Source organism: Saccopteryx leptura, chromosome 2, assembly GCF_036850995.1.
Source record: "Saccopteryx leptura isolate mSacLep1 chromosome 2, mSacLep1_pri_phased_curated, whole genome shotgun sequence".
Taxonomy (NCBI): Eukaryota; Metazoa; Chordata; class Mammalia; order Chiroptera; family Emballonuridae; genus Saccopteryx; species Saccopteryx leptura.
Window position 1 is genome coordinate 195,829,008 of NC_089504.1, and position 144,179 is coordinate 195,973,186.

The following is a 144,179-nucleotide window of genomic DNA, read 5'->3' on the forward strand; positions in this document are numbered from 1 at the left end:
CAGGTCTAGCACCTCTTAGCGTGCCGTGGGCTGGGAGCTGATTGTAAATCAAGCACCTTTCTAAGGGCCCCCAGGCATGTCTAGTATGCCTCAGTGCTCCACAGTCTAATCTCCACAGGCTTCTCCCTCATGCACTGTTTGGTAGCCCGCAGCAAGCCATGTGTGTTCCCAGGCTCCATGACTGCAGCAGTGTAAACGGAGGTCTGTACCTGCTCACTTAGGTGCACAGTGCCTGTGATCTCAGTCAGAGCCAGGAATGCGCTTTGAAGCCTGTATTGGTCTTGTGGAGGTACCCTGCCTGGGAAGTCCGAGGCCCAGGGATCTCAGCTATTGAGCACATCCTGTGCTGATGGTCGTGGAGTTGGGAATGCTCAAAGATGCTGGCAACATCCCATGCAGATGTCTATCACTGATAAACTCAGGCTAAGCCTTCCAGCCTATGTGCTCACGTCCATGCCAGTGGTGCTAGGTGGAGTTACTCACACTCTGCCTGTGATCACAGAACCAGGAGCACACAAAGCTTCTGGTGCCAGCTCTCACAGGCACACCATACCGGTAACTTTTGTCAGAGCCTGCTGCCCATGCATGCCCTTTGTCCGCAATCTCAGGCAGAGCTGCTATATTCTCTCTTCTGCTTGAGGGTCCACCCTAACTCAGCTCCTTCCCTTTGCCTCAGACCCTCGCTTCACTAGGCTTCAGATTAAAGCACCCCTCCTCAGATCAGTGAGGAAAGCAAAATATCCTGTTCTCTGTCTTATTTCTTTCAGAGTAGATTATATAGCTACTTTTTCACTCAATCATATCTTTGTCTGATGTGTGTATATTTCAGGTGCTCCTGAGATTTTTTTCTCTGTCTTTAGTTGTTGAATTTGTTGAAATTTCAAGGGGAGATATCAGAAGCACCCCTCCCAGCACCATTTCTCTGACATCACTCCCTTATTTATTCTTACTAAGAATAAAATAGTGATGGTCCTGTATGCGGAAGTCCTGGATTTGATACCCAGTCATGGCACACAGGAGAAGTGACCATCTGCTTCTTAACCCCTCCCTCTTTTCTCTCACTTTCTCTTTCTCTCTTTCCCTCCTGCAGCTATGGCTCAAATGGTTTGAGCAATTTGGCCCTGGGCACTGAGGTGGCTCTATGGCCTTACCTCAAGTGCTAAAATGGCTCTGTTTAGAGCAATGGAGCATTGGCCACAGATGGGCAGAACATCACCCTCTAGTGGGCTTGCAAGTGGCTTCTATTTAGAGGGCATGTGGGAGTCTGTCTCTCTGCCTCCCCGCCTTCCTTCATCTCACTTAAAAAAAAAGAATTAAAATACTGAACCTTACAGCAGGGGTTCCCAAACTTTTTACACAGGGGGCCAGTTCACTGTCCCTCAGACCACTGGAGGGCCAGACTATAAAAAAACTATGAACAAATCCCTATGCACACTGCACATATCTTATTTTAAAGTAAAAAAACAAAACGGGAACAAATACAATATTTAAAATAAAGAACAAGTAAATTTAAATCAACAAACTGACCAGTATTTCAATGGGAACTATGCTCCTCTCACTGACCACCAATGAAAGAGGTGCCCCTTCCGGAAGTGCAGTGGAGGCCGGATAAATATCCTCAGGGGGCCGCATGCGGCCCGCGGGCCGTAGTTTGGGGACCCCTGCCTTACAGTAAGCACAAGTAGGCATTCAAAATAGATACATTTTAAATAATTATATTTCCATTACATTAAATTGTAAATTTAATGACAAACTATATAGATATAAATTCTAAAATATATACCTACCAATCTCAACAGAATGTAGAATTATACTTTTTATATGCACATTTCCATATTTTAAATTCTTTATATAAATTCTACCTGTATATTTTTCAAACACAATATACCCAGTAAGCTTGATTATAAATTTTATTTATTATTTAATTATTAATTAAAATCTATTAATCAAGCTAAACAAATCAATAATTTTATTGAAAAATACTGGAGATTTGTAGTTCAGATATTATTTGAATTGTAACAAAATAGATTTGCTTAAGAGGTTGTCAATATGAGAAGTGGACCCTACTTTTAGGAAGGAAATACTGTAAGGCTCCCTTCACATTATAGCATTAGCACAGAAACCTGTTCCTAATTTAAAAGTTGTGGGAGAACCCAGCTGTATTTAGAATTTGGCAAACATTAAATTGTGCTCAAGTACTTTGGTTTCAGCAGAGCCTGTAAAATATTTTCTCATGTCTTCTCCTTAACTTTAAAACACATGCACAGAGCATAAATCTGTAGTCTCTCTCCCCTTCCAGTTTTATTGATTAGAAAGTTTTCGTATTCAATGCTTTTAATATTTTTATCTGTCCATAACACAAAGTGTGAAAAAGAATATTTAAGAGGTCACCTGTGTAAACAAAAAGATTTATATACTGGTTGTCAGAGTGTTTAAAAAATGGTTCATTTTCACATAGAACCAAGAAGCTAAGTTTTGCCAAAGGCTGATGGCACTCAGGCTTGGAGTGGTTTGAATATATTTTGAAATATAAAAGCCAAGCATGCAAGGAGGTTGGTTCAGGATAATTTGAAAGTTTCTGCAACTATTTCTTGCATACAGTACACCAACATTTTGAAGACTAGGTTAATAAAACAAATTAGTTTTGGAAAGAATATTTTTTTAGGGATATTAAGTTAAACTTAGAGGATATAAAAAATAGAAGGGTTTTGAAATAGGAATGCATAGAATGAATATAGATAGAAACTACTGATATTAACTTAGAAGCTTTTTAAAAAATTATGAGAGCCATCTTCAGAAGTTATATGGTCAATCTCATTCTTAAAAGTAAAATAGATCAGCATGTTTCTTTCTTTTCTTTTTCTTTTTTAAGTAAAAGGAGGGGAGACAGAGAAAGAGACTTCTGCATGCGTCTCAACTGAGATCCACCCACCAAGCCCCCTACTTCAGATGCTCTGTCCATCTGGACAGCTGCTTGGCAACCAACCTAGTTTTAACACCTGAGGTGGAGGCTACGTGAGCCATCCTCAGCACCCCAAGGCCAACTCACTCAAGCCAATCAAGCCATGGCCTCAGGAGGAAATAAAGAGAGGGAGATAGAGAGAGACAGGGTGGGGGGAGAGGTGGAGAAGCAGATGGTCACTTCTCCAGTGTGCCCTGACTAGGAATTGAACCCAGGACAGTGGCACCCTGGACCGACATTCTACCACTGAGCCAACTGGCCAGCGTCAGCTTGTTTCTCTTTCACTAGCTCACTTAACAGTTCTTCCCTGTCATTCCTTGGTCATAGAAATGTCTAGAAAGACAACATGAAAACAAAAGTACAAATAGACATCAGATTTTCAATGTCACACATCCTAGATTTAAGACCATTCATAAAAAGAAGTGATGTTTTGTTCTGTCTTGAGATAGGAAAGTAAAATAATAAAATCTGCTATAACTTACTATATGTCAGGTACTTTTCAAAACCTGTTACATACATTAATGAATTCAATCATTTCATCAACTATGAGAAATTACACAAAGAAAATGAGAGGCAGAATAATTAAGTGACAGTAATTAAGCTAGTGAGTTGCATATCTATGATTCAAACTGAAGCAGAGCACCTTGATAAAGAGAGTCTTTAACTACTGTACTATATAATATCAAGGAGTATGACAAAATCAGAATCTTTTAAATGCCAACATTACTACTTGTTAAGTGCTGAGACCTCAGGATATAATCTATTTATTGTAACTTCTGTTGTCTCATATATATATATAATACCAACATTAGCATAAAATTATTCAGATTTTAAAAGGATATAAGGTCCTGACACATATTAAATACACAATACCTGTCAGTTCCCAATCATATGACACTTTAGCCTTCTTAGCCTTCACAACTTAGTTGTGAAATATTGCAGGGTTCCTATTTAAACCTGGACTAACAAACATGCATGTTTATTACCCCCTTCCATTTAAAAATTCCATTATGGTCTCTATAAAGAAGGTTAAAAAATGGGGGAAGATTGCCCAGAAGAATAAAACACTGGAAGGAAGAAAGTAGCAGATAGGAAATTGTAAAAGGAAAAGGAGAAATCTGGAAAAAAAAGTGGGCAAGTGATGAAAGGCAACATATAGGAGAAACCTGAAATCTAAACATCTAAAAGTATTTGAAAGCCAAAGTAAATCACTATGCACCATATTCTAAAAAAACGTTCAAAATATGATACACTACAAACCTTGAATATGGTTAACATGTGAGATAAAAATCTGGAACTGGTTGAAAGTCTAGGAGAAGCAATTAGATTCCTAGATGTCCCTTCCACTTCCATGCAATAATTCCTCCTGAAAAAATGGAGGATTGCTCTGCAGTGTAGCTGAACTAGACTCAGAGACACCACAGCAGTAGAAGATCTGGATGCTATCTGAAAACAGAGATTAAATAAAATTCTGCATGCTAAATGGTGAGACACTTCCCCTACCCCAGTATGACCAAACTCACCCTTTATTGGGCTTTGAGAACAGTGGCTACCTCACTTATACCTCCAGGGAAAAAAATCTAAGATTTATTTTCCTGAAAAATTGACATTCAAGAAATGATACCTAGTTGCTGATAGTTAACTCACAGCAAAACTGATACATCCCTGGCCAATTATTCTAAAGTAAAGCCTTTATTTAGCAAATACTGCCAAAATAAAAGCTGGGTACTCTTTGTATGCCATGATAATCACGTGGTAAAAGTTAGAACGTAAGCTGTTATTATGGAGTCTATAGCTTCATTATTATTATTATTTTTTGGAATAGTTTGAGAGAGATATGTCATGTTAGTTCTTTTTTGAATGTTTGGTAAAATTGTCCTGTGACACCATCTGGTTCAGGACTTTTGTTTGTTGGCAGCTTTTTTTTAATTACTATTATTTCTTTGATTTCACTAGTTGTAATATGTCTATTCATATTTTCTGACTCTTCCTGATTCATTTTTGGAAGATTGTATGTTTTAGGAATTTATCCATTTTGTCCAGATTATCCAATTTGTTGGCACATAGTTGTTAGTAATATTTTCTTATAATATTTTCTTAATTTCTTTTGTGTCAGTTCCTTCTGCTCACTTTAGGCTTTGTTTATTGTTCTTTTTCAAGTTCTGTTAAATGTGAAGTTAGATATTTTGAGATCGTCATTGTTTCTTAAACTAGGACTGTATTGCTATGAATTTCCCTCTGTGGTAGTTTTTGCTGTGTCGCATAGATTTTGAGTTGTTGTGTTCTCATTTTCATTTGTTTCAAGATGTCTTTAGATTTCTTCTTTGATGTCATTGTAAACCCATTTATTGTTAGTAAAATGTTACTTAGCCTCCATTTCATTGTTTTTTTGTTTTCTTCTTGTGATTGATTTCTAGTTTCATATCATTATTGAAAAGAAGAAGCTTGATATGTTTTCAGTCTTCTTAAATTTATTGAGACTGGTTTATTGTCCTAACATGTGGTCTATCCTAGATAGTTCTATGTGCACTTGAAAAGAATGCATATTCTGAAACTTTGGGCTGAAATGCATTGAAGATATCAATTAAATTTATCTGATTTAATGTGTCATATAAGGCTGCTTTTCCTTGCTAATTTTCTGTCTATTCATGACTTGTCTTAAATCTCCCAGGACAGAAGTAACTGCCAATGTTTTCCCTCTTCTTCTCCCTTTTCAATTTCACAGATTATAAGAACTAGTGATTCTATTGTGATAGCTTTCCTCATTATATTACAAGTTCTTTTTGAATGGACAAGCAGGCATCCTTTTAACTGCTGACTTCATTTGTACATTCTCTTAATATTCTTCAACTTGGTAAAAGTTTTGGTCCCAATGATTGCTGCTGGAAGGCTAAGTCCAAATGGCTGATAAATTTTTCTTCTCAAAGAGTAATGCGTAGTGATGCAAAAGGATACCTTAGTTTCTTTAGAAAATAATGCATAGTGATATGAAGAATATCCTCATTTCTTTTAAAAAGAATACCTAGTTTCTTTTCTTTTACTCATTCCTGGTACTAGTTCAGAAGTGGACTGGAATTAAAGTAAACTCTCTGGCTTCTTTTTTGCTTTCATCAGAATTTCTTAACTTTAATTTTGACAACTGAGCTCTAATGGGCAATTGATAATTCATGTTCAAGTTAATGGAGAAAGAAAAATCTGTTAGGAAAAATGTTTTTCCACTTAATTAGCCAAGGTAACTGGGGTCAGGGACTTAGTTAATTTGAATAATATTTTCCCCAACTATAAAATAAGCTATACATGACAAAACAAATAAAAACATATATAAACATAACAGAGTACAGCTTTAGAATTAGAAATTGTCAATTATTATAAAAAGTATTTTATATTGTAGCCACATAATCCTCTTGTTATAAAAAATGTCACAATGATAATTGAAGATGAGAACAAAAGCAAAGTTAAGACTTCATTTGGTCCCTTGTTAAAATAAAATATGTAGATTGCATTAAAGAACAAAAAGTGTGAACTGAATGAATAGATGACAATGTCTTTCTCTTGAATTTTATCCCAACATACTATCTAATAAAAATTAAGATTAATTAAAAATGCAAGTACAAATAATAAAATTAAATACTTTAATAGCAAAACTAAAATGGATAAGGATATTTTTTAAATCCATTTTCTAAGTGATGTAACTACTATTGATTTTTTTAAAACTTTAGAACAACAATAAGCTTTAATCCATAATGCAAAGAAAGTCGGCATATTTACTTTGAAAAGTTTTGTTACTTAAAACAAACATAGCCAATAACCAATTTGCTTTTAGGTAACTTTAGTCATGGATACAGTAAACATACCAGCACATCTTATAACCCATTCTTTACTCACTTATCCCTGAATTTAATTATAGTTTGGGCAGGTAAGTTTAATTTCCTCTTAATAAGAAACCATGGAAAACACTATTAATAAAGAAATAAGAAATCACCCTTCCTTTTAACTACTTAAAATCTTCAAAATTAAGTTTTCCTATTCAAAATTTTAAAACATTGGACCTTGTATTTCCCTTTTTGTATTATCCTAAATAGCACTATAATAATATTTTCTTCTCAATATCATGCTTTTACTGATTGCCCTGGAAAAGTTTCAGTAATGTAACTAGGATGCTCTTTTTTTTCCCCTCACATCATAAGGTTTTGTGTTTTTTCTTTCTTAAAAAATGATACAATGTGTGACTAATAAAAAACAAAATAGGGAAATATTTTGTCTTTCTCATAAGCCATATTTGATTCTCTAGCAATTCATCTCAGCTCTGCCTTCAAAATGCACTCCAATTTCAACCATGTCTCACAAAGTCCAAGCTGAGATGAATTACTAGAGAATACAAACATTTTAAAATTTTTTCACTTAATTACTTCTTATCTCTGCAGTCACATTTTGAGGTAGTGTCGACTAGAGTATCAACATAGGAATTTTGAGGGTACACAATTCGGTCCATAACATACATAGAAACACTAGTTTCTCATTATTTGTGGTATTTACTTAATAAAAAGTCATGCTAACCACTCAATCAGTGAACAAAAAACCTTTGCTTCTAGCAGAAATAGAAGATTATGTTCCTGCAAGCCTCTGGTCTAGTTTTTGTCAACCAACCATTACATATCCTTGTTTTATGTGTATTCCTGCATAAAAACACTTTCTTTAACACATATTTCTTACAAGTAATTAACTGCATGATCACTGAATGATTTAAAGCCAAGAAGTTCGAGGGACATTTGTGTTATATAGTAAGTTCCCAAGTTACAAACATCCAACTTACATAGAACTCGTACTATGAATGGAACGACTTAGGACTGATAGTCTACTACGATTGGACATAAGTGAAAATGATATCATAGAGTTACTTGACTCCTATGGCAAAGAAACCAAAGAACACTTAAAATTTTAATATTTCATTGTATATATGCACAAATTAGAACTGATTTTTAAATGTCTATATAGATTATCCTATTTAATCCTTTATAGGTTATATGTTACTACAATCATTACATAATTAGGAAACCAAGGCTTGGCCTTGGTTATAGGACCACTAAATGGTAGAAACAGAACAATTTCATTTAACATGCTGTTTACATCTATATCAGAATCTAAATTGTATGCGTAAATTAAATGCCACCTACATGCTATTGAACAAAAAGCAAACAAAGAATGCTCATAAAACAATTAAAATAACCCTATTTCCAATGCTCCCAATAAGCAATACTGTTCTACCTTAATCATTTTGTATTATTTACATAAAAAACAAAAACATATATATGAATTAAATGAAATTGGTATAATATATAAACAACTATACAACCTGCCAAATTTCTCTAATTTCGTGAAAACATAATCTGTACCAAATAAGTGCTATACTTAATAAATTAACTTTTTCTTCTTTCAATTACATGCTTGATAAAGACAAAAAACTTGGTTTTGCTTTCTCCTTTTAAATAAGAGATACGATTTAATTATATGCTGAGGTCTGAAACAGAAAAGGAATAATTTTCCTATTCTGCAAATCTGGCTAAGTATATTAAAATATTATACAAGAATGATTTTAGCACAAAGAAAATGTGATTTATTTATAACATGCTGCTACTCCCTAGTCTCAATAAACAGGCCAATAAAAGGCATTTTTTAGTCCTTCTAGCATTTGCTACAAAAGTTCCATTCATTAGGATTACGTTTCTTGAAGTTAACCTGTCAACCGAAGATATTCATTCTTCTGGGAAGAGCAGCCCACTGAGTTCCCTGGACACCTGGGTTATACTGTTATCTGAAGTGTCAGAGCAGAACTTCAAAGGGAGACAGCTGCAGAACTCATCTTTGCAGGTACTTGATCTCTGGACTGGAGTGTGTGCATATACTTCTAAATTGTCTAAAGGGAAATTTAGAATTTACTTTTGGAATGTTTAAAGGTAATTTATTCTGATAAAGGTGAAATGGGAAGACAACTGTTAGTCTGAGAAATAGTATCCATCTAAGGTGGCCTACACATTAAACTTCTACTTAAACCTATTTTGACAAGTGTTTGTTAAACATATACTATTATATGAAAACCAAATAATACCACATCTATTAAAGAGTACTTGTCATTTGGAGATAAATACTGAAATGTGTAAGGATACAATGATATATGTCTGGATTTACTTCAAAACAATATAGAAAGAAAAACTAGTTTGGGGTATACGTAGAACTGGCCATTGGTGGATGGTTGTTTGGACTAGGGGTAATAGGTACATGGTGTTTCAATATATATACTATTAATTTTTTTGGTATCTCTAAATATTTCTATAATAAAAATAAAACATTAATACTTCTCATTAAGAAAGCTGCATTTAAAACCTACTGTTTATATCCAAATGAAAAAATAGCTATGTTCTAAAATTCCGTGGCAAGTTAGTTAGTAAAAATGAGACCACATTTTTAAATTTGATATAATGTTTTATATACATGATGTTACACTGGGGAACAAATTTTTTCTCATTTTCTGTTGCATGAGGTTTTAGAACTGTTTCTATATATATCTGCATCGCTGATTCCAAATCTGAAATCCATTTTTTGGTGCATGCTCTAGTTTTTATGCAACTTTAATTTTTATTTGTTACAGTTAATGGCATGCATTGGTTTTTAAATTGGAATTAAAGGGCAACGACTCTTGGATTGAACATAACCACAAAGCAATTGATGTTTTACAAATATCACTTTTACATAATTGTAGTTGTTTTTAAATGTAAAAAATTATTATCTGATTAAAACACCCTCTTATTTTGTATTAAGATTGAATCATGGCTTCTTCAAGTAGGCATAAATGTAAGAATAGTCCTGACACCTTCTATTATATATGTGGCTGTTACACACTTCAACGTCAAAGGCGCAATATTTCATCATTTGTGACATGTGCATATATTGCCTATTTTCAAGTTCCCCTTGGCTGTCAAGACAAGAACTGGGCTCCTCATATTGTGTGTCATAATAGTGAGGAAATGCTTCATGGCTGGACAAAAGGAAAATGCAAAGGAATGCCTTTTGGTATTCCCATGGTTTGGCGTGAACCTAAGGACCACAGCAGTGACTATTATTTCTGTCTGATCCATACAAAGGGCATCAGCAAGAAAAAATGGCATATGATAACATATCCTAATATTCCTTCAGCAATACGACCTATCCCACACTCTGAGACACTCTTGGTTCCAGTTTTCAATGGTTTTATTTCTTCAAAGGATAAAGAAAGTGAACACGGTGATCAAGTGTATTTTGATAAGATGCATGAGGAAATGGTTGCAGAATCTGAAGGGTCTTCTTCTGATGCTAAGCAGTCATTAAACTTCAGCAGTTTAGCCAACCCAAATTGAATGACTTATTAAGAGATTTGGGCCTATCAAAGAAAGCAGCTGACTTATTAGCCTCCAGGCTTCAAGAAAAGAATGTACTTCACCGGTCAGCTAAAGTATCCCATTTCAGGAAGTGTGAACAAATTTTTGTGGACTTTTTTTCTGAAGACAAACACTTTGTTTACTGTCATGATATCAGTAGTCTTCTCAGCCAGCTAGGCATTACCACTGACAGTCCAACAGAATGGCGCTATTTCTTGACAGCTCTAAACGGAGTCTGAAATGTGTTCTCCTACACAATGGTAATGTTATGCAGCGGTTCCAATTGTTTATTCAACTCATCTGCAAGAAGATTATAATGACATAAAAATTATCCTTGACTTTCTGAAGTCTGAGGAGCATAACTGGATCATTTCTGTGATCTTAAAATGGTAAATGTCCTGCTAGGACAACAGAGAGGTTTCTTGAAGTATCCTTGTTTCTGTGTTTGTGGGACAACTGAACTTGGGAGAAACACTGGACACAGAAGATATTACGACTCTGTAGTTAATCGATACAGGATCATTTTTCCCCCACTTCACATCAAACTTTGCTTAATAAAGCAGTTTGTTCAGGCTTTGAATAGAGAAAATGAATGCTTTCAACATATTATTTCTGCTTTTCCTGCCTTGTCTTTCGAGAAGATAAAAGCAGGTGTATTCGATGGACCTCAAATTTGAACCCTCAAACATGACGAAGAATTTGCCAGGAAGATAAATAAGAAGGAGAAAGCAGCATGGCACTCTTTTGTGACAGTTACAAAGAACTTCCTTGGCAACATAAAAGCAGAAAACTATGAACTTCTGGCTCACAGGATGCTGTTGGCTTTCCTCGACATTAGATGTAACATGAGTGTTATGATTCACTTCCTGAACAGTCACCTTGATAAGTTTACTGAAAATCTTGGAGCTGTTAGTGATGAGCAGACTACTGCTGGAGCATCAAATGAGATTGTCCTCAACAAGTACACAAACACAAGAGCTACAAACGCAAATTTTTGCCTGAATAGAATTTAAATAAGTTTTGCACAAATTTTATGATTAAAATAAGTGTTTTCATATGTTCTATTTTGAAATTGTAGACAAATTCTGATGCAATCATATCTTTTAGTGTATTAGTGTATTTACTGTATTATATAAATTATTAAATTATTATATTTTCACAAAGATGATGCCCAGGAAGACATTCTACATCATTTTATTAAACTAAATGTTGAAAATTTTACAATAAGATGAAAACCTAAAATCTGGAATTGCAAAAAAAACCTGTAGTTTACAGTGAAAAACTAATATCAGATTTGTGATCAGCACACCCGAATTAGGTAAGAACAAATGTTTTTGTGGATGCAACAAAAATTTTGTTCCCCAATGTATGGGTCTGAATCAATATACAAAATCTTTAAATTTTTATTTTATATTTACTAATCATTAGCTTTTTCTCAGTTATGGACTTAAAATTCTTTTGTGGGCTGGCATATACATTTTCACCTAATATCATTTATATGCAGTGATATGTTCCATAGAACTGAGAAAGAAATACAGTTGTATCAGATACATGTTTTCCAAACTATCCTGATCAATCTCTCCCTCCCATTATGCGATATAATGTGTCATCCAATTCAGCACAATTTTTAAATACATATTTCCTTGTTTCTGAATTTATTGAGGGACACTGCTTAACAAAATTATGAAAGGGATTCTATTGTGAATTACTAGAAAACAGGCATAAACTGAGACTGCCCCAAGTGAACAGGATATATAAATAGTTATATAGTTACCATATCTGTAAAGTGATCACTTATTCATGCTTAAAGATTTTATGTGCCATAGAATCTTAAGTATCTGTCTAGTTCTACAATGCTATTACTTTGCAAGGAAAAACTGAGAATTATAAAATTAGAAATTGACATTTTAAACAACAAACTAAAATATCACAGAGTTTTCCTTCTTTTCTTATAAATTCTTCTTACAGATTATATTTGGTGGCTAAAATAATCTTAGAGATTCTGAATAATTTTTTCCACATTTTGGTCAAACTAAATACTATTTGTTTGATAGCCTAATTATATATCTTTTGTACTTTGATGTAATCACCTGTCTCATTCCACACTTGCTTGAAAGAATCTCAGTCATAGCAAGGATTAATACATCAGAAAAATAAAATTAAATTAAAAAATAAAACTTTATATATTCCTTAGGTTAGTCAAAAAGAGCCAAGTTATAGTCTGATAGCAAATGAAGCCTGAAATTTCAGTGGTGTAAGACATAAAAGTATTTCTTCTTTACTTAGTACTCAGAATATTTCCCTTCACTCTATATCACTTTTAGCACCTCTTCAGTCAGCATCGGGAGTCCAGTCTGTTTCCACGTTGGGGCTCCACCAACTCAACACATGGTCTACATCCCCACTATGACAGGAAGCACCACAATGAGCACCCTGGCTCCTCAAGTCTCTTCAAGGAAGTGACTCTCTCTGATGCCTTCTGATCACATCCATTGACCAAGACTAGTCTTATAATGCCACATAGCTTTTAAGGGCTGAGAAATTTACTCTTTCTTTGTACTCAAGAGGAGGAAAGTGAAATGGGGTTGGGTAAAAAGAAGTATATCATTCAGAAAGCCATAGGAAGTTTTCAGCCAAAGAAGTGGCTATTTCCATTCTTTATTTACACAAAGTAATACAGTAACTGCAGTGAGGTCAAAAGGTGAGCTGCCCTTCAATTCAGCATGATCAGGTCCAAAATGCTGTAAGTAAAATATGTGATTTGTAGAGAAAAGCTTAGCACAAATGTCTTTAGGAGCCTTCACTGATAGAAGGGAAGCAAGAATTCATAAAATTATTCTAAACAAAATGCCTCAAGTTATAATTTAATCTGTCTTTTGGATATTCCACAAGGAGATAGGCAAAAACCTCAGCGCAAACCTCCATGAAAAAAAAACAAACAAACAACTTTTATATTTTGAAAAACAGTACCTCTCAGTCTATTCTGGTGAAACATTTCAGTCACTTAATATTTATTCATTATACTCTCAGCCATGGGATTTCTAATTTAGTGTATATGGAATATAACTTTCAAATATAGATTTTCTACTTTAAATAATGGATTAATGTTGCTTTCAGCTAAGTTAAGCACTGTTGTTTATGCTAGTAAAAAAATAGAAAAGGAAAAAATACAGCATTATTTTAAGGTAGTGAACTTGAATCAATTTAGATTTTTCATTACTGTTTTACATTCTGAAATTGATAAATTTGTAAAATTTCATTTTCATATACAAATAGATTTGCAAAACCTTTTTTATTTCTTTTTTTGTGTGGTAGAGACAGAGAGGGACAGACAAGGACAGACAGACAGGAAGGGAGAGAGATGAGAAATATTAATTCTTCACTGTGGTTCCTTAGTGGTTCATTGATTGATTTCTCATATGTGCCCTGATTGGGGGGGGGGCACTTCAGCAGACCGAGTGACCCCTTGCTCGAGTCAGTGACCTTGGGCTCAAGCTGGTGAGCCCTGCTCAAACCAGATAAGCCCGCGCTAAAGCTGGTGACATCGGGGTCTTGAACCTGGGTCCTCCGCATCCCAGTTTAACATGCTATCCACTGCACCACCACCTGGTCAGGCAACACTCTTTTTATTTCTGAATAAAATTGTTACCTGCCATTCTCTCTCTCTTTTTAATTTTTTTTTAGTTAATCACTTTAGGTGGAGGGGGGGAGAAAGAGAGAGAGAGAGAGAGAGAGAGAGAGAGAGAAGGTGGTAAGAGCAGGAAGCATCAACACCCATATGTGCCTTGACCAGGTAAGCCCAGGGTTTTGAACCGGCAATCTCAGTGTTCCAGGTCAATGTTTTATCCACTGCACCACCACAGGTCAGGCCCTGGCATTATTAAAGAAAAAAAAGTTTTGTTTATTATAAATCTGTTGTTCTGAAGTCAAAAAAAAAAAAAAAAATTAAAGATTTTGCAAGCTATAGTTCTCTATGTTAATTGTATTAAGTTAAAATGATAGAGGACTAATATGAGGAAAGAATACTTTAAACTCTAAAGATATAATTATTTAAGAGAATTTTGGGTAATGACATAGATGGAATTATAACTAATTCCCATACATTTAGTGGTGATGTGAATTATTATTAAGAATGATAATTTAAAATTCGGTCCACAACTTAAGAGGTTGTGAACTAACCATCTTCGGAGCTCTAATTTTAGTATTTTCTCTGGTATTTATAACGCAATACAAGCAACCCACTTAAATACTTTTACAATATTCTTATTAGTGAAAATCCTATTTTTCATTATATAAAAGCATTAGAAAAAGAGTGCACCTAGTAGATAAAATTTAACTAATGAGGTAGAAACCTGAATTTAAAGTTACTCTTCTCTTTTAAATTCTCTTTTCTTTTATGCTGTGAACTACATAATTGGCAGTCCTAAGAAAGTAGCCTAAGGCAGTTCTTTTTCAATTAGCTAATTCATGACCCTGGCCTGAAGAGCAAGAATTAATGCTTAAGGCAAGGATAACTATATTCAGGTAATCATGTCATTTATCATCCTAAGGGGAAAATTCTGAGGGCAAAATGGGGAGCTATTATTAATTTCATCTGGAAACAGGAAAAACTTTGATCTTTTACATTGACCTTTCTATGTATAAACTGCCTTCAATAAGATCCAAGCAGCTTAAAGTAGCAGTCAGAGTTGCCCATGAAGGGAGATCTATGTTAAGATTACAAGTTGACTCCACTGGCTCTTCTCTCTTGGAGAGTATTAATAAGCAATGCCAACAAGTTGGACAAGGGGGCAACTTCTGGGGCCTCGGTGTTGGCAAGAGGTTAACTGAAATTGTTGGTTCTGGAAAATCTGCTGAATCCATGAGGCTCTTGTTCACTTAACCTTGGAAATGTGGGCACAGCTTCCTGAACTACCTCACTGCCGAGCTATACTTATTATGCGCTCCCATCACCAGTATAATATGAAAGCATCTCCTTGTAAGGTTAACATACAACACAATGCAGACTAGCATTATCTTTAGAATTTCAGTGGTTTGGAAGAAGGGTGTGGTTTAATTGATAAGGGAAAGGAAAGATGAGTAACCAGGTCACCATTACCTTTTCAAGATTAGGCTTCTAGTAAAGGTGGAAAATAAAAAAAAATGTATTTTTAATACATTAAGATGCTTGTATAAATTTATTTATTTAAATATTATTCAATTTTAAAAATTTTCCATGTCTAGAGCAAGTGATATTTTACTAAGCATCATAAAGATTTTTGGATTAAACAATAATTCCATAATATCTTTAAAACAGAACACCAAGTGAGAATAAATTGAGAAGCTAAAAAATAACTTTCAATTGTAAAGTATGAGAAAATAAAAATTTTCATAAAGTTTTCTGAGAAATCCAAGTATGCGCTTAACTGTTGGACTGAAGAATGTCTATTGAAACTATTTGAACAAAGATTTGATCTACTGCCATCTAGTGGGGCTTTAAATTATATTGAAATTTTAGATGCTGACAAAAACAAAAGCAGAAATGAAATGTCTAGTTTAAAATTATAGATATTCTAAGTGATGATCTATTCCAGTGACTTCAGTCTTTTTGTGCTCTGAGGATGTCACCAAGGTACCAGGGGCATCATCTGAAGGGCAGGAGAGATGAGAGGGTGAACTCTGAGGTCTCACCTCTAATCCAACCAGATCAGTTACAGTTTTATCTGCCCTATATATTGGGCTTCTGACCTGATTTTATTTGAGAACAGCATTCCACTTCTAAAACTAAAATTTTAAAAATGTTTAAAGACCTTATTTTGTTTTATGTCTATTGTATAAATGAACATATCAATAGACATTAATTTTCTAATATCACAAAAATGGCTAGGGTCACAACTAGCAATAGAACGAACACTTAAATTAGCCATGAAATAATTATTTTTATTAAATGAAATTGAAGTGTTCACATTTACTTTCACATTTATTCTAAATTTATTTCATTAGAATAGTAAATTTTTAATTTAAAAATCCAGGGTTTTTCTATATTTTATAAACTACTACTTCTTTCTTCTAAACCAAATGTGTAGATCCCTCATAAATTATCACATATTATTTCTTTTAGTGTCAAAAGCAAAATATAAAATTTTTATAGAGTTTAAATTCAATATTATTTAAAAGATACATATATATGTGAAAAGTTTTATAATTATGTTAACATACAGATTAAGTTAATTAGACATTTTAATTTTTTTCTGTATCTTCTTTATATTTTTTAAAGTTAAAGTATTACATTTAAAATCAGAATGCTTTTGGCGCTGGCTGGTTGGCTCAGTGGTAGAGCGTCAGCCTGGCGTACGGGAGTCCCGGGTTCGATTCCCGGCCAGGGCACACAGGAGAAGCGTCCATCTGCTTCTCCACCCCTCCCCCTCTCCTTCCTCTCTCTCTCTCTTCCCTTCCTGAAGCCAAGGCTCAATTGGAGCAAAGTTTGCCCGGGTGCTGAGGATGGCTCTGTGGCCTCTGCCTCAGGCACTAGAATGGCTCTGATTGTGGCAGAGCGACACCCCAGATGGGCAGAGCATCTTCCCCTGATGGGCATGCCAGGTGGATCCCAGTCGGGAGCATGCGGGAGTCTGTCTGCCTCCCCATTTCCAACTTCAGAAAAATACAAAATAAATAAATAAATAAATAAATAAATAAATAAATAAATAAATAAATAAAATCATAATGCTTTTTAGTGCCTGACCTGTGGTGGTGCAGTGGATAGGGTCTACCTGGAAAGCTGAGGTCGCCAGTTCGAAACCCTGGGCTTGTCTGGTCAAGGCACTAATTGGAGTTGATGCTTCCTGCTCCTCCCCTTCCTCTTTCTCTCTCTCTTTCTCACCCTCTAAAGTGAATAAATAAAAAAAATTAAAAAGACAGTAGTAATATCCATTTAAAAATAAATAAAATAAAATCAGAATGCTTTTTAAAAAGTAAAAATTTTAAAAATCTTGCTTTTATTTCTGAGGCTGCCACAAACTATTTTGTGAACTGGGCAAGTCAAATACCATTTCTTTCCCATACTTACTGTGCACATTTGAAAAATAAGGAAATTAAAGTAGTAGTAGTAGTAATCTTAAGTCTATTTCAAATGGTAAATGGTTCTGATTTTATGAAACTATTGTTCTCATTTTGAATAACTATGCTTTGGTATATACATTCATGATTATTTCTTTTATATCTATAACATAAGTCAATAAAATTTTCAAATATTCATTGGTTTTATTAAGAACCAAATAACAGAGAAGTTTCTTTGTTAAAGAGAAATTATTTCAAACGGTACAGAATGCATTTTAAAAGTTACAATAACAGGCCTGACCAGCTGGTGGCACAGTGGATAGAGTGTCAGACTAGGATGCGGAAGACCCAGGTTCAAAACCCTGAGGTCACCAGCTTGAGCACGGGATCATCTGGTTTAAGCAAGGTTTACCAGCTTGAGCCCAAGGTCCCAAGGTTGCTAGCTTGAGCAAGGAGTCACTCGGTCTGCTGGAGTCACCCACCCCTGGCAAGGCACATATGAGAAAGCAATCAATGAACAACTAAGGTGCCTCAATGAACAACTAAGGTGCCGCAATGAAGAATTGATGCCTCTCATCTCTCTCCCTTTCTGTCTGTCTGTTTCTTTCTGTCCCTCTCTCTGTCTCTGTCACAAAAAAAACAAAAACAAAATAAAACAAAAAAAGTACAATAACCTGTCCCTTACAATAAGAAAAAATAAGTTTTCAAAGACTAAGAAAGAAGTTTTTTTATGTACATTAAGCTGTCGCTAGAACACAGAAGATATCAAGACTACTAAGAATTTAATTTTTTGTGATTCTTTTATATTAAATGTAACATAAAAATCAGGGGCAATGGCCACTGTCAACTCCAGGAGGGCTTAAGATGTTGGGCAACCTGTTAATGAGAGAAAAAATAATATACCCAGTACAAATTAATGGTATAAAGTTAGCATGCATCATTGAGCAGTCTTACTAAGAACAGGTAATGTTTTAAATGAAGTCGTCCTTTTGTGAAAGCAATTTGTATAAGACAGCAAAATCTCATCAATATAACTTAATAAATATATATTATTATCTTATAAAGGTCATCTGGAACAAAAGCATGGGACTATTTTCTTTACTGCTGTGTCTTTCAGTGCTTAAAGCAGATTGGTATATACATAGTGCTTAACCAATATTTGTCAAAAGAATTAACATCTTGGACTCCTTCCTGCTTTTATAGAAGACCAGAGTAGTAATAAATTCTGATGTTCAGTTGAGAGAGGTTAATTCAGCAATTATTCACTGAGTGCCCAACACATGTCAAAAAATTAACTAGCTTTTTTACAACAATACTTTTGAAACCAAAACTGTATAAGCTGCAAAGTTCAAAAAACTTTTTGAAGACAACAGATCAGAATATCTATATTTTGAAAAAATAATTTTAGCAACAAAAGTCAGAAATTGACTTTATATTATAGAGTGGCCACAAAATTTCTAATTATTGAGGATGCCTACTTTAATTTTTCATAGTGACCCATTTAGAAAATGAAAGTGAGTATCCTTTATAATTACCCCAGTATATCGGGCATTAACTAAAAGCATCCCTGAGGAAACAGAGCAAATGGTTGCTTTAAGAGTCCATGCTATAGTCTATATCTAATAAAAGGATATGTTTCTACATTGGTAAAATCCCAACTAGTCAAGTTTAAAAAATTAATGATAAAGTAACAAGGGTAAAAAATAATTAAGTTTAATACAATTCTAAAAATTCTGAGATTAGAGCTACAAAGTAATGGCAAAGTTTAAATACATTACAAAAGGAATAGCTTTTAAGACCTGAAAAACTATAGTATATATCATATATATTCTAATGCACAATGACATTGACATTCAAGACTATTTTTGGTGATGTTTATAGGATGTTAAACTCAAAGCTATTTAAAAAGAAAAGGAGGAGCACAAATTTATGAAAAGACAAAATTACTATAAAATATCCCAAACAGGCTATGTAACTTCTTTGGTTTTCTTATATACAGAGTTTAACCAATAACTATACCTCACGATATCATGACAAAGTTCAATTAATCACCACTCTCATTTATGGGCTCCAGGAAATAAAAACATAGAGCTTGAAGGAAATAATAAGACTTAATAGTTGAGATAAAATTATAAAGCATTATAAAGTTGGCACATAGCAGTTAAAATGTGATGCTGTGTATTACATATTATTATTTTACCCTAAATAAATGCCTTATAATAGCTGTACTTAAAAAATATGCATGTCTTTAACTTCGAACTTTCCACTGCCTAAATCATTGAAAACTCTTTCTGATTCTCTTCTCTACTCAAATATGGTGGGTTCAAAGAGGGAGGAGAAGGTTGTTGCCCCTCTTTTTAAAATACAATTATCTTTAGTCTTAGTCGTTCCCAGGAAATAATAACAATATGATCATTTTAACTGGAATTCAAAATTCTCTCAAACTAGTCAAATTAATGGGGGAGCTTGATTCAAAATGTAAATAAAAGCAATCTTATTTTTTATTCTATAGAATACATATACCGAAGGCCCTGGCCGGTTGGCTCAGCGGTAGAGCGTTGGCCTAGTGTGTGGAGGACCCGGGTTCGATTCCCAGCCAGGACACACACACACAGGAGAAGGGCCCATTTGCTTCTCCACCCCTCCGCCGCACTTTCCTCTCTGTCTCTCTCTTCCCCTCCCGCAGCCAAGGCTCCATTGGAGCAAGGATGGCCCGGGCGCTGGGGATGGCTCTGTGGCCACCGCCTCAGGCACTAGAGTGGCTCTGGTCGCAACATGGCGACACCCAGTATGGGCAGAGCATCGCCCCCTGGTGGGCAGAGCATCACCCCCTGGTGGGCGTGCCGGGTGGATCCCGGTCAGGCGCATGCGGGAGTCTATCTGACTGTCTCTCCCTGTTTCCAGCTTCAGAAAAAATGAAAAAACAAACAAACAAACAAAACAAAACAAAATAAAACAAAACAAAACAAAAAAGAATACATATACTGAAGGTTGACTCAGAGGTTGCATTTTATTGAAATCATAATACTTTTATTGATTTTATAACTACCCCTATTTAATAATAAGAAAAGTGAGGCTTAGAGAAGGTACACAGAGTTCTTACCCAGGTCTTCTGACTAGAATCTATCAATTTTTTTTCTGAATATAAAAGTGCTATAGGAAAGACCTATATGTGTCAATTATCTGAATCATGAGCATTAGAATAACACTTGGAGTGTGTTAAGTTTCTCTACTAAATGCCACTGATTAGGTCATTCTAAGGAATCATGCTCTGAAATATAGCTCTACTACACAGCTCAGAAAAAAGCAAAATTTATGGTTTCATGCATCTTTGCATGTCTCAGGACATTGTTTCTGCTGACACAACCAATCAGTAGAAAGGAAAAATTGAAATCAATTAATAAATATTATTATTGCTTATAATTATAAAATTATAGTCATATTATAAAAGATTGTACAGTATATAATTTTAAAAATAAAATCAATATTTTATGAGATAAAACTGATAATTATAACAATACTTTGATAACTAGTACATATAAAAAAGTTATAGAAGAGGTAGAGTAAAACCAATAAAGAAAAGTATTTACACAAGCATGAACACATCTGTTATAGCACTGAAATATCTGTACATATTAATCTTTACTTAAACACACACACACTCCAACTACACTCTCCAACTACTTACTCATTCACATTTCTCAATTACATTCTGCATTTTTAACAACAGAGATGATGAATTTATCTATCATTGCAAGAACCCTCACAATGTTATAAGGCAGTACTATTATACAGATGAGAAAACAGGTACAGCGAAATCACAGAACGTATCCAAGATTATATGTCCAGTAGGTAATGGAGACTAGATTCAGAAGCAGTATTTAGCCAGAGATTCTGTGTTCTTAACCACTTCTATATTGCCCTGGACAGTTAACTGATTATTAAGTAATAATTGACATAGTTTTCCTTGCTATTAGGTCTGATTTTCATTGTGTAAAAATAAACATTCTGAAAATAAACACCTTAAATACTTTACCAGTGATGTGATTTTTTTCAGCTGTTTCAGAAAGCAATGGGAGAAATTGTAGTGTTGACCTTCATTCTTACTTGTAAATAAAAAAATTGTCAGTAACATGAAAGTAAAGGAATCTTGAGAGAAAAATAAAAATAATGATTAAGTTCTGAGTGTAGAAGAGTATAATGTAGGGGACAGACAAAATCACAATTTGCCCCTAAAAACTGCTAATGAGGCTTTTAGACCACATCAATGGGACTAGTGTCTTCAGAGCACAGATATAGTCTTGCTGCCTCCTGCACTCATTAGCCCTTCCAAGGAGTATTCTCATGAATTCTAGGTGTCTGGACTATAGAAGAATCACAAAGAAAATGGAGTAAACCCAGATGGGAATCAGAGGGCTTAAAACTATTGCTTTTCTAGGTTTTTTAAGGAGATGAGATCATAAAGTCTGCAATAAGACTAAACACTTTACATGCTACTATAGAATGATCTGTAGTATATCCATAACAAACATCAATGACAATGTTGAACTAGGGTTAAAGAGGCTAGGTTTATTGTCTGCACAGTTTCTGGCATATTATTAAGTGCATGACATGCTTGAGAAAAAAATGAGAAAACAGAGGAAGAAACTGGACAATGATGTATACAGAAATAAACTGATTCTGTTAAATTAAAAAATTTGACTATGGCTGTAAAGCCAGTTGCCATGGCCACCATCACAGCCGCCTGACCCGTGCAGGTTCGCATTGGATTCGAACAGTTGGTAATGAAACAACAGAACCAAGAACTGGTGGGTTATCATCTTTAATCCTAGCTTGCATCTGGCGGGCAAGAAACACACACAGAGGGAAAACACTTGCCTTTCCATTCAGGGCTCCCAAAGCCACTGACTTGTCCGAGTTTCCTAGAATCAAAGCTTTCTACCTCACCAGACTTATTCACCCCTGTTCCCCATCTCCTTCTCTCTGCACAAATTCTGCACAAACTGGCTTCTCCTTCAGTACTCCGCTATCTTGGCTGCTTCTCCTCTCCTCCATGTGGCCTTACTCTGCTCTCCTCCTGCATGGGCTTCTCCTAGCATGTAATCACTCTTCCCCAGAACAACGTGATCTCTTTTCCTTTTAAAACCTTTTAGCGTGAAAACCCTCCTCCAACACATATTAACATAATCACGTACATCCTAAGCAATCACCCGGGTGGGTGATGGGTTTCCACGTGGGCAGCGTCATCTTTAACAGAGCATAGTATATTTTATCTGCTCAACAATGGCCCTTAGTTTTGATAAAAGCTGAGAAATCTATCAATAGGCATCAGATGTGTTAGTACATTCAGTAGCTAGAAGATCCTTGTCTTTTAGCATCTCATAGATTGCAGTGGGTTGTAGACAGGACATGTGTCACCAGGACTCAGAAAGCTGAGGTACCTTAAATGTCTTTACATTCAAGATCTAGTGAGACTCTTAAATGACAATTGCCAAATCAGTAAGCATTAATTTCTCATAAAATAGGTAACATATTTAATCATTCATATATGTAGAGGAAAGAGGAAATGAAAACATCTAGTCTAATAATCATTTTTAGTAATTTAAAAATATAAAGGCATTTTAATAATATCATGACCTTACATTCAGCTACCATTTTCCTGTTTTGAAATGGATTTTGTATGCATTACTTTAAGTGATCTGAATTGTTTTATGAATACAAAAATATAAGCCAAATATTAATCTCAATGTTGTAGCTAGGTTAATAGCATTCAAACTGATTTGAAGCACACGAAGGTAAAAATATATGTGCTTATCTAAAAAGATGTTCCAAATAAACTAATGTGTGAGAAAACATTGTGTTCTTAACAGCAAAACAGAAAATTTGCATGCACTGCTTTTTCAGTCTGGGCACAGTTATTAAGAAAGAATATGGCCTCTCAAGTCAGAATCTTGGTTTGAAGCCCAGTTTTGCTGCTTTTCAGTCATGTGATTTTGAAAATCCTTTCTGAAACTCAATTTCCTCATTTGTAAAAAGAGGATAATAATACCAAATGATTGATTTAAATGATATGAAATGAGTTAAATTCATTTAAGTGAAAGAATACCTGAAGAGTACATGGCATATTGTATAACGTATCTCAATGAATACAAGCATCAAGCTACATCCTGCTGTTCCTCTACATCTGTCAGCAATCAATTATAGGGCAAGGACTGTGTATACTAATGATAAGACATGTCATCAATGCCATAAAAATATGCATTAAGCTCCTACATGTTTTGATATTGCTCTTGATACTGAGCACGGTTTAAGTGTTAAATAGAAAAAAGGCTAGAATATGCGAACTTTATCTATTCTTTTGTCACTTTATAAATAAACTCACAAATATAGTAACAGGAACATCGTTTGCAAAGAAATTAATCTATACTTAGTAGTAGTACAGTAGTCAAAAAGTATAAATAGATGAGTAGCATACCTCAACCATATTTTGGCATTATGTTTTCAGATGATACCAAACACACTTAGATATATATTCTTAAAAGATCACTGTACTAGTTTACAGATTGAAAATACATATTTCAATTATAACACTAAGAATAAGACTCGGGGCTCCATATTCCTTGATTTATTATGCTTTTCAGAACATTTCAGGATTCAACATTAATTGCTTAACTCTCTCAAGTAATTAATTCTTCCATATCATTAACAACAGAGCTTGATACTATAATTTACTCATTCTGGTGTTTTTACAATTAATCTACATCAATTTCATTTATTTTTAAGTTTTAAAACACCAAGCTAAATTGGCTTAATTTCATATTTGATAAGTAAAACTGTTTATTTCAGAAAATTGATGCAGCAACCACTTATTCTGAGAGCTTTATAACGAAGGACCAGTGAAATGAAGGGCATAAGAATAATGAGGTAAAACTGACATTAACTGGTACCCCGTGGAGTGATAATAGTTAACAACAGCATTAGTAATTCCTGAAATTTGTAAAACTCTCCTACAATGTATTTATAATTCATCAATTAGAATACTGATTTATATATTAGCAGCATAATCTATTATTCGTAGAACTGGAGGTAGAGGGTAAATTCAACCTGGTCTTTGTCCCCAAGGGGCTTTCAGTCTAGTGCAAAGATATCCACACATGTGGGTGGCTCTACATTAATAGTGACTGCCACACAGGGAATCATGGATAAACAGAGAGAATGACCAAGTGAGAGATTCTAGCTACAATGATTTGGAAAGATTTCATAGAAGAGGAAACACTGAGCCGGATTCTTGAGGAAAAAGAAAAAAACATTTCAGATGTTTAAGCAAGGAGGAGCTACACAGGGAGCCTATCTCTTGGGCTGACAGTGTATTTAATTTTCACAGATAAGAAAAAACAGAAATTATGGGATTTGATCAAAGTCTAAACAAGAGAAAGAATAAAAGTCATTCCTTGCACTTGAGATTCCTGGGTCAGATAGTTCCCGCTCTATCACATTACTTCCTCTCTGAGGTAAGATAAGTTCTGCTTTCACAACTGTAGCCAGCCATCATTCTGTTATCCCTCCATGTTGCCACACCCTTTGCAGAAACTTGTGTGGATGTCTGGAGAAAAACACACAGGCAGCCATTGACTTCCTAAAACCTTTTACATTTCAGCTTGTGTCTAAAAACCAGACAAACACCTCTAGGTCTATTTGAGGCTCCCTTTTCTCACCATTCTTCATCCTTTCTAAGGAATGGGAGCTTGCACCTCTGTCACGGGGCATGCTCAATAAAACTGGGATCCATTGCTCTAAGCCTTCCATTTTTCTACTTTAGTTTTGTCAAGTGTTCTCAATTCCAAGAAATCATAACTCAGAATGTGGAGGAGGTTGCAGATTTTTGGCTCAGGGGGTCATGCAGATGTTATTTCTTAAGGAAGACGATCGAAATTGCCAGCCTGAATAATGGCTGTGAGTTGGCTAGGAGCCAAAACTTCTCTTATAGCAGAATGTATAAACCATTTTCCTACTGAAAAAAGGCACCCAGTAGGATAATATATTATTACACATGATTCAAATTACAGGATCTCCAGCAGGGGAGCTCATGACTGATTCAGGACAGTCGCCCCCTGCATACTGATGTTGGGATGATGGAATGCCTCATGAATTAAAAGGGCCCTGGTTTAGCGGCTAAATCCTGCATATGCTTTTAAAAATGTCTCTGCCTATCATTACACTCTTTAAGCTTCTTAAACAAATCGTGCACTGTTATGAAACCCTTGTCGATGTTTTTAAGTTTTCACATCCTTGAATAATTATATTCAACATATTCTCTCTCTAAAAAATAAGACAATAAAATTTCACCTTCTCTCCTAGAAAACTGTATCCCTTTAATGCCAATAAAGGTATGGCTTAAGAGATATCTCATTTAAGTGTGACCCGGTTCCACTATTTGGGATTCTCTAAAGCAGCCTGAAAATCTCCACATGCCACATGTTCCAGACTCTTTTCATTATCTGCAGAACCACTGTGTTTCTCTCTGACACACTAAATGCAAATGGACAGGACAAAATCATGTTTCCAAGGCTTTGCTGCTGATAAATGAACTCATTTGTTAATAGGATTATTTCATTAGGTCTATTCTGGTTATATAACAAACCACTACATTTGCTAAAAGGTATTTCACTGGGAATGGAGATCAGTCATTTCTACAGAAATATGAAGGCAGATGTTAAATATTACACATTCTGAAAAATAAACTGCTGTGATATATTCTGAAATTATATATAAACTGGTCCCTTAACTTCTTTTCAAGCTGGTTTTTGTATTCAATTTTTTTCTAGTAAATGGATGCAAATCAGATGCATTTTGCTGAGATGGGAAGAGAGAGATTTGTTCAGAAATGACCTCAGTTCTAGTCATTAATAAAATGACACATTGGCTGAGAGCAGTGAGGAAAAAATATAATAAGTGAACTTTCCTCCATGTAACAGATGTACGAGAGGTTCTTGGATAACACACTGTATGTAAAATGGCCACTGCAGCATAAAATCTGCAAACATTAAAGAAAGCTCTAAAATACAGATTGCTTAGAAAAACTGCAAGCTTCATAGCAATGCTCTCCCTCATTCTCTATTACCTGGTAAAATTATTTTTGAATCCCAACTTGCAGAAAGCACGCTATTCTTAAAGGGGGAGTGGGGTCAGATAAAATAATCTAAGGTTTAATTTTTTCTAAGAAAGAGAAAATAATTTTGCAAGTTCAAAACAAATACCCAGAATCACTTTCAGTGACAACAGACACCAATGGGGGTGGAGAAAGGGTAGGGGTAAAAGCTATCAGAGAGCATGTAGCCACATTTTTGCATAGTTGTTTAAATTATGCCAGCAGAATAATTAATGGAAAAACCTAATATGGGGAGGGGAGTCACAGGAAAGAGAGGGGAACTATCTTAAACAAAGTTCATTACTGCATGATGTAAATGAGTTTCTCACCAGTGATGTCACTGATTGGCTGAGCTGCAGAGCTGGCTTCGAGCATGGCCGGATTGGCTGCTAGCTCTTCTGGTGCCTGCCTGCATGGGCAGCGGTTGAACCAGATACTTTCTGTCTCTCTTGTCGTTTGAAGCAAATCTTGTTCAGCTCAGCTATGTCTCCATAGTAGTGGCACCCTAAGAGAGAGTCTCCCTCCTGCTTCCCACAGCTCCTCTGTGAGGCGGTCGCTGCTGTGAAATATCAGCGCTTGGCACCAAGCCCAGACAGCATTCTCAGATCCATCTATAACACACACATACAAAAAGAAAAAAAAAAAAAAAGCAGTTCTTTCATCTGAATTGCATCCTAAGGAGGATTAAGAAGGCTTCTATTGCTACTGATTTGTGTCCTTTCAATTTGATAGCCGAAATAGTTTTTGAAATACAGTATCCTCTCATCTGCGGCAAAACACCATTGGTTAAAATTGGTTAAAAAAGATAGGGGGGACCCCCCTCGCCCATGTTTACCTTGATTACAGAAAATAATTCTTCATTTTCCTCCTAAGCACCATAACTGATGTTGTTGGTCCCCTACCAGAATTTTAAACTCTCACTAGATTTCTAATTATATCCAAGTCATTATTTTCTGGTTAAGACAAGGGATCTTAATTAGCATTCTTTTTTTAGCTATGCGAAATGAGACAGGGCATGAAACAGAAACGATCTATGGAAAGGCAGAGAGAGAAAGAAAAAAAATCTGTGTAGCTTTTACAGTTGAGTTTATACCCGCTCCTTCCCGCTTTCCCTCCACCACCCTTGGAAAAAAAAAAAAAAAAAAAGAATGCCGTCATATGAACTTTACCAGACAATGGAGTACCTACAGGCTCTCCCTTAGACAAGTCCTTTATAACCAGGCAGCACTATGCGCAGCAGCCAGTGGCCAATCCGTGGGCTCCTTTCTGCAGCAGGGACACAATAGGTGCATTGGCCACACTGTCCTCCTAGCCCCTGACAGCAGTTCAAGTTCACTTATTGTACACTGGAAGGCAGGTATGTCTTTCATATGCACTGTGAAATTATCAGTGAGGCTGCCTTTATTTCACTGTAATTACATCAACATAATTACTGCGCACAAACTGCAACAGCACTGCTTGCAGTGGTGCACAGGCATGCATGTCGTAAAAATATGCATGAACATGCTTGCTTATTTCAATAATAAAATCTCCCAATTATTTCCTTCCCAGACCTAAATGACTCCTCCGGAATACTTCAACGAATATAATCATCATTTCTCTCCTTCAGAAGAAAAAAGCGTGTGTGTATATATGTGTGTGTGTTGGATGTATATGAATGTGTATATATGTGTTTCCATCTAATTTAAACGTTGCTTTAGTCTTTATTGGGTGGAGATATGGGAGTGCAACCTAGTAAGCAAATAAAAGGTTACTGAGGACCTGAGGCATTTCCCGTTGTCATAGGCATTAGAGGGAAGTAGTAAGTAAGTCAGCACACATCCCCACAGCCATACACAGATGCTGATTTATTGAGTCCAACGTGCATCTGCATATGTCTCATTTATGTATTCCATGCTACCTCATTATGAATCCTTACAACACTATTCAAAATGCTTGAAAAAATAAATCTTTGCTTTCCATGTATCAGTTAAACTGAGTTGGGTATGGTCTGCATTGGAACCACCTGCTAATTTTTATTTTATGCATTTTGCATTTACATATTCATGAACAGAATAGCTGTTATGACCGCTGCTGATTCTGCAGCAGGAGATGAAAAGGCAGGATCCAGTATACAAAGTGTATTAATTTCTAGGGGCAGAATGGCAGCGTATGATGACCAGGAAGAGAAGGTGCTTGTGACTTCATTTGGGGGTTACCTCATTGCATAATAAAAGATATGGATAGACAACCTACCAAAAAATGTGTAAGTATAATGAACCTAGTTAATAAAACCAATTTGTGATATTTATAGCCATTCAGCACCTTGTAAAGAATTAAGCTTTTTGAAATGGTGATTTTTGGCTTGAGCTTTTGAATAAATAAAACTTCATTTTGTTTTATAGCTTCCTAGAATATCAACAAAATGGGATGTGCTTAGGAACTCTGTATTTTCTCTTTGTTTTATAATTTATACATTTTTTGTTCCATCAGAATGCTAAGCTTTAAGCATTATTTCCTAAGGTGGAATTTCACCAATGTTTACCTGTATTTATTGATGTATTTTGATATTTAGCTCATGATTCTTTAATCGGGAATGGAATACATCATTACAATAAGCAGATTAGGAGAAATAGTAACTTATCTTTATTTGTACAGATATACACATATAACAAACGTTTCAGCCACATGAGAAAGAATCCCAATATGTTATTTTTATCAATTTATATTTTCTAGTCCTCTTTTTAATATTTTCAAGATTATATGATAAAATATATTTAAATTGATTTTGAATTTTATAAAAATTTTAAAAAATAAATAGCACAGCTCTAATATCTATACTTTCCAAAAATGAAGTTTTGGTAAGAGGAATAGATGAGGCAAATACCTAACTAGACCAGTAAGAGATCATAAGTCTTAATTATCAAAAACACAAATATTATATTTATACTTCTGAACTATTAGACACATTGAAATCCAAACACCTAAAATCTAAGATGTAAATTAGTTACTTGATATATTATGTAGGATGTTTCTTCTGAAGGTGATTGCCCAAAAACCCAATAATCTACTTGTCTCGCCTTATTGATGGTTTTCCTAGCAAAAGCTAATTTTACTAAATCTTCAAGAAAATTATGAAAACGTTAGTGGTAATTAAATTAAGATAGATAGAATGAATTTTTCTCTCTCTCTCTTTCTCTCACACACATACACATACATATATACACAATCATGTTGTCCTTTTATTTTGTAAAAATGTGTGACTTTTCAACCTAGACATTTACACATAAAAAGGTTAAGATATTCAAGGAGATAATACTTAATTGCTAGTTGTCCATTTTGCCAAGTAAAAATCATAACAGAGGACGAGCTCTCATAATATCACATACATTTAGATCTCACTAACACAAAGACTATATGTGGAAATATCCCTTTTTACAAAAGATTTTGATGAATATTCTTAAAAAATAAGAATTTGTAAACAACAAACACTTAAAATAAAAGTGGCCATTCTTAAATACTACAACTTATTAAATCAAGCAAGTTAGGTTTCCTACTTTTTTATTATAACATTTGGCATAATTTAAGTTATTAGCTCTATTTGAAAGAAACACTGTATTTTTGTAATATGTTAGTATTAGGCTGTACGATTCTCACATCTCAAATACAAAATACAATTGTGAGATTTTAATATACTACTCAAAATATATTGGCAAAATAATTTGGCAATAAAATCTTATTTAGAATCATTTTATTAGAGAGCTTAGGTCAAAGTTAAATCATAGAAATTGAAATCATTAATTTTAGACATGACATCCAAAGAAAATTAGTAAATAGTATATTTCCACCCAGGATGCTGCCATCCTTTATTACAAATATACTTCTGATTTGCTGTCAAGGTATGCTTAATTGGTTGAGGTTTACTAGAGGTAAGGAATTTACAGTCTCCTCCTATAAGTTATCAAACACACACATCTATATAAGATAACTATGGAGAATGCGAGTGCCACCTGTGTTCCCTGAATGGAAGTCAGCAAACTTCTTTATAAAGATCAAAAGCATAACTTTAGACTTATAATTGTGATGATCTCACAAAAAGAGTCAAGTCAACACAAATTGGTTGTAAAGACGCAAATGAACAGCCAATCATATTAACTTTGTAAATAATACAATGCATTCTATATGTGGAGCCAACTTGGAAAGAAATGAAAAATAATAAGTTAGAAAGCAACTTGTCAGTCTCCTAATGTGACTCAGTCTTTAAAAAACATCTTAAGCCATTTTAAGTATGGAAAATATTCATAGTGTAACCAAAGTTTAGAAACCACTGTCTATGTTTCTGTTTACACAATGACAAGCATACAGGTGACAAACAAGTTAATCATCAGAATAGTTCTAAATATCTGGCTGCTTTTGAACTCACAAACCCACTGCTTATAATGTCAGTGAGTATGTTTCAGATTCCAAATAAGCAACTCTTAAACTTTTTAAAAATGGTCATCATTACAGAATATAAAATATATAAAATTTTGGGCCTTGGCTAATTGGCTCAGTGGCAGAGCATTACCCAGGTTGTGGAAGTCTGGAGGTCGATTCCCGGTCAAGGCACACGGGAGAAATGATCATCTGCTTCTCCTCCCCTCCTCTTCTCCCTTCTCTCTCTCTCTTCCTCTTCTGCAGCCATGGCTAGATTGATTTGAGTACGTCAGCCCCAACGCTGAGGTTGGCTTCCTGGAGCCTCTACCTCAGGCACTAAAAATAACTCAGTTGTGAGCACCAGTCCCAGATTGTCAGATCATCAGCCCCAGCCTGGGGTTGCCAGCTGGATCCAGGTTGAAGCACATGTGAGAGTCTGTATCACTATTCTCCACCCTCACTTAAGAGGATAAAAAAAGATGACACTTCTGGATCATCCAATGCATTGATCTATTTCCAAAGAACAGTATATTTTGGGATGATAGTATGATTGATCTCAATTGTATTAACCTCAAATAGGTTCACAGTGCATCCTCTCAGTTTCAAAAACTCATTTCTGTTGCAAAGTTCCTAGTTATTTTAATTTTAATTATTTATTAAAGGTGTACTTCATGTAAAGAAAAAAAGAGCCTGACCAGGTGGTGGTGCAGTGGATAGAGCATCAGACTGGGACATGGAGGACCCAGGTTCAAAAACCTGAGGTAGCCAGCTTGAGTGCGGGCTCATCTGTTTTGAGCATGGGCTTATCAGCTTGAGCTCCTGGCCACTGGCTTGAGCAAGGGGTCACTTGGTCTGCTGTAGCCCACCAGTCAAGACACACATGAGAAAGCAATCAATGAACAACTAAGGTGCCATAATGAAGAATTGATGCTTCTCATCTCTCTCCCTTCCTGTCTGTCTGTCCCTATCTGTCCCTCTCTCTGTCACAAAAAAAAAAAAGAAAAGAAAAAGAAAAAACCATGAAAACCATGACACCTAAATACACAAAGAAAAAAAAATTTAAGCAGATCACCTAAAGAAGAATATTCCATTATTTAAAAAAAAAGCCATAGGTTTCTGCAATGGTTAACACAATGCTCTGTAATTTGTTTTTCTATATACAAGAAACAGCAGAAAACTGGGAAAGAAAAATGAAAACCTTTCATTTGAGAAGTTGCCCCCAAACATCTAAAATTATCTCATTGTCTTTGGGTAATAATTAAAAAAATTTTTGTTGGTCTTGACTGGTTGGCTCAGCGGTAGAGCATCGGTCCAGTGTGTGGAAGTTCCGGGTTCAATTTCCGGCCAGAGCACACAGGAGAAGTGCCCATCTGCTTCTCCACCCCTCCCCTTATCCTTCTTCTCTGTCTCTTTCCCTCCCGCAGCCAAGGCTCCATTGGAGCAAAGCTGGCCCAGGTGCTGAGGATGGCTCCGTGGCCTCCACCTCAGGAGCTAGAGTGGCTCCGGTTGGAATGGAGCAATGCTCCAGATGGGCAGAGCATCAACCCCCAGTGGGCATGTCAGGTGGATCCCCGTTGGGTGCATGTGGGTGTCTGTCCGTCTGCTTCCCCGATTCTAACATCAAAAAACACCAAAAAAAAGTAAAAATTGTTAACATCCAGGATGAATCAGAAAAATATACCTAATTGAGCCATGAGATAAATCCAGAATTATATTAAGCAGTGGTTATTAAATCTATGATTAATTAAAATGTTATTATACTGTATTACATAATCTGCATGCATTGAAATAAAAATAAAATTACTTGCACAGAAGAGATGTGCAAAGAAAACATGGCTTCTCCATTTAAAAATGATTTAATGGTTGTCTGGCCTGTGGTGGTGCAATGGACAGATTGTGGACCTGGAATGCTGAGGTTGGCAATTTGAAACCCTGGGCCTGCTGAGTCAAGGCTCATACAAGCAATGAATAACTAAAGAGAAGCAACTAGGAGTTGATCCTTCTCGCTCCCTTTCTCCCACTCCCCACCCCATTTTCTCTCTGTAAAATAAATAAATAAAATCTTTCAAAGTGATTTAATTTTTTTCATATGCCCACATCATATTGGGTAGTAGGGGTTAGTGAAGAAAATTAAATTTATCAATTAATTTAATTCACCCTTTTATAGTTTCAATAGCCTCATTTGAAGTATTCCACCTCTGGTATAGGGAACAGCCCTCAAGAAAATTGTCCATATCCTAATTTTCCAAACCTGTGAGGAATTACATTTGCTGATAGAGTTAAGGGTGCTAATCAGCTGACCTTAAAATAAGGTAATTATACTAGATTATCTGTACAGATTCAAAGTAGTCACAAGGGTACTAAAAATGGGGAGAGGGAAGCAGAAGGAAATTAGAGAGAGATGTGACTACTGAAGAATGGTCAGAAAGACACAATGTTGCTAATTGTTAAGGTGGAGGGAGAGGGAGTAAGGGAGAGAGGCAGCCTCACAGGCATCCCCAAACTATGGCCCGAGGACCACATGCGGCCCCCTGAGGCCATTTATCCGGCCCCCTGCAGCACTTCCCGAAGGGGCACCTCTTTCATTGGTGGTCAGTGAGAGGAGCACTCTATGTGGTGGCCCTCCAATGGTCTGAGGGACAGTGAACTGTGTAAAAAGTTTGGGGACCCCTGTGTAAAAAGTTTGGGGATCCCTGCAAGCTAAAGAAGGAAAAGGGTTTTCCCCTAGAATCTCCAGAAAAGACATAGCTCTGCCCATAGCTTGATTTCAGCATGGTGATACCCATTTTAGACCCATTTTAGACTTTCAACCTTAAGAACTGTAAGATAATGTATTCTGTTGTTTTGTACCACTAAATTTGTAGCAATAGGATACCAATAATTGTCATCTTTTGATTAAATGAAGGTTTTAAGTTTAGTCGCCTTCTCCTCCATAACGATAGCAATGAGATGGACTTAGAGTCCTATGATTTTGAGGAATGGGCAACTCTGTCCTTGATTGTCTCTAGTATATTTGGTCTCTGGAACCCTGCATAGCATTCACTGAGGTAGGAAAGCTAATCCTACTGAGCTTGCTAGAGCATTGCATTGACTTTCAAAGTCTTACTACTTTTTCTCTGTTCACAATATCCTTATAACTGTGTAACTTCACTCCAGATTCAGGCTTCTGTTGGAAAACCAACCTTCTCCACCTCACTACATATACGCACCAGGTCATGTGAAAATGTCTACATCCTCTGTAAATTATGTGGTCATATTAAGTGGTAATTACTTCCAGACCTTCATTTTTTGGGACCTCACTCAGGGATTGCTAACCTCTATATTATTCTGACATGAATCTGAACATAAATCTGAGCATTTGAAAGAGATTATATTGTCTCAATTCATGTGTAGTTAATTTCTGTGGCTGTGGGAAGAGTCTCCTTTCCCATCCCCTAAATGGTATCACAAAATTTATCTAGAGATATATTTAATGAACATCTCCCCTTGGACTTCAGTCCAGAATAGGGGGGCAAGGGAAAATATATACATCCTATCACTTGCTTCTACTTCCATTGTCTTCTTCCCACACTCATCTAGGTCAAAAGAATGAGTAGTTTTTATTCCTATATAACAGAGATTTTCTTTTACCTCACATCCTCTTTCTTCATGAGGTGGCACCCACACATCTTTATTTCACTCTGGTCAAACAGCTGAATAGTTATAGTGAAAACATGGCAGATAAAATTTACAGGGATAAAAGTACATTTGTTATTTTCAAAATATTATACACATGGACTTTAGTTAAAATGGCAAATTTGATCTCAAAATCTTAGTACACTACAGATCAAGTATTCTTTTGTTTTCTTGATAGGGTAGCAGAGAAAACAAAGGAAGAAAACAAAATTTTGAAAGGTGAAAACAAAAAAAAAATCCACCTTTTGAAAAGTAGAATAAAATTTTGAAAGGTGAATAATTGGTGACTGACCTACTAGACCTAAGAAAACTGGATCCTAAGTCCCTAGTAGATAAAGTCAAAAGCTGTTCCAAGAAAGTTTAAAGACTCAGAAGCTTCTGATATTTTGGGATATAAGGATACAGAGGTGTAGAATGAAAAGCATGGTTAGATTATGTTGACAAATAAGTTAAATATCTACATCTCCTCTGCTATTTCATATTTGTGGTCAAATTTCTCTCCTCACTACAGCAAGAGATTGAAGAAGTTAAATGCAGAGTTGACACACTTGTGGATCAGGTCTCCCTACTCTGAGGGGAGCTTTAAATCCATGTATACATTCTAGATACTGGGTCTCTTCCCAGACTATTTTCTTTCCTGATCAGGTTTGTTCTCAAAATGCTAGCTTCCTCATCTTTTTTATGCAATCTGATTTAGCAAAATAAAATAAAAATGCAATGTAGAACTGATAAATAGCTATACAATAAAAAAGTATTGTATTCTTCCATAGTGTAGATTTATCACTGATTAGTGGCAGCCAAGCCAGAGTCTGTATTTCCCATGACTGCTTGAGTATGCAAAGTGATGGTGATGGAACATGAATGGAACTGATTGGCATTTACTCTGGGCCTGGCAGGTCCATACAACCTTTCATATAGTTTTAGTCCATATTCCTTTGTCTTTTGAGCTGTTGGAAATATAGATGACCTCCAGGGTGACCTTAAACATTATGTATTACAGGTGACAAAGGCTCAGTTGATCTAGGTTACTAAATGATTGTGTGTAGAAGAGATGCTCTCCAATATAATTGACTATTCAACACTGCTTTTGTCTTTCTTTGAATGAATCAATATTTTTTTTATTACACTCAACAGCAATGTAAAGAAAGAACTACTGCCATGCTCAACAACATAGATAAAATGTTGGTCAGAGTAGTGAGTCACAAAAATATATGTAATGTATGTGTGGGGGAAACAGCTGTGTTAGGCTTGTTCACTGATTTACTGGCTCCAAACCCTTTGTGCAGTAATGCATGAGCACTTGACAGCACTGCTGTAAGGAGAGAAGTACTTCCTCTCAGGGCAATGAAATCAGATCACCCTCTCCCCCATGGCAAGGTACAATTTGTTCCTGATCCCTTGCCTTCCATTGCAAAAGCAGGTTTTCCATTGTTTTTTTTCTTTCTTCTTTTGGCTCGCCTATCCTTGTGAACATAAAATGAATTGGAACTCCTCAACACTCTCTGGCTCCACAGTTCCTTTACTACATGCTTGAATTCAATGCGAATCTGCATGGCCACAACCACCAGCCCTACAATATGGTTCCAGTCATTTGAAGTTTAAGTAAAAGCACAACTGCTTGACCTGTGGTGGCACACTAGATTAAGCCTCGACTTGGAATGCTGAGGTCACCGGTTTGAAACCCTGGTCTTGCCTGGTCATGACACATAAGAGAGTTGATGCTTCCTGCTTCTCCCCCCCTTCTCTTTCTCTCCCTCTTTCTCTCACTCTGCCTCTCCTCTCTGAAATAGATAAATAATAAAAATAAAAATAACTTTTAAAAAAGCACATCAATGGTAAATAGGTCAGAATGGTATTTGCCCTTTGGGAAAAGGATATCTACAAAGGGACACAAGAGAACCTTCTGGGATTAGAAAATATTTTATATCTGAATCTGGGTGATAGAGTCCATGTATAAAATCTTATCACAATATACACTTAAGATTTCAGCAGTCCACTGCATGAACAGGGTGGGGCAGAGGTAGGTTTACAGTTGTTTGTATAAAAAATAATGCAATAATTAATAAGAATAATACAAGAATAAACTGTTTCACATATTCACAACTGTAAACCTACTTTTGCCTCACCTTGTATGCTACATTCTTATAGAAATAAAAGGAGATGACGTCAGAGTAATGGCGGGGTAGGAAGCGATTCCGATAAATCTCCCCCCAAACTCAACAAGATCTTCAACCAGAAACAGAAAAACCTATACTTGGAGCCTCTAGATGCTTCGCAATACACCCAAAGGTATGGTCGAGTGAAAAATTGGCTAAATATATAACCAAACCCCGAAGGAAATAGGGAGTAAGAAATGCTCCACCTTCCTCACTAACCTAAACAGGGCAGCTTTCTCTGGTAACTGTGAATATAGAAACTGAGGCGGGCAAAGGGAGTGAATAGATCCAGGCCGTGGCACAAACGGCCAAACCACTGTGGCACGGAGATCCAAGCCGAGGAAAAACTGATCCTGTGGCAACCTGGGCAATACAAGCTAACACTCGTGCCAAACCCAAACAAAGAAAGACAAGCGGGGCGGCCATTTTACCCGGTCTCCTGGTTGGTGCGCAGTTAGTGGGCGAAAGATTTCTTCCTAGGCCCCGAGAGTGGGTGCCCGTGTTGCCCCACGGAGAGGCAGAGTCAGAGGCCTTTCTGTGGGCCGAGGGCAGAGTCTCTGGGCAGCCCTAGTGCCCTGGGAAAGCCACGCACGAAGGGAGCGAGAACTAAGTCCAACGGTGGAGATTTTCTGTGCTGGAGGGGGTTTCACTCAGAGGAAAACGCGGCCGGCCTCATATCCTGGTTTGCGCGCGCAGATAGTGAATGATAGATTCCTCCGAGTGCCTCGGCAGTGCACGTCCGTGTTATCGCACAGAGGGGCAGAGTCAGGGGCCTTTGTGTGGGCCAAAGTGGAATCTCGGGCCGCCCCAGCACCTTGCAAAAGCCGCGCACGGGGACGGAGCGAGACTCAATTCCAATGCTGCAACTTTTACTTGAGGTTGGGGGTTTCACTCAGAGCGTGAGACTGCTGGCCAGATATCCTGGTCTGCGCGTGCAGCCAGTGAGGGAGAGTTTCCTCCAAGCGCCCCGGAAGTGGGCGCCCGCCTGTGTTACCGGACAGAGTGGCAGACAGAGCCAGAGGTCTTTGAGTGGGCGGAAAGCCCACCTGCTTATGCTAGCAGCTCTGACTGACTGAGCCTTACCCAGAGCCCTGTGCTGAGTGGAAATAGAGTGGGGAGTTGCCAGCTCTTCAAAGAGATAGCCTCTTACTATCCAGGCAGAGGCAGCAGCAACCCCATAGCTGGATTATCAGGCTACTAATTGAGGAAGGAAAGACTAGGAGAAAGGCTTCAGGAACACAGACTCCCTCACTGTCGGAGCCTATAAATGCTAATGAGCCTCGACTGCCAATGAGACTAAAGCACAATACATGACATTGCCATAAAGACTTATCAACTGCAAACCTCTACCTGAGCATGCCAAAGGGGCAGAACCCGGGGTACAGAGTCACCGAACAGGAAGAGGGAGAGAAAAGAAAAAGCAAGAAGATAACCTCTCAAAATCAAGAATAATCTGCAGACTTTATAACCTATCCCATTTTATTATATTTATCATTTGTTTCTCTTACCTTCATTCTTGATATTTCTTTTTCCTCCTCCAATTTGGCCGATTAACTCTCTGCCGGTCTTACGCTCTCCTCTCCTTGAACTACACTACCCATAAGTGTTACATCTCCCATTATCTTTTCTCTTCTCTTCCTTTCTCTCTATGAGGGTTGCACTCCAAAACCCTTAACTCTCTCTCTCTCTCTCCTTTCTTTTTTCTTCTTTTAGTGGTTCCCTCTTTTTTTCTCTCTCTCTCTTTCTTTTCTCCCTCTATATTAGTTTCTTCCTTTCTCCTTTACATCTCCTCTCATTCAAACCTCAATAACAAACAAATTATCTTATATGGGACTCAAACTTATGTTTGTGGCATTTTGGGGGTTTTTTACTTCACCTTTTTAACTCACTAGCAGTGCTCCCATCCCTGGCTCTCCATTTTATCTAGTTCTTGTTCCACTAAATACAATAGTAATTTTTTAATTTGTCCCCCCATTTTTCTGTTTTCCTCTTATTCCTCTCACCATAACTCTTAGACAACCAACACCTAAAAACAAATCATTTTATTCTTGACCCAAATTTTTTCCTTATTTGCTTTTTGTGGGTCCATACGCACTTTTTTTTTTTTTTTTTTTTTTTGCCCCTTTATTACTTTTCCCCAATTCAGGCCCTCCATCACAGGCATTCTTTGTTATAATTCACAGTTCATCAAAAGATTTTCTCAAGAAAGAGGGGAGAGGAAAGGAGAGGAAAAAAGGAGGGGGGGAATAATTTCCTTTTTTAAAAATTTTTATTTTATTTTATTTTTCTTTATTTCATTATTAATTTTTTTAAAAAAAACAACTCTTTTCAATTTTTTATGTTTTTTATTATTTTTTTTAACTTTTGATTCTTTATTAAATCTCATTAATACTATCAACAAAACCACGCTCCGATGCCATTAAGGAAGAGAAAATCGAATATCATGGATACAAAAGAAAGAGAGGTAACACAGCTAGATGAGGAAAAATCTATGGAGAAAAAATTTAATATATTGGAAACCTTGGAGCTAAATGACAGAGAATTCAAGATAGAAATCCTAAAAATCCTCCGAGATATACAAGAAAAAACAGAAAGGCAATTTAGGGAGCTCAGAAAACAACTCAATGAACACAAAGAATATATGTCCAAGGAAATTGAAACTATAAAAACAAATCAAACAGAAATGAAAAACTCAATTCACGAGCTGAAAAACGAAGTAACAAGCTTAGCTAATAGAACAGGTCTGATAGAAGAAAGGATTAGTGAAATAGAAGACAAGCAACTTGAGACACAACAGAGAGAAGAAGAAAGAGACTCAAAAATTAAAAAAAATGAGATAGCCCTACAAGAATTATCTGACTCCATCAAAAAGAATAACATAAGAATAATAGGTATATCAGAGGGAGAAGAGAGACAAAATGGAATGGAGAACATACGCAAACAAATAATAGATGAGAACTTCCCAAGCCTGTGGAAAGAACTAAAGCCTCAAGTTCAAGAAGCAAACAGAACTCCGAGTTTTCTTAACCCCAACAAACCTACTCCAAGGCATATCATAATGAAATTGACACAAACCAACAGCAAAGAAAAATTCTCAAGGCAGCCAGGGAAAAGAAGAATGCAACATAAAAAGAAGGCCCATTAGATTATCATCAGATTTCTCAGCAGAAACTCTACAAGCTAGAAGGGAGTGGACCCCAATATTTAAAGGCCTGAAAGAGAGGAACTTTCAGCCATGAATACTATACCCATCAAAGCTATCCTTCAAATATGAAGGATAAATAAAAACATTCACAGATACAGAAAAGATGAGGGAATTTATCATCAGAAAACCTCCACTCCAGGAATTACTAAAGGGGGTTCTCCAATCAGATACAAAGAACAAAAAAAAAACAGAGCCACAAGTAAAAGCTCCAAGAAGAACACAATAAAACCAAATTTAAACTGTGACAACAACAAAAACAAAGAGGGGGAGAAGATGGAGAGTAACAGTAGCAAAGGACGATGGAGTGCAAAAGTACTCACAAAATAGTTCGCTACATTGAACAGGGTAGGGACCCTTTTCATTACTCAAAAGTAACCACCATTGAAAAACCACCACAGAAGCACATGAGATAAAAAAGATAGCAACAGAGGAAAGATGTATGGAATACAACCAAATAAAAACAAAAGATAGAAAAACAAAAGAGAAGGATCAAACAAGACACAAAACTAACAGAAAGCAAGATATAAAATGTCAATAGGGAACTCACAAGTATCAATAATTACACTAAATGTAAATGGATTAAACTCACCAATAAAAAGGCACAGAGTAGCAGAATGGATTAAAAAAGAAAATCCAACTGTATGCTGCCTACAGGAAACTCATCTAAGTAACAAGGATAAAAACATATTCAAAGAAAAAGGCTGGAAAACAATACTCCAAGCAAATAACATCCAAAAAAAAGCAGGTGTAGCAATACTCATATCGGATAATGCTTACTACAAGACAGGAAAAGTACTCAGAGACAAAAATGGCCATTTCATAATGGCTAAGGGGACACTGAATCAAGAAGACATAACAATTCACCAAACCAAGGAGCACCAAAATATATAAGAAAGCTACTTATTGATCTTAAAACAAAAACTGACAAAAACACAATCATACTTGGAGACCTCAATACATTGCTGACGGCTCTAGATCGGTCATCCAAACAGAGAATCAACAAAGACATAGTGGCCTTAAACAAAACACTAGAGCACCTGGATATGATAGACATCTACAGGACATTTCATCCCAAAGTGACTGAGTATACATTTTTCTCCAGTGTACATGGATCATTCTCAAGAATTGACCATATGTTGGGCCACAAAACAACATCAGCAAGTTCAGAAAAATTGAAGTTGTACCAAGCATATTTTCTGATCATAAAGCCTTGAAACTAGAATTCAACTGCAAAAAAGAGGAAAAAAATCCCACAAAAATGTGGAAACTAAACAACATACTTTTAAAAAATGAATGAGTCAAAGAAGAAATAAGTGCAGAGATCAAAAGATATATACAGACTAATGAAAATGACAATACGACATATCAGAATCTATGGGATGCAGCAAAAGCAGTAATAAGAGGGAAGTTCATATCACTTCAGGCATATATGAACAAACAAGAGAGAGCCCAAGTGAATCACTTAACTTCCCACCTTAAGGAACTAGAAAAGAAGAACAAAGAAAACCCAAAACCAGCCGAAGAAAGGAGATAATAAAAATCAGAGCAGAAATAAATGAATTAGAGAAAAGAAAAACTAGAGAAAAAATTAATAGAACAAGGAGCTGGTTCTTTGAAAAGATCAACAAAATTGACAAACCCTTGGCAAGACTTACCAAGGAAAAAAGAGAAAGAACTCATATAAACAAAATCCAAAATGAAAGAGGAGAAATCACCACGGACACCGTAGATATACAAAGAATTATTGTAGAATACTATGAAAAACTTTATGCCACTAAATTCAACAACCTAGAAGAAATGGATAAATTCCTAGAACAATACAGCCTTCCTGGACTGAGTCAAGAAGAAGCAGAAAGCCTAAACAGACCTATCAGTAGAGAAGAAATAGAAAAAACCATTAAAAACCTCCCCAAAAATAAAAGTCCAGGCCCTGACGGCTATACAAGCGAATTTTATCAAACATTCAAAGACTTGGTTCCTATTCTACTCAAAGTCTTCCAAAAAATTGAAGAAGAAGCAATACTTCCAAACACATTTTATGAGGCCAACATAACCCTCATACCAAAACCAGGCAAGGATGGCACAAAAAAAGAAAACTACAGACCAATATCTCTAATGAATACAGATGCTAAAATACTAAACAAAATACTAGCAAATTGAATACAACAACATATTAAAAAAATAATACATCATGATCAAGTGGGATTCATCCCAGAATCTCAAGGATGGTTCAACATACGTAAAACGGTTAACGTAATACACCATATCAGCAAAACAAAGAACGAAAACCACATGATCTTATCAATAGACGCAGAAAAGGCTTTTGATAAAATACAACACAATTTTATGTTTAAGACTCTCAACAAAATGGGTATAGAAGGAAAATATCTCAACATGATAAAGGCCATATATGATAAACCATCAGCTAACATCATATTAAATGGCACTAAACTGAAGGCTTTCCCCCTTAAATCAGGAACAAGACAGGGTTGTCCACTCTCTCCACTCTTATTTAATGTGGTACTAGAGGTTCTAGCCAGAGCAATCAGACAAGACAAAGAAATAAAAGGCATCCATATCGGAAAAGAAGAAGTAAAGGTATCACTTTTTGCAGATGATATCCTATAGATCGAAAACCCCAAAGAATCCACAAAAAGACTACTAGAAACAATAAGCCAATACAGTAAGGTCGCAGGATACAAAATTAACATACAGAAGTCAATAGCCTTTCTATATGCCAACAATGAAACAACTGAGAAGGAACTCAAAAGAATAATCCCCTTCACGATTGCAACAAAAAAAATAAAATACTTAGGAATAAACATAACAAAGAATGTAAAGGACTTATATAATGAAAACTATAAACCATTGTTAAGGGAAATCGAAAAAGATATAATGAGATGGAAGAATATACCTTGTTCTTGGCTAGGAAGAATAAATATAATCAAGATGGCTATATTACCCAAAGCAATATACAAATTTAATGCAATTCCCATCAAACTTCCAATGACGTTTTTTAAAGAAATAGAGCAAAAAATCATCAGATTTATATGGAACTATAAAAAACCCCGAATAGCCAAAGCAATCCTAAAGAAAAAGAATGAAGCTGGGGGCATTACAATACCTGACTTCAAACTGTATTATAGGGCCACGACAATCAAAACAGCATGGTATTGGCAGAAAAATAGACAATCAGACCAATGGAACAGAATAGAAAGTCCAGAAATAAAACCACATATATATAGTCAAATAATTTTTGATAAAGGGGCCAACAACACACAATGGAGAAAAGAAAGCCTCTTCAATAAATGGTGCTGGGAAAACTGGAAAGCCACATGCAAAAGAATGAAACTGGACTACAGTCTCTCTCCCCCTGTACAAAAATTAACTCAAAATGGATCAAAGATCTAAACATAAGACCTGAAACAATTAAGTACATAGAAGAAGACATAGGTACTCAACTCATGGACCTGGGTTTTAAAGAGCATTTTATGAATTTGACTCCACAGGCAAGAGAAGTGAAGGCAAAAATTAATGAATGGGACTACATCAGACTAAGAAGTTTTTGCTCAGCAAGAGAAACTGATAACAAAATAAACAGAAAGCCAACTAAATGGGAAATGACATTTTCAAACAACAGCTCAGATAAGGGCCTAATATCCAAAATATACGAAGAACTCATAAAACTCAACAACAAACAAACAAACAATCCAATAAAAAAATGGGAAGAGGATATGAATAGACACTTCTCCCAGGAAGAAATACAAATGGCCAACAGATATATGAAAAGATGCTCATCTTCTTTAGCTATTAGAGAAATGCAAATCAAAACGGCAATGAGATACCACCTCACACCTGTTCGATTAGCTGTTATTAGCAAGACAGGTAATAGCAAATGTTGGAGAGGCTGTGGAGAAAAAGGCACCCTCATACTCTGTTGGTGGGAATGTAAAGTAGTACAACCATTATGGAAGAAAGTATGGTGGTTCCTCAAAAAACTGAAAATAGAACTACCTTATGACCCAGCAATCCCTCTACTGGGTATATATCCCAAACACTCAGAAACATTGATACGTAAAGACACATGCAGCCCCATGTTTATTGCAGCATTGTTCACAGTGGCCAGGACATGGAAACAACCAAAAAGCCCATCAATAGATGACTGGATAAAGAAGATGTGGCACATATACACTATGGAATACTACTCAGCCATAAGAAATGATGACATCGGAACATTTACAGCAAAATGGTGGGATCTTGATAACATGATACGAAGCGAAATAAGTAAATCAGAAAAAACCAGGAAGTGTATTATTCCATATGTAGGTGGGACATAATAGTGAAACTAAGAGACATTGATAAGAGTGTGGTGGTTACGGGGGGGAGGGGGGAATGGGAGAGGGAAAGGGGGTGGGGAGGGGCACAAAGAAAACAAGATAGAAGGTGACAGAGGACAATCTGACTTTGGGTGGTGGGTATGCAACATAATTGAATGACAAGATAACCTGGACTTGTTATCTTTGAATATATGTATCCTGATTTATTGATGTCACCCCATTAAAAAAATAAAATTATTAAAAAATAAAAAAATAAAAAAATAAAAGAAATAAAAAACAATAATGGAAGATAAGCTTCATTAAATGAAAGAGATAGAAAGAGGAAACTATCAGATGTCAGTCAGAGAACTCAATACAAAGAGAAGTTAAAGAAACTTCCAAAAGTAGGTGAAGGGTGGACCCAGCATTGTATATGAACTCTAAATAGAGAGAGGCAACAAGCTCATCCGAGCAGTATGAGTCAGAAGATAAAGAAATAGAAAACTGTCAATCCAGAAACAGCTCCTGCCATTAACTTATTTTTTTATACTTAAGAAATAAAGTTGGGTTGAACCCAGCCTTAGCATAGATTGAGGCAGATTCTGCATGCCCTCTATGTCCTATTGCCTTATAAATTAGATATCCTCATTTTAACCCACAAAAGTATCCTGCTTTGATCTTTTCCTGAGAACTGGGCTAGGTCCTTTTGAGCTTAGAAAAAGGTTATTCCTTTCACCTACTTCCAAGCTTATAGTCCTCACTGGTGTTCCATAGCTGGGCCATATGTAACTTTTTGTAAGATGAGAAAAAAATACCTTAACATTTTAAAATCAAAATTTATTATGTGTAACAAAACACAATTCTAACTTATGTAATCTTAATACTAGCCAATAAAAACTTGCCAAAAATAAACATTTAATGTAATGCCATCCTTAAACACTGCAATTCACAAGTGAATATGCACATGAAACACAAAATAAATTATATACACTTTTTTACTTACTCTTCTTAATGTCTCAGTGAAACAAATCAAGATCGTGAGTACATTAAGGGTTATTTCACAATGTTTACAAGAGCACACCATCTTGAGCTCTGTTTAAATGACACATGGCAACCAAAGAGCACCATTCAAATATTTAAAGGAAATGAGGTAGTTATCTGTATAGAAAAATATCAAAAGCAGACCATAGAACAATCATGTAAGTCCACTAATGTGGTGCATGCTAAATTTAGAACACAATTTTGAAAAATCTTGGAAGACACCCACTAATGTGTTAAGAGTGGCTGCTTTTTAGCCCAGGCCAGTTGCCTCAGTAGGAGACCATCAGCCCAGCATGTGGAAGTCCCAGGTTCGATTCACAGTCAGGGCACACTGAAGAAGCACCCTTCAAAGCACTGCTTTGTAACCCATACCCCTCTCACTTCAATCTCTCTCTCTTTCTCTGTCTCTCTCACTCTCTTCCTCCCCTCCCGTAGCCATGGCTCCACTGGAGCAAGTTGACCCCAGGTGCTGAATATGGCTCCATGGCCTTCCCCTGAGGTGCTAAAGTGGCTCCAGTTGCAAAGGAGCAAGGGCACCAGATGGGCAGAGCATCACCCCTAGTGGACTTTCCAGGTGGATCCCTGTCAGGGCGCATGTAGGAGTTTGTCTCTCTGCCTCCCTTCTTCTCACTTAAGAAAAAAAGAAGTGGCTACTTTTTGATAAAGGAGTTAAGGAAAAGAAGGGGATTCTTTTTATCCTTTGTTGCATTTTTATTAATAAATATAACCAAGTAAAATGTTTTTTAAAAAGGTAAATGACACTCAGTGGCAGCTTGAAATATGAACAGATCAACATATAAATTTTTTAAGTTACAAGCTGCGACTCAGTCTGTATTTTTGTTCAAGATCCAAGGGACATTCTGAGATACGAGTAATGATTTGGGAAACTGCAGCTAGCTGGCACATTGGTTCAAGGGTCCAGTATCAGCAGTTTGATATACAAGTTGACTGACTTACGAGCTCAGTTACAGACAAATTAAATTTGTATCGCAAGGTACCACTATACTTAATTTAACTAGATGATGCCAAATGTACAGAAATTTGGAAACATTTAGCTTATTCACTTGTTTTCTTTTTTTTATTATTTTCACATTCTTCCAGATGGTTAAGATCACATAGACACTTCTGTTAATATTTAAGAAGTGTTGAAGTTTTTAGCATCTCCCTCCACTATGGAGTTACAGAGATTGAAGTACTTCCCTGCTGTAGTTCTCCTTAACCTAATTAATAAAGAGTAATTCTAAGGGGGAAATAAAATAAATAGTAAAGTAATATAATGGGAAGGAAGCAGAAGTTGGAATCTTGGCTTCTCCACTCCATGAATTTATTTATCTATAAAACAGAAAATCAACACTATTTTAAGAATGTTGTTGAGATAATTAAATAAAATAACATGTTAAAATCTCTTCCTTGGGGTCTAGACCAAAATAAATACTTGATATATGTCTTTCCTTAATAATTATTAGTATCCTAATTTAAATAGCTTGTAGAATACAATTTCTATTTATATGATTCAAAATTTTGAAGATATATGCCCTTAAGGGCTCCAACGCCCCAAAGGGGTCTCACAGGATTCCATCTGGGTCCTGCTTCAATAGTGAATAGGAAGGTCACTGAGCTATAGCCTTCCAAGCTTACGTGCCTTTGCTGTGAGGAAAAAGGGACACTGGAAGGTAGGCTTCCCCCTCGCTCCTCTAAGGGAGGGTTCAGTCTCTTCCAGCCCTGCTCCAGCCAGCTATGACCTAACCTTGCCCAGAATGCTGGGGTTTGCCACTGAAGGCTGAAGGTGCCCAGGGCCGTTGGCCCCATCTACGACATTGTGGATAAGCCAAGGGTATTTCTTCCAAGAAGCAGGTAAACTGATCTCACTTGCACAAGGGCCACTTAACTATGTCTTGTCTGAATAGTAAGGTTTTTTATTCTTCCCTCGAAGATCTCTGTTGTGGGTGTTGATAGTCCTATTTTCTGCTGCTTTGTTTAATATATAGTGTTTCCTTTATTCCTCCTACCTCAATGCCCCACTCATATTTCAGGCTGGGACCTACTCCTAATTTAGAGCTCTCTTTCCCCCTTTTACCAGCTTCTATTATGAATTTACCTCTGCCATCCAGCTTAGTGTATCCCAAGGTTCTCTTTACCATGCCACAGTCGCAGACTGCAGACTCCAGGGAAAAGCAACCTGGTCTCATCTCTCCAGGCAGAGGAGAACAGAAGCTCCATCTCCACACATGCTGCAGATGGCTTTTCCAGTTTACCTGAATCATTACCAGCTAGAAACAGCAGTCAGTGGGACTTGGACATGAGCTGCAAAGTATAGAATTGTGTCAACAATTCCAGTGCCATGCGGACTTTTCCTGGATGTGGACTTTTCCTGGACTCCTGCTCCTTGTGACAGCTCCTAATGGACTGAACTGGGGTTGGGTTGCATTTTCAGGGATTTGGAATGATGTTGGTGCCAACTTGGAATTGGTGAACATGTTAAGGACACTACTACTCTTTAATGGATTCTTGCTGTATTGGCCAATAGTTTGCTTAAAAAAAAAATAGAAGACTGGATAAAGAAGATGTGGCACATATACACTATGGAATACTACTCAGCCATAAGAAATGATGACATCGGATCATTTACAACAAAATGGTGGGATCTTGATAACATTATACTGAGTGAAATAAGTAAATAAAAAAAAACCAAGAACTGCATGATTCCATACATTGGTGGGACATAAAAATGAGACTAAGAGACATGGACAAGAGTGTGGTGGTTATGTGGTTATGAAGGGGGGGGGGAGGAGGGAGAGGGGGAGGGGGAGGGGCACAAAGAAAACTAGATAGAAGGTGACGGAGGACAATCTCACTTTGGATGATGGGTATGCAACATAATTGAATGACAATATAACCTGGACATGTTTTCTTTGAATATATGTACCCTGATTTATTGATGTCACCCCATTAAAATTAATAAAAATTTATTTATATTAAAAAAACTTTGAAGATAAATGTAGTATAGTGATGGAGAACTATGAAAAAAATGCTAAGAAAGTTTAAAACTCCTCTTTAATATAAAAATAAGAAATTATCTGGTGTGTTATTTGAATTTGTCTATGGCAGATGTAGGCCAGTAAACTGATGCAAGTCTGGCTTTTGCATTAAGAGCCAACCTCCTGCCAATATTAGGGAAAACGTATAATCCTCACCTGAGTCAACAAAGTAGAATTTGGCTAAAAATTATTTTCATCTAAATTTTAAGAGTAATGTTAACTCTTTAATGATTTATTTTTTGTTTAACTGCTTATCTTAGTAAGAAATTGTTGATATAACACCCATCTAAAGTGTCTAATGGAAAGCCATCATTGTGTTAGTAAACATTTCTTTTTTAGGACTCTGGTTGAAGTTGATAACAAAGGTAGTATTATATATAAATACAATTTATACATTTTACAGATACAATTTTAGTTTTGTTTCATTTGTTAGGACTTTAGATTCCTATTCTTGGCACATAAGAGAGAAGCCACAGTTGTGGGGAAAATCCCCATTCCTGGTAACAGTTATTCAGGCTACATTGCCTGAAGGGATCAAAAATGTTCTGACTTTGGCTATTTATTGGGGGAAGGGAACACATACTTTTCTTCCTCACTGGGATTTTCCAAGAGCAGGAGGTGTTCATGCTCATTGATCATGTCCAAAAGACTTCTCCAAAGGACCTGCTTTACCCTTCTTGGAATCATAGCATTGGTTTTTTATCAAACCAAATAATTTTTATTTCAGTTCCTCTCTCCAGGAGGTTTTTGATATTAAGTGAGACTTGCAAAATAAACGTTTGTGAAATGCACATGTTGAAGCCTCTCTGAGATGCCTTCAGGAGTCCCAATAGAGATTTTTTTCTCTTAGGGCTCAAAGAAGAAATTCTTTTTGTAGCTTTTCTTAAACTGTGTTTAAAAGAATGGTCCTCAGTACTTCTCAGTGTCAAGTCAATAAATCTCTGCTCTAATACTAAGTTCAGAGGAAAATGTTACATCTTCAGGTGTATGCTGTCATCAGAACATAAAACTGTGAAACCAAACATGTATCTCATTTTGCTTTTGATATCAAAAACAGTGAAGTAAAAATTGTGTGAATATTATGATCCCTGCTTCAACCAATGGGACCTTTGTACCTTTAAATGTCTCGTTCAGTATTTTAGCTTCAACTTTCTGAAGTCTTTTCTTAAATATGTGTATGTGTGTGTTTGTGTGTGTGTGTGTGCGCGCATGTGCAAGGAAAGGGGTAGTGATTAGTTTCCTCTTGTTGGTGTAACAAATGACCACAAATGTAGTGGCTTAAAACAACTCAGATTTATCATTTAACAGTTCTGAAGCTCAAAAGGTCAAAATGAGTCTCAATAAGCTAAAATCAAGGAGTTTCTTCTGGAAGCTTTTGGGGAGAATCTGTTTCTTTGCCTTTTCTAGCTTCTAGAGGCTATTCACATTCCCTGGCTGGTGGCCTCTTCTTCCATCTTCAACCAGTAGTGATGCATCTCTCTGACCATTATTCTCTAATCACATTTCCATTAGATTCTGAAACCTCTACCTCTTTCTTTCATTTTTGTGATTACATTGGTCCAACCAGATAACCCACAATAACCTCAGCATGTGCTTGTTTGCATACTTAATTCTACCTGCAATTCCACCTTAATTCCATCCAAATTTCTTCTTTGCTGTGTAATATAATATATTCCCAGCTTCTGGGATTTTAGATGTAAACATTTTGGTGGTCCATTATTGTGCCTACCACAGGTGACATCTTAAATTCTCAATGGAAAATTAATACTCACCAAATATGTAAAATCTGATTTGGGAAATAATCCAGGCTCAAGAATGACAATTAACATCCAACACCCCCATCAAGAGAGTGAGCAACATTTGAGGTGAGATTACCAGACAGAAACTATCACTTATGGGTTGGGTATAGGAATGGAGGTACACTTAAACAGCAGGAGTGGTGGAAGGAGCAGTCACTAACAGGAAGGGTCAGCAGATCAAACTGCAGGCCAACTCCCTGGTCTTTCTTTTCCGTCAAACCAAATATTTTGTCTCTCTGGGGCCACTGCTTTCCCACTGGCCTCTACAGTAGGTCACTACTTTATTGGCCTATACTTGGACTGACGAATGTAAAACCAAATACTCAACGAAGTGCCTGAGGGAGATTTTCACCTATAGTACTAGTGGTTACATCATTACTGTCTTGTTTAAGTTATAATTATTTGAGATTAAGTTTTCTGTTACTCATAGATAAATGTAATGCCAACTAATATAAATGTTTTTGCATAAGATAGATTAGTATTAAATTTTCATCATTTTAAATATTTATATAATTGGCTCTGTTTTAAAATATTTTTCATAAGGGATTTTATCATAATGATAGTTAATGTCCTTAAAAGCAAAAAGCCAAAAAGAAGTCTCTAGATAGACAGAGATTTAGGAAAATGAAATATAAATTTATATCATTGGTTTCTTTCCTTATTACTGTACCAAGTAAAACAAAATCTGAATAAATTTATAGCTTCAAAGAATTTATCTAAATGCTAGCACCAAATATAGACCAAAGAACAATGCCAATTTAAAAAGACTCTTTTAAGGGTCTCTGCATACTACTTCTGTCTGCCTGATAAGGACCAGCAAATTCATAATTTTTAAACAAAACCATAATTTAAAATTTTAAAAATAAAATGTGTATCAACAATGATATATATTTTTATCTTCCCTTTACCCAGAAAGATGAATATATACTACCTCTATCATTTTACAGTTTATGAGCTCATAAAAAAGGTTTTTTATTTAAATGTGCTTAGTGCATATGCATTTTAAAATAGAATTTCTCAAGCCAATCATTTCTGGATTGTGTTATATATATATAAAATCTGACTATAATTTTTATATTTCTGTATTCAATTTTCACACACACACATGCACACATATACACACAAGTCTATATTAATTCACTAGAATATATTATATATTGTTCTTAAATTAGATACAAAGGTATGATGTAGTTCTTTATGCTATATATTCATGCCATTTCTACTCATTCTAACCTCATTCAAGAGAGAACAGGTAGGTACCATCTTCTTAATAATATTTAATTATATATCTGTATGTAACACATGTGAATATTATATTATATATGTGTATCATACTTAATACATGTGAATACATACATTTATAGTAATGTTTGTGAAAGATATACTTTTACTTATCTATAAATAAATTCTTCAAATGTTGCACAGTGGCAGTATTGTAGCCAATGTGGTTTATTTGAAGCACTATTATTGCTAATTGAAAAAACTTTTTAAAATAAATTCTTCAAATATTAAATCTCATGTGAATAAAATTTTAAAGGCAAATATTACAAACAATACTTAAAAATATAATAAACTATTATTAAGTAACCTACTGAACTGAAATCACAAAAACAAAACAATTATGTTACACAGCAACTTACATAACCCCTAATATTTTACTATTTGCATACATAGATAATAAGAGAAAAAACACAAATGAATAACAATGCAGCTTATACTGACAGACTTCAACTTTCAAGGAAATAATGCTCTGAAAGTTTGCCTGTACATTAATTTCTCAGCACTCAGAGCATAGTTTTGTTGTTTTACCCCCAACATTGTATCATTAAAAAGTTGAAACAATTCTACAATGAATAAGTGTATTCTCCCTTACTTAGACTCTCTTGTTAACATTTATTATATTTGCTCTATCATATATCAATAAATATGTTTCTCTTCTGATGGTAGGCTGCTGTTCTTGGTCACATAAATTAAGCTCACAACATGGCACTAATTTAGATTAAGTTGTTTAACCTTTTCCAAGGTTTGCATTTGCGTAACAGAAAAATAAAAAATGAGAGAAAATGGAAGGAGGAGACTATGTGTAATTTTATCACCAACACACTGTAAACACAATAGTTAAAATTTTTAATATTTATTTTGTTTTCCATAGGTCTTATTTTTTATGTATATTTACCATTTTTCATGAGACTTACATAATTTTTGCTGTCACTTAAAACAAGTAACTAACAGCATATTGAATATATTTAACTGTTCTCTAACTGTTCACTTGTAATATAACATTTGGGTAGTTTTCAATTTTGGCTATCATAAAAATGCTGCAATGAATTATTTTGCACTTCAATTTTCCCCCTCACCTCTTTTTCCTTAGATTCCAGAAGTGGAATTACTGTTTTAGCTAAAGGAGGACAAAATAATATTTACCCAATTCATATTATATATTAAGACACTTTATATTTTAATCTGTTAAAATAAATATACACTTTTGATATCTAAGAATGGTAAATTATAGATATCTTCCCTTCAATATTTAAGATCTGCTTCTTTACCATTTCAGCAAAAATTTTCCATCTCATTTTCCATTACTTTACAGTGGAAGCTCCAATAATCCAAAGAATATATACTTTTGAGGGATGTAGAAAAAAATAGCCACCGATTGAGATTATTGCTACAGATTGAGATTGAAAGATAGAAATATGATCTCACTTGCACTGGAGATCCATTCATATGTCACACAGCTAAATTAAGCTAACCTGTGCTGAACTCTAGTGCTGTAAGTTTCAACTTGACTTTGAGTTCACACCCACAAGCTATTCAAATTATAAAAAATAGCCCTGGCCGGTTGGCTCAGCGGTAGAGCGTCGGCCTAGCGTGCGGAGGACCCGGGTTCGATTCCTGACCAGGGCACACAGGAGAAGCGCCCATTTGCTTCTCCACCCCTCCGCTGCACCTTCCTCTCTGTCTCTCTCTTCCCCTCCTGCAGCCAAGGCTCCATTGGAGCAAAGATGGCCCGGGAGCTGGGGATGGCTCTGTGGCCTCTGCCTCAGGCGCTAGAGTGGCTCTGGTCGCAACATGGCGACGCCCAGGATGGGCAGAGTATCGCCCCTGGTGGGCGTGCTGGGTGGATCCCAGTCGGGTGCATGCGGGAGTCTGTCTGACTGTATCTCCCCATTTCCAGCTTCAGAAAAATACAAAAAAAAAAACACAAAAAAAACAAAAAAAAAAATAAAAATACAGAAAAATTACAAGTCATTTATGATAGCTTTTAAGCCAATGCTGCAATGTAAAAGTTGCATAAGAGAGAAAAGAGGGATGAATTTAAAAATATAGCGAAAAAAATTACTGGGTGACAAATCAAAGTGAAAAACGATATGGGGCAGATTTAATGCTAGAGAGAGCAGCCCTTTAACAACCAATGGCAGAGATGCAACCAACCTGTCTGAAGTTACACATTCTTTTTTTTGTGTATTTTTCTGAAGTTGGAAATGGGGAGGCAGTCAGACAGACTCCCGCATGCACCTGACGGGGATCCACCCGGCATGCCCACCAGGGGGCGATGCTCTGCCCATCTGGGACGTTGCTCTGTTGCAACTAGAGCTATTCTAGCACCTGAGGCAGAGGCCACAGAGCCATCCTCAGCGCAGGGCCACCTTTGCTCCAATGGAGCCTTGGCTGCGGGAGGGGAAGAGAGAGACAGAGAGGAAGGAGTGGGGGAGGGGTGGAGAAGCAGATGGGCGCTTCTCCTGTATGCCTGGCCGGGAATTGAACCTGGGACTCCTGCATGCCAGGCCGACGCTCTACCACTGAGCCAATCGGCCAGGGCCTGAAGTTACACATTCTAAGATTGCTGCACTGTTATACTCTTTATCTTGGATTTTATTACAATCTTGTACAGGTAATTAAAAACTGTGCTTGCACAATGGAGGAAGATTTCCTCTAACTCTCATTAATAAAAAATACTCTTGGTCCTGGATATGTTCATCTACCTCCAAAGGCGTAAAGCCCTTTCTGAAAATCTTTTCAGTGACTACCCTTAGAGAAATAGAAAGCTTATTTTATACCCATCTCACAGGAAAAGATCTTCCATTTCAATGTCAAAATCACAGACTAGATAGAGAATGCTAGACCATAAAATGTTACATTAAAGCATGGACATTGCCTGTCTACATCCATCCCCAGTTCTAAGACACAACATTAGTATTCATCACCACTACCTAATATCAAAATTAATTTTTAAAACATTTTATGAATACATCACATTGATGTGCTGTTAAATCCCTACTCTACATGCCACATTTCTTCATTCTTAATGGAGATTCTTGATTACTTAATCTTATTATGCGTTTGCTAGTGAATTAATATGCTTAGGATGTTAAATTGAAGGATTCCTGTTCATCTGTTCGCACTTATATTTTCACCAGGTTGATAGATTAATTTCCAAGGAAAAACCATTAACAGTAGTCTCCTCCCTGCTATTGAATATGACATGTGGAATAAAAATAATTGAAAACAGCCAGAGCAAGACTTTCTAGGGCAGGGGTACCCAAACTACAGCCCCCTGAGGCCATTCATTTGGCCCCTGTCACACTTCCGGAAGGGGCGCCTCTTTCATTGGTGGTCAGTGAGAGGAGCACATTGACCATCTCATTAGCCAAAAGCATGCCCATAGTTCCCATTGAAATACTGGTCAGTTTGTTGATTTAAATTTACTTGTTCTTTATTTTAAATGTTGTATTTGTTCCCATTTTGTTTTTTTACTTTAAAATAAGATATGTGCAGTGTGCATAGGGATTTGTTCATAGTATTTTTTTTATAGTCCGGCCCTCCAACGGTCTGAGGGACAGTGAACTGGCCCCCTGTGTAAAAAGTTTGGGACCCCTGTTCTAGGGTAATACTTAAGGACTATGCCCAATGAAACATTAAATTGTATTATTATGTTGGGATTAGTTTTGTTATATAGTTTAAAGTTCCACTTAACTTTTGGAGCATTGTCAAATATCACTAGAATGCAGTTTATAGCAATGAAAAAAAGTGGCACATCATCACTGATCTTAGCGAAATATGAAAAAAAAAAGAGACTAGAAACTTAAAGTGACTAAAATGATAATAAAAAGATATTTGATACACTTTGATTATAATTGCTTTTTTGCTACAAACCATTGTCATTTTTCTAAAATTGATCAAATTTTAGTTTTTCTATTTGGAAATGGCTAAGTATACTAGCTTAAATCTAGAAAGTATTAAAATTTTATTTCCTAATATGTAAATTATTATAAAACACTTTGGCTTTTTAAAAGGAAGCAGCAAATTTTTACATCTAAGCGTTGCATACTACAATATTTACAGACAAACTGATATGTTTAAGATTTGCTTATTTTAAGTAATCCAGCATAGTGAAGGATTAAGAAGAGTAAAGAAGGTCAGATGAGCCATATGTTGATAATTATAGACACTGGGTATAAGTATTGTACATGAAGGCTTTTACATTTTTTTCTCTACCTCATATACCCATTGCTCATAAGCATGTATTTCAACTACCTCTAGTGATAATATATGTAAACATGTGCGAGAGAAACAAGGAAAGAATATACAAAATGCTGAAAATACTATTTCTAAATAGACAAGAATGCACTCACTCCACATAGTGATTAGTTCATGGACCAACCAGAATTTTTATTGACTAACCAGAATATGTTTAACACATATTATGTGCCAGTGACATAGTGGGTGCTGAAGTCACCATGAAGAGCAAAATTATCTCCTCTTGTGAGAGAGACAGATATTCAAATATATAATTGCAGTCTATGGAGTAAGTAATGTAACAGGGTTATCAATAATACTATGGGAGAAGAAGGAAGAAAAACTTAATTCTCCACAGTAATATCACAGCAAATTTATGACAGAGCTGGGACTGAAAACATAATTTCTTATTTCTAGATTATGGTTGTCTTTGTCGAAATCCATTTAGTGTGGAAAAGAGAAAAAATTCCTACCTAAATTAAATTTTCAAAATATTTATTATAAAAATACAGGGAATACAACTGCAGAGAATACAAGAACAATTACAGAAAATATAGAAATGCAATTTCTGGAAATATAAAAACTTAGAAAAATAGGGTAATTTATTAGACAGCAACTCTGAGGCCATATAATTTCTCACCTCCAGATCCTTGTCTGCATTTGTTTTTTGTTTTTTGTTTTTTTTTATAATAATTTTATTTTTTTAATGGGGTGACATCAATAAATCAGGATACATATATTCAAAGATAACAAGTCCAGGTTATCTTGTCATTCAATTATGTTGCATACCCACCACCCAAAGTCAGATTGTCCTCTGTCACCTTCTATCTTGTTTTCTTTGTGCCCCTCCCCACCCCCTTTCCCTCTCCCATTCCCCCCTCCCCCCCGTAACCACCACACTCTTATCAATGTCTCTTAGTTTCACTATTATGTCCCACCTACATATGGAATAATACACTTCCTGGTTTTTTCTGATTTACTTATTTCGCTTCGTATCATGTTATCAAGATCCCACCATTTTGCTGTAAATGTTCCGATGTCATCATTTCTTATGGCTGAGTAGTATTCCATAGTGTATATGTGCCACATCTTCTTTATCCAGTCATCTATTGATGGGCTTTTTGGTTGTTTCCATGTCCTGGCCACTGTGAACAATGCTGCAATAAACATGGGGCTGCATGTGTCTTTACGTATCAATGTTTCTGAGTGTTTGGGATATATACCCAGTAGAGGGATTGCTGGGTCATAAGGTAGTTCTATTTTCAGTTTTTTGAGGAACCACCATACTTTCTACCATAATGGTTGTACTACTTTACATTCCCACCAACAGTGTATGAGGGTGCCTTTTTCTCCACAGCCTCTCCAACATTTGCTATTACCTGTCTTGCTAATAACAGCTAATCGAACAGGTGTGAGGTGGTATCTCATTGCCGTTTTGATTTGCATTTCTCTAATAGCTAAAGAAGATGAGCATCTTTTCATATATCTGTTGGCCATTTGTATTTCTTCCTGGGAGAAGTGTCTATTCATATCCTCTTCCCATTTTTTTATTGGATTGTTTGTTTGTTTGTTGTTGAGTTTTATGAGTTCTTTGTATATTTTGGATATTAGGCCCTTATCTGAGCTGTTGTTTGAAAATGTCATTTCCCATTTAGTTGGCTGTCTGTTTATTTTGTTATCAGTTTCTCTTGCTGAGCAAAAACTTCTTAGTCTGATGTAGTCCCATTCATTAATTTTTGCCTTCACTTCTCTTGCCTGTGGAGTCAAATTCATAAAATGCTCTTTAAAACCCAGGTCCATGAGTTGAGTACCTATGTCTTCTTCTATGTACTTAATTGTTTCAGGTCTTATGTTTAGATCTTTGATCCATTTTGAGTTAATTTTTGTACAGGGGGAGAGAGACTGTAGTCCAGTTTCATTCTTTTGCATGTGGCTTTCCAGTTTTCCCAGCACCATTTATTGAAGAGGCTTTCTTTTCTCCATTGTGTGTTGTTGGCCCCTTTATCAAAAATTATTTGACTATATATATGTGGTTTTATTTCTGGACTTTCTATTCTGTTCCATTGGTCTGATTGTCTATTTTTCTGCCAATACCATGCTGTTTTGATTGTCGTGGCCCTATAATACAGTTTGAAGTCAGGTATTGTAATGCCCCCAGCTTCATTCTTTTTCTTTAGGATTGCTTTGGCTATTCGGGGTTTTTTATAGTTCCATATAAATCTGATGATTTTTTGCTCTATTTCTTTAAAAAACGTCATTGGAAGTTTGATGGGAATTGCATTAAATTTGTATATTGCTTTGGGTAATATAGCCATCTTGATTATATTTATTCTTCCTAGCCAAGAACAAGGTATATTCTTCCATCTTATTATATCTTTTTCGATTTCCCTTAACAATGGTTTATAGTTTTCATTATATAAGTCCTTTACATTCTTTGTTATGTTTATTCCTAAGTATTTTATTTTTCTTCTTGCAATCGTGAAGGGGATTATTCTTTTGAGTTCCTTCTCAGTTGTTTCATTGTTGGCATATAGAAAGGCTATTGACTTCTGTATGTTAATTTTGTATCCTGCGACCTTACTGTATTGGCTTATTGTTTCTAGTAGTCTTTTTGTGGATTCTTTGGGGTTTTCGATCTATAGGATATCATCTGCAAAAAGTGATACCTTTACTTCTTCTTTTCCGATATGGATGCCTTTTATTTCTTTGTCTTGTCTGATTGCTCTGGCTAGAACCTCTAGTACCACATTAAATAAGAGTGGAGAGAGTGGACAACCCTGTCTTGTTCCTGATTTAAGGGGGAAAGCCTTCAGTTTAGTGCCATTTAATATGATGTTAGCTGATGGTTTATCATATATGGCCTTTATCATGTTGAGATATTTTCCTTCTATACCCATTTTGTTGAGAGTCTTAAACATAAAATTGTGTTGTATTTTATCAAAAGCCTTTTCTGCGTCTATTGATAAGATCATGTGGTTTTTGTTCTTTGTTTTGTTGATATGGTGTATTACGTTAACCGTTTTACGTATGTTGAACCATCCTTGAGATTCTGGGATGAATCCCACTTGATCATGATGTATTATTTTTTTAATATGTTGTTGTATTCGATTTGCTAGTATTTTGTTTAGTATTTTAGCATCTGTTTTCTTTAGAGATATTGGTCTGTAGTTTTCTTTTTGTGTGCCATCCTTGCCTGGTTTTGGTATGAGGGCTATGTTGGCCTCATAAAATGTGTTTGGAAGTATTGCTTCTTCTTCAATTTTTTGGAAGACTTTGAGTAGAATAGGAACCAAGTCTTTGAATGTTTGATAAAATTCGCTTGTATAGCCGTCAGGGCCTGGACTTTTATTTTTGGGGAGGTTTTTAATGGTTTTTTCTATTTCTTCTCTACTAATAGGTCTGTTTAGGCTTTCTGCTTCTTCTTGACTCAGTCTAGGAAGGTTGTATTGTTCTAGGAATTTATCCATTTCTTCGAGGTTGTTGAATTTAGTGGCATAAAGTTTTTCATAGTATTCTACAATAATTCTTTGTATATCTACGGTGTCCGTGGTGATTTCTCCTCTTTCATTTTGGATTTTGTTTATATGAGTTCTTTCTCTTTTTTCCTTGGTAAGTCTTGCCAAGGGTTTGTCAATTTTGTTGATCTTTTCAAAGAACCAGCTCCTTGTTCTATTAATTTTTTCTCTAGTTTTTCTGTTCTCTAATTCATTTATTTCTGCTCTGATTTTTATTATCTCCTTTCTTCGGCTGGTTTTGGAGTGCAACCCTCATAGAGAGAAAGGAAGAGAAGAGAAAAGATAATGGGTGATGTAACACTTATGGGTAGTGTAGTTCAAGGAGAGGAGAGAGTAAGACCGGCAGAGAGTTAATTGGCCAAATTGGAGGAAGAAAAAAAGTATCAAGAATGAAGATAAGAGAAACAAACGAAAAAATATAATAAAATGGGATAGGTTATAAAGTCTGCAGATTATTCTTGATTTTGAGAGGTTATCTTCTTGCTTTTTCTTTTCTCTCCCTCTTCCTGGTCGGTGACTCTGTACCCCGGGTTCTGCCCCTTTGGCACGCTCAGGTAGAGGTTTGCAGTTGATAAGTCTCTATGGCAATGTCATGTATTGTGCTTTAGTCTCGTTGGCAGTCGAGGCTATTAGCATTTATAGGCTCCGACAGTGAGAGAGTCCGTGTTCCTGGTGCCTTTCTCCTAGTCTTTCCTTCCTCAATTTGTAGCCTGATAATCCAGCTATGGGGTTGCTGCTGCCTCTGCCTGGATAGTAAGAGGCTCAAAGAGCTGGCAACTCCCCACTCTATTTCCACTCAGCACAGGGCTCTGGGTAAGGCTCAGTCAGTCAGAGCTGCTAGCATAATCAGGCATGCTTTCCACCCACTCAAAGACCTCTGGCTCTGTCTGCCACTCTGTCTGGTAACACAGGCGGGCGCCCACTTCCGGGGCGCTTGGAGGAAACTCTCACTCACTGGCCGCGCGTGCAGACCAGGATATCCGGCCAGCAGTCTCAATCTCTGAGTGAAACCCCCAACCGCAGGGAAAAGTTGCAGCGTTGGAATTGAGTCTCGCTCCGTCCCCATGTGCGGCTTTTGCAAGGCGCTGGGGTGGCCCGAGATTCCGCTTTGGCCCACACAAAGGCCCCTGACTCTGCCCCTCTGTGCGATAACACTGGCGCGCACTGCCGAGGCACTCGGAGGAATCGCTCATTCACTATCTGCGCGCGCAAACCAGGATATGAGGCCGGCCGCGTTTCCCTCTGAGTGAAACCCCCAGCAGCACAGAAAATTTCCACCGTTGGAATTAACTCTCACTCCCTCCCATGCGTGGCCTTCCCAGGGCGCTGGGGCTGCCCAGAGATTCTGCCCTCGGCCCACAGAAAGGCCTCTGACCCTGCCTCTCCGTGGGGCAACATGGGCACCCACTCTCAGGGCCTAGGAAGAAATCTCTCGCCCACTAACTGCGCACCAACCAGGAGACCGGGTAAAATGGTCGCCCCGCTTGTCTTTCTTTGTTTGGGTTTGGCACGAGTGTTAGCTTGTATTGCCCGGGTTGCCACAGGATCAGTTTTTCCTCGGCTTGGATCTCCGTGCCACAGCCTGGTTCAGCCGTTTGTGCTGTGGCCTGAATCTATTCACCCCCTTTGCCCGTCTCAGTTTCTATATTCACAGTTACCAGAGAAAGCCGCCCTGTTTAGGTTAGTGAGGAAGGTGGAGCATTTCTTACTCCCTATTTCCTTCGGGGTTTGGTTATATATTTAGCCAATTTTTCAGTCGACCATACCTTTGGGTGTATTGCGAAGCATCTGGAGGCTCCAAGTATAGGTTTTTCTGTTTCTGGTTGAAGATCTTGTTGAGTTTTGGGGGAGATTTATTGGAATCGCTTCCTACCCCGCCATTACTCTGACGTCATCTCTCTGCATTTGTTTTCATTTCTTTCTACAAACCAGCATCTTCACTCATGAAAGAACCACATTATGGCTCCCTTGAGAAAAAAATCTACATAATTCTAGTTCAATCTCCTACACTTTCTGGACTTCATCTCTATCTGATTCCAATTTTCCTGCAGAAGGAAGAGTCATATTGGCATCGTGTTCATCCTCAAATAGACTGCTATGGGACAGGGCAATGAGGTCACTGGAGCTAAGCCCTTTTAGGCTGTGGGTGAGGTATGGTATCTCAGAAACAAGCTTGTAATGGTGACTGTTTCCTGGTAAAGGGCTGTTTCCACTATTTACTCAATAACTGTGTTATGGAAATTAACACAACCCTAATATAAAGCTCTCTGAAACTTCTAAAAAGGAAAACTCTTTAGTAATCTTAAACTATGCCATGTAAAAATAAGGTCACCTTCTGAAAAAAAGTAATTAATAAGACACCATAAATTAAGGAAGATATAAAGCCTATTATTTTTCCAAAAAAGGTTGATTGATACTTTTTGAAAAGTTATCCAGAATGAAAAGCAAAGGCTACAACAAAAACAATAATAGGCACAGAGATAAGAGAAAGATTTGGCTCATTTTAATGATATTTCGTCAACCGTTATTCCTAAATGTTCATATAGAATTAGAAATTACGTGGAAGTCCTGGGTTTGGTTCCCAGCCAGAGCACACAAGAGAGACACCCATCTGCTTCTCCACCCCTCCCCTTGCCTTTCTCTCTCTCTTTCCCTCTCGCAGCTAAGACACCAAAAAAATAGAAACACCAGTAAAATATTTGAGATAAAGACATTTTACACATTGCTGATGGGGATATAAAATGATATAATCACTTTGAAAAACCTGTTGTCTATGAAATATAACCTATGACCCAGTAATTTCATCTCTAGATGGGTACAGCATTGCCCCCTAGTGGGTATGCTGGGTGGATCCCAGTTGGGCACATGTGGGAGTCTAGCTCTCTGCCTCCCCACTACTCACTTCAGAAAAATACAAAAAAAAAAAATAGAAATTAAGTTTAAAAAGATACAATACTATGGTATCATTATACTTATTATTTCATGAATCTACAGAATTAGATAATATTGTATTCATAAAAGACACTGACTTTAAATGCAAAACAATAATTTTGCCTATACCATTTATAGATTTCAACATGAGAGCAAGTGTAAAAAATAAAAGACAGTATCCAAGAGTATGTGCCCTTCATTCTCTTTGCCAGGAACAGTTTGGTGAATTCTTCTCTAACATCTCAGAATAGGAAACATATTCTAAAATGATTTACAGAAATAATGCATTTTCAGGAGGGATTATATATGCAAGAAATAATCACAGACTAGCAGAGAGAGAATTAGAAAGAGTTTTCTACTAGGTAAGAGATAACCCCCAAATACCTTCCTGCCTATAGAGATTGGAAATGAAATAATATTGTACATACTTTATTTCTTATCATCTATTTCTCCTTTCTCATTTCTCTCATTTTAACAATTATAGGTAGCAATTAAAATAAAACAAACTGGGTCAAAAAAGACAACAACAAAAAAATAGGAACACCAGTAAAATATTTGAGATAAAGACATTTTACACATTGCTGATGGGGATATAAAATGATATAATCACTTTGAAAAACCTGTTGTCTATGAAAGCTATATATTCATATAACCTATGACCCAGTAATTTCATCTCTAGAAAGGCATACATATGTGAAGCAACACATCCAATGTGCATAGCTTTATTATTAATGGCTCTCTCAACTTTAAACAACACAAATGTTCATTGCTAATAGATATATCCATTAATGTAAACCTATTAGAAATTCATTGAGAATAAACAAACTATTTCTAAATTCAGAAATCTCACATATATACTTTTAATCAAAAGAATCCTGACACAAAAGAGTACATATTGTATAATATCTCTATTTTTTTTAAGCGAGAGAGAGGGACAGACAGAAAAGAAGGGAGAGAGATGAGAAGCATCAACTCATAGTTGCAGCACATTAGTTGTTCATTGATTGCTTTCTCATATGTGCTTTGACTGGGGGGTCTCCTACCTAGCCAATGACCCCTTGCTCAAGCCAGTAAACTTTGGGCTCAAGCCAGTTACCATGAGGTCATGTTTATGACCCCACACTCAAGCCAGCAACCCCTTGCTCAAGTTGGTGAACCCACACTCAAGCCGGTGACCTCAGGGTTTTGTACCTGGGTCCTCAGCGTCCTAGGTGATGCTCTATCCACTGTGCCACTGCCTGGTCAGGCTGTATGATCCCTTTGATGTGAAGTTCAAAATAGGCAAAACTCATCAGTCATGATGGAAATTGAAATATTGGTTACCTTTAAGTGTTGGTTCTCCTGGTTTGCACATTTATGAAAATTCATCTAGCTCTACACATAAGATTTGAGAACTATACTATAATTAAGCTTCACTTAAAAAGAAAATTAAGAAAATAATTTAATGAAGGAAAGAAATCTGTATCAGAACTGAAAATGGCCATAAAAGAATGAAAGTGCAGAATCATTATTGCAGAAAACTAATCCATAGGAAAAAAAATCCTTCACAAGAGGGGAACAAAAATGAAGAAACAAAAATGCCCTGTGAGAAGATATGAATATGCAAGACATATAATGGTGGTGAAATCTATATTTACGCTTTTGAAAAAAAAGAACATAAATGGAACTAAAAAAAATAGTCAAATATATAATAAATGAAGTCTTGACAACAGCGAAAATATAAACCTTCAGATTAAAAGCATTTATCGAGTGGTGGGTATAATTGACAAAACACAAAATCTAGACAGTCAGGTAAAGTATTACATTTTAAGGAAAATTAAGGATTCTACGAGCTTCTACTCATCAGCATCACTCAACAGATATCTACATTCACCCATATTCTTCCCTGGAAACTTGGCAAAACCAGAAGACACTCACTAAGGACAACAGTTAAGTTGGTGCCAGACTTCCTCATGTACAATATTAGATGCCAGAGATGGAGTAAGAGCTAGAAATAATTTGCAGAGAGTGTTTGATTCCAGAATTCTATTCTCAGCTCAGTTGACATTTACTTAATAAAGCAACAGAAAAATGGGAACATACAGACAGTTAGAAACTATATATCTTCATTTCTTTTTTTTTATGGGGGAAAAACTATCTGAAGAAATCTAAGAATGAATCAAAATATAAATCTAATGATTTTAGAAGTTTATTGAAAAAAATATAACCATTTGTTATATGGAATTGCTGGTTTAGCATTTAAAGCAAAAGTCTCTGTACATTAAATCAAATCAACTTACTGTTTGATATATATATTGAGAAAAACTTAACAATTCTGTAGTAACAAGTGGTGGGGTCCCTGGGAAAAAGTTGAAAAGAAAATGGATTCCTTACAACTGTGTCTACAGCATGCCACTCAAACTTACCTCTAGGTAATTTGATCTTCGAAAGCTAAAGAAATTAGTGGTTATCCCACAGGTGACTTGCAGCGGGAAAAATTTCCTAGGATATCTGCAATTTTATAGCAAGATAGTAACCTCTCTTTAATGAAAAGGACAGTATAACTCTCCAGGCTCAGAGGATCTTTCAGATGTCCTAGTCAGAGAACTCTGAATTACAGAAGATTGGAAGTCAATCATGTTTCCTGCCCTGTGCCTGCCCCTTCACTCTGTTCCCTGTACTGTCTAGTTGTCCAAGGTAAGACTCATTAGATAAGACATATTCTTATATCCTACTTCTACCTCATTATACAATAAATAAATAAATAAATAAATAAATAAATAAATAAATAAATAAATTTGCAGAGGCAACCAAGTATTGAATTCACTTTCTAGAATAATCATGTAAAAATTATTATAATAGATAATGACATTAAAATCACATACTTTATATTATAAAATTCAATGTGAATAAGGTAATTTTAGTTAAATGAACCGGAGCTCAAATCTCAGAGCATATTAACAAAATTTGAGATGTTGTGAAGGGGGAGGAGCAAATAAGAGAAAATATAATTGATAAAAATATTTCTGTTTTATATCACAAGTCAAAATTTCAACATAGGTGATATATAACACATTTTTTTTTTGTATTTTTCTGAAGCTAGAAACAGGGAGAGACAGTCAGACAGACTCCCGCATGCGCCCGACCGGGATCCACCCGGCATGCCCACCAGGGGGCGATGCTCTACCCTTCTGGGGCGTCGCTCTGCCGTGACCAGAGCCACTCTAGCGCCTGGGGCAGAGGCCAAGGAGCCATCCCCAGCGCCCAGGCCATCTTTGCTCCAATGGAGCCTCAGCTGCGGGAGAGGAAGAGAGAGACAGAGAGGAAGGAGAGGGGGAGGGGTGGAGAAGCAGATGGGTGCTTCTCCTGTGTGCCCTGGCCGGGAATCAAACCCAGGACTTCTGCACGCCAGGCCAACACTCTACCACTGAGCCAACCGACCAGGGCCTATAACACATTTTTAAAGTAAAAATTTTAATTTGCAATCTTCATTGAAATAGTGAAAGATTGTATTGCATTTAATTCTCTGTACAAATTATATCTTCTTATTTTATGTGTTTATATCAGGCATAGATGCAGGAAGAAATGTGTGAAAGAAAATAATAAGAACAAAGGTGAACAGAGGGACCTGACTGCCGGAAATCTTTGACCCCACATGAGATAAATACGGCTATGATTCTGTAGGCACTGAGAAACCACTGGCTGGTCGGGAATGTTCACTGTCATAAGAAATACAAAATTCAGAAGTACTGTATTCCCCATGTATAAGACACACCCCTTTTTTAAAAATTTGGGGTCTAAAACCTGAGTGCATTTTATACACTCCCATCTTTTTCTTTGCATTTCCCATCTTTTCGTGCTTGTTTTTGTGCTCATTGTTGAAGACAGTGATTTGTGATCAGACACAGATGAGGACAAGCTAATGGATGGGAGTTGTGACAGTGATGAGGAGTTGTATGAATTTTACGATGAATAAAACTTGAGTTCAAGCCCTGGCCGGTTGGCTCAGTGGTAGAGCGTCGGCCTGGCGTGCGGGGGACCTGGGTTCGAATCCCGGCCAGGGCACATAGGAGAAGTGCCCATTTGCTTCTCCACTCTCCCCCCTCCTTCCTCTCTGTCTCTCTCTTCCCCTCCTGCAGCCAAGGCTCCATTGGAGCAAAGATGGCCTGGGTGCTGGGGATGGCTCTTTGGCCTCTGCCCCAGGCGCTAGAGTGGCTCTGGTTGTGGCAGAGCGACGCCCCGGAGGGGCAGAGCATCGCCCCCCGGTGGGCAGAGCGTCGCCCCTGGTGGGTGTGCCGGGTGGATCCCGGTCGGGCACATGCGGGAGTCTGTCTGACTGTCTCTCCCCGTTTCCAGCTTCAGAAAAATACAAAAAACAAACAAACAAACAAAAAAAACCTGAGTTCAATAACTTTATGTAATACATTTTTTTTCAAACTTCTAGTCTCAAAATTAAGGTGAATCTTATACATGGGAGCGTCTTATACATGAAGAAATACGATGATCCCTGGAGTAAGGATGGAGATAAGAGTTCTAATGTCAAAGCTGGATTGTATATCGCTGTAAATAGCCAGCTGGAAATGTTCTATAAGTTAGAACTTAGTACAGAAGTTAGTGATGGAAACTCAGATTTCATGATTACAGCTGATCAAAGATTCCATAAGTAATATTATCATATTTCCTCATGTATAAGACTCTCCCATGTATAAGATGACCCTTAATTTTGGGGCCTGAAATTTGAAAAATGTATTACATAAAGTTATTGAACTCAAGTTTCATTCATCATAGAATTCATACAACCCCCTATCACTGTCAAAACTCCTGTCCATTAGTTTGTCCTCAACTGTGTCTGATGATGAATCACTGTCTTCATATATTGCCTCATCCTCAGTTCTATCTATGGCATTTGAAATGCCACACTTCTTAAATAACTTGACAACAACTGTATAAGATGTACCCAGTTTTTAGACCCTAAATGTTTTGAAAAAGGGTGCTTCTTATACATGGGGAAATATGATATGTTGGTTAGAATGGCTGTGTAATCAAAGACATGTCCAAGAACAACAACCTGAATGACACAAATACAGTGGTCCCTCATCTATCACAGGGGATAGGTTCCAGAACCCTCCGCGATAGGCGAAAATCCATGAATTAGCAACCTTATATTTATTTTATTATTTATATAGATTTTAAGGCTTTATAAACCCTTCCCATACTCTTATAAACCTTTCCCACACTGTTATTAAACTTTCCCACAATTATTTTGCTTATTCTACCACAAAAATAATTAAAATAATAAATATATAAAAAAACCTATATACTGCAAAATCTTACAATATAGCAAAAAATCTGTGATACAAAATTAGATATATGCAATTTAAAAATCTGTGATACAGTAAGACCACAAAAAGTGAACCGTGATATGGTGAGGGACGACTGTATATGGAAGGTGGGCAGAAAAGAGAATCCAATGGAGGGTTCTGAAAAGAAATAGGTAAAAAGAGACACAGGTCAGAGTTACCTTTAGAAAGCAAAGAAAGAGGGGAAAGAAGAAAATAGTAGGCAACACTGTCAAGTACAGAGAGGTCAGACATGGTGAAGCCTTAACAGAATTCATTGAACCAATTTGCCATGTTTTAATAATGTAAAGGCTTCCAAGATATTATCTTGTTAATTACTCAGGCAGGAATATTTTTATTTCTATTTCTAAGAATAGTCGCTATCATTTAAGCCCCAGTGTTAATCCATTTTGACTAATTATTATACTCCTTTTTTAGCTTTCTGGCAATGTTTATAGTAAATCAGATATTCTGGACACTACATTTTAGTATGTATAAATAGAAACAAAATATACATCTCCCAATATTAGACATTCACAGAATAACCAAATATTCATTAAGATCGTGCTTTCCTAATTAGAGATGCTTAACCAAATGTCAGCAATGAATCAAAGTTCCAGGACCACTGCGGTAAATCATACCATAAGCTTGCGGCAACTCCTGGAGTGGAATTGACATGGACAGTAAAGTGATCAGTCTTATATTGGGAATTAGACTCAACAAACCCATCAGAATAGGCAGGAAGAGAAGTTGAGCATCTGGTCACCCAGGCCATGCTAGTCTACAGAGTAACAGAAACACCATGTAGAGAAACCAATGAGCCTCAGTGCAAGTTGAAGAAGGAGCCAACATACCTGGTCTATTCCTCAGTCTGTTGCATTTGCAGATTGCTATAAGAATCTCCATTTTACTTTCTGGTAATTGAATGAATATGTTTCTTGTAACCAAAGCTTAAAGATAATCAAACAGGGAAGAGAATTTTCATCTCAGAAAAGAAATGGCAAACAAATGAACCTCAACAAAATAATAAAAGAAAGCTGTTTAGAGAAGGTACTATTTGAACTAAGCTTTAAATAACTTGGTCTGATTGACAAGTTTGTTTTGCCAATATGTCTGTCTTTCAGATGAAAGTTTGGGAGTCTTGAAATCAGTCCTATGATCTCCAAGGAACAGTATATTATATTTATGAACTCAGTAAGAATTTCCATGTTGATTAAAGAATCTGGAAACGTAAGAAATTGTCACAGAAATTTTACTTCAGAAAAGCTCTATATAAAAATTAGTTGTTTGGTTATGAAGACAATTTAAGAAACACTGACAATGATGGTTCCCCATATTTTTTCAGTTCTGGAGTTAATAAACCATTTTCACATAAGAAATGCCCCAACATTTATTTGAATGTTTTTTAACCAGTATTTTATTCCACTAAAGACAAAAAGTTTCACAAAAGCTTTTAAACATGTATTTTATTGATGTTGTATCAGCTATTCCAGATTTTAAAAGCAAACAAGTAAAAAAACAAATAAACAAAAACACTTTAGTCTCACTAAGCCAATTTAATTTTTTTTTAAATTCCAAATTGCTTGTAAGCTCATATATTGATACAACAGTAGAAAGGTTTCAAAGGTAAGCAAAATAACTTCATAAAAAGTAAAACTTATACTGGAAATACTGAAAGTTACTGATCAGTAAGCAATGAGAATATCCAACAAAAAATCAAAATATATCGTTTCATGTTCAAAAAGCAAAATTATTTTATTCCTCATGACCCCTGAGCTAACAACCTCATCCCCAAATATCATGACACAAGGGAGGAGTAGTGTTGGCTTAATTTAGATTTGATTTATTTGCTGTATCATCAGAAACAGATAAACCTGCATAATAAACAACATATGCTGTCCTGAACCAAGCATATGGATTCTGTTATATGAAAAGCAAATGTTCAAAGTAACAGAATTAATATTAATGTGTTTTACAAAATCAAAGTCAGGAGCTACTTTTGGAGGAGCTGAATAATCACAGACCCTACTGTAGGCTAAGCCCCATTTATTTCACATAATAAAAGAAACCTGTTGGTCTCCAGTATTGAATATTACTGGTCTAATGACCAAATCTAAGCTTGTTATTCTTCATATAGAAAGTTCCTCAGGGGAAAAAAACCATATTTTATGAAAATTGAAATTAGTCTTTGACCAGAAAATAGAATCATGTAGACAAAAACCAGCACTGTTGCAAAAATCTTCTAACCCATAGTCCCAGTTACTCTGTGTTCTTGTTGCTTTACTTCATTTTGGAATTGAATGCTCAACTTCAAAAGTCATAAGAAGCAACAATAAGCCAGGAAACAAATTTTCTGTAAGGACAAGGGACAGGACAATTGTGCCCAATTCTGCACAAACCTTTGCTACTGGAGACACAGTCATGATCACTTAACATGCATGTTAAGCATACAAATGAATGCTTAAAAATTGTTCTGTAGCTACCCTAAGTGACAACTTTCCTAAAATTTCATATTCTGCTGTCACTTTTGATCTCCGGAATCACATTTACTCAGATATCACCTTCATACTTTTCCATATTTACTGCCCTTCTTCTTGGGTCTGTCTTTCTGTTTCTCATTCTGTCCACTTTGAAAAGCAACAGTTGTCAAGATTTCACTCTCCCCACATATGAAACATGAAAGTTCATTTTACTTTTTATAAAACAACTCATTCTGGCCTTGGTTGGTTAGTTCAGTGGTAGAGCTTCTGCCTGGCATGTGGAAGTCCTGGGTTCGATTTCTGGTCAGGGTACACAGGAGAAGGGACCATCTGCTTCTCCACCCTTCCCCCCTCCTTTCCTTTCTCTCTTTCTTCCCCTCCCACAGCCAAGGCTCCACTGGAGCAAGGTGGCCCCGGGGCTGAGGATGGCTCCATGGCCTCTGCCTCAGGTGCTAGAATGGCTCCAGTTGCAATGGAGCAATGCCCCAGATGGGTAGAGCATTGCCCCCTAGTGGGCTTGTTGGGTGGATCCTGGTCAAGTGCATACAGGAGTCTGTCTCTTTGCACCCCCCACTCCCACTCCCGCTTCTCAAGAAAAATACAAAAACAACAACTCATTCCTATAATGGGTGACAGCCAGCCTGCTTAGAACCATTAATTAGAACCATAATATGTCTTTAAAATAGAAATACATTTGTCTATTTAATATCAATGTGTACTCATAGCTTTAACAAATCAGTATTAAGTGCCTTGGAGTTCTGTCATTTTATCTGACATAGAAGTTTTAACCATAAAAACAAATACCCTATCTCAGTAATTCAAAGTTCTGTGTCTCTGGCCTCATATAAGCAAAGAGTGGAAAAGAAGCAGACTGAGAAAATAGTAAAAGTCTAAGTTTATTTACAAAAGAAAAAAATAAGAGGCCACTAGCTTAAACCAGGGGTCCCCAAACTATGGCTCGCGGGCCGCATGTGGCCCCCTGAAGCCATTTATCCGGCCCCGCTGCACTTCCGGAAGGGGCACCTCTTTCATTGGTGGTCAGTGAGAGGAGCATAGTTCCCATTGAAATACTGGTCAGTTTGTTGATTTAAATTTACTTGTTCTTTATTTTAAATATTGTATTTGTTCCCATTTTGTTTTTTTACTTTAAAATAAGATATGTGCAGTGTGCATAAGGATTTGTTCGTAGTTTTTTTATAGTCTGGCCCTCCAGTGGTCTGAAGGACAGTGAACTGGCCCCCTGTATAAAAAGTTTGGGGACCCCTGGTTTAAACTATGCTAGTTTTAATTATTCCATAACACTGAATGACTTAAAAAAGTGGTTTGTTCAAGAGTTTAAAAACCTGAAATACTGTTTGCTGCTGAGGTCCTATATTAAAATCTAATTATGGATGATGCTATTTATTTCTTAAAATAATCTATTTTCTGAAATATAAGAAATATATGCTTTTCACAAAAAATTATTTACAGGAATAAAGAAAAGTATGGGGGAAAATGATAACCTGTGATCATTACCAACTATAAGCACTGTTAATTTTTTGGTGTATACAATTTCATCATATATGTGTGTGCACATGCATGTGTAGGTCTGTTAAAGAACAAGGGTCATAAAGTTGTGTAGTCAGCTTTTTATACCTATCAATAAATATATCATGGAACTCTTTCATCATTAATAAGTGCATTTTTACATTACTTTCCATGACTATACACTATTCTACTGTATTCCAGTTTCAGAATTTCAATTTTTAGTTATTTTACTTGGCAATTATGGTGTTTCCTATTTTCCCTATTAAAGACAATGTTGTGATATTGACAGTTGAAAATACATCTTCATACACAAACCTCATTATTTCCTTAAGACACATTTTTAGAAGTGAAATTTCTGAATCAAATAGCAAACAAATATAAAAATCTGAAAAATGTCCAACTGCTTTCCATCCTACACTAGATAGCTGTACATCCATACCCAGTTTCCCACTCTTTTTTCACTGAGGCAACAACATTCAATGCATGTTTCTTATGTACTGGGTTGTGTACATACTAAGGGCAAGAGAAGGGGACATTGAAGGACTATTAACATGGTTCCAGCCAACTCTATCCAGAGCTCATAGTTCAGTAACAGGATATGCTTATAATTTAAGTGCAGTGTTAGAAATGACAGACTTTTAGCCTTATATTCATATGATTAAGAAGGATAAATAATATTCATTAAGTACATGTTAGTGCTTCTAGATGTGCATCCTTATTTTTTTACTACCAACATCATAAGAGATACATCTTATTTTTATTCTACAGGAAAAAATCTAAGACCCAGAGAATAAAAAGACCCACATTTACTGATTTGACTGCTCTAGTATCAGCTTCATATCCTTCTAGCAGTGGAACCTGGGAAAAGTGAACTTCACTAAGATTCAGTTTCTTCATCTGTAACATGAGGATAAAACAAACTACAGAATTACAGCAAGGACTGGATTAAACAAGAATTACTGTAAGGCGCTCAGCATAATGCTTCATACATAGTAAGTGCTCAATAGATGTTATTGCCCTAACACCACCGCCTCTATTACTATCCTTACCACAAAAGAGAAAGAACACTTTTTGCTCATAATACATTTCATAATTACAAAATTGTCTTTAACGTTTACCTTAAATCTCTTCATGCCCTTCAATGACCTTTGGCAACAAAAACTCCTCTTCCTTAAGTTAATTGAAATGCCGCTAATGTTTCTTCCCATTTATTATTTAATAATTCTTTAGTTATTTCTATGAAAACTCTCTTAAAGATGTGCCATAGTCCTGCACTTGGTTTTGAGCATCTGATTAAGTTATTAAAATTTTAGTTACTATAGTAATCTAAAATACATTTTAAAATATGTTCTAGCAGAACAAGCAGTTAGATCCCATCACTATCAAAGGGCAGAAAGAACAGACTGCAGGGGAGCCAAGGAAGTTCAAGTATAGAGTTCTGAGGTAAGAAAACATTTTGAAGTAACTTCAATTTTAGCATTTCTCATTTCTGTAAATTCATCAATATTCATAAGGAACATATTCTGAGCCTCTCAATTATCCTATTAAACCAGATCTTTTTTCATTAATTCTCCCAGAAATTGTGTATAGTCCAAGGCAAAGCTGGCATTTGGTTCTTTTGCTTTAATTTTGATCATGTTCCCAAATAAAAATAAATATTCTGCTTTTGCTTATTTTGGTTAAACAGAAAGATTTGGTTGAGACGGAAAGAAAGTTTCAATTTGTATGTATGCTTGCAAAATTCAGATTAATTAGTTTACATGTTCTATTAGAGTTTGGAACATGGATAAAATAGCTATCAAAGTGAAACTATTTCAAATACACAGTTTTCTCTCTCTTTAAAATAAAGAGACATTTTTCATTAAGCACTTAAGATGCAGAGAAATTACATCTGTCTAAACCAGCTCAAGTAAACAGTAGTGATAAATCTAGAAAAGGTTAAAAGCAATAACTTGAAAATTTACTACAATAAGAATCTACTGCCTTAATCCTTAACTGGTTGCCACTTTCCTCAAGTTAGCTCCATGCAGTGCTTCCTTTTTTTCAGTTGAATTTTACTGGGGTGACACTAGTTAACAAAATTATACAGGTTTCAGTGCTCAATTCTACAACACATCCCTGTATACCATATTGTATGTTCACCCCCAACCAAGTTAAAGGAGGTAGAGGAAGGTGTAGTACATATATATATATATATATATATATATATATATATATATATATGCTCACTAGTTGTCCTTATTGTTTTAATTTCAAGATTTAAGGTAAAACCTTTAAAGTGAACTATTTGTCCTAAATTCAAATATAATCTTGTTTTGTTTTCAGTGACATGAAGACTGGCTCACTAAGCTTTATTTATTATTATAGCAAAGAACGTCATTCACTTCATCTCAACAAAGAATTATCCTTATAGCAAAATTATTACATTGATAGTTTGTGGGATTCCATAAAAAGGAAAGAAAAATTCTGCTTCACTAGGAAATATCTACAAATGATTTGTAATGACTGTAATTCATGAATTAAAAATGATATTGTTTAGATTTGTTACTATAATCATTATTAGCATAAATATTGGGTTTTTAAAGCTACTTATAAATTCAGATTGCAAAGTAGCAATAAACCTACTCTTAAATATAAATGATCATTTTTTTTCCCACTGAAGTACACTTTAGAAAGCCTCTCTGATCAGAAGAGAACCAAATTATCCAATTGTCATAAACATTCTTTTCCTAGAAATGAAACATCAACCTTGCAAGTGCAGTATCAATGAATTCACTATTGTATGGAGCTTGAAGACCAGAGAGGTATAGCTCAATGAAGAAAAAATAAAGATTTATTTTCTCTAAGTGGCATATAGTCCTTCATTGACTTCAAAGTCAGACCCATTGCCAGTGTTCTAAGACATAAAATACAGTACTCATGTCAAGTGGATTTTCTAGTGAGTGACTTATTTCCACCTGTCTTACATTGTGGGCTAGGTAGTATATAAGATCTGAGTCTTCTTGAAAAAAGAGATGAAAAATAGACTTCTTTCAAAAAAAGAGCTTAGTTCAAACAAGACGACAAGAGTCAACATTAGCAAATTATACTAAAAAGCTTGGGGAATATTCATTATTCAGGCAATTTTATGTGCAAATTTTAATTTGCAAATATGAAAATTTGACAGTTATCTATATACAGCATAGAAATGACCATGCATATGAAGGAAAATGATATGTGTGTATGTTTCTTAAAAAACACATTAGAGTTCAGTTTTATCTGTTGAATTTGCTTTACTTTGTTCCTGTAAAACTGTTTTAGTTTCCCAAGTTCTCCTTCAGTGAATATTGTCCAACTTTAGCATTCTTTGTTACCTTTCCTATGAAACTACATTCTTCATTAAAGTCTTTGTCAATAAGTAAGCATAAAAAGAAATATTCTGGTGTAGTCATATGGTGGATAGAGATTCTTGACTCATCATTATACATTAGACCTGCATATAATTTATATTGATGTTAATTGCAGATTTGTGTTCTTTGAACCTTTTTTATAATATAGTTTTTTATTTTTCAGTTACAGATGACATATAATATTAGTTTCAGATGTACAACATAGTGGTAAGACATTTATATAACTTACAAATGATCACCTTGATAAGCCTTTGAACCTTTTTAATAAATGAACGCTTTATTTTCCTAATGTAAACATTGTTGTTTGTCTGAATTCTTTAAAAAATATTTAACAAGTTACTCTGGTGTCTTCAGGTAAAAATAAATTAACTTTAAAAATGAGATTAGCCTAATTAAATCATGTTCCATGTAGCTTTTTACTTATCCATAATTATAGACAAAAATCAATATCTTGTACTAAAAAGAAAATGCATACAGCATTAATCAATTTTGGGGGGGTTATTTAAAATACTAAAAATGCCATGTTTTGAATCAGATTACTTACTTTTCATTATTTGAGAATAATAGTTTTGGGCATAAAATACAGGTTTAGAAAATCAGAATTTGCTAAACAGAAACTCAAGCTTTCTCCTAGCTTGAATCTATATTAAATAGTCTTTAGTCTGAGCAGCTTTCATTTTCTCATTTAAGTGGTCTACACCAATATTTACTGGACAAAATCCCAAGTGAGTTTTCCAAATAGAAACTCTTGGTTAAAAATTGATTTAGGGAAAAGAATTAATCATGGTGAAGACTAGCAATCCTTATCACCTATTCACTCACTATTCAGTTCTTTTTCTTTTTCCTACACCTAAAACATACTCAGCAACTCACATGGAGACAGCCTGAAGCCCACCCAGTGCCCAGTCTCAGGTCCAGTGAGCCTAGGTGAAGATCAAGCCCAACCAGGGTCTACCAGTGTCTATACTGAGTCCATATAAATGCAGCTTCTCTTGGTCTGGAGACCAGTGAATTTAAAAGCCAAATTGCATGCCCCTAAACACACACACACACACACACACACACACACACACACACACACACTACATAAAGATGTGAAAAGGCCAGGAAAATTGAAATACACTCACTTTTAGAAAGGAAACCCATGTGACAGAATTGGCAACCCAGGTAAATTCTCAAGTCCTGTTGAGCGCACTCAGTGAAGGCTCCGTACCTGTGTGTGGCTTCAGTCCTCAGTCTCCACCCTAATCGGGTTCTTTTCTCCCATTCCCTTCTTTGTCTGTATCTGAAAATCAGTCTCCTCGGACTGCACAGCCTCTTGGTGTCCCTCGTTCACACAGGACTGTGCGTACAAAGGCCATTTTCAGCCTGGTCCAGTCAAAGGCCCTTCAGTTCAGGCTTGTGGTTTCCTTGGCAGTACATTTCTCTCAAATACTTAAGAGGCTTCTTCTCTGTTCATTTCCAGTCAATTCCACATGCTAGTAACCACACCCATACTCTTAAATACCTAGCTTTCAAGTCTCCAGGAGCTCTGCTTTCGCAAGCCGGTGCCTTTCTACTTCAATTTGATGTTGGCAACCTGAAGCTTATTTTCAATAAGAGGTGGGAAACCTCCCTTTGAAAACTTTGCCCGCCTCAAGTACTGTAATCACCTGGAAGGTTTTGTTGAATGTTTGTTAACTTAATTTCTCTGTACAATTCTTTTGTTTGCAGTTTGGGGCTAGAGACAACATGCTTTTTTTGGTAGGAATCCACATTACTAGGTCCTCTTTATTTTCTCTCATTTCTGCCTTTGATCCAGCTAATGCTTGCCAGAATCCATCTTTATTTTTGTAATAACTTGCAAAGCCCAGCCAACAGCCATTACATACACTGCTGCGCTTCTGTGTTCTTCCTCTTACCCAGGAACTAACAGTTACCTGGACATAAGCTCTGTCTTCCATGTTCTGACATGCAACAATTGGATACAATGTTTTACTACTACATGGAATGCATTTTCTTCTTTGTTTCCTCCAGGATCATTTTTCTTGTACATATCAAGTCTTTTATTTTAGTAGAGTTCTCATATAGAAAACAAATTTCTGTCTGACCTGTGGTGGTGCAGTAGATAGAGCATCGACCTGGAATGCTGAGGTTGCTGGTTCAAACCCCAGGTTTGCCCAGTTAAAGCACATACCAGAAGCTACTGCGAGTTGATGCTTTCTGCCCCTCCCTCTCTCCTGCCTTTCTCTCTCTCTCTCTTTATCTCTCATCCTCTCACTTTTCTCTAAAATCAATAAATAAAATATTTTTTTTTAAAAAAATACCTAATTTCTGCCTGACCTGTGGTGGCACAGTGGATAAAGCGTCCACCTGGAAATGCTGAGGTCGCCAGTTCAAAACCCTGGGCTTGCCTGGTCAAGACACATATGGGAGTTGATGCTTCCAGCTCCTCCCCCACTTCTCTCTCTCTGTCTCTCCTCTCTGTCTCTCCCTCTCCTCTCTAAAATGAATAAATAAAAAATTAAAAAAAAAAACAAAAACCCCCCTAATTTCTGTGTTAGTGAGGAGAGATGAGGTTATACTGTAGTAACAAATTAACTGCAGAACCTAAATGACTTAGCATAACGCAGGTTAATTTCTAGTTTATGTGAAATGTACAAGTTACAAAGAGAACTCTTCTTCTGTAGTCATTCAGGACACCAGGGTTATTGGTGGTTCTTCTCTCTTAAACCCTGTCTTCTCAACCAGTGGCTTCCAAGGTTGCTAGGTCCAGAGGAACTTACAATCACACTTAGATGTTTCAGACTTGGAAGTGACACATGCACTTCTTCTCATAGCCGTAGTCTACATGGCCCTATCCTCAGGCAAGGGAGATTGGGAATTACTTACACATGCCCAAGAATAAGAGGTAACCTGAGTACTGTGAGGACTATTCATTCTTATCTCCCTGTGTTTTTAGTGTTAAGACAAACATGGAAAAAGAGATAAGCCACAGTAACAATTCTTGATCACCATGATGGAGAAACATTGTCAAAGTATTAGCTCATATCCTAAGTATGATTGAGAAGCAGGAATTTTATTTATTTCTTCAATTATGAAAATACCAAGTGACTATTAAGGTATAAAAGATAGCTAAATAACAATCTAATTGTCTTTTAATTTAAAAAAAACTTCCTAAAAACCAATGATACAACATGGAAAAGACATAATTGAACAAAAGAAAAATCACTAGCAGGAAATAGAAGTGGGCAGAAAAATGGAAAAAGGAAATGAGTAAAAAGGAAAAATGAGAGAGTAAAAACATATAGAAACCTTCAGGAAAAATCTAAAGTGTTATAAAGATAAGGTATTGTAAAGCCAGTAGCCAGGGCTACCATCGTGGCCATTCACATGCAGGTTCTCATTGGATTTGGACAGATGGTAATGAAACAACGGAGCCAAAAACTGGTGGGCCATCATCTTTAATCCTAGCTTGCACCTGGCGGGCAAGTAAAAACACACACTGGGCTCCAAAACTCACTCATTCAGTGCTCACAAAGCTACTGACTTATCCGAGTTTCCTAGAATCAAAGGTTTCTAGCTCATTGGATTTATTCACCTCTTTTCCCCATCTCCTTCCTTCTCCCTGCACAAACTCTGCCAAACTGGCTTCTTCTCTCTCAACACTCCACCATCTTGGCTGCTTCTCCTGGCTTCCTCCACGTGGCCTTTCTCTGCTCTCCTCTTTGCTCTCTCCCCTCTAATGTTAATCTCAGGAACCAAGAGAGAGCAAGGTCTTGTTCTGCCCCACTGTATAGTACAGAAATCAAAACCTTTAATCTAATATACAAAATAGGAAAGTCTCTAGTACAAAGTCACTTATCTAAGGCATAATTGGATTGTACCACCCCACATCAAAAAGGGTGGGAAAGGCTTAGTCCTAAAACCAAGCCCCAGGCTACAAGGATCCTGTCTGCCCACAGCCTGCCCCCAACACACATTAACATCACCTGGGCAACAGGCTTCCACGTGGGCAGCGCCATCTTTAACAAAGTGAGCATAATATATTTTATCTGCCCAACAGGTATGATTTTTAATAAAGAAAGATTAGGAGTTCATGTAAAGCATTTGTTGGGCAGATAAAATATATTATGCTCACTTTGTTAAAGATGGTGCTGCCCACGTGGAAGCCTATTGTCCAGATGATAATGTTAGTTGCCCTTCTTGCTTGGGATGCGTGTGATTATATTAATGTGTGTTGGGGGAGGGCTTTTGCACCAAAAGGTTTTAAAAGGAAGAGAGATCACGTTGTTTCAGGGAAGAGTGATTACGTTCCAGGAAAAGCCCATGGAGGGAGAGTAGAGAAAGGCCAGGTGGAGGAGAGGAGAAGCAGCCAAGATGGAGGAGTACTGAAGGAGAAGCCAGTTTGTACAGAGTTTGCGCAGAGAGGAGATGGGGAACAGAGGTGAATAAGGCTGGTGAGCTAGAAACCTTTGATTCTAGGAAACTCGGATAAGTCAGTGGCTTTGGGAGCCCTGAATGGAAAGGGAAGTGTTTTCCCACTGCGTGTATTTCTTGCCTGCCGGGTGCAAGCTAAGATTAAAGCTAATGGCCCACCAGTTCTTGGCTCCATTGTTTCATTACCATGTTTCCAAATCAAATGTGAACCTGCATGGGCCAGGCGGCTATAATGATGGCCGTGGCTACTGGCTTTACAGCATTGTTTTATAGTTTCCAACCTTTATTATAGCTGAGACATCAAGGTTCAACTCAATTAAAATAATCTTAAAAGATTCTAATAAATAAGTATTCCTTAACATCTAAATCAAGAATAAAGGTTATACTCAATTTTGGGGAGAAAGTGATGATACAGATAATAAACTGGCCCATCCACCAATCATGGTACAAAGGGTGGTGGTATCCCTTCTTAGGAAACCGACACTCTATTCATCATTCCACTATCCAGGGTCAGGGGGCTTTGAGAGAAAAAGAAACTAGAATCCTTTATAGATGGAAACAACCAAAATCTCATTAAACAGCCCAAACATTTGAAATCAAGTGTTTCCAAGAAATTTTTCAAACAAGATTTAAAATCCTTACTTACTACATAATTTTGCTCATTCAAATTAATAAAACATTTTTTAAAAAAACTTGCCCTCTCAATCATACATAGGCTTAGATGACCATAAAATCGCTGTCATAACTTCTCACCCCTCTGTTGTTCTAGCAAAATAAAATAAAATAAACATAAACAACATGACATATAAATGAATGGGCATTGTGTGTTTCAATGAAACTTTATTTACAAAAATAGGTAGCAGGCAGAATTGGCCTGCAGCACATAATTTGCCAACCTTATTCTAATAAATAAAAGGGAAAATAATTATAGCAAAAATTTTTAAATAAACTGGTCAGAATAATGACAGCAATAATAAAAAGTTCAACCATACTAGTAATCAAAGAAATGTATAAAAAACAATGAAATTCTATTTTTTCCTATGACATTATGCATCAAATACCATGATACATGACTAAATGGAGGAAGAGCAGATTGACATAAACTTTACAAACTTTCTGGAGATCAAATATGATATTTACATATGTATAAACCCATATATTCACATAGAATTAGTAATTCTTACTAAGGCTGTGTAATGCTTGGTTTAAGTTTTAAAACTCTAATTAGCTCAAAAGATATTTGTGGATGAGTCAAGAACAAAAGAATACTTCTGGGTGGCCATAAAAATGATGTATTTAATAATATATATCCACTTTTCTAGCCCCTTTATTTACCTGGACAACATAAAAAGTAAAAAATGAGAAAAATTGTAAACTTTTTCTGTTGGTCCTAGGGTTTATTAATGTTGGCACCATGATCTCCTGTTTAAGTCCTCATTATTACTTTCTTTCATCCCATAGATTGAGCACCTTTCTGAAGAAATCATATTAAGCAATAGAAAGAAGTATGTACTTCTAACCAGGGAGACTGTCCTTTTTGAAGGGTCATAATATTTTCATCTATGCATGGGTCCAACAGTTTTTTGTATTAAAATGTTTTCCTAACACCTTTGAACTATAAGTAGAATAAAGTTTTATAAGTGCTAAAATATTAAGATTCCACTAAAACACAAAATTAATTTTAATTTGCTCTCAACTATTTTAAATAAACTGAGAAACAGATTTATGAAAATCTCTGAGCTAATAAATCCATTTTTTCCTTTTTAAAATTATCTTTCTTTCCTGGTAACAAAAGTAACTATGCATTACTGTCAAATGTTACAAAGAAAAAATTAAAAAGAAACAATCACTACGATGCCAGTACTTAGAGATAACTACAGTTGGTATCAGAAAGTATATTCTCCCAGATTTTTGTGTATTTGCAAAGATAAGTCTTTTAAACAAACTTCTTTTTAAATTTGGTCTCTTTCAAATACTTAATATAAACAATTTTAATGTATATAAGTAAAAATAAGCTCTTTCACTTTTAACCACATCACATTCCACTGGAAGTATGTATCACAAATCATTTATGCAATATTCTACTGATGGTCATTTAGGTTGCAAAAGTATTTTCACAATTAAATACTCTAACGTGAACACTTCAGTACACATTTTTTAGTTTGTTCTATTATTTCCCTTTGGGTAAATTTATAAAAATGCAATTATTTTTATGTTGAAGAGTATCTAAGTTTAACATTTTGCATTCTGTTAATAAATTACCCTCTAGAAGAGGTGTAACAATTTACTCTCTCCCTAAGGGCCCAATATGAGCATGTTAAAATAAATTATGGTATTTTCATAGACTAAAATACTACGTTGCAAAAATTAATGATGTGGCCAACTATGCATAAGAGTATATCAAGTAAAACAGGATATACAACAGCATAATATCAATGAGATTTATTACTATCGATATATAAATTATAATATATAATAAATATGTTTAGTAATATATATAATATATATGACAAAAAGTAAACCAACTGAGGAAAAGGACTGAAGCAAATTTTAAAATATCTTTTATGTCTTATATTGTTAAAATTCCTAGAATCTGTGCATATTTTAGCTTTGTTGATCTGAAGAACAATATGATAAAAGAATATTGGAAATCACAAAGCTAATAAAATGTCTTAACATATTTTGTTGTTCATCTGATAGTACACGTACAATTATAAAACAGAAAACCCCTAATGTGCTCCAATCTGGAATATTTAAACATACTAGACTGAAATGAAATACTTTCCAAACAAAGAACTTGCTTTAACTGATGAAAAGTCTTCATACCTCATGGAAAGCAGGAAAAACCCATTTTCTTTACAATTGAGAAAACAAATCAGAGCAAAATTGTGAGTGCCCCAGAATAGAGAAAAAAAACTGGCTCTTAGAAGGAGCCGATGTCTCTGCTGCAGGCATTTTGGAAAGCACTTTGAAGGGGAACAAACTATTAATAAAGACTCAATACTTACAGTGACTTTTGAGAAATTCCAGATGTAGAAATGGAGGTTTTTCTGCAAACAGAAAAGAAGGGCCAGCTACAAGAAGTTGCAGTCTGAACAGGCTCGCAGGATGCTAGAATTACATGGCACACAGAAAAGAGACTCAGCAGAAGTGAAGCAGCGCAGAAAAAATCCAGATCCTTGATGAAACAGCCAGAGATTTATTCTCTTCCATGACTTTTTAACCAATTCCTTAGCAAGGAAGAAATATACAGTGTTTTATAATTTTTGGCTACAATTATAGTTCTATCAGTTCATACTAAATTTATTCTCTATCCTATCACCATGCTAAGGTTTTATACAGAGTTAACCTCATTTAATACTCACTTGGTAGAGACTATTATTCACAGGTTATAATTAGAAAACTGAAGCACAGAAATTTAGGTAGGTTGGCCAAGATCATGAATGTAGAACAGGGGTTGGCAACTTTTTATTTAAGGGACCAGAGAGTAAATACTGGACTTACTGTTCCTGACAATGGTTTGTCAACTTCTGATCAAGAAGGTAGTCAAGCATGTGTCAGACTCAAGTCTATGACTTTAATATCTAAACTACCATACAAAAAGGGAATATGAAATAAATGTGGTTCTCCTTCCATAGTCTGGGTTGATTCATTCTCAAATTTGCCTGTCTTAAAGAAACTGAGCAGTTAATATAAATTGTCACTTCTTGTGACTGGTGGGCAAAAAGATTTGAATGCTCAGAGGGTATAAGCAAGGTACGTAGGTACCTCCCTTACCAGAACATCAAGTTAGCAACTTTTGTCAGGAGAGATGTATGCACCTGATATGAAGGCAGGTCTGCCCCTTTATAAGTGCTAAAATATTAAGATTCCACTAAAACACAAAATTAATTTCTAATTTGCTCTCAACTATTTTAAATAAACTGAGACACAAATTTATAAAAATCTCTGAGCTAATAAATCTATTTTTTCCTTTTTAAAATTATCTTTCTTTCTTGGTAACAAAAGTAACTATGCATTACTGTAAAGTGTTACAAAGAAAAAATTAAAAAGAAACAGTTACTCATGATACCAGTACTTAGAGATAACTATGGTTGGTATCAGGAAGTATATTCTCCCAGATTCTTGTGTATTTGCAAAGATAAGTCTTTTAAACAAACTTCTTTTTAAATTTGGTCTCTTTTAAATACTTAGAATAATATAAACAATTTTAATGTATATAAGTAAAAATAAGCTAGAGGTGGCAAGAAGGAGATGACTTTGGGTCCTTTTTAGATATAGAAATATTTAATTTAGCAAGTCAATATTTTGTCTTCCAATATTTTGTCCTAATTTCAAAGTTATTGTCACTTGGTGAATTTATCTCATAGGTATAAAAATATTTGGCAGTATTGCTGGACCCATTTTAAGTTGCTTAAAAATAGAATTGTGAGAAAATGTATTAAAACAACATTTAATTTTTATGAGTTTATAAAGTAATACTGAAAAGTAATCAACAGCTTGAGTCAGCTATTTTACTCTTAAATAGATCTTCAGCAGAATTTGAGAAGTTCAGAACGAATCATGATTATAAAAGACTGCTGAAATACTTGAAAAATTACATGATCTATGGTCAGAAGAAAGAGCAATCAAAAATTTTAAACTCTCAATCTTAATGTTATTATAGCACAGCCATATAACCTTGAGCAAGTTCTCTTTATATCTGAGTCTTCCATAGGAAAATGACAATCATACTACCTGTTAACTTACCAGGGTTATTATAAAAGTTATATAAAAATTTATAGTTACCTTATAGATTTAAAACATTTTATTTATTAAGATATTCTTCAAAGAGTTACAATCTATTTTTACAAAGAAAAATATTTGTTTTGTTCAGAATCTTTGTCAGCCTGTCATTGTGGAAAAGCAAAGTAAATTCAGGACCCTATTATCATTTTATTTCTCAGAACCTTTAATATATTTCCTTATCATTAGTAATCAGCAACATTTCTAAATATTCTATTTACTAAGTACCTGAAGACTTTCTCAAAGAGTAAAAAACAAATAATAATAACATTTAGAGAACAGAAGTTATTTATATTAAGCAGTTTATACAAACCAACTGACTAAAATTTTAGCTGGGTTTCTAAGGAAAATCATAAGAACACTATAATATAATAGATTGTATTATTATTTGAAAAAGTTTGCGGCCCATTGCTCGAGAAAGGTTATACTCCCCCACTCCACTGATGTCAGCATTGGTCATATAATTTGTGAAAAATTAGCCAAAGTGACATGAGCTATTTTGCAAGCAGAAATTTTGAGAGCCACTGAGTAGTTTGGCAATTTCTTTTTCCCTGTGTTGTAAGGCCAGAATATTGCGGATAAGGGCTGCTCCATCAACCAACAATCCAGAGTGAACACAATGTGGAACAGCACTGAGCCCCACCCAGGAGACCTAACAGGATGAGTGAGAAACAGAATTTTGTTCTTCTTAGTCACTTATTTTAGTCACTTTTTACCGTAGGATGATGAGTGATGAATTAGGGAATGCCAAAGTCCAGTTACACTCTGTATTTGACACTTTTTAATTAAAATAATTAATATAAAGATTTCTGTAGCATTATACATCTTATTTATTAAAAAAAGAAGCAATCATTTCAGTGTTTCCTGTATGTTAACATATTAAAAATTAGATGTAAGATCAAGGTTTCTCTGCACTAAACCACATGTTGTAAGGTATTCAGAATCCAAAAGGACTCTAGAGTACTTAGCAAGACACGGAAGTATATAACAAGAGAATCCCATCCAGAGACAATAGTGGCCATTATTTACTTATTATTATAACCTGAGAAAATAGGACTTTCATCATACTATTCTATAATTACTTTTTTATTTTTTATTGTCCAAAAAACTTCAAAATTATTTTCAAGAACAAAATAAACGAGTCTCAAAATGCATTAGCAAAATTCAGTAGACTTTCTAAATCTGAAGACTAGTAATAAATATATATAACATTTTCTTGCCAAGAATCTAGGTTTTAATAATACACAGACCATATCAGGATTTCTGTTTTTAATAAAAAATAATTGTGTCATCAATATTTTTTAAAACACAAAATCACAATATCTGGCTCAACACATGAAACATACAGTTTTAAAGATAACAGTAGATATACTTTGCAATTCCAAGAAATTTCCAACAAAGTATCAGGGATACCCTGCCCTCTACTGTCAGTATCATAATTTGGCATGTTTAGTTAAATCCTTTAGTCCAAGTTTTCTCCCTTCACATTGCCATCTTTAAACATTCTGTTTCTATTTATTTGCTGTTTTGTTAGAAAATTTAACATGTATGTTTCCTTTAAATATTAAAGTTAATCTATTTATACTGCATATGTTTGAAGAGACTCAGAATGCTTAAAGACTAATCAGTTACTTTTTAATTAGTAATCTCTTGTTGTTGCATACTAATTTCTTGCTATTTTTTACTCCATCAATTAGGAAATGTTGTGATATTTCCTATGCTAAGGTTTTGCTTACAGCCACACATTTTTTCTTGTCTTCTAGCTTCTATTGTTGATACTAGTCACCTCTATACTCTAACTGGTCTTCCTGGTTTCACTTAGTAGTCTTTCAATAAATTGTTCCACTACAACCTCAAGTCTAATCAATCTCTTATCAATGACAATTTGGGGAGTTTTTTAGAATTTTGTGGGAAATCTTACTTTTTGATTTGCTTTCTGTTTCGCCTGTATTGTAGGACTGTCAATTATACAGGGTGGGCAAGAGTAGGTTTACTGTTGTGAGTACATGAAACAGTTTATTCTTCTATTATTGTTTATTAATTATTATATTACTGTCCATGCAAACAGCTGCAAGCTTACTTTTGCTCTACCTTCTATCTTCTTTTTCCATGTCTATGTCATTTCTTATAGTTTCCACAATTTCTCTACCATGTGATCTTCAAAAGTTAACTTAAAATATATGCAGATTATAATATATAGTTTACATCATATGCTGACAGTGATGAAGAAACATGTTCATACCTCATCATTTAGTGTTCCACATTATTTTGGTATTGTTGATATGATGGCCATCTTGTAGAGTGATTGTCTAAATTTTTAAAGTAACATACATGTATTTGTCACTAAAAATGAAGTGTTCCCCAATGTATTTTTGGGTTTATTTGCAAATTACATAAATGTTGTATTATCTATATTAACATTAAATAGTACTGAAATTGATTTTTATGTTTAGGCAAACTTAAATAGAATATATGGAATAGATTTTGCATATAGTCCGAAGTGCATGTGCCACTTGGTGTTGCATAAGATTGTAGAAACTCTTACTTAGGCAGGCTTTCTTCTGAGAAGTCCACCTTATAGTGGAATCCAACTTTAGACATTCTACATATTTTCAGAGACGTTTTTATAAATCAAGAAATAGCCTGAAAATACTGCACACAAAATATTATTTCTTTCAATTAGTAAATATGGTACTATTCCAGTAATATTTTTCCCAATTGATACTCTATACAAATAAAGTAGATGAAATCTTACCATTAAAGGTCAAAAGAACCCTTTGTTAATTCAAAAAACTATTTTTTTTTTATATCTATAACGTGCTTGGTACTATACTAGGCACGGATGATAGAGTAATGAAAAAGTAGACCTGGTCTGAGTTCATAGAGTATAGTCTCCTATGAGAACTAACAATTATCAAGCCAATACAGTAAAAAGTGATGAGTGTTACTACAGGAAAAGTACTACACACCACGTGAGTACTTAATATCAGAAATATTTTGAAAAGACTAAGGCTTTTAATATTTGACTTGAAATTACACTGTAGACAGAACCTTAAAAAACATGTTTTATTCCTTAGCCCTGAAATTCACATTGTAGTTCATTGGCTTTCCCTTCATTATTTGAAATCCTAGATAGCCACTAAGAACAGTTCATAAAAAATGAAAACTTATTAAAAATGTTACTGATGATTTACAAAGGTTGATAAAGATAGTTGCAAATCAATACAATTTTGAAAAGGCATCTCTTATGATGGATGAATTCACTCAATGTGCAGATTATTGAAGGTGGTAAATCATACAGATATATCTCATTTCTCTGAAGTCAAGACAGAGTGAAAACACAGCAACTAAAAATATGTAGGAGATGATATAGGAATCAAATATACTTGTAAAGGGTACTGTACTAGTTTTAAATATAATTTGGTAAAACATTTTGTAAAAATTTGAAGAGCATCATATGATACAAGGTTATCATGATTAGTGACTCTTAAAAAAAATGGAGGTCGTCTTTTAAGTAAAAAATCCAAGAAGCATCATCTTGCAACAAAATAAAATGACCCATCCTTTTTTTTTTCTTTCTTTTAACACAGAGAAGTTAAGGTAGCAAGGGACAGTGCCTATACATCCTCTTAGAGATCCATGTTGGTGTGCCTGGGAATTTACCAAATCAGAGTAAAAACATAGCTCATTTCCTGACACATTTGATTCACCTAACTATAGAACATTGAAAATTTTAAGTAGATTATGTAGAATACATACATCTGCATGAAATTTTGTGACGGGATGTATGATTGACTACATGGTAGACTTGTGTTTATGGCTGCCCAGGTCTGGCTGTAACCTTATCTTGGGGGTACATAATCACAGATTATTTCGGTATATTTCAAGAAATCTGTAAAAACTGTTACTTGGAAGGAGCCCTCCGTCAGACATAGAAGGCCCAAGTTTGATGATCCCTTTTCCACTGAGTCCACGACTGTGGACAAGGTCCTGAATGTCTGGACTGTTGGCCACAGTGTTCAAATCACTAAACTGTGATCTTTGAGACCCTTCATAAGCTCACATACTGTGTTTCTGTGTGGTTTCTGCTGATGTTTATTGAGTCTCAAGAGCACAGAAAATTCTCCTTCCCAATAAAATTTCTTTAGTACTACCGATTGATTACTCACTGCCAGCACATGTTCAAAAACATAAAGTTGGTGGCAAATGACAGCAGTAGACCATGACCAATGAAGGATACACACATATAAATATCTGTGCTCAATATTGTCTTATATTACTTAATCTTCTAATGTTTATTTTGCATAAAATGATTTCATCTCAGACTACAAACTTTACATTGTATAAATTATATTATATTCTTATTCTCAATAACTTCTTTATTAATCTGTAATCTAGCTTCAAAAATAATAATTATTTGGCACACAGTATTTTTACTTGCTTTACTTCAGATAAAACTCTGAAGTAGATTTCTTAAATATAAAATAAGAATTTAAATGACACATCTCACTTTTATTCCCACAGCAAATACGGGAAAAGAAAGGTTAAAAAGAAAGAAAAGAGTGAAATATTGAATTAATTTGTTAATAAAATATGTATTTATTAATACAAAATCTTGCTCATCATTTTCATGTTAAACATTTATTAGTAGTAAGTTGGTTCATGAATTATTGGCAAAAATATTTCTCATGAGAAAAATGGCCTTTTAAAAATAAATCTTGTATATAAAAGTATATGGATAAAAAAGTAGGAGGCAACTCCTACAGCAAAAAGCTGCCTTGGTTCTTAGGTATAAATAAAAAAACACCTCCTCTCATTTCACTTCTTTCCTAAGGGCCAGATTGTTCCATGAACTGAACCTATTCCAACCTGAATATACTCCATATAAATGAACATTATACCTAATGATACCCAATGTTAACAAGGCTAAATTCTGCTAACAAAAAATTATAAAACAAATAATCACCCTAAGGAAAATAGTCATAAACCCTGGCTTATGCTTGGGTGAGCTTTTAAAATATGCTACTCAAACTAACTCCATACAATTTTATCAAATCCTTAACACTCATTACTCCAATGGCTTTTAACTTTTAACTATGATTCCCATAAAAACATATTTTACATCATGGATAAGTATATATTGGGTTGGGGAATAAGTTCGTAGCATTTATACCGAAGACTTTTATTTAAACAAAAAACAATAATTATATCAATAAGTTAATCAATTATATATTCACCGTTGCTGTTTACAACCTCTTCCCACCTCTCGACCAATTTGTTGATGCCGTTACGCCAAAAATCGCCTGGTCTGGTGTCAAAGAAGTTGTTGAGCCAGTTTTTAAGGACCTCTTTGTTATTGAAGGTAATGCCCTTCATAAGGTTTGACAGGGAGCGGAGAAGATGGTAATCGGTCGGTGCAAGGTCCGGAGAGAATACGGCGGATGCTGAAGGACCTCCCATTCGAGCTCTTGGAGTGTGGCTTTGACGACTTGTGCAACATGGGGCCTGGCGTTGTAGTGAAGGAGTATGGTTTGACCATGTTGATCAGGTCTTTTCAGTTGAATAGCCTCATTCATGCGGTGTAGCTGGGCAATGTAGAGCTCCTTGTTGACCGTGGCATTCTTTTCGAGCATTTCCCAGTTCTTCATCGAATTCAGAAGGCCTTCCGCTGCGGCACGTGTCATCGACGTCAAAGTCGCCATTTCTGAACTTTGCAAACCATTTCCGTGCTGTAGACTCGCCTATGACACCTTCTCCATACATGTCGCAAATGTCTTGGGCTGCTTCGGCAGCTTTTTGACCTCAATGAAAAGAAAAGAAGAGCAGGTGTCAAAAATGTTGATTTTTGCCTCCTGGGTATTCCATTTCTAAGCCTCAAAACTAAAAAAAATTAAATAACTCAAAAATACAATTAACATAGTTTTGTAGAGCAGAAAGAGTTTTATCGAATGAATACTTACCCTTTGCCAAACAGCAAACAAATTGTTGTAAAATAAAAGAAAATATAAAAATGCTACGAACTTATTCCCCAACCCAATACATGTACGTATACACATGCATATATGTTATATACATATAAATCTTTGTATATATGAAATAATAAAATGGGAAATATTATTATTTTTTACTCTTACTACATACTCTACACTCTCATATTTTGTATTATCTTCTATCTCCTCAAAAAAATGTTGCTTAAGTCTCAGTTGATTGATTTTTGCAATGCAGTACTATAACATGAACCAATGCAAAATAGAAAACAGAGACAAAATATTCTCTTCAAGAAAATAAACAAAGAACAAAAGAAGAAAAAGAAGGAATGGGGTATAAGGGAGGAAAGAAAAGAATGGCTAATTATTATAGAGAAAATGGTAAATAGATAAGGCCAAAAAGAAGAAAAGACCAACTAGAAAAAGAGGAAAAATTATCGGAAATGTCAAAGTTGATCTTCAGGGTTTGAAAAAACAAACAAACAATCTTAAATATTTTCCTCCTAACTATCTCACAGATTTACCATTTCTTTCATTAATACATAAAATATGTCCAAACTAAAAGGTAGGTGATTACCAAGATACTCTAGCGATTTTTTAAATTATGGCATATCAATTTTTAATGTTATATGGAGAATTCTTTATAATCCACAAATGTTTAATTGAGAATATCTATCAATTTCATTCAATAATTCTGAGAAGTCAAGGACTTTAATTACAATTTTTAAATTTCTGTGTCCTCAACTGGTATTTAGTTTGTAAGATGACCCAATAGCTGTGCAAAGAACGTAAACTCAGAGTTGGAAGACCAAGTTTTGTGTTGAGTCTAGGTTTTCCCAGGGAAAATGACGAAGTATGGTAGAAACACTTTGAAAACTGAACTTATAAAAGAAATATAGCCAATTCTAAATCTTTTATAACACCATTATATTTTCATAATTGTTTACAGTTAGAAAAACTTTGCCAGAGGACAGTTCATTTGTAATACAAATCTGTTTCTCTTTTTTGTCCAACCATTGCAGAACCTTTCCATTTGATTTTTCTACTGCAAAATAGTCTTTCTAAAAAATCTGACGTTTTACTTTACTCTCTTTTCTGTTCTATAAGTATTCAGCAAGTTTTTATCTTTATATCTACTGTAATAAAAAATGAATGCTTATTATTAGCTTATAGTTTCAAATTAAATGAACTAAGTAAGACATGTGTTGGAGATATTTCAGTAAAGCAGGCCTTTCTTTTGATTCCATTAGGATGAGACAGTAAAAAAGTCCATGCCCTAATGCATTTTATTATCTTCATTATTAATTATTTTTAAGTGACTCTACTTCTGTAGGTCTCAAAGCTAGTTTTAGATATGAGTCTTCTGGGTAGCTTTAGAAAGCTACCAGATGAATCAGGCTTATTTATCTGCCCTGTGGTGAGGCTTGGGCATTTTTGCTTTTTACCCAAGTGACTCTACTGGGCAGACAAGTTTCAGAACCACTGCTCTAGTTGTCATCACTAATCAAAATTCAGCCAAGAGATTCAAAATTGATTTAATCAATAGACTCAATTGTTACATTTTCACATTCCAGTGGAAGAGGATTATGATCATATGGAAGATATACTATGAGTAATTACCTCATCCTTGCATCAGCAGTTTGTCCTCTTTGAATATTTAGGACAGCATAGAAGCCATCATTTATCCTCTCTTTAAAATATTAAAAATAAAATTCTTTCCTAATCATACAACCCTTGCTCACCACCACTACATTTTTGTTTTTCTTGATTAAAAATAAGAACAAAAAACTCCAAAAAAGATTTATACTAGTAGTTTCCCATTTATCTTCTTATTCTCTCTGAAACTTATTCCAGTTGGAGCTTTTCCCACTACGACCTCATTGAAACTTCATTCCACAGTCACCAGTGATTCATATGATCCTAAATCAAAGGGTTAGTTATTGGGCTTCATTTTACTTGACACTTCAACAGCATTTGGCTGAAGTTGGCAGAAGTTTGATCACTCCTCTGTCCCTTATACACTTTCTTCATTCATTTCTAGGATAAAGATGGTTTTAGGCGACCCCTGTGTTTTGGTTGTTCGACCCCCGCCGGGGTAGCGACCCACAGGTTGAGAACCGCTGATCTAGTACTACTCATTCTTGTACACCTCATGTCCATTCTATCAGCAAGTCCTATTGATTCTGCCTTTACAAATATATCCAAAGTTTAACCACATCTCACTACTTTCACTGCTTTCACCCTAGTCCAGGTTACATCACCTTTCACCCGGATCATTGAAACACATTTCTAAATAATTCTTTTTTTCCCTTTATTGTCTACATTCAAATAGAAACCAGAAAAAAAAACATTTTAAAATACATGTCATATTCTATCTTGCCCTTACTCAAAACAGTTCTATATTCTATTTCACTATGAGCAGAATTCAAAAGCGTTATGATTATTTATAACACCCTATGTGATTTATTTGCTCTTTAAACTATTTTCTTATACTTTTCCATTATACAGGCTGCTCCAGTCACACTAGCCTCCATATTGTTCTTAGAAGTTACAGATACCATGTGGGGCAGCTGCGTTAGGCTTGCTCTCTGGTTTACCAGCTGCAATTACTTTGCCTGATTGGTGCATGAGCATGTGGTTGTGCCATGTGTGTATGGCCTATGTAAGGCTATGGGTGCTTGCACTCAGAGGGATTGTGAATGGCGGATTGTGGATTGCCTGCTGCCACTGTGAAAGGCCATTTTTTGCTGTTTGCTTTGCCTGAGAAGAGGTTTTCCCTGCCTATTTGCTTGTCCGCCATTGTGAGAAACTATTAAATGGTAATGCCCCAAAGTTTTCAGCTCTGCAGTTTCTTTACCATCTGTCCAAATCCAGTGTGGACCTGCCTGAGCTTGGCCACCAGCATTACATATGATCTCCTATAATGGCCTTTATATTGGCTCTTTTATTTCTAGAAATGCTTTATAATATCACTCCCTCTAAATACTCATGCATCACTAATGGTTTTCTTCTCAGTTCATTCAGGTCTTGCTCAGTGGTCTTATCTAACCAAATTATTTTGAAATATAATAACTCTAATTATCTCTAAAACCTCTTCTATGTAGCTAACCCATAGAAGTTATTAGATTTTTACCATCTGATAATAGTGTAGAATGAATTGTGTGACTCACTCCCACTAAAATGTAAACTCCATGAGGGCAGATATCTTTTGTTTTACTTTTTGACATTTTTAAAGTTCTAATTTTTTTCAGTTTTATCTAGGTATATTTGACAAACAAATTGTAAAATATTAAAAATTACAACAATGATTTGATATATGTATAGATTTAGGAAGAATTTTCCTCATCAAGTTAATTGACACATCTTTTATATTATTTATTTATTTATTTTTTATTTGGTGAGAATATTTAATTTGTACTTTCTTAGAAAATTTTAATTACATAATACAGTGTAATAACTTGTAGCCACCATGTTATATATTAGATCCTCCTAACATGTTCACCTCATAACTAAAAGTTTGTATACTTTTACACATTTTCCCCTTTTTTTACCACCTTCTAGCCACTAGTAACCATTTTTATATAAGATTAACCTTCTTTTTTTACAATTTCACATATAAGACTTGTCTATTTTTTCTATCATTTCAAAAATCAAGCCCTTAGTTTCATCGATCTTTTCTATTATCTCCTTAGTCTCTATTATTTCAATTCTGCTCTTAATTATTGCTTTTCTTCTACTAATTTTGGGCTTACTTTGTTCTTTTACTAGTTTCTTTATGCGTGAAGGTAGGTTGTTCATTTCAGATTTTTCTTTTTTCTATATGAAGGCATTTATCACTATAAATTTTCTTCTTAGAATTTATTTGGTGAATTCCATAAATTTTGTGTCATAGTTCCATTTTCATTTGTTAGAAGATATTTTATTTTAAGGTCGCATTTGATTTCTTCTTTGCCCTGTTAGTAGTTCAGGGCAAGTTGTTCAACCTTCACATATTTGTGAATTTTTCCGTTTTTTTCTTTTTTAAAAAATTTTATTTAGAAAATTACATTTAACAGGGTGATATTGATAGTAAAAGTACATAGGTTTCAGTAAACATTTCTATAGCATTTGAAGTGTTGATTAAGTTCTATATCCATCACCCAAATTCAGATAATTGTTCATCACCTTATATTTGTCCCTTTTTACACCTTTCCCCACCCCTTATCCTGCCTTTACATTCCCCTCCCCTGGTAACCACTTCATTTTTATCAATATCCATGAGTCTCAGTTTTATATCCCACCTATGTGTGAAATCATACAAGTTTTAGCTCTTCTGATTTACTTAATTTACTCAGTATAATGTTCTCAAGGTCCATCCATGTTGTTGTAAATGTTACTATGTTGTCATTTCTCATGGCTAAGTAATAGTCCCTTGTATATATGTACTGCATCTTCTTTATTTAATCCTCTATTGAGGATCAATTTGATTGTTTCCATGTCTTGGTCACTGTGGATAATACTGCAATAAACATGGGGGTGCATATATATTTAAGTTCCAATGTCTTTGAGTTTTTAGGGTATATACCCAGTAGAGGGATTGCTGGGTCATATGGTAGTTCTATTTCTAATTTTTTTAAGAACCACCATACTTTCCTCTATAATTGTACTAACTTGCATTCCCACCGGCAGTGAATGAGGGTTGAGGGTTCCTTTTTCTCCACAGCCTCTCCAACACTTGTTATTTGTCGGGAGCCAATCAACGACTGCTGGCTGACAAGGTCACAGCAGGAGAAGACCCACAACTGCTGGCTGACAAGGTCACAGCAGAAGAAGATCAAAAACTGCTGATTGACAAAGTCACAGCAGAGAAGACCAATGGCTGCGGGGTGACAAAGTCACTGCAGTGAAGACCAATGGCTGTGGGGTGACAAAGTCACCGCAAAGGAAAGGCACAATGATACTTCCCTCTTTGACCTTTTGAATTAATCTGGCCTTATATCCCCCCCTTTCCTGGGTGTGTGCTATTATTTATGGCACAAGGATAATAGTACCGTGCTTTCCCTGTAGATTCGTAGTAATTTCTTTGGAAATGAGACAGAAGGTGTAAGTTCCACAGAAAAGCCTGTAAGCCCCTTGAACTGGGCTCATAAACATAAGAGGCTGGCCATGATATCCCTCATAAAGGGTTAAGTTTGTAGGAGAATTTCTTCTTATTAATCATGTTAGAAAGAATAAAGTTAGAACTTAACTAGTGTATGAATATAGTAAATAAATAAAGTTTAACTAGACATTAGAGTCTTAGGTAAGGTGTAGTGGAGTGGCCCGTTGCATGGCCTTGGATGGGAGCACAGCTGGCAAGTAAAGAATGTTTTTTTAAGAGACTTGTTTTGTGACTGAAGGCAGTTGCTGGGCTTTTCTCAGTAAAACATTCTCATGAGATTTTTGTATTTTCCAAGAATAAGGAGAGGAATGTGGTAAGATTCATAGCAGCAATAGCAATTCATACCTTCTGATATTATGTTGCTACTAGCTATGTTGCAGGTGCACTCTATGTATCTTTAAGTAAAAGTTACTCTTAATGCTATGTCAGTTTCTTAAATAGCAAGCCTTTTGTAGTCTTGTGAAAAAAGAATTAGGACACTGCATGAACTCAAGGCTATTTGCCTGAGCAAGCGGTGGTCCTTTGCTAGTCCTTGATGATTTCGTCTGCTATCTCTTTCTGCGCCCTTGACTCACAACAACAGTAAAATAGAGTTATTAATTAGTACTAATCTTTTAGAAGTTTGTACCGATGTTGTTATTAATATTCAAGTTATTGTATAACTGTACTTTGAATGACTTACCACCTGATTTGTAGCTTATAGATATGAATTAACTGTTATCTGGAAATATGTAACCATAGTGAAACTAAAACAATGATGTATTCAAAATACCATGTGATTGTAACTTGGTGTGTGTGCATAAAAAGTAAAGTTAGACCAGCCATTGGCATATATGCCTGGCAGTAAATGCTAACGAGAGAATAAAGAGAAAGAAAAGAATTCGGCTCTCTCACTCGATTCATGCCAACGCCGTCTCTTCCTGTGGGACCCCTGGATTCCCCCCGGGGCTGGACCCCGGCAGTTATTACCTGTTTATTGATAACAGCAAATCTAACAGGTGTAGGTAATGTTTTAATGTAGTTTTGATTTGCATTTCTTGAATAGCTAGTGAAGATAAGCATCTTTTTATATATCAGATAGCCATTTGTATGTCTTCTTGTGAGAAGTGTCTGTTTATGTACTCTCTCCATTTTTTAATAGGATTTTTTGCCTGTTTGTTGCTAAGCTTTGTGAATTCTTTGCATATTTTGGATATTAGCCCCTTATTGGAGCTGTTGTTTGCAAATATCATCTCCCATTTAGTTGGCTGCCTATTTGTTTTGTTGTCAGTTTCTTTTGCTGTGTAGAAGCTTTTGAATTTGATATAGTCCCTTTCATTTATTTTTACCTTTACTTCTCTTGCCTTTTGGGTCAAATTAATAAATTGTTCTTTACCACCAAAGTCCATGAGGTTAGAACCTATGTTTTCTTCTATGTAATATATTGTTTTGGATCTTATATTTAAGTCTTTGATCCATTATGAATTAATTTTTGTGCAGGGGGACCAACTGTAGTCAAGTTACATTTTTTGCATGTGGCTTTCCAATTTTCCCAGCACCATTTATTGAAGAGGCTTTCTTTTCTCCATTATGTGTTTTTGGCTCCTTTGTCCAAGATGATTTGTCCACATTTGGTTTTATTTCTGGGCTCTTGATTCTGTTCCATTGGTCTGTATGTCTGTTTTTCTGCCAGTACGATGCTGTTTTGATTATCATGGCTCTATAGCAGGGGTCGGGAAACTTTTTGGCTGATAGAGCCATAAACACCACATATTTTAAGATGTAATTCCATGAGAGCCATACAACAACCCGTGTGCATTACGCATTATCCAATAAAAATTTGGTGTTGTCCAGAGGACAGCTGTGATTGACTCCAGCCACCCGCAACCATGAACATTAGCGGTAGGAAATGAATGGGTTGTAATATGTGAGATTGTTTTATATTTTTAACGTTATTATTTTTTTATTAAAAATTTGTCTTTATAAAGCCATCAAAAGAGCCACATCTGGCTCGCGAGCCATAGGTTCCTGATCCCTACTCTATAGTATCATTTGAAGTCAGGTAGTGTGATACATCCAGCTTTATTCTTTTTCTTCAGAATTGCTTTGGCTATTCAGGTTTTTTTTTTAATGGTTCCATACATACCTGGTAATTTTTTGTTCTATTTCTTTAAAATATGGCATTGGAATTTTCATGGGAATTGCATCAATTTTGTATATTGCTTTGAGTAATATGGCCATTTTAACTATGTTGATTCTTCCAATACATGAACATGGAATATTTTTCCATTTCATTGTGTTTTTTTCAATTCCTTTCAATAATGTTTTGTAGTTTTCTGTATATAGGTTCTTCACATTCTTTGTTATGTTTATTTCTAGGTACTTTATTTTTTGTTGTTGTTGCAATTGTAAAAGTAATTGTCATTTTGAGTTCATTTTCCAAAGTATCCTTTTTAGCATCAGAAAAGGAGTAGACTTTTGTATATTGATTTTGTATCCTGCAAATTCACTGTAGTGGTTTACTGTTTCTAATAGCTTTTTGATGGAGTTTTGGAGTTTTCTATATATAGGATCATGTCATCTGCAAAAAGTGATTTACTTCTTCTTTCTTGATGTGAATGCCATTTATTTCATTCTCTTCCTGATTGCTCTCGCTAAAACTTCCAGATCTATGTTGAATAAGAGTAGAGAGCATGAGAAACCTTGTCTGGTTTCTGAGTTTAGAACAAAAGCCAGCCTGACCTGTGGTGGTGCAGTGGATAAAGTGTCGACCTGGAACATTGAGGTCGCCACTTCAAAACCCAGCACTTGTCTGGTCGAGCCACATATGGAGTTGATGCTTCCTGATCCTCCCTCCTTTTTCCTCTCTCTCAGAGCAAAAGCCTTCAGTCTAGTTTTTTTCTTGTAGTTGATTTTTAGTTTTGTACTATTGTGTTCAAGAAAGATACTTTACATGATTTTGCTCTTAAATTTATTAACATTTGTTTTGTGGTCTGATATATGCTCTATCCTAAATGTCTTATGTGCACTTGAGAAGAATGTGTATTCTGCTTCTGTTGGATGCAATATTCTATGAACATATGTTAAGTCCATGTGGGGTAGCATGTTATTTAAGTCCAATGTTTCCCTACTAATTATCTGACTGGATGATATACCCATTGTTGAAAGTGAAGTATTGAAGTTTCATACTATTATTATGTCACTGTCCATTTCTCCTTTCAAATATGTTAATATTTGCTTTATATATTGGGTGTATTCATATTTACATTGTTATATACCTTTGATTATATGACTCCTTTCTCATTATATAATGACCTTCTTGTCTTTTGTTACAGTCTTGGCTGAAAGTCTATTTTATCTAAGTTTAGCTACCCCTGCTTTATTTTGGTTTTTATTTGCATGAAATATCTTTTTTTCTATCTCTTTACTTTCAGTCTGTGCATCTTTAAACTGAAGTGAGTCTTTTATAAGTTCTGTGCCAGAGGCAGGGCTTCTGGGAGAGGATGTTTCAGCCTTTTCTACCTAGCTTGTTTCTGGATATTTTTTTCATGGGCCACTGCTGCATGCATAGTTATACATTTGGTGTATCCATGGGATTAGGGGAATTTGAGAGCCTCTATGTCATTTTCTTTGTTCAACCAGTTTGTCTATGTTTTTATTTTTTTAACTGCATTAATCCTAGTGCATAGGATTATTTTGGGAATATAGTTGGTACTCAATATCTATATATTGAATAAATCAATAAAAAGTTTTAACTTTACTGTGCTGAACACTTCACTATTAAATTTTTACCTAATCTATAAATTGATAACCTCTAAATCTCTTTCAATTCTAAAGTTCTCTGATTATTATTATTTATTTATTTATTTTTTTAGTGAGGGATACAGAAAGAGGGACAGACAGGAAGGGAGAGAGATGACAAACATCAATTCTTCGTAGCAGCACCTTAGTTGTTCATTGATTGCTTTCTCATATGTGCCTTGACTAGGGGGGCTCCAGCAGAGCCAATGATGTTGGGTTCAAGCCAGCAACCATGGAGTCATGTTTGTGGTCCCACACAAAAACCAGCAACCCCACGCTCAAGCCAGATGAGCCTGCACCCAAGCTGGCGACCTTGGGTTTTTGAAGCTGGGTCCTTTGCATCCTAGGCAAATGCTCTATCCACTTTTCTGCCACCTGGTCATGCAGTTCTCTGATTTTAACACCAGTGTGGGCTTAGTCAGCTTGATGACTCCTGTTTTGATTACTAAAATCAAGTTAATTCATTGCTCACTTCTGTTCCTGTAGCACTCTGTTCTTCTAATGTTAACATTTGTTATAATGTTTTCCCCAAAATTAAACCAAGAGTTCATCAAGAGCAAGGTGTGTTTTTATCTGTTTTTCATATTCTTGCTGTAATAGACCAAGTTGTCTGGTACTCATAGTGTTTGTCTTTCAAGAAATATTTACTGATTAAGTGTCTGAGACATAAAATAATGCTTTGAGAATGAAGAAGAGAGAGCATTTCTTTATTTATGTTTTAAAACATCCATCTGAAGAGCATAACTAGAGGGAATATCTTTTAATTGGCTAGAGAGGCTTTTTTAGATTTTCACTATTCCTTAGTCTTGAAAGCCATCACATAGTCTTCAGATTTTTTCTTCTTAATGAAAAAATTGCTTGAATTTCCCCTTTTAATCTTTTATTTCAATATTTTTTAAAAAGAAACAAATTAGGAAATACCTATCATTTTAACAGAATACTTTTTTGTGTGTGTGTGTATTTTTCTGAAGTTGGAAACGGGGAGGCAGTCAGACAGACTCCCACATGCGCCCGACCGGGATCTACCCGGCATGCCCACCAGGGGGCGATGCTCTGCCCATCTGGGGCATTGCTCTTTTGCAACCACTCTAGCGCCTGAAGCAGAGGCCATAGAGCCATTCCCAGCGCCCTGGCCAACTTTGCTCCAATGGAGCCTTGGCTGCAGGAGGGGAAGAGAGAGACAGAGAGGAAGGAGAGGGGGAGGGGTGGAGAAGCAGATGGGTGCTTCTCCTGTGTGCCCTGGCCAGGAATTGAACCCGGGACTCCTGCATGCCAGGTCAACGCTCTACCACTGAGCCAACCGGCCAAGGCCTGTTAATAGAATACTTTAAATTACAATATTTAAAGAAAATAATGAGAAAGGTATAACTTTGCATAAGACAAATTTTTTAAAAATTGTTTGATTTACATAACTAATATTAAGGAAATGGCAAGACATTTTATGTATTTTGTTTGATTATGCATATGCATTATGAATTCATACTTCATTAGTCATTGCAATGCAAAGTATCATTGTTCTGTTACAAAAATGAGCCTCAAACATATAAATATTTAGAGTTTACCATCATTTGTTTTCCAAAAATTATTTGTTATGCATACAGGATGAACAAAATTTATTCATCTTATGTATTTTTCACTCTTTGAAAATCAAAATATCTCACCTTCCTTAAATTGGAATTCTCTTTAGTTTATGTTTTATTTTTTAATGTTCTATAACTGAAAGTACTGACTCACCTTATTATATGCTCAAATATATTCAAAGAGTAGAAAAATTAATTATAATACAAATAATACCCACATCATATTTTTAAGTTAAAGAGAAATCTTATTAGTGTTTATTTCTAATTTGCACTCAAAGTTAAAAAAAAAAGTTGAAGTATAAGTCTTTTTTCTGATAGAAATTTTTCTTCACATTCAAAACAGTCATCATTACATTTGAGACAGAAATTATCTGTGGAAAGTTAAAATCAAACACCTTTCAAAATATCTTCTGTAAGCCAACATTATGCTTTTATTGGAAGATTTGATTATTAACTATATTACCAAAATAAATATTTTTTAACTTTTTCAAATAGTTACTTGCTATTATATAATGGTATTTATCTAAACACCTCAGTGATTTACTGGTAAAAGAAGAGGACAGTGAACTGCCTTGAAAAACTCCCCAGACTAACCCCATGCTGTCAGACACTCATGCATTCTACAATCCATCATCAAGCAATTTCTATCATTAGGCTTCAACTACTGTGCTGTGTATAGAGGTTTTAAAGACCAAACTACTTATTTCCCTCTGTGAAAATTTAACAGACAGGAAAAATAAGTAAAATAAAATAAATGCTTACTAAGGTATGAAAAGTGTGCTATGTGGGATCAAATACATTTTGTAGCATCTGAAACTTATTCAATTTGAGGGACCTCCTTTATGAAAAAGAAAATAAACATGTAAATATATAATTAGGCATGTATGTGAATATTTAAAATGGGAAAGGAAACTGAAAAAATGAAAAAGCTGAAAATTACAGACTTCACAAAATCGGCTAATTCAATCTTTAGTGTAATTATTAGAATTATTTTAGTAATGATATTTTAGAAAGCTTTTACATTCAATATTTTATTGGTAACGTTACAAAAATGTGTGTAAAATTATCTAATTTAGGAAACCTTAGCAAGTCTCTTTTATCTAAATAATATTTTAGCATTTCAAATATGTATATAAATTTTCTCACATGTTCTAGGTTGACAACCCTTGTTATCCATTTTGTCACTGACATCTTTATTGCTTTGATGTCATTAAGAGTTGCATGCTATCCTCATCAAAGTCAATAATTATGTTCAATCAGCAAAAAATTAAGTATTTTTTAAATACTTAATTTAAAAAATTAAGTCAATGGGTTCATATGACTCATTTTTCCCCCATTAATTTGATTGTCTAACAATTCTATAACATTTCATTCCTTTCCCTGGAAAAATAGCTCTTTCCCTAAATAAGTTACTACTTTAGGTAAAATTTGAACTTGTTTGCTACAACTTGCTTCTCATTTTCAAATATTTTAAATTAATTTTTTCACAAATTTCTTTTTTTCTTTTTTTTTTTTAGCAAAAGAGAGAGAGACAGACAGGGACAGACAGACAGGAGGAGAGAGAGATGAGAAGCCTCAATTCATAGTTGCGACACTCTTAGTTGTTCATCAAATGTGCCTTGACTGAAGGCAGCTGCTGAGCCAGTGACACCTTGCTCAAGTCAGTGATATTGGGTTCAAACCAAAGACCATGGGGTCATGTCTATGATCCCATGCTCAAGCCAGGTGAGTCCATGTTCAAGCCAGAGACCTTGGGCTTTGGAACCTGGTCCTCAGAGTTCGAGGTCAACATTCTATCCACTGCACCACCACCTAGTCAGGCCACTCTAATATCTTATACTTTTTTTTTTTTTTGCTTTTGTTGGCATATATTTTTAATTTTTGTGAATTAGCTCTCATTTTTTAAAAAAATGTCTCAATGTGGAGGCTATAATTTCTCACTTGTTATAGCATAACATTCTCCAAAACGTTTCCATATTATTGCTAAAATGATATCCCTTTGGCCTTATCTAAAAATGCTCTAGTAATTACAATGAGTGGAACAAAACATAAATCATAATTATAATTATTGTTGAATTTTCTTTTGTTTCACAGTAAATACACATTTGTGTTATCAAAAATTGCAAAGAAAAACTAATTGTGCCTGATACATTCAAGGAAGGTATTATAAGATACATGAATATTGGAGCTGACACTTGTAAAATAAGGCAGTATTTACTAGGTAAGAAAGACTTGTGGGCAGGAGTTTGTGCAAAAGTTCAAAGACCAAAAAACTAACCATGAACACAAAGTTTTCACCTGTCATCAAAATCTTTCTCTTCCTGTTAGTTATCCAGCATCCTTGTTTCCCAATTTCCACCTACTAGTATATAGTAACAATTGTGGTTATTGGTAGCTCAAGGGCAATTGAAATTAGCTATGTGACATACAAATTTCTAGACAAAAATAAAATAAATGCAAATTAAGATTTTTAGTTTGTAAAGGTAAAGACTATAGGAAGAACATATTTGAAAAATATAAAACCATGAAAAAAATGTTTGTTTCAGGTCCAGGGTATACCAAAAATGGACCTTGCTCTTGTAACTTGAAGGTGTCATTTTTGGAAAGTGAATTTACACTTTTATTCAGTGGGCTGTATCAACTTGTAAGGGTATAAAGATTAAAAGCAAGAGTTTCAAGAAAACTTTAAAAGACTTTATGGATAAAATATCCTCATCAGAAAGAAATTATACTTTAGAGCTTCCGATCTCGACTCTTTCTCTATATGTAGGTGGTCCTCTTAAAGCCAGAGGTTTCAGAGTTAAATTTACTTTTAAGATGACTCCCATGATTCTGATGTTCTCAGTTTCTCAAAAATATTTAAAGCAGCCTGACCAGGCAGTGGCACAGTGGAAAGAGCATCGGACTGGGATGCAGAGGACCCAGGTTCGAGGCCCCAAGGTCGCCAGCTTGAGCGTGGGCTCATCTGGTTTGAGCAAAAGCCCACCAGCTTGGACCCAAGGTCATTGGCTCCAATAAGGGGCTACTCAGTCTGCTGAAGGCCCATGGTCAAGGCACATATGAGAAACAATCAATGAACAACTAAGGTGTTGAAACGCACAATGAAAAACTAATGATTGATGCTTCTCATCTCTCTCCATTCCTGTCTGTCTGTGCCTGTCTATCCTTCTCTCTGACTCACTCTCTGTCTCTGTAAAAAAAAAAAAAATTAAAGCTTCTTATACATTAGGTATAAATAACTAATCTCAAAGATTAATGACAAATACATGAGTCTTCAGACTTCAAAGCAGATTTGGGATTTCTCAGCCTCCATTATTGTATTAGCCAATTTCTTATACTAAATATCTCTTGATGATAGATGATGATGATAGATAGATAGATGATAGATGATAGATAGATAGATAGATAGATAGATAGATAGATAGATAGATAGAAGATAGATAGATAGATGATAGAAAAATAGATACATACATACCATATTTCCCCATGTATAAGACACACCATAATTTTGGGGCCTAAAATTTTGAAAAATAATTATTATGTAAAGTTATTAAACTCAAGTTTCATTCATCATGAAATTTATGCAACTCTTCATCATGGTCAAAACTCCTATTCATTAGCTTGTTCTCATCTGTTTCTGATGACAAATCACTGTCTTCAACAGTGAGTGCAAAATCAAGCACAAAAAAGCAGGAAATGCAAGTAAAAAAAATCTACAACCACTGTATAAGATACACCCAGTTTTTAGACCCCAAAGTTTTCAAAAAAAGGATGTGTCTTATACATGGGGAAATATGATACATACATATATATACACACACATGCATACATTGATCTATATATATATATCTGTATCTCTTTCTTATTAGTTCTGTTTCTCTGGAGGACCCCTACTAATACATTGATATAAATAACATAGAGATTTCCATAAATCAACTAAGAAGAAAATGATAAATTAATATTAAAACATACTTAATCTAGTCTATATGTTTGACATTTGCCAGTTAAGATATGGCATAAGGGAAAAAAGGCAAATCTCATCTGTAAACACATAATCCTAGGTGGTAAAGTCAGTTCACTTCACAGATGAAGAACATGAAAGGCAATGAAGTGAAAATACACAGCAAATCAGTAGCAGAATCATCATCAGCAGCAGACCTTTTCTGAGTTCTAGTCTAGGGTTCTATTCTTCACTCTGGGCTCCTTATCTTACACTAGATGCTTTTCATACATCAGTGGTTTAACATGTATCATGGTCTTTGAAGTTAACTCATACTGCCCACTTTATTTATGGTGCACTGATATTTCCTTTAGAATGAGTATGTTCAGCTGAATCAGACAGGCTCTTGAGCTAAACAAGGAGTCTATGTATGCTTTAGAGATGTTATGGCAGTGTAGGGAAAGGAGAAATGAACAAACACTTCTAGCTCATGAGTGGGCTCAATCAGAGAGTACCTTCTGCAGTCCACACCAAGGTGGGAAGGGAGTAAAAACTGAACTGGTGCAGAGGTACTCAACTATAAGGAGGATAGGGACTATGGGGTGAGTAGAAATACCAAGGCCAACAGAGAGGCATTATTCTAGTAGCCTCCTTGAATCACTCCATCTCTTGGGAGGGCTCTGGTGATCTGACCATGGTATAAACAAAACTGACACTGCCACCACTAAGAAACATAGAATTCTGCTTCAAGAGAGCTTCCTTGCATGCTCTCTCATTTGAGGTCCTAGCTGTCCACAAACTAACTGCTTTTGGTAAATTTCACCACTACTGTTATTTAATTTTCACAGCCCTAGAAGTCTCATTCAATATTTAATGATTGGTAAAATAAAAAAAAACTAACTGTGTATTATATTTGCTAAACACATCTGTTCATTATAGAAAAAGTGTGGAAAAATATAAAACATTGATCAAAATTTCCCTGGTCAGCTTCTAAAGCCTGTTGAAAAGAAAAATCATCTCAAAGAATACTTTTTTAATTTTTAAGAAAGCAAATAAAATAGTCATTCAGTGTCTATCACAACTAGTTATACATTTTTAGTCAAGTATATAATAAAAATTTTACATATATAACTGATATGTTCCACATATTTTCCCTATTCTGTGGCCTTGAGCCAAGATTTTTCTAGTTTAAATTATGTTGATATTTGTAGTTGTATATTTTACTCTGATTAATTTTACATTGGGTCCATGGTCAGAAATACAACACCTACCACCCATTAAAATTGTTTTTATGAAAAAAAATCAATATTTTTGACAATGGAATAAGTCATGACAATTTCCATAAACATCCTCTAATTAAAAGCAAGCCTAGCTAGTTATATGCCTCCACCCCATAAAAAGGACCAGAGGGGGCAATATCCTAGTGTTTGTTTTGGATAAATCATTGAGATTTTATGAGTCTCCTCTGTCAGAATCAGCTGCAGTGCCTCCTATCCATAGACAGGAAGGTCAATATTCAGGACTACTTTAATAAAGTGTTTGACTTCCTCTACTTTTAGTAAGCTGGGAACCCTAGGATATATTCAAAAGCTAGTTATTAGGACCCTAACTATATATTCACTGTTGATACCTCTCTCTTTGGAGATGAATGAGAGGTAAATTTAAATAGACTCACAAATGGAATTGAAAGTCTACTCTGGATGTTGCTGAAATATCCAAGAAAAGAAGCAATTTTATTAGGAATAAAATATACAAATATGAAGAGTAAGGTCTATTACAGACACTCTATTATATATTTTTTCCAGAAGAAGCTGTGATTTAAAAGGTGTCTATGACATCTGGATGTTTATCTTATAATCCACCACTGTCATAAAGCCACATAAGATATATACATCATAAAATTATGAGATAAAAATTAGACTCTACTCAGAACTTTCCTTCCCACCTGATGCTAACTTCCACCTTTGCCCATCATGACAGCCATTTCATGGAACCAGTCTATCAGTTCCTGTCAAGAGTCATGAAAATCTGGCAGTGAAAGTGGACTGCTAAGTGAAATTATAAATTTTTCAAAAGTTATAGGATTTTATGAGGTCCATAAAAGTGATTTTGGAAGACTGCTTTTACTATAGGCGCAGACACTAAGAATGCAAATTTTGTTGGCTTACTCCAGTTAACTGAAGAAAGAAAATTGACTGAAATACAGATGACAAAGTATCAAAAAAGAGGACTTGAAGAAAAGTTAGGAATCTTTTTTTCCAAGAATAACTCTCTTAATAACATAAGAGTCAAACATAAAGTTACAGCCCACTTGTTTTCAAAAATATGACTGAGATCTTTTATTGTATAGTAGCTGTCACTGTTGAAAGAATTAATCTTCTGAAAGTTTACTCTCTTTCTTACTGTGATTCAGAAAACCAACAACAACCTGACTTCCCAAATAGCTCTCTTTTCTGCAGACTCTGTATTCAGTTTCCTCATTTAAAATGGAAAGAAGTCTTTCTTAAGAAAATGAAACAAGAACAGAAATTTGCTTTCTATCCTGGAAAGAGGTTAATTCAACTGATGACTTAAAATATAGAACAAAGTTAAAGTAAGATACTGGAGTATCTGGGTGAAAGGTGAAGTAGAAAGGGATAGTAGTTTGAAAATCATATCTTGTATGATATTTATTTGAAAGTTCATGAAGCAAATACAAAGTATTTTGTAGTACCATAATGGTAAATAATACAAACCACAGAAAATAAAGCTTATGAGATATTTGTGAAAGGTAATATACATTTGATATTATGATTTCAAAAAGAAATTTTTAGAATTTTGTAAAAGACGCATATGTGTAGGAAAAAAGAGAGAAACACTTTTGGTTTTGTTTTAAGGGAGGGGAGGGAAGGCAGAGAGACAGACTCCCACATGTACCTGGACCATAATCTACCCTGGAAGCCTACTAGGGGAAAATGCTCTGCTGCTCTGGGAATGTTGTTCTGTTGCTCAGAAAACAAGTTTTTTGTTTTTTTGTTTTTTTAAGCATCTCATGGAGCCATCCTCAGCACCATAAGTCTAATTCACTCAAACCAATCAAATCATGGCTGCAGGAAGGGAAGAGAGAGAGAGCACACACAAGAAAGAAAGGGGACAATGAGGGGTGGAGAACCATATATATGGTCACTTATTCTCTGTGCCCTGACTTAGAGTCAAAACTGGACCATCCACAGGCCAACCAATGCTCTACCACTGAGCCAACTGGCCAGGGCCCGAAACATTGACTTTGTAAACAGGAAAAATATATATTAAAGGTGGGAAAAAAAAATCCATTTGGTTATTTGAGATTAGACCAAATCTATTCACTCTAATCTTTTCCTCTAGTAAGATAATAAACATGTTGTTTCAAAGGTGGTGGATCTATTTTTACATTCTTTCCCCTCCCACCTAGACACAGACCTGGGCTCCAGAACTGACACCCTTGGATGGCCAACAGAAGGCAAACACACACATACCCTCTTTGCAAGCTCAAGCTATGTTCAAGAAACCCTAGTGTTTAAGGCAAGTCATGTATTTACATTGGTCTTAACTGTATTTATAAAAGCAGAACAGAGTTTCTCCCTCAATTCTATAAGTCATTCTGGATCTGGGAGGTCTGTATAAAGGTCAGTCATCATACTTGTACATTTATTTGGGAATGTATTTTGACATTTTTATTAAGATCTTGGAGTTTTGGATGACGTCAGAGTAATGGCGAGGTAGGAAGCGATACCAATAAATCTCCCCCAAAACTCAACAAGATCTTCAACCAGAAACAGAAAAACCTATCCTTGGAGCCTCCAGATGCTTCGCAATACACCCGAAGGTATGGTCGAGTGAAAAATTGGCTAAATATATAACCAAACCCCAAAGGAAAAAGGGAGTAAGAAATGCTCCGCCTTCCTCACTAACGTAAACAGGGCGGCTTTCTCTGGTAACTGTGAATATAGAAACTGAGGCGGGTAAAGGGGGTGAATAGATCCAGGCCGCGGCACAAACGGCCGAACCAGGCTGTGGCACAGAGATCCAAGCCGAGGAAAAACTGATCCTGAGGCAACCCGGGCAATACAAGCTAACATGCGCGCCAAACCCAAACAAAGAAAGACAAGCGGGGAAGCCATTTTACCCGATCTCCTGGTCGGTGCACGTGCAGTTAGTGGGCGAGAGATTTCTTCCTAAGCCCTGGGAGTAGGTGCCCGTGTTACCCCACAGAGAGGCAGAGTCAGAGGCTTTTGTGTGGGCCGAAAGCAGAATCTCTGGGAAGCCCCAGCGCCCTGGGAAAGCCGCGCACGGGAGGGAGCGAGAACTAATTCCAACGATGGAAATTTTCCATGCTGGTGGGGGTTGCACTCAGAGGGAAACGCAGCTGGCCTCATATCCAGAGGCAGCAGCAACCCCATAGCTGGATTATCAGGCTAATAATTGAGGAAGGAAAGACTAGGAGAAAGCCTCCAGGAACATGGACTCTCTCACTGTCGGAGCCTATAAATGCTAATGAGCTTCGACTGCAAACGAGACTAAAGCACAAAACATGACATTGCCATAGAGACTTATCAACTGCAAACCTCTACCTGAGCATACCAAAGGGGCAGAACCCGGCGTACAGAGTCACCGACCAGGAAGAGGGAGAGAAAAGAAAAAGCAAGAAGATAACCTCTCAAAATCAAGAATAATCTGCAGACTTTATAACCTATCCCATTTTATTATATTTGTTCGTTTGTTTCTCTTATCTTCATTCTTGATATTTTTTTTCCTCCTCCAATTTGGCCGATTAACTCTCTGCCGGTCTTACTCTCTCCTCTCCTTGAACTACACTACCCATAAGTGTTACATCTCACATTATCTTTTCTCTCCTCTTCCTTTCTCTCTATGAGGTTTTCACTCCAAAACCCTTAACTCTCTCTCTCTCTCTCTCTCTCTCCTCTTTTTTCTTTTTTCTTCTTTTAGTGGTTCCCTCTTTTTTTCTCTCTCTCTTTCTTTTCTCCATCTATATTAGTTTCTTCCTTTCTCCTTTACATCTCCTCTCATTCAAACCTCAATAACAAACAAATTATCTTATCTGGGACTCAAACTTATGTTTGTGGTATTTTTGGGGGTTTTTACTTCACCTTTTTAACTCACTAGCAGTGCTCCCATCCCTGGCTCGCCATATTATCTAGTTCTTGTTCCACTAAATATAATAGTAATTTTTTAATTTGTCCCCCCATTTTTCAGTTTTCCTCTTATTCCTCTCATCATAACTCTTAGACAACCAACACCTAAAAGCAAATCATTTTATTCTTGACCCAAATTTTTTCCTTATTTGCTTTTTGTGAGTCCATACCCCCTTCTTTTTTCTTTCTTTTTTTTTTTCTTTTTCTTTTTTCTTTTTTTTGCCCCTTTATTACTTTTCCCCAATTCAGGCCCTCCATTACAGGCATTGTTAGTTATAATTCACAGTACACCACAAGATTTTCTCAATAAAGAGGAGAGAGGAGAGGAGAGGAAAAAAGGAGGGGGAGAATAATTTTCTTTTTTTGAAATTTTTATTTTATTTTATTTTTCTTTATTTCATTATTAATTTTTTTTTAAAAAAACAACTCTTTTCGATATTTTATTTTTTTAACTTTTTATTCCTTATTAAATCTCATTAATACTATCAACAAAACCACCCTCAGATGCCATTAAGGAAGAGAAAATCGAATATCATGGATACAAAAGAAAGAGAGGTAACACAGCTAGATGAGGAAAAATCTATGGAGAAAAATTTTAATATATTGGAAACCTTGGAGCTAAATGACAGAGAATTCAAGATAGAAATCCTAAAAATCCTCCGAGATATACAAGAAAACACAGAAAGGCAATTTAGGGAGCTCAGAAAACAACTCAATGAACACAAAGAATATATGTCCAAGGAAATTGAAACTATAAAAACAAATCAAACAGAGATGAAAAACTCAATTCACGAGCTGAAAAATGAGGTAACAAGCTTAGCTATTAGAACAGGTCAGATAGAAGAGAGGATTAGTGAAATAGAAGACAAGCAACTTGAGGCACAACAGAGAGAAGAAGAAAGAGACTCAAAAATTAAAAAAAAATGAGATAGCCCTACAAGAATTATCTGACTCCATCAAAAAGAATAACATAAGAATAATAGGTATATCAGAGGGAGAAGAGAGAGAAAATGGAATGGAGAACATACTCAAACAAATAATAGATGAGAACTTCCCAAGCCTGTGGAAAGAACTAAAGCCTCAAGTTCAAGAAGCAAACAGAACTCCGAGTTTTCTTAACCCCAACAAACCTACTCCAAGGCATATCGTAATGAAATTGACACAAACCAACAGCAAAGAAAAAATTCTCAAGGCAGCCAGGGAAAAGAAGAATACAACATATAAAGGAAGGCCCATTAGATTATCATCAGATTTCTCAGCAGAAACTCTACAAGCGAGAAGAGAGTGGACCCCAATATTTAAAGTCCTGAAAGAGAGGAACTTTCAGTCACGGCTACTATACCCATCAAAGCTATCCTTCAAATATGAAGGGGAAATAAAAACATTCACAGATACAGAAAAGATGAGGGAATTTATCATCAGAAAACCCTACTCCAGGAATTACTAAAAGGGGTTCTCCAATCAGATACAAAGAACAAAAAAAAAAAAAAAAAAACAGAGCCACAAGTAAAAGCTCCAAGAAGAACACAATAAAACCAAATTTAAACTGTGACAACAACAAAAAGAAAGAGGGGGAGAAGATGGAGATTAACAGTAGCAAAGGACGATGGAGTGAAAAAGTACTCACAAAATAGTTCGCTACATTGAACAGGGTAGGGACCCTTTTCATAACTCAAAAGTAACCACCACTGAAAAACCACCACAGAAGCACATGAGATAAAAAAGATAGCAACAGAGGAAAGATGTATGGAATACAACCAAATAAAAACAAAAGATAGAAAAAAGAAAGAGAAGGATCAAACAAGACACAAAACTAACAGAAAGCAAGATATAAAATGGCAATAGGGAAATCACAAGTGTCAATAATTACACTAAATGTAAATGGATTAAACTCACCAATAAAAAGGCACAGAGTAGCAGAATGGATTAAAAAGAAAATCCAACTGTATGCTGCATACAGGAAACTAATCTAAGTAAAAAGGATAAAAACAAATTCAAAGTGAAAGACTGGAAAACAATACTCCAAGCAAATAACATCCAAAAAAAAGCAGGTGTAGCAAAATTCATATCGGATAATGCTGACTACAAGACAGGAAAAGTACTCAGAGACAAAACTGGCCATTTCATAATGGCTAAGGGGACACTGAATCAAGAAGACATAACAATTCTTAACATATATGCACCAAACGAAGGAGAACCAAAATATATAAGACAGCTACTTATTGATCTTAAAACAAAAACTGACAGAAATACAATCATACTTGGAGACCTCAATACACCGCTGACGGCTCTAGATCGGTCATCCAAACAGAAAATCAACAAAGACATAGTGGCCTTAAACAAAACACTGAAGCACCTGGATATGATAGATATCTACAGGACATTTCATCCCAAAGTGACTGAGTACACATTTTTCTCCAGTGTACATGGATCATTCTCAAGAATTGACCATATGTTGGGCCACAAAAACAACATCAGCAAATTCAGAAAAATTTAAGTTGTACCAAGCATATTTTCTGATCATAAAGCCTTGAAACTAGAATTCAACTGCAAAAAAGAGAAAAAAATCCCACAAAAATGTGGAAACTAAACAACATACTTTTAAAAAATGAATGAGTCATAGAAGAAATAAGTGCAGAGATCAAAAGATATATACAGACTAATGAAAATGACAATATGACATATCAGAATCTATGGGATTCAGCAAAAGCAGTGATAAGAGGGAAGTTCATATCACTTCAGGCATATATGAACAAACAAGAGAGAGCCCAAGTGAACCACTTAACTTCACACCTTAAGGAACTAAAAAAAGAAGAACAAAGAAAACCCAAAACCAGCCGAAGAATGGAGATAATAAAAATCAGAACAGAAATAAATGAATTAGAGAACAGAAAAACTATAGAAAAAATTAACAAGGAGCTGGTTCTTTGAAAACATCAACAAAATTGACAAACCCTTGGCAAGACTTACCAAGGAAAAAATAGAAAGAAATCATATAAACAAAATCCAAAATGAAAGAGGAGAAATCACCACGGACACCGTAGATATACAAAGAATTATTGTAGAATACTATGAAAAACTTAATGCCACTAAATTCAACAACCTAGAAGAAATGGATAAATTCCTAGAACAATACAACCTTTCTAGACTGAGTCAAGAAGAAGCAGAAAGCCTAAACAGACCTATTAGTAGAGAAGAAATAGAAAAAAACATTAAAATCCTCCCCAAAAATAAAAGTCCCGGCCCTGAAGGCTATACCAGCCAATTTTATCAAACATTCAAAGAAGACTTGGTTCCTATTCTCCTCAAAGTATTCCAAAAAATTGAAGAAGAAGCAATACTTCCAAACACATTTTATGAGGCCAACATAACCCTCATACCAAAACCAGGCAAGGATGGCACAAAAAAAGAAAACTACAGACCAATATCTCTAATGAATACAGATGCTAAAATACTAAACAAAATACTAGCAAATCGAATACAACAACATATTAAAAAAATAATACATCATGATCAAGTGGGATTTATCCCAGAATCTCAAGGATGGTTCAACATACGTAAAACGGTTAACGTAATACACCATATCAACAAAACAAAGAACAAAAACCACATGATCTTATCAATAGACGCAGAAACGGCTTTTGATAAAATACAACACAATTTTATGTTTAAGACTCTCAACAAAATGGGTATAGAAGAAAAATATCTCAACATGATAAAGGCCATATATCATAAACCATCAGCTAACATCATATTAAATGGCACTAAACTGAAGGCTTTTTCCCTTAAATCAGGAACAAGACAGGGTTGTCCACTCTCTCCACTCTTATTTAATGTGGTACTAGAGGTTCTAGCCAGAGCAATCAGACAAGACAAAGAAATAAAAGGCATCCATATCGGAAAAGAAGAAGTAAAGGTATCACTTTTTGCAGAAGATATGATACTATACATCGAAAACTCCAAAGAATCCACAAAAAGACTACTAGAAACAATAAGCCAATACAGTAAGGTCGCAGGATACAAAATTAACATACAGAATTCAATAGCCTTTCTATATGCCAAGAATGAAACAATTGAGAACGAACTCAAAAGAATAATCCCCTTCACGATTGCAAGAAGAAAAATAAAATACATAGGAATAAACATAACAAAGAATGTAAAGGATTTATATAATGAAAACTATAAACCATTGTTAAGGGAAATCGAAAAAGATATAATGAGATGGAAGAATATACCTTGTTCTTGGTTAGGAAGAATAAATATAATCAAGATGGCTATATTACCCAAAGCAATATACAAATTTGATGCAATTCCCATCAAAATTCCAAGGACATTTTTTAAAGAAATAGAGCAAAAAATCATCAGATTTATAATGGAACTATAAAAAATCCCGAATAGCCAAAGCAATCCTAAAGAAAAAGAATGAAGCTGGGGGCATTACAATACCTGACTTCAAACTGTATTATAGGGCCACGACAATCAAAACAGCATGGTATTGGCAGAAAAAGAGACACTCAGACCAATGGAATAGAATAGAAAGTCCAGAAATAAAACCACATATATATAGTCAAATAATTTTTGATAAAGGGGCCAACAACACACAATGGAGAAAAGAAAGCCTCTTCAATAAATGGTGCTGGGAAAACTGGAAAGCCACATGCAAAAGAATGAAACTGGACTACAGTTTGTCCCCCTATACAAAAATTAACTCAAAATGGATCAAAGATCTAAACATAAGACCTGAAACAATTGAGTACATAGAAGAAGACATAGGTACTCAACTCATGGACCTGGGTTTTAAAGAGCATTTTATGAATTTGACTCCACAGGCAAGAGAAGTGAAGGCAAAAATTAATGAATGGGACTACATCAGACTAAGAAGTTTTTTCTCAGCAAGAGAAACTGATAACAAAATAAACATACAGCCAACTAAATGGGAAATGACATTTTCAAACAACAGCTCAGATAAGGGCCTAATCTCCAAAATATACAAAGAACTCATAAAATTCAACAATAAACAAACAAACAATCCAATAAAAAAATGGGAAGAGGATATGAACAGACACTTCTCCCAGGAAGAAATACAAATGGCCAACAGATATATGAAAAGATGCTCATCTTCTTTAGCTATTAGAGAAATTCAAATCAAAACTGCAATGAGATACCACCTCACATCTGTTCGATTAGCTATTATTAGCAAGACAGGTAATAGCAAATGTTGGAGAGGCTGTGGAGAAAAAGGCACCCTCATACACTGTTGGTGGGAATGTAAAGTAGTACAACCATTATGGAAGAAAGTATGGTGGTTCCTCAAAAAACTGAAAATAGAACTACCTTATGACCCAGCAATCCCTCTACTGGGTATATACCCCAAAAACTCAGAAACACTGATACGTAAAGACACATGCAGCCCCATGTTTATTGCAGCATTGTTCACAGTGGCCAGGACATGGTAACAACCAAAAAGCCCATCAATTGATGACTGGATAAAGAAGATGTGGCACATATACACTATGGAATACTACTCAGCCATAAGAAATGATGACATCGGAACATTTACAGCAAAATGGTGGGATCTTGATAACATGATAGGAAGCGAAATAAGTAAAACAGAAAAAACTAGGAACTGCATTATTCCATACGTAGGTGGGACATAATAGTGAAACTAAGAGACATTGATAAGAGTGTGGTGATTACGGGGGGAGGGGGAATGGGAGAGGGAAAGGGGGAGGGGGAGGGGCACAAAGAAAACAAGATAGAAGGTGACAGAGGACAATCTCACTTTGGGTGATGGGAATGCAACATAATTGAACGACAAGATAACCTGGACTTGTTATCTTTGAATATATGTATACTGATTTATTGATGTCACCCCATTAAAAAAATGAAATTATTAAAAAATAAATATATAAAAAAATAAATAAAAATATCTTTGAGTTTTAATATAGAAATAAAAGATTTATTTATTGTTTACTAAAGCCTTTAGACAGGCTAGGAAATAGTATAGGAGTTAAGTAACAGAATTTTGAGGCTAAAACAGACTTAGAGATACTCCTGTTTCTTAATTTTTGATAAATATTGAAAAAGAAGCCCCAGAAAAATAGAGTAAAAACACATGTTTACACAGCAGTGCTGCAGAGTAAAAAGAGGACTGCGGAACTTGTAAGCCCCTGTTTCTCCATCATTCCTGACTTAGAGACTGGGCAAACCATTTAATCACAAAGGAAGGTGTTTTTACATGGCTAAAATTAAATAATTTACCCATTCATTTCAGTTTATCTATAAAATTAGAACATTCATATCTGACTATCAGGTTTATTAATAAAAATACTAATAATGTATAAAATGTTTTTAAAATATTAACCACTCTTTTATTTATTAAATGAAATTCCAGAAATACTGAATCTAAGCCCTTTGCTCTGAAGTATAATGTCAGTATGAGCTTTAAAATTTTAATTTCTATTCTTTTGAAAACCTTTGATTAAAGCTTTTTGTTTCTTTATATCATCCTCCCCCACTGTCATAATTAGACCTAGACTATTGTTTGACAAAAAAGTGGGTCAGGATCAAGGACAAGATGGTGATGGAGTAAGCAGATGGACCAACTTTCACCTCCCAGAACCAAAGTGGATTAGAACTTAATTATAAGTACCATCATCTGGAAAAACCAACTTTTGAGTAAACTAAGAGGACTCTTCAATCAAGAAACACTGAAGAAGCCACACTGAGACTGACAAAATGGGAAGGCAGAGAAATGAAACACAAATGAATCAAGAGAAATGCCAAGAAAAGGACCTGAATGAGTCAGATATAACCAAACTACTGGATGCACAGTTTAAAATAATGATTGTTAGGATGCTCAAAGATATCAGAACAACAATAGATGGTCATCACGAACACCTAAATAAAGAGATAGCAAATATAAAAAAGGACATTGAAATAATAAAAAGAATCAGTCAGAAATGACAAATACAATATCAGAAGTGAAGAACACAATGGAAAAATTAAAAGCAGGATGGATGAAGCTGAGAATAGAATCATGAGTTAGAAGACAAGATAAATGAAGGCATGGAAGCAGAGCAGAAAAAAGAAAAGAGACTCAAAAGTCTGAGGAAATTCTAAGAGAGCTCTGTGACAACATGAAGAGAAATAACATCTGCATCTTAGGGGTTCCTGAAGAAGAAGAGAAAGAACAAGGAATAGAGACTTTGTTCAAAAATATCATAGCTGAAAACTTCCTTCAATTAATGCAAGAAAAGGTCACACAAGTTCAAGAAACACAGAGAACTCTATTAAAGAGAAATCCAAAGTAATCTACACCAAGACACATCATAATTAAAATACCAAAGCTAAGTGTTAAAGAGAAAATATTAAAACCTGCTAGAGAAAAGAAGGCTATCACCTACAAAGGAGCCCCCATAAGGATGACTTCTGACTTCTAAACAGAAACACTTGAGGCCAGAATGGAATGGCAAGAGATATTCAAAGTAATGCAGAAAAAGAGCCTACAACCAAGACTACTTTATCCAGCAAGGCTAACATTTAAAATTGAAGGAGAAATGAAATGCTTTCCAGACAAAAAAAAAATCAAGGAATTCATTACAACCAAACCAATGCTGCAAGAAATGTTAAGGGGCCTGTTGTAAACAGATCAAAGGGGAAAAAGAATATAGCAAAAAAGGAATACAGTTTTAAAGAATAAAATGGCAATAAACAACTACATATCAATAATAACCTTAATTGTAAATGGATTAAATGATCTGATCAAAAGACATAGGGTAGCTGTGTGGATAAGTAAACAGTGTCTACAAGAGATACAATTAAAAAAACAAAAGATGCACCTAAACAGAAGATAAAAGGACAGAAAAAATAAAAAAGCTGGGATAGCAATACTTATATCAGACAAAATAAACTTTAAAACAAAGGCTATAGTAAGAGATAAGAAGGTCATTAAATAATGATGAAGGGAGCAATCCAACAGGAAGATATAACCATTATAAATATCTATGCACCTAATATAGGAGCACCTAATATATATAAAACAGACTATGATGGTTATAAAGGGCAAGATCAACAGCAATATTATAATAGTAGGGCATTTCAATACCCCACTAACATCACTAGATAGATCCTCAAGAAAGAAAATTAACAAAGAAACAGCAGACTTAAAGGGCACACTAGATCAAATAAATTTAATAGATATCTTCAGAACCTTTCACCCCAATGCTGCAGAATATATATTCTTTTCAAGTGCTCATGGTACATTCTCTAGGATAGACCACATGTTAGGGCACAAAAGTGGTCTCAACAAATTTAAGAAGATTGAAATTATATTGAGCACTTTCTCTGATCACAATGGTATAAAACTAGAAATCAACCACAACAGAAAAACTGCAAAATATTCAAACACTTGGCAACTAAATAGCATGTTATTAAATAGTGAATGGGTTATCAATGATTTCAAAGAAGAAATAAAAAAATTCCTAGAAATGAACAATAATGAGCATACATATAAACTCAAAATTTATGGGACACAGCAAAAGCAGTCCTGAGAGGGAAGTTCATAGGATTACAGGCATACCTCAAGAAGCTAGAAAAAGCTCAAATAAAGAACTTGACCATGCATCTAAAAGAACTAGAAAAAGAAGAGCAAGTAAAGCCCAGAGGTAGTAGAAGGAAGAAAATAATAAAGATCAGAGCTGAAATAAATGACATAGAGGCTAAAGAAACAATACAGAATATCAATGAAACCAGGAACTGGTTCTTTGAAAAGGTAAGCATGATCAATGAATTTTTTTTTTTTTTGTATTTTTCTGAAGCTGGAAACGGGGAGAGACAGTCAGACAGACTCCCGCATGCGCCCGACCGGGATCCACCCGGCATGCCCACCAGGGGCGACGCTCTGCCCACCAGGGCGTGATGCTCTGCCCCTCCAGGGCGTCACTCTGCCGCGACCAGAGCCACTCTAGCGCCTGGGGCAGAGGCCAAGGAGCCATCCCCAGTGCCCGGGCCATCTTTGCTCCAATGGAGCCTCGGCTGCGGGAGGGGAAGAGAGAGACAGAGAGGAAGGAGGGGGGGGTGGAGAAGCAAATGGGCGCTTCTCCTGTGTGCCCTGGCCGGGAATCGAACCCGGGTCCCCCGCATGCCAGGCCGACGCTCTACCGCTCAGCCAACCGGCCAGGGCCAGATCAATGAACTTTTAACCAGACTCACCAAGAAAAAAAGAAAGAGGACTCAGATAAATAAAATTAGAAATGAGAGTAGAAAAATAATAACTGACACAACAGAAATACAAAATATTGTAAAAAAATACTATTAAGAACTCTATGCCAAAAAACTAGACAACCTGGATGAAATGGACAAATTCTTTGAAACATATAATCTTCTAAAAATTAATTTGGAAGAATCAGAAAACCTAAACAGACAAATGAGATTGAAACAGTTATCAAAAAACTCCCAAAAAAGAAAAGTCCTGGGTCTGATGGCTTCACGAGTGAATTCTACTAAATATTCAAAGAAGAACTAACTCCTATCCTTCTCAAACTATTTCAAAAAATTCAAGAGAAGGGAAGACTTCCAAGCTTCTTTTATGAGGCGAGCATAATTCTGATTCCAAAATCAGGCAAAGACAACACAAAGAAAAAAAATTATAGGCCAATATCCCTAATGAATCTAGATGCTAAAATCATCAACAAAATATATATATTAGCAAACCAGATCCAGCAATATATGAAAAAAATCATACACCATGATAAAGTAGGATTTATTCTTGGGAGGCAAGGCTGGTACAATATTTGCAAATCAATCAATGTGATTCATCACATAAACAAAAGGAAGGAGAAAAACTACATGATAATTTCAATAGATGCAGAAAAAGCATTTGATAAAATCCAGCACCCATTCATGATCAAACTCTCAGCAGAGTGGGAATACAGGGAACATACCTCAACATGATAAAGGCCATCTATGAAAACCCACAGCCAACATCATACTCAATGGGCAAAAATAAAAAGCAATCCCCTTAAAATTGGAATAAGGCAGGGGTGCCCCCTTTCACCACTCTTATTCAACATAGTTCTGGAAGTCCTAGTCACAGCAATCAGACAAGAAAAAGAAAAGGCATCCAAATTGGAAAAGAAGAAGAAAAACTATCATTATTTGCAGATGATATGATGTTGTATATAGAAAACCCTAAGTCTCAGTCAAAAAATTACTGGCCCTGATAAATGAATAGAGAAAGGTGGCAGGATATAAAATTAATACTCAGAAATCAGAGGCATTTTTATACACTAACAATGAAATGTCAAAAAGAGAAATTAAGGAAGCAATCCCTTCACCATTGCAACCAAAGAAATAAAGTACCTAGAAAAAAATTTAACCAAGGAAATTAAAGACTTGTACCCGAAAAATTATGAAACATTGATAAAAGAAATCAGGGAAGATACAAACAAGTGGAAGCATATACCATGCTCATGGTTAGGAAGAATAAACATAATTAAAATGTCTATATTACCCAAAGCAATTTATAAATTCAATGAAGTACCAATTAAAATACCAATGGCATACTTCAAAGATACAGAACATATATTCCAAAACTTTATATGGAACCAAAAGAGAACACAAATAGCCTCAGCAATCTTGAAAAAGAAGAATAAAGTGGGAAGTATCACACTTCCAGATATCAAGTTATACTACAAGGCCATTGTATTCAAAACAGCCTGGTACTGGCATAAGAACAGGCATATAGATCAATGGAACAGAACAGAGAACCCAGAAATAAACCCACACCTTTATTGACAACTGATATTTGACAAAGGAGGTAAGAGCATACAATGGAGTAAAGACAGCCTCTTCAAAAATAGTGTTGGAAAAATTGGACAGCTACCTGCAAAAAAATGAAACCAGACCACCAACTTACACCATTCACAAAAAGAAACTCAAAATGGTTAAAAGACTTAAATATAAGCTGTAAAACCATAAGCATCTTAGAAGAAAACATAGGCAGTAAGCTCTCTGACATCTCTTGCTGCAATATATTTGCAGATTTATCTCCATGGGCAAGTGAAATAAAACACAGGATAAACAAATGGGACTATATCAAACTAAACAGCTTTTGCACAGCTAAGGACAATAAGAACAGAATAAAAAGTCAAACTATACAATGGGAGAACATATTTGACAATACATCTGATAAGAGGTTAATAACCAAAATTTATAAAGAACTTGTAAAACTCAACATCAAGAAGACAAACAATCCAATCAAAAATGGCAAAATAACTGAATAGACACTACTCTAAAGAGGACATAGAGATGGTCAATAGGCATATGAAAAAATGCTAAACAACATTAATCATTAGAGATATGCAAATTAAAACCACAATGAGATATCACCTCACACCAGCCAGAATGGCGCTCATCAACAAAACAACACAGAATAAGTGCTGGCGATGTTGTGGAGAAAAGGGAACCCTCCTGCACTGCTGGTGGGAATGTAGATTGGTGCAGCCACTGTGGAAAACGGTATGGAGATTCCTCAAAAAATTAAAAATCAAACTGCCTTTTGACCCAGCTATCCCACTTTTAGGAATATATCCCAAAAACACCATAGAACTGTTTCAAAAGGAGAAATGTACCCCCATGTTTATGGCAGCGTTGTTCACAATAGCAAAGATCTGGAAACAGCCCAACTGTCCATTCAGTGGATGAGTGGATTAAAAAGCTTTTCCATATACTATGGAATACTACTCAGCCATAAGAAATGATGACATTGGATCATTTACAACAACATGGATGGACCTTGATAACATTATACTGAGCGAAATAAGTAAATCAGAAAGAACTAAGAACTATATGATTCCATACATAGGTGGGACATAAAAATGAGACTCAAAGACATGGACAAGAGTGTGGTGGTTACAGTGGGGGGTCAGAGGTGAGGGAGGGTTTGGAGGCGGGGAGGAGCACAAAGAAAACCAGATGGAAGATGACAGAAGACAATTGAACTTTGGGTGTTGGGAATGTGGCATAATCAAATGTTAAAGTAACCTAGAGATGTTTTCTCTGAACATATGTACCCTGATTTATCAATTTCCATTAAAATTAATAAAACATTTTTTAAAAAAGTGGGTTTGAACAGTAGACTCAGGGTACTCTAAGAAAAGTGAGGCAAATCATTCAGAAAATGTAATATGCTATGGCTTTAGACTAAAGATAACAGAGTTTATTAATATCCAAAATGTTTTTTGAAAATCATACAGGAAGGAAATCTGTGTATACTAACTTAACCAGTTTCTTTGGCACACATAATAAGTAATGCCTGTTAATACTCCATGAACAACTAAGGAGCTGCAACAAAAAGAATTGATGTCTCTTATCTCTCTTCCTTTCTGTCTGTTTCTATCTGTCCCTCTTTCTCTGACTCAGTCTTTGTCACACACACACATACACACAAAAATACTTGTGTCACTTGAACAATCTCTCCCCCAAAATGACACAGAAGTGCAGTTAATGGCACATATTAACTGAAATAATATGGGTAACACAAAAATAAAGCCTTTAGTACCTTCTAAGATTTAAGTAAATACAATATTAAGTCAGTTCATTTATTTTTACTTTGAAAATTACCCCTGTAGGACTAGGGGGAGGGCATACTGGGAAAAGACTGCTGAACTGTATTGAGTTTTACCTTGGAGTGATGGAGTGTTTTGAAAGCAGATAATGGTGGTGGATGTCACATAGCATTATGATTATACAAAATAAATTATTTACTTTAAAATGGTTCCATTTATTATGTGAATTGCAACCTCAATGAATTATCTTTTTAAGTTTCACACATGCATATAAATTTCAATTCCAAAGTATTACAACTTAAATGTTTCAAGTATTATATGAGAAACCTACAGAAAGTTTCAGAGTTAATGCATTACATATATTACCACAAATATCCAATCATTATATTGTCTACCTGAAACTAATATAATATAGGTAAATTATACCTCAATTTTGTAAAAAAAAAATAGTGTCACCAAATCAAACATCTTCTGTAATGGTTTCTAAACTATCTGCATGGATGCGTAAAAATAAAAAAATAATATTCCTTTTAAGTTCTGAAATTGCACAAGCCATATAATAAAGTCAATGCTGGGGGCAAAAAGAAAAAAAAAAGGTATTTTCTTACAGGTAGCTAGTATTTTACAGGCAGATTACAAACCATTACAAAACACATACTGACAGAGATTGACTGAGGCTACTGTAACTTAACCTCAACATTTGTAATCTCAAACCTCTTGAGTCTCACTTCATGGTTTACAATACAGTTACATCACAATCCCTCAATAGAATTACAATTTTGTCACTAATCTTTCCCTATCAGTTATCCTGTAAGGAAGGAAGCTGGAAGGCACCCCTAGGAGGTGGTAATGGCATGAATGATTGCATTCAGTCTCTTCCACAGCAATATCTGCAAATCTGGGAGTGATAAATGGCACCCAAGTTATAAACAAGGAACAAGGTCAGTAGTACTAAGCAGCGAAGGGTTCAAAGAAGAGTCACAATTCTAACGGGTTCAAGAAAAGGCCACATACTGCTGGCATGCATCAGTAGAGATAAATCCTCAGAAAAACCTTACTGCAATTACAAAACAGAATTAGAAGAGCCTGTTATTGAAGAGCTAAGAGTTTTGGCCTGGAATTCAACAAAGAACATTGATTAGCATAAAAGTCTATTTTTTCTGCAAAAAAAATGAATTTAATAACATCCCATGACCAGTCAAATATCCTGGTGAACAATGTCTACACAATGTTAAATAATTCTTTTACACTAAAAGATAAAGTGTAACTGAACAACACTGATTTTTTTGTCTTGGTCTTCACTCTATTTTCTTAACTACATCTATAGTCTAGAAGAGATATGGAGAGAAATGACCTAACTCTCTAGAATTGATTTAGGCTGTCTTCATCTTTTTATAAATTTTGTTAGGTGAACTATATAAAATAGAAATGTGATCTTTTCTTATAAACTAAAATATACATATTTTCTAACAATATGAGAAAGAAAAACTACTGAAAGGATATTAAAATAGAAAGTCATCTGAGAAATCCCTTTGTTTGACCCTTCATGTAATGGAGACACAGAAATGCTGAGGGTCTTTCCCAAATTCATGTCACTGAGAATGAGCATGTTAGAATTAAAATCACTGGGCTCCTGATGTTTATGCCTATTTTACTTCCACTTCATAAATGATACTCTTAGCCTGACCTGTGGTGGCATAGTGGATAAAGCATCGACCTAAAAATTCTGAGGTCACCAGTTCAAAATCCTGGGTTTCCCTGGTCAAAGCACATATGGGAGTTGATGCTTCTGGCTCCTCCCCGCTTCTCTCTCTCTCTCTCTCCCTCTCTCCTCTCTAAAATGAATAAATAAAATATATTTAAAATCAATCAATAAATAAATGATCCTCTCAAACAAGTCTGTGGCATCTAGGTTTCTCATTGGATGAGCTATAGTCCTCAAGCTATTTATTTATTCATTCATTCACTCATTCATTTTAGAAAAAGGAGAGAGAGAGAGAGAGAAAAGGAGGGGGAAGATCTGGAAGCATCAACTGCCATATGTGCCTTGACCTGGCAAACCCACAGTTTCAAACCGGCAACCTCAGCATTCCAGTTTGACACTTTATCCACTGTGCCACCACAGGTCAGGCCTATAGTCTTCAAGTTTTATGTCCTACAGATTTTGTAATAGATTTTATTAGTCTTTACTTTTTCTTATTTATTTGTTTATGATGTTCAAAATGAATTGTACCATGTTGGGAAATTTCTAGCCCATGCAAAGCAAAGTTGCAAAATACAAGGGACAGTCCTTGACATCACCACAACCTCTCAAAGAAAGAAGTCTTGAAACAAAGGACTTTTGAAGATATTGAATGAGCTTCTTTCCACTTTTACTCCATGTCCTTATGAGAAGAATCACACATCCTCCTATGACAGTCATAGAGATTTTCCTTCTTTCTTTAGATTATTGAGCCACATTTCCAACATGGCTGTAAAGTTTTGAAAATTATTTTCTGCACTGTGTACCATAGCTACTTCTACAACTCACTATGAGAACACCTCTCTGATGGGCATTGTGATCAGGTCCAAAGAATTTCTGCTAATTTGCTACTCACACCTCCTCTGAAGGTATAAATATTGGGCTTGCTTGACAAGTATCTTTCTTTTTTTGCTATGCTAACCTTGAAAAACATCAGATGACTATTTCAGTTGAGTACATAATTGAGAAGTAAAGAGGGTTTTTTTGTAACAGGTAAGGAAAATGTTAAACATTCGTGATTAATAGAAAACCACACAGATTCAAATACCTGTAAAAAGTATGAGAAGTTGTGGTTTGGTGGGAGAGTAAAACCAATAGAAAATGCAATCACTGAGGTTTTCTGTGTACTCCAAATTCTAGAAAAATTATAGTCTAAGGCAAATCTTTCACAGCCACTTCAAAGAGTACCTAAATTCTTTTCTTGTGCTAGAAATGTTCTAATTTTTGTGGCTAGAAAAACTAAGTTTCAAGAAAATTAATCATCTCCTCTGTTAGAATTAGACTACGATAAAATAAACCTCAGATGCCCCAGGACATTTTTGGGCACAAATATCTTTAATTTGAGAGGGTTTCTTCATAAATATGTAAAATATAGAATTATTCATCATTTCTTTACTCCATGAGGTGCACTGTTCATCATAATTTATCATGTAAGCAATGCTGTGTGCACTGCTTTGCTCTCCCTTTTGCTCTGGGCTTCCAGAGAAGCTATTCACCCTTTCTCTCTGGTATCACCTTAAGCATTTCCTATAGTCCTCACTGAGCCAGAAAAATCTGCATTTTGTTATAAGGAGGGAGATCACGAATAGAAACATAACCTCGACAAAAGCACTCTTAACTTAATTAAAGCTAACATTGTAATGAGAACATTAATGCTCTAACATTGTTGGCAATAGGCTGGAGCAGAGAAACTTTTTCTAAACCTGTGGTTGCTTTTATTATTGTTATAATGGTTTTTACCATAATGATATTTAAACATTACCAGGAAAAAGCAATGCCCTGTGGTAGGGTGCTGCTTAAATTTCAAAACACGTTAGCGTGGAGTTACAGTGAGATCTAATAATAGAAATGAACTTACCTAAAGATGCATTGAATTTATATTAGGTCATGTTGAGAATTTACAAAGAACATCTAGTCCATGAAACAAAAAGCCTCTTGAGAATAGCATTGATTGCATAAAAGGTAATATTGTAAAAATAGAAATCCTTTCCTCCTGGAATGGTGTATATTTCTATAATGGATTAAGTGCACTAGACAGTTTAGAAAAGATTATCTTTCAACTAAATGATAAATTTGATAAATTTGAGTAGATTTAATCACCCCCTGAGATTTGATCAAAACAACAATGAAGTACAAGATATCCATCTCACCCATAATTTGCTTGTTTCTTCTGATATTTTAAATATTCTTTGTACTATCATGGCCTATTCAAATAAGTTCCTCAAAATAAATTCTTACCATTGTAATACATACCCCAATCATTGGATGGTTTCAAAGGAGATAAGGACATTTTCTCTTAAACAGAACACCTGGGAAGAGAAGAAACAGAATTAAAGAAGTATTTGAGAATATCTTTCACAGAACCAGAGATATCCCCTAATATATGATACTTTCTTATACCCACATCCTTAGAAAGTATTTTGAATATATTTATATATTTAAGAAACACCTTGTTAAAAGTTTTCTTTAAAGTAGTGCATTTCTGCATCGTCAGTCTAATTTATGTTGTCCATTTATGTCTCTATTAAAATCTTATGATATTTTGTTTTAAAATATTGGATTACAGTTTTCATTTCTTCAAGGGTGTGACTCTTGAGTATTTCCTTTATTTGTAGGGATGTTCTGGTGCTCCTTACTCTCCATTTTTTTATATTAAATTGGAATAAGATTCACCTCACCTTTTTATATTGCTCAAATTTAATAAAATCAGTTTTCAGGTCCCTTTTGAAAGAAGGGAGAAACCCTGCTATCTTTTCCAACTTCTTGGCTCTAGAGCTCCCTCTTTTGTTGCTTTTCTAAAGTATTAAAATAATATGGATTACTTACTAAGATGGGATTTCTTTGTTCTCCTTTCTCATGTTTACCTACATAAAGGGAGGCAAACTACTACTTATGGAACAAATAAGAACCTCTGACCTGTTTTTGTATTGCCTTCAAGCTAAGAAGGTTTCACGTGTTTTTATAAAATATTTTAAGGAAAGAAGGAAGAAAAGAAGGAAGGAAAGAAGGAAGGAAGGAAGGAAAAAAGGGAGGGAGGGAGAAAAGGAGGGAAGAAAGAACCCAAAAAATATATATAATCTCTAAAGCTTACAAATTTACTATCTCGCTTTTTATAGAAAAAAGATCTTGGATCAACATTTTTCTTGACTTGTCCCTGTCATGTTCCTTTTAGGTTTTACTCTCAGAGTTTTCTTCTAGTCCTAGGCTTTGATCTGGAATAAAGCCTCTTTTTTTTTAATCTTCATTGAATTTATTGGGGTGATACTTGGTAATTAAATTATACAGGCTTCAGGGGAACAATTCTAAAATACATCATCTGTATATTGTAGTCTATGTTCACCACCCCAAGTCAGGTCTTTCTCCAACACCATCTATCCCCCCTTATACTCCTCCACCTCTCCTCTTTCTTCCTGCAATCCCTGTACTGTTGTCTGCATATATATACATATATATATATATATGTGTGTGTGTGTGTGTGTGTGTGTGTGTGTGTTGTTTTTGCTTAATCCTTTAATCATTTCAGTTCCAAGACCTCTAATTTTTCACTTTACAGATAAAACTGTGCTGTCAGTGATGGAGGGTATGGGCCCAATACTCCAGCACCATCCATTTTCAGGGCTAGTTGATTCAGCAGGTGACTTGTTACACACTCCTTAGTGGATTCCAACTTCCATGGCCACCATTCAGCTCCTTTCACCTTTTTCACCCAGCCCCCCCATGCCCCAGCTCCCAGCCCCTCTGACAGCTGTCAGTCTATTCTTTGTACCAACGAGTCTGTATCTAGATATTTTGTTTGTTAGTTTATTTTGTTCACTAGATTCTACATATAAATGAAATCATATGATATTTGTCTAACACCGACTGGTTTATTTTACTCAGCATTATAACTTCCAGGTCCATTTATGCTGTTGCAAAAGGTAAGAATTTTTTTCCTTTTAAGAGTTGAGTAGTATTCCATTGTGTATATGTACCACAGTATTTCTATCAACTCATCTACTGATAGGCACTTGGGCTGCTTCCAAATCTTGGCTATTGTAAACAATGTGCAATGAACATAGGAGTACATATATTTTTTAAAAAATTTTTCAGGTTTATTTGGATATATTTCCAGAAGTGAAATCTAAGACAGTTCCATTTTAAATTTTGTGAGGAATCTCCATACTGCTTTCCACAGTGGCTGCACCAGTCTGCATTCCCACCAAGTGCTTCCATTTTTTAATATTGAGTACTTAGCAGTCCATATGTACTCACCAACGGCTTAAAGAAGGATCTCCAGCTCTGACTGCTATTTTTAGATCACAACATTGTTCAGTTGGTTTTCTTTTTCTCTGTGGAAAAATTCAGGAAGAACTAAAATTTAGGCTACTGCCTCCACCTCTCTGAAGTCCTGAGTTTATTTATTTTTAATGAACAATGAAGAGAACCTGAAAACATTGGGAAATTTTCAGTCTCTCTATAAACTGGAATGTGACTGTTTAAGTACCAAGTATTAGTTCAATATATACTCACTAAGTTAACTCGTTGCTTTTTTCTTCCTCATTTTAATAAAATACTCAATTTTTTGCATATGTTAATAAAATTGATAAAATGATTAAATTTCAATTCACATGACTAATCCACCTAGAACAAAATTAAATTCCACTCAGAGAAAGCAGAATATGTCTACTGGGTTAATGCTATAGCTACTCTAATAATAAAGCCATTCTCAAAGAGTTTAAGCAATTTTACTTTTTTTTTTTTTTTTAGGATTTCTTCTTCAAGGAAGAAGCATAATTCAAACCATTGTAATTAAATTACTCCTATGAGAATGATGGAGTAACTTATATTGGACCCATCTATAGAAAACTATTGAAAATTCTGAACAAAATATAAAAAGTAACTGAGAAGACTCTGGAGAGTAACAGCAGGAAGTAATTGGAGGACATTTGAGTCTTTCCCAAAAGACAAAAACTACCCCAGGTCAAATCATTTTTACACAGTTTTTCAAGGAAGACATTCCCTAGGCAGCCCCTGAGGGAGGGGGAGATCGGGGTGGTAAAACTCAAGTAAGGACTGAGACTTACTGATTTCAAAAGTCAGAGAATGGGATCTGGCTGATTGGCTCAGTGCTAGAGCATCAGCCAGTATGTAAAAGTCCAGGGTTCGATTCCTGGTCAGTACACACAGGAAAGTGACCATCTTCTTCTCCACCCCTCTCCCTTCTCTCTCTCTCTCTCTCTCTCTTCCCCCAAATACTGCAGACATGGCTTGAATGGTTTAAGCAAAGTTGGCACCCCAGGCACTGAGAATGGCCCCAACGGAGCTGTGGCCACAGACAGGCAGAGAGCATCACCCTGGTAGAGGGTTTTCCAGGTGGAACCGATTGGAGCACATGTAGAAGTCTGTCTCTCTGACTCTCACTTAAAAAAAATTAAAAAGAAAGAAGGAAAGAAAGAAAGAAAGAGGAGAGACAAAATGGTGATGGAGTACCAACTTCCACTTCCCAGAACCAAAGTGGATTACAAACTAATTTTAAGAACCATCATCTGGAAAAACCAACTTTGGACTAAACTAAGAGGACTCTTCAACCAAGTAACACTGAAGAAGCCACACTGAGACTGGTAGGAAAAGCAGAAATGCAGAGAGGGCTGCCCAGTTTCCCGGAGCAAATGGCAGCCAGGAGAGACTCACGTGGCAGGAAGTGAGTTTAGCAGAGAGGCGAGGGTCCTGAGTCCCAGGAACAAAGCCCCAGCCTGCAGCCCCAGAGCTTAGAAGAGGCATATGGACAATATTTAGCTGGAAATAAGACAGGATACTGTTTGTGAGAAAGAGACTGATTTCTCATACCCAGGATTCTTCTTAAAGGGAACGCACAGTAAACCTTTCTCATAATCACTCACCCAGGGCTCCAGGGGACAAGGAGAGAGAAGAGGACTGGAGTAGCAGGATGAGAGTGTAATCTAGGAGGGACAGGGAGAAACATTTTGAGAGACAGCCACCCTAACCCCTGGAATGAGTCACTCCCCAAATCTGAAGCGAATATTTCCCCTAGAAACAGCAATACTAGCAAAGAAAAGCAGGACACCAGCCAAACAAGCTCTCCTGCAGCACTCAGAGCAGAGTCGCTTAGAAGGAGGGAGCTTTCGGGACTACAGTAGTGAGTCTTAAGGTCTGAGCTACAGTGCCACTACCCATGCAGCTGAGGGCTCACCCGAGGGCAGGCGGTGGCAGGACATGGAAGCGTGGTTCTGTCAGCAAGGGAAGAAGCTGGCTGGCCACCACTGAGGCCCAGGTGTGAGCTAAGTCTTGCCCATCTGGGGAGGAGGGGAAGTGCAAAAGTGGTAAAGCCCAGCTGTGGGCCTGCATTCCAGTCTGTGGGGGGAAGGGTGGGAACCCCGGAAGGGATGGAAACCTGCCCTTGAGAATGCTGCAGGAGCACAGCCTTGCCCTACCTGGAGAACTGAGGCTTGTGGCCTGACTTGTGAGCCAGCTCCTTCCGCAAGGGTAGAGCCAAAAGCCCAGGACAGGCGGAATTCTGCTACTGAGCGTGGGCACACAGTACCACCCAGCTGTGGAGCCAAGGCTCGCAATTGTCTCACGTGCAGGCTCCTCCTGCAGGGGCGGGGTGAAAGCCAGGAATCAGGCAGAGACCCACAGCTGAGCAAAGGTGCTTACCCCTGTCCTCAGGGCCGAGAATAACCCAATCAGCAGGGGCGAGGTGAAGGCCGAGGCCACTGAAGATTGTACACCTGAGCACGTGATCACAGCCACTCTGGTGAAGGAGTGGCAGAAACCACAGCAACAGCCCCAGTGGGAAGGCACCAGAAATGCCCATACCTGAATGCCCTAGGCAGCAACAGCAAGGGGGTGGTGGGCCTGCAGACAGACCACACCTAGGGAATAGAGAGGCCACAACCAGTGGACTCCAGAGGACAAAATCTTCTTTTAAACATACAAAATGAGAAGGCACAGAAATGCAACATAAATAAATCAAGGTAAATCCCCAGGAAAGGACCTGAATGAGTAAGATATAACAAAATTACCAGATGCAGAGTTTAAATTATAGATTGCTAGAATGCTCAAAGATATTAGAACAATAGATGGTCATTATGAACACCTAAATAAAGAGATAGCAAATATAAAAAAGGACATTGAAATAATAAAAAAAAATCAGTCAGATATGACAAATACAATATCAGAAATGAAGAACACAATGGAAGGAATTAAAAGCAGGGGAATGAAGCTGAGAATAGAATCCGTGAGTTAGAAGACAAGAAAAATGAAGGCATGGAAGCAGAGCAGAAAAAACAAGAGACTCAAAAGTCTGAGGAAACTCTAAGAGAGCGCTGTGACAACATGAAGAGAAATAACATCTGCATCATAGGGGTTCCTGAAGAAAAAGAGAAAGAACAAGGAATAGAGACTTTGTTCAAAAATATCATAGCTGAAAACTTCCCTCAATTAAGGCAGGAAAACATCTTAAAAGTGCAAGAAGCACAGAGAACTCTATTAAAAGAAAACCTAAAGAAATCTACACCAAGACACATCATAATTAAAATACCAAAGCTAAGTGATAAAGAGAAAATATTAAAAGCTGCTAGAGAAAAAAAGACTAATACCTACAAAAACACCCCCATAAGGATGACATCCGACTTCTCAACAGAAACAATTGAGGCCAGAAGGGAATGGCAAGAAATATTCAAAGTAATGCAGAACAAGAGCCTACAACCAAGACTACTTTATCCAGCAAGGCTACCATTTAAAATTGAAGGAGAAATAAAAAGCTTTCCAGACAAAAAACAACTCAAGGAATTCATTACAACCAAACTAATGTTGCAGGAAATGTTAAGGGGCCTGTTGTAAACAGATCAAAGTGGGAAAAGAAGATAGCAAAAAAGGAACACAGCTTTAAAAAATAAAATGGCAATAAACAACTACATATCAATAATAACCTTAAATGTAAATGGATTAAATGATCCAATCAAAAGACATAGGGTAGCTGCATGGATAAGAAAACAGGACCCATACATATGCTGTCTACAAGAGACACACCTTAGAACAAAAGATACACATACATTGAAGGTAAAAGGATGGAAAAAAACATTTCATGTAAATGGAAATGAAAAAAAAGCTGGGGTAGCAATACTTATATCAGACAAATTGGACTTTAAAACAAAGGATATAGTAAGAGATAAAGAAGGCCACTACATAATGATAAAGGGAGTAATCCAACAGGAAGATATAACTATTATAAATATCTATGCACCTAATATAGGAGCACCTAAATATATAAAGCAGACTTTGATGGATTTAAAGGGCGAGATCAACAGCAATACTATAATAGTAGGGGATTTCAATACTCCACTAACATCACTAGATAGATCCTCAAGAAAGAAAATTAACAAAGAAACAGCAGACTTATTGGACACACTAGATCAACTGATTTAATAGATATCTTCAGAACCTTTCACCCTAAAGCAGCAGAATATACATTCTTTTCAAGTGCCCATGGTACATTCTTTAGGATAGACCACATGTTAGGGCACCAAAGTGCTCTCAACAAATTTAAGAAGATTGAAATCATATCAAGCACTTTCTTCAATCACAGTGGCATGAAACTAGAAATGAACCACAACAGAAATCTCAAAAATTCTCAAACACATGGAAACTAAATAGTAGGTTGTTAAATAATGAACGGATTAAAAATGAGATCAAAGAAGAAATAAAAAAAATTCCTAGAAACGAATGACAATGAGCATACAACAACTCAAAATTTATGGGACACGGCAAAAGCAGTACTGAGGGGGAAGTTCATAGCACTACAGGCACACTTTAAGAAGCTAGAAAAAGCTCAAATAAACAATTTGATCACGCATCTAAATGAACTAGAAAAAGAACAGCAAGTAAAGCCTAAATGTAGTAGAAGGAAGAAAATAATAAAGATCAGAGCAGAAATAAATGTCATAGAGGCTAAAGAAACAATACAGAGGATCAATGAAACTAGGAGCTGGTTCTTTGAAAAGGTAAACAAGATTGATGAACCTTTAACTAGACTCACCAAGAGAAAGAGAAAGAGGACTCAAATAAATAAAATTAGAAATGAGAGTGGAGAAATAACAACTGACACAACAGAAATACAAAATATTGTAAGAAAATACTATGAAGAACTGTATGCCAAAAAACTAGACAACCTTGATGAAATGGACAAATTCCTTGAAACATACAATCTTCCAAAAATCAATCTGGAAGAATCAGAAAACCTAAACAGACCGATTACACCAAATGAGATCAAAACAGTTATCAAAAAACTCCCAACAAAGAAAAGTACGCGGCCTGATGGCTTCACAACTGAATTCTACCAAATATTCAAAGAAGAACTAACTCCTATCCTTCTCAAACTATTTCAAAAAATTCAAGAGGAAGGAAGACTTCCAAGCTCCTTTTATGAGGCGAGCATAATTCTGATTCCAAAACCAGGCAAAGACAACACAAAGAAAGAAAATTATAGGCCAATATCTTTAATGAATATTGATGCTAAAATCCTCAACAAAATATTAGCAAACCGGATCCAACAATATATGGAAATAATCATACACCATGATCAAGTAGGATTTATTCTTGGGAGGCAAGGATGGTACAATATGCGTAAATCAATCAATGTGATTCATCACATAAACAAAAAGAAGGAGAAAAACCATATGATAATTTCAATAGATGCAGAAAAAGCATTTGATAAAATCCAGCACCCATTCATGATCAAAACTCTCAGCAAAGTGGGAATACAGAGAACATACCTCAACATGATAAAAGCCATCTATGAGAAACCCACAGCCAACATCATACTCAATGGGCAAAAATTAAAAGCAATCCCCTTAAGATCAGGGCCAAGGCAGGGGTGCCCCCTTTCACCACTCTGATTTAACATAGTCCTGGAAGTCCTAGCCATGGCAATCAGACAAGAAGAAGAAATAAAAGGCATTCATTCAAGTTGGAAAAAAAGAGGGAAAACTATCATTATTTGCAGATGATATGATATTGTACATAGAAAACCCTAAAGTCTCAGTCAAAAAACTACTGGACCTGATAAATGAATTCAGCAAAGAAGCAGGATATAAGATCAATACTCAGAAATCAGAGGCATTTTTATATGCCAATAATGAACAGTCCGAAAGAGAAATTAAGGAAACAATCCCCTTCACAATTAAAACCAAAAAATAAAGTACCTAGGAGTAAACTTAACCAAGGATACTAAAGACTTGTACTCGGAAAATTACAAAGCATTGATAAAAGAAATCAAGGAAGATATGAACATGTGGAAGCATATACCATGCTCATGGTTAGGAAGAATAAACATCATGAAAATGTCAATATTACCCAAAGCAATCTATAAATTCAATGCAATACCAATTAAAATACCAATGACATACTTCAAAGATATAGATCACATATTCCAAAAATTTATATGGAACCAAAAAAGAACACGAATAGCCTCAGCAATCTTAAAAAAGAAGAATAAAGTGGGAGGTATCACACTTCCTGATATCAAGTTATACTACAAGGCCATTGTACTCAAAACAGCCTGGTACTGGCATAATAACAGGCGTATAGATCAATGGAACAGAACAGAGAACCCAGAAATAAACACACAGCTCTATGGACAACTAATATTTGACAAAGAAGATAAGGAAATACAATGGAGTAAAGAGCCTCTTTAACAAATGGTGTTGGAAAAATTGGACAGCTACCTGCAAAAAAATGAAACTAAATCACCAGCTTACACCACTCACAAAAATAAACTCAAAATGGATAAAAGACTTAAATATAAGTTGTAAAACCATAAGCATCTTAGAAGAAAACATAGGCAGTAAGCTCTCTGACATCTCTCGGAGCAATATATTTGCTGATTTATCTCCATGGGGAAGTGAAATAAAAGACAGGATAAACAAATGGGACTATATCAAACTAAAAAGCTTTTGCACAGCTAAAGACAACAAGAACAAAATAAAAAGACAAACTACACAATGGGAGAACATATTTGAGAATACGTCTGATAAGGGGTTAATAACCAAAATTTATAAAAAACTTGTAAATCTCAACACCAGGAAGACAAACAATCCAATCTAAAAATGGGCAAAAGAAATGAATAGACACTTCTCCAAAGAGGACATACAAGATGACCAATAGGCATATGAAAAAATGCTCAACATCACTAATCATTAGAGAAATGCAAATTAAAACCACAATGAGATATCACCTCACACCAGCCAGAATGGCGCTCACCAACAAAACAACACAGAATAAGTGCTGGCGATGTTGTGGAGAAAAGGGAACCCTCCTGCACTGCTGGTGGGAATGCAGACTGGTGCAGCCACTGTGGAAAACAGTATGGAGATTCCTCAAAAAACTAAAAATCGAACTGCCTTTTGACGCAGCTATCCCACTTTTAGGAATATACCCCAAGAACACCATAGAATGGCTCCAAATGGAGAAATGCACCGCCATGTTTGTGGCAGCATTGTTCACAATAGCGAAGATCTGGAAACAGCCCATGTGTCCATTAGAGGATGAGTGGTTAAAAAAGTTTTGGTACATATATACTATGGAATACTACTCAGTCATAAGAAATGATGACATCGGATCATTTACAATAACATGGATGGACCTTGATAACATTATACAGAGTGAAATAAGTAAATAAAAAAAAACTAAGAACTATATGAATCCATACATAGATGGGACATAAAAATGAGACACAGAGACACGAACAAGAATGTGATGGCAACGGGGGTGGGGGTGTGGGGGGAGGGGGGAGGGGGCGAGGAAGGAGAGAGGGGTTGGGGGAGGGGAGGGGCACAAAGAAAACCAGATAGAAGGTGACAGAGACAATTTGACTTTGGGGGATGGGTATACAGCACAGTCAAATGTCAAAATAATCTGGAGATGTTTTCTCTCAACACATGTACCCTGATATATCAATGTCACTGCATTAAATTTAATAAAAAAAAAAAAGAATTTTAAACATCTGTGATAAATATATACAAGAATTCATGGAAATATATATATCTAAGGAAAGAATGAGAAAAAATCACAGCAGAGAAAGAAAAAATAAAAGTTTAAAATGTAATAGCTAGGGCCCAAAATGAAATATCTAGGACTAATATTTTAAATGAGAATGCTACTGGATAAGCTGAACAGCCAATTGAAAATGGCAGAACAAATAAAAGAGTGAAGCATATTTCTATCTCTGGTTAATTATTATTATTACATATAGTAATTATTATTTTTATTATTGTTTAATATACTGATATGTGCTACAATATAAACATTAATGATGAAAATTGCCAGCTACTGCAAAGCCCTGTTTTTTTCTAAACTCCAGATCTTGGCATGTGTATGGCCAGACTTGCGGCCATCACATCAAGGCAGGTGCAGGTTCCCATTAGATTTGGGCAGATGGTAAAGAAACCGTGGAGTCAAAACTGGTGGGCCATTCCTTTATTCTAGCCTCACACCCAGCAGGCCAGTAAAATCACACAGGGCTTCAAAACCCACTCATTTAGAGCTCACAAAGCTACTGACACATCCGGATTTCCTAGAATCAAAGGCCTCCACCAGTCTAAGTCACCTCTAGTTCCCCATCTGCCATCATGGCGTCTTACTCTGCAAAACTGGCTTCTCTCTCCTTCCCTTCCATCTTGGCTTCTTTTTCTTCTTCTTTCTCACAAAATTTTCTTGGCGCTAAAACCCCTCCTCCAGCAACATTAACATAACAATGATTCTTCCCAAGCAAGAAGGTAATTAGCATTTTCACCTGGGCAGTGACATTCACGTGGGCAGCAGCCATTTTTAACAATAAAAGTGAGCAAATTCAGACAAGATTGGGCGCAGTCAGGGTGGTATGGCTGCAGAGCCTGCAGTGCCCAGTATTCCCAGGTGGTTTCCCATCCAGGTACTAACCAGGCCCAATCCTGCTTACCTTCGAAGCTCAGAAAAGGTGAACAAATTCAAATATCACAGATTTTACAAATTCATTTGTCCAACAGCATGCTATGTGGAACCACTGTCTTTCATATCAACTGAATGACTAACTAGTACAGATTGGCGAAAACAGAGAGATAGTCATTTTTCTGTGGACCCAGGAGGAGAAAAAGATCATTACCTGGTTTTCATCAATAAATTTAAAAATAAATAAATAAATTAATTAATTAATTAATTAAATTTTTCATATAAAATCAGCTCAGACTATGAACTTGAACCTTTATTCTTAAAGCCTAAAAGTATGATGATAATAATTAAACCAGGTTAAAAGAACATAATTCTTAAAGCAAAAGTATTAAAAAAAAATTTACTGTCTTAGTAGTATCTTTAAGTTTAACTACTCACAATACATGACATTTTACCTAAAGAAATTCCCCAACATCTCCCAATTTATTTATTACATAACTTGGTAGAGACCTATAACATGACCTGAGATGGGCACAGCAGGAGATGCAAAGAGAATGAGACAAATTCTTAACCTTGAAAAGAATTTGCGATCTAGGTTAGACACTAAGATGTAGATATATGTGCAAAAAGTAAATAAACTACTATAGGTAATTCAAGAACAAAAGAACCAATGGGTTTTGGAAGTTCAGAGAAGGAAACACTTATTTCTAAGGTGATTTTTTAGAGAAAATAATATTTTAGGCAGCTTTTGAAAATGCAAAGCACAATCACTGAAGTTTGATAAGAAGATATGTTTATAATAGAGTATTATAGGCCATGTTAATAAACATTCCTAAGCCAGATAAAAGAATAGGTTGCAAGTTCAGACATTCTATTTTATACCATTATTATTCTGCTAAGGTTCCTTCAATTTAAATTACAGGTAAGTTAAAAACTGTATTTTTGGATTCAGCCATCAACAAATCTGACATTATTAATATAATCCCTGGTCAGTGCACATATGAGAATCAATCAATAAATGCCATAAATATGGTAAGTGGAACAGCAAATCATATTTTTTCTCTCTCATTCTCTCTTCCTCTCTCTCTAAAATCAAACAAAAACTGAAGAGATATTTTTTAAAAAGAAATAAAAATAAATAAAATTATACAAAAATATGAATTTTATGCACATTACAATTTATGTACCAATTCCCAAGTAAAAAGAAAATGAACTGCTTTTAAGCTACTTCCAAATACTGGCATAATGGGAAAACAATTTATGTGTGTTATTACTGCATATATATAATTGCATATATATATATTTGTGTTATTATTGCATATATATATACCGTGTGCAAAGTATTGTCTAAATACTATAGTAAAAGAAGACTGGTCTCTATTCTTTAAAGCAGGGGTCTCAAACTCAACTCAGCATGTAGGCCGCAGAGCAAGATCACAGTCGTTCGGCGGGCCGCACTAGGTCTACAAAAGGCAACTGTTATGCAACACTTTTCTCACTGCAGTTGAAAACAAAAAAAAAATCAGTACAACAAGCACAATCGTACATGCAGTTTACTCAGTGTCACAAAACGACCAGAAACTGTAGTTCGCATCACAACTGCTGTTAACTAAGCTAATATCTAGCTAGGATGCTAGAGAAATGAAAAATACAAGTAGGCCCCTAGGCTTACTTAATTTTATCCAAAATATTTTGAACTTCGTGGATTAGTCTGTGGGCTGCATAAAATTGTTCGGCGGGCCGCATGCGGCCCGCAGGCCACGAGTTTGAGACCCCTGCTTTAAAGAGTTTGCACATTAATAAGAAAAAGATACATGAGCTCAGGTACCCATGAATGAGATCTATGCATTTATCAGTCCAAAGTCATAAATATCCTTGGCAACTCAGAAAAAGGAAACACTTCCCTTACCCCTTTCTGGCTTCTCTCATTTCTTCAGAATCTCCCATACAACACTGTTTCTGTATGACAACACTTCTTAAACTGTATTTCAACTGTGCCCTTGACTTGTTCTGACCACACAATAACTACTGCTTTATTAGTAAGATAATCCTGTAGTTCACAGTTTTCCTCCTGAAGAGTAAGATTTCACCTATCCACATGCAACTCTGAAAGCTGACCCTGTGAAGTTGCATCACCACAGGAATCCCAGGAGACAAGGACAGCCACTGTCTGTACCTTCAAAAAGAAACCGGACCTCATTTTTTTACAAAGCAGCTCCTCAAACTTTACCACCTGATGATTTACACATTCTTGCTAGGTGACTAAAGCAATTACCCTTGCTAAAATAATAATATTCTTGAATACTGGTGAAATGTCAAAGGACATTGACTAAAACAGTGAAATCATCATTTTCTGATTCCAAAAAAAGCAGCCTAAGTAAAGATTGCTTCAGCTTTTGCTTTAGTTAAATTAACTGTCGAAAGTGTTACAGATAATACAGTCAGACACTGTTTTTTTGTCGATGAAAAGTAGGAAGTTCAACTAAGTTCAAATGCAGGTGTGCATATATGACAGAATAGATTTAGCTAAATGCCTTATATTTCTATATTTTTAAGAAGGACAATAACTAATTATAAAGATGAGCATGAAACTGATTAAAAGTAACATTGTTTTTGGATATTTATATATCATATTATATATATAATAAATATACCTTATATATATATTATAATGGGGCAGAAGTTACCCACCAAAAAAATCAAAATAATTCTAATATTTACAGGGTCAGCTACAAAATAATAAAATTTTTAAAGCTGGAATGTGCCCTTACAAATCAAAACCTCTATTGAAATTTTAATTATTCCTTAAATCTCACTTCCCCAATAAATGAAGTCATTTAGAATAAATACAAATTCTAAATTAAATAAAAATAAAAATCACAAGTGGAATAATAATTAAAAGCAGAATTTTAAATTACTTGCCCCAACTTTGAATCTATAAAATTACTAAACTAAAACACTCTTTTCCTGAAATTGTCTGTCACATTATTGTACATATCACCATTTACCTGACAATGTAAAAGGTTTCAACTAAAATATTTAATCCTAAAATTATGTTGTAACATGGCAAGGCCATCCCAAATATAATTCTTAACCCTAAGGCCTGCATAACACAATAAAATACAGGTGTCTTCACATACTTTTTTTTTTTACCTTAAGCCACTTTTTTTCACTTACAAAATAGATGCATTCACTTCTAACTGCATTTCATTGCCCTTCACTTCTAAAATCAAAAACTTCCACATGCTTAAAAATTTGCACAAACTCTCTTCTCACCCTAATTAAAACCTGGATCGCTCCTGAGAGAGTCATTTTATCTATAAAAATTCTTTGCTTATAAAAGCTACTGTAATCCAGGTAATCTATAGCTCTAAACTATTTTTATAGAGTCTGTATAGACATGGAGAGAAAATAGTAAAAGGAATTGATCTTGTGATTCCTCAGATCATAAGTATATACTCTTCACCATACTCACAATATGGATATTCAATGATGATCGTGTTGACGATGGTGTTGGTGTTGGTGGTAATGATAGCTGACCAGGAAGAAAGAAAATGACTCCCCTCAGCATGTCTTTATATCTCATCCTCATTCATCATTTCCCATGGAGGATTCACATTAATTTCAAATAAAGTTTAAGCTGTTCTTCACTCAGAGATGTACAAAATCAAAGACTGCAACAAAATCAAGGAAAATAAACAAAAAAGTCAATAACAGCAAAATCTGATGCAGATACCTAGCTACCATGTACCACATATTCTTTTGGAATGCTCAGTCATATCCTGAAACAATTACTAAATACCTGTTCCATTGTGAATCTTATAAATGTCACGCTTTTCTTTTCCATCAGGTGACTGTTGCTATGCAGTGAAAATGGAGGAGCTTTGGTCTCCTTGTCTTTTGGTTAGGGAATGGGGTCTTCTATTTTGGGCTACAGCTTGAATCATATAGAAATACTTAAAGTAAAGCATCTCTCACACTGTGAGAATTCATTCAAACAATCTACATGAGCTATTAAACATTTTCCTACTAAAGTAAGCTCATCTTCAAAAGTATTCCCAAGAAATTCCCCACTCTGTATATACATGTTACTCTTCACATCTAGGGGAAAATCTGATTTCTTGTCTGAATCTGGACAGGTCTTGGGTCTAGTTTTGACCAATGAAATGCAGTGTAAGTGACATTCTAGGACTTCCAGGTTGGAGCTTTAAGAAAATGACAGCTTTAATTTCTCACTTGCTGTGAGAAGCCCAAGTTATATGGCGTGGTCACATAGAGAAGAATTGAGGCAGTCTTGTCAGAAACTTCACCAAAGCTACCAGCCAATAGTCAACAACAATTGCTAGGTAAATGAGAAAGCTACTTGACATTGCACCCCAATCAATCCTCCAGATGCTACAGCTCCATCATGTAAAGCAGAAGAACTACATAACTGTGTACAGTCAAGCCACAGAAGCATAAGAGCTAATAAAACGGATTGCTGCTTTAAGTCACTACATGAAGTGGTGGTTTGTAATGCAGTAATAGGTAATCCAAATCCTATTAACACACTTGACCTTACACCTCAGGAACTGATTTTATTAAATGCATAAAGTAAAATTTAATTTTAGTTAATTTACTTTGTCATTATTTATGCACTTTCATCCAGATTTTATTCAAGAGCACTTATAGAGGACAAAATAAATTTTACATTGAAATATAATTCCATATGTATTAAAAATGATTAATTATTCCTGGCCAGTTGGCTCAGTGGTAGAGCATTGGCCTGGCATGCAGAAGTCCCGGGTTCGATTCCCAGCCAGGGCACACAGGAGAGGCGCCCATCTGCTTCTCCACCCCTCCCCCTCTCCTTCCTCTCTGTCTCTCCCTTCCCCTCCGGCAGCCGAAGCTCCATTGGAGCAAAAGATGTCCCGGGCTGGGGATGGCTCCTTGGCCTCTGCCCCAGGCGCTAGAGTGGCTCTGGTAGCGACAGAGAGACACCCCAGATGGGCAAAGCATCGCCCCCTGGTGGGCGTGCCGGGTGGATCTCCGTCGGACACATGAGGGAGTCTGTCTGATTGCTTCCCCGTTTCCAGCTTCAGAAAAGTACAAAAAAAAATGATTAATTAGTTTATGTTCTTGTACTCTGCATTGCATAGAATCTTTATGCTTAGGTATTGCTGAGGCTTAACAGTTAATTGAGATTTTGGGAAAGGCCAGAAACTTAACATTTCTCTTAGCTGTGTAACTTCTAAATCAATTAAACCAAAAGCAAAAAAAGTCAATCGATGAAAACCAAAATATTACTTTTGTAATTGAAAAAAGCTGATATTCGATTAAGTGGTCCTTATATTTAGGAATGATTAATAAAATCCTACACCTAAGAATTAGAAGGATTTACCCAGTCAGTCAAAGATACCATTCAATTTACAAGTTAAACAACATTTTGGCAGAGAATGAGACTTGATCCTAAAAAGGAAAAGGAAGAGGCTTGACAATACTTACAAAGTTTCTCCTTTCAAATTCACCAGAGTACACCATTCTTGTTCTGCTGTGAGAGAATAAGAAAGGATATGCAGATATATAGGAATGTTATGGTAATAAATCTGCCTAACTATGAAAAGTTACCAAAAGTAAGGAAGATAATGTCTTTCTAATATCTACAACCTGTTATTTTTTTTTTTTTTTAGTGATATTCAATGGTAACATTAAGATGAACCAATGAACTTTCATTTTCAGTTGGATGCTGAAGGATATGAGAAACCTTTTCTTCAATTATATTAATAAGAAAAAAAAAAGACTGCTACTGTTCCAAAAGGCATGCTTACATTCTAGGCTATAAAAGAGGGGGAAAAACCCACAAAATTGTGGAAACAACATACTTCTAAAAAATGAATGGGTCAAAGAAGAAATAAACGCAGAGATCAAAAGATATATACAGACAAATGAAAATGAAAATACGACATAACAGAATCTCTGGGATGCAGCAAAAGCAGTAATAAGAGGAAAGTTCATATAACTTCAGGCCTATATGAACAAACAAGAGAGAGCCGAAGTAAACCACTTAACTTCACACCTTAAGGAACTAGAAAAAGAACAAAGACAACCCAAAAACAGCCAAAGAAAGGAGATAATAAAAATCAGAGCAGAAATAAATGAAATAGAGAACAGAAAAACTATAGAAAAAATCAATAAAACAAGGAGCTGGTTCTTTGAAAAGATCAACAAAATTGACAAACCCTTGGCAAGACTCACCAAGGAAAAAAGGCACAGGACTCAAATAAATAAAATCCAAAATGAAAGAGGAGAGATCACCACAGACATCATAGATATACAAAGAATTATTGTAGAATACTATGAAAAATTATATGCCACCAAATACAACAATCTAGAAGAAATGGATAAATTCCTAGAACAATACAACCTTCCTAGACTGAGTCATGAAGAAGCAGAAAGCCTAAACAGACCAATCAGCAGGGAGGAAACAGAAAAAACTATTAAAAACCTCCCCAAAAATAAAAGTCCAGGCCCAGACGGTTATACTAGTGAATTCTATCAAACATTCAAAGAAGACTTGGTTCCTATTCTACTCAAAGTCTTCCAAAAAATTGAAGAAGAAGCAATACTTCCAAACACATTTTATGAGGCCAACATAACCCTCATACCAAAACCTGGCAAGGATGGCACAAAGAAAGAAAACTACAGACCAATATCTCTAATGAATACAGATGCTAAAATACTAAACAAAATACTGGCAAACCGAATACAACAACATATTAAAAAAATAATACATCATGATCAAGTGGGATTCATCCCAGAATCTCAAGGATGGTTCAACATACGTAAAACGGTTAATGTAATACACCATATCAACAAAACAAAGAACAAAAACCACATGATTTATCAATAGACACAGAAAAGGCTTTTGATAAAATACAACACAATTTTATGTTTAAGACTCTCAACAAAATGGGTATAGAAGGAAAATATCTCAACATGATAAAGGCCAGATATGATAAACCATCAGCCAACATCATATTAAATGGCGTAAAACTGAGGACTTTCCACCTTAAATCAGGAACACTACAGGGTTGTCCACTCTCTCCACTCTTATTTAACATGGAGCTAGAAGTTCTAGCCAGAGCAATCAGACAAGACAAAGAAAAAAAAGGCATCCATATCGGAAAAGAAGAAGTAAAGGTATCACTTTTTGCTGATGATATGATCCTATATATCAAAAACCCAAAGGACTCCACAAAAAGATTACTAGAAACAATAAACCAATACAGTAAGGTCACAGGA

The 144,179-nt window shown here is 35.7% G+C and overlaps 1 long non-coding RNA gene across 1 annotated transcript; it reads right to left on the reverse strand.

Moving 5' to 3' along the window:
* Positions 1-8,765: 8,765 nt before the first annotated feature.
* On the reverse strand, positions 8,766-76,338 carry LOC136393273 (uncharacterized). Its single transcript, XR_010749072.1, has 3 exons — positions 76,076-76,338; positions 26,887-27,168; positions 8,766-8,876 (listed from the first exon to the last, which is right to left on the reverse strand). It is a non-coding gene; the product is annotated as an uncharacterized lncRNA (long non-coding RNA).
* Positions 76,339-144,179: the final 67,841 nt, after the last annotated feature.